General features: G+C 42.3%; 2 protein-coding genes, 2 non-coding genes and 1 pseudogene across 9 annotated transcripts; 1 reads left to right on the top strand and 4 right to left on the bottom strand.

The window, feature by feature from the left end:
• Positions 1-15,327: 15,327 nt before the first annotated feature.
• Positions 15,328-75,999, bottom strand: tnpo3 (transportin 3). The gene is made up of 23 exons (XM_078553131.1): positions 75,799-75,999; positions 66,828-67,028; positions 63,708-63,781; positions 62,956-63,112; positions 59,693-59,836; positions 58,591-58,766; positions 55,886-56,024; positions 53,282-53,428; positions 52,171-52,278; positions 50,798-50,889; positions 48,802-48,941; positions 45,530-45,721; positions 43,540-43,631; positions 43,204-43,280; positions 36,456-36,516; positions 31,852-31,992; positions 26,849-26,965; positions 25,665-25,759; positions 23,622-23,778; positions 22,367-22,534; positions 20,831-20,943; positions 18,550-18,648; positions 15,328-15,688 (listed from the first exon to the last, which is right to left on the bottom strand). The coding sequence occupies exons 1-22, from the start codon at positions 75,916-75,918 to the stop codon at positions 18,588-18,590; spliced, it is 2,772 nt and encodes a 923-aa protein (XP_078409257.1). The 5' UTR covers positions 75,919-75,999; the 3' UTR covers positions 15,328-15,688; positions 18,550-18,587.
• LOC144688158 (5S ribosomal RNA) lies at positions 65,642-65,758 on the bottom strand (annotated as a pseudogene).
• An 11,294-nt stretch (positions 76,000-87,293) lies between the features above and the next one.
• On the bottom strand, positions 87,294-87,377 carry trnap-agg (transfer RNA proline (anticodon AGG)). The gene is given in 2 exon segments: positions 87,294-87,329; positions 87,342-87,377. It is a non-coding gene; the product is annotated as a tRNA-Pro (tRNA).
• A 1,437-nt stretch (positions 87,378-88,814) lies between these two features.
• trnap-agg (transfer RNA proline (anticodon AGG)) lies at positions 88,815-88,904 on the top strand. The gene is given in 2 exon segments: positions 88,815-88,850; positions 88,869-88,904. It is a non-coding gene; the product is annotated as a tRNA-Pro (tRNA).
• Positions 88,905-97,355: 8,451 nt separating this feature from the next.
• On the bottom strand, positions 97,356-119,596 carry LOC144687267 (calumenin-like). 6 transcript variants are annotated; one of them, XM_078553121.1, is made up of 8 exons: positions 119,498-119,574; positions 115,587-115,651; positions 114,170-114,406; positions 109,991-110,184; positions 107,096-107,262; positions 105,805-105,865; positions 102,572-102,771; positions 97,356-101,319 (listed from the first exon to the last, which is right to left on the bottom strand). In XM_078553121.1, exons 3-8 carry the CDS (start codon positions 114,391-114,393, stop codon positions 101,215-101,217), a joined length of 951 nt encoding a protein of 316 aa, XP_078409247.1. In that variant the 5' UTR covers positions 114,394-114,406; positions 115,587-115,651; positions 119,498-119,574; the 3' UTR covers positions 97,356-101,214. The 6 variants fall into 6 exon arrangements, with proteins under 6 accessions (XP_078409247.1, XP_078409242.1, XP_078409245.1 ...); XM_078553116.1 differs by lacking the exon at positions 109,991-110,184 and adding an exon at positions 109,724-109,917 and having other exon boundaries at positions 119,498-119,549; XM_078553119.1 differs by lacking the exon at positions 109,991-110,184 and adding an exon at positions 109,724-109,917 and having other exon boundaries at positions 119,510-119,532.
• Positions 119,597-121,088: the final 1,492 nt, after the last annotated feature.

Raw genomic sequence — 121,088 nt, 5'->3', positions numbered from 1 at the left:
CAGCATAGTGCTAACAGAACTCAGAACCTGCCTTTTCTCCCACACACTTTCTTTAAAGTCTGAATAGAACACCAATAATTACATGGTTGTTTCCCCTAATCTTTCCATAATCAACCAAAGGTAGTGAAGATATATTAAAGTTTTCTTTGAAAACATCTTGACCAAATTGTATTTCTATTTTGTACCATGGGTTTTTCAACCTTTCTGGTATAACTGCCAACCAACACTCTGGCGGACTTTCCCTCTTCACATCTGGATGCATATTAGACACGCTATGTAATACAAACAGCTTTCGCATAGAGTTTTTCTTAAAGTTGTGAAACCTATGTTCTTCCATATTACTCTTATCTGTTGATAGAAACATGCCTTCAATGTGTCCTTTAAGTTTGCCACAAAAACCATATGACAATGAGCTTCAAAATTATCTTCTTCAATCACTTTCTTCAGAATATATTTTCTTGTTTCATTGTTTTGATCAACACCAGATAAATAAACCTGCACTGAGGGAATTTTACTCCCTTTACTCATCATTTTCTAGCTTATGCAAGAGATGTGCCACAGCCTTCTGCACATGTTCATATTCTTCTTGATGCTTGAAAAGTGGGACCTACGTCTCCATTTCTTTTACAATTTTATCCAAATAGTTGTTTATCATTTTCCAAATCTTTTCCAAGTTGATTAATCTTTTCATTCATCTCAGCAACTATTTTGTTGAATTCAGTTGTCTTTGTTAGAGTTATCTGTAGAACCTTTATACAATTTTGACAACTTCACATGGGCATTCACTCATTTCAGAATCTTTCCTCCATGGTTACCGACTGCTCCATAGACTTTTCCAATTCAGTCATTCGATCCTCAATTTGTTTCTTAAAATTTTCATTAGCTACTCTTAAAAGTCTGGATCTGCTCTTCCATACCACACATCTCATCCTTTTTGTTCTTCAGATTGCATCCAAGTTCAAGAATTTCACTGCACTTTTCATGACAAAGTTCCAACAGTTCATCAATCTTGGTTTTTAATTTGGCATTCAGCCAACTTTTCTGATTCATCAGCAACTCCTTTTCCTGTTCCAGGCGTTTTTCATGATACTTAATAGAGGCTTCTAATACTTGAAGTTTCTCAAGTTTTAATTGAAGATCTGTCTTTGTTGAATTTGCTTCTACAAATTTAACATTTAGACTTTTCAAGTCCTTATTCAAGTGTTCTACTTCTTGTGACCAAATGTTCTCACCAGTTTTTGTTTTTCATTAGTAACTTTATCTTTTGTGTGTGAAAGTTGGATCTCTACACTGATGAGTTTTTCCTTAGCCTAATTCCTCTCTCAGCCTTTGACATTCTTGCATTTCAGATATCAATTTTTCTTGGTCCTGAGCTAGTGATTTTTCCACTTCATCCTGTCTGGCCTTACAAGCTTGGGCTGTAGCTACTGTGCAATTCAGGATGTTCCTCTTGCAAATCTGTGACTCTTATCTCAGTTGGCCCTCTGGAAACTCTCGGAGATGCTAAGAATTTCAAACCTTTCAAATCATTACTCAGTACAAAATCTATGCCTTCCTTGATAAACTAGAAACAATTCACACCGTAACAATTCCATTTATTAAGTCACTTTGTAAACACAAAGGGAACAGGTTCATAAGTTCCTAAAGATCCCCTAATATTACTTTCCCTTTCATCAAACCAGCTGGAACACAAATCATATCATCAGCTACCATCAATGACTGATCTGCCCCAGCAGCTCTCAAAATATTAATTTATTTACTTGCTTTGTTGGAGGAATAAAGGAACATTTCCCTCTTCGAGACAAAACCTCTAAAACCTCCAGAAACCTGGCTCACTTTAGCAGTATTCAAGGAAGAATCCCCTTGACTATCCTGAGCCACATTCACCATTCTAGTAGGTTCTGAGGGAACACATTTCACTTATACTATTGCCATTGTTTTAACACCCATTTCCTTTTCTGAAGACTCCTTAAGCATCCCTATTAGTGCCATTGGTTTACCATCCAGCTTCCAACAATTGGCTTTGAGACATCCTGGCTTATGGCAATAAAAATATACTGGTTTCTTTACATCACTTTTATCATCCACAATATCATATTGATTGACTGGACTAGCTTCTCTTAAACCACTTAACATGAGCCTTTCTTTAGCCAGTTCATACTGTCTGATCTCTTTCTCTCCCTGGAACTCAAGCTCAAAGCTTTCACCTTTCTTTCTCTTTTTCAAGTTCATGCTTTCATTTCTCTATCTCATTCTATCTTGAGCTGTTTCATCTGCAACTGAATTCTAGCTAACTCAACTGAATTGCTATCTGGATTAACTTTTCCTTCTTCCATTCCCAGATGCTGTGCTATTACCTCAATTATGTCTGTTTTCCTAGCCCCTACTTTTAACTCTAACCGTTCTGCAAATGCAATTGACCTAGCCTTGGTTAATTGTTGCAAATCATTCAGGGATAAATCTCTCTCCAGAAAAGTCTGAGCAATTGACAAAACTATTCTGATTTTCAATCAGTATAGTCAAAGTCACCATGGAAATCTTATCAACCTTGACCTCAGCAAATACCAGCACTCGTACCTGTCTGTGGATTCAAAATTCAGCTAAGGCCCCAATTTTATGGTACAATCTTGGACCAGACTCCCCAAGTTTTTGGTATTATCCAGTTAGGGACCAGTAACTTTTGTTTAAAGTAGGCAAAGTTTAAGATGCAAGACTGTTGATAAGAGATTAAAGCAACAAGATTCCACAGGTTTTGAATAAACAAAATAAACTTTACAAAGTTAGAAAAGTAAAACCATCTACAATATATATAGCATATGCTCTAACATTCAGAATTAACGAGGTACATATGAGTTAACAGACAAAATGTGGTTGAACGCCCTACAGTACACATCAAATGCCAGGTGTGGTTAAGACAGATCCCTTAGATTTCTCAGCAACCCACCCAGATGTCAGGGACACAGAGTCACCAAATCTCATTTAAAAATCTGTCTCCTTCACAAGGGATTCCACCTCTGCACTTCCAAAGATCTAGCCTCAAAACTCCCTCAAAGTCGCATTGACTGGGACTGCCTCAATGACTGCTCACCTCCCAGGGTTTCAATCTCGTCTTCCCTAGACTACGTTCCCCTGGATTCCCGTGTCTGCACTCCAGCCTTTAACTGCTGGTATAATTTCAGCTCTCCGGTGCTTCTCCCGAGCTTTCTTTACCTGGAGCCGGCCAACTCAGCTCCTCAGAGCTAACAACAGCACTTCAGCAGTATTGGAGAAAGACACCTTATTTTTCAACTGTATCTGACTAACTGTGCCTGACTAACAAAAGAACTGACTCTTGAACTGATCTGGGTGAGTTATCAAAACTCTCCCAAAGGGTCCCGCCTTTGTTAATAGGCAGGAACAAATGTAACAAGCATTGGAGCATCCTGCACTTTAAATGTTACAATCTCCACAGGCTGCTAGCTTACCCAGCACACACAGACACAGAAAAATGGATTACTTCACACTCCAAGGTGAATGTATGGGAAATTAGGGCTGTGGGGGCTGGAGGATGCAGCTCACTGACATTTAGTACTGGCTCGGCTGACCTGCCTTTCAGGGAATGGGTGCTGTCAGTGGCACTACTTGAACGGTGAGGCTCAGTCACAGAATAGTTTGTGATCCTGTCCTTCCAATCTGGGATGTGTCTGCAGGGAGCACTTTGAGCTGTATAACACTTGGATACAGTACTGATGAATACAGGTTAGTCATTGTGCAACACTGGGATACAGTATTGGTGAGTACAGATCTATCTTTGTGTAACACTGGGATACAGCACTAGTGGGTACAGTTCTTTCACTGTATGATGTGGGTGCAGGTCTTGGCACTGTATAACAGTGAGGTATAGTACAGGTAGCTCCAGCTCCCTCAGCTCTGTTCCATTCTAGTAAATATCTTGTGTGCCGTCTCCAAGGTTTTAATATCCTTCATAAAGTCTGGTGCCCAGAATTGAATACACTGCTCCAGCTGAGCCCTTACCAGTGATTTATTTGGCTTTATCACCTCCTTGTAGGCCTCCCATTGCTTATTTCTGTAGACAGGATACTTGGAGCTGGGTTGAAACAAAGCAAATTAATTTAATCTCGACCAGTGGAGTGGCATTCTTCCTTCCCTTCTGACAGAGTGGAGACTGATCTTGTCTGCATAAGCAAACTCCCTGGAGTTTTCTATCCTGTGGTAATATAAATGGGGTGAAGAGTTAACTGTGCAGATGCTACATTGGCTCGATGGGCCAAATAGCCTTTTCGTGTAGTGATACACAAGCCTGGAAGGGACCAGTGCTGTTTCAAGGAATCCCATACTACACTCCGTCACATATCCTGCTTTCACTAGAAGCTCCTTCTTAGATGGGAACAGGAGGCCACTCAGCCCCTCCAGCCTATTACACCATTCAATTAGATTATGACTGACTCTGCACATTCCCCACACTCTGCGTTAGGTAGTTAAATATAAACTTGAGTATTACTGAAAAAAGACATGTCAAAGCTTTTCGTCTTGCATTCATCGGGACATTTTGCAAGAATACCATAAGACGTAGGAGCAGAAGTAGGCCATTCGGCCCATCAAGTCTGCTCCGTCATTCAATGAGAACATGGCTGATCTGATAATCCTCAAGTCCACTTTCCTGCCTTTTCCCCATAACCCTTGATTCCCTTACTGATTAAAAATCTGTCCATCTCAACCTTGAATATACTTAACAATCCACCCTCACAGCCCTCTGCCGGAAAGAGTTCCACAGATTTACTTCCCTCTGAGAGAAGAAATTCCTCCTCATCTCTGTCTTAAATGGGCGACCCCTTACTCTGAGATTGTGCCTTCTGGTGGACTCCCACAAGGGGAAACAACCTCTCAGCATCTACCCTGTCAAGCCCCCTAAAAATTTTATATGGTTCAATAAGGTCACCTCTCATTCTTCTAAATACCAATGAGTACAGGCTTACTCAACCTCTCCTAAGAAAATCCTTCCATACCTGGGATCATCCTAGTGAACCTTCTCTGGACTGCCTCCAATGCCACCATACCTTTCCTTAGATAAGGGGACCAAAGCTGTTCACAGTGTTCTACGTGTGGTCTAACTAGTGCCTTGTATAGTTTTAGCAAGACTTCCCTATTTTTATACTCCATTCCCTTTGAAATAAAGGTCAACATTCCATTTGCCTTCCCTATTATCTGCTGAACTTGTATGTTCCCTTTTTTTTGGGATTCTTGCACAAGGACTCCCAAATACCTCTGTGCTGCAGCTTTCTGCAGTCTTTCTGCATTTAAATAATATTCAGCTCCTCTTCATCCTGCAAAAATGCATAACCTCACATTTTCCCACATTATATTCCATCTGCCAAGTTTTTGCCCACTCACTTAACCTGTCTATATCCCTCAGTAGACTCTTTGTGTCAGCCTCACCATTTGCCTTCCCATCTATTTTTGTGTCATCCACAAACTTGGTGATAGTACATTCGCTTCCTTCACCTAAGTCATTCATATATATTACAAATAATTGTGGCCCCAGCACTGATCCCTGTGGCACTCCACTAGTTACAGGTTGCCATCCTGAAAATGCCCCCCTTATCCCAACTCTCTGTCTTCTATTAGTTAGCCAATCCTCTATCGATGCTAATATACTACCCCCACCACCAGGGGCTCTTACTTTATTGAGTAGCCTTATGTGCGGTGCCTTATCGAACACCTTTTGGAAATCCAAATATATTACATATACTAGTTCCCTTTATCTATCCTGCTTGTTACCTCCTCAAAGAATTCTAATAAATTCGTCAGGCATGATTTCCCCTTCATGGAGCCATGCTGACTCTGCTTGATTATATTATGCCTTTCTAAATGCTCTGCTATTACATCCTTTATAATAGACTTTAACATTTTCCCAATGACGGATGTTAAGTTAACTGGCCTATAGATACCTGTTTTTTTGTGAATAAGGGCATTACATTGGCAGTTTTCCAATCTTCAGGGACTTTTCCAGAATCTAAGGATTCTTGGAAGATTACTACCAGTGTATCCACTATTTGCGTGGCTGCTTCCTTTAATATTCTAAGATGCAACCCTTCAGGTCCAGGGGGCTTACTGCCCTTTAACCCCATTAGTTTCCCTAGTACTTTTCTCTAGTGATAGTTATTGTATTTATTTCCTTCCCCCCGCACCACCCTTTTACATTGATTATTTAGTATTTTTGGAATGCTATTAGTGTCTTCTACCGTGAAGACTGATGCAAAGTATTTATTCAACTCCTCTGCCATTTCCTGGCTCCCCATCATTATTTCCCCAGCCTCGTTCTCGAAGGGGCCTATGTTCACTTTGGCCTCTCTCTTCCTTTAAAGAATATTTAAAGAAGCTCTTACTGTCCGTTTTTAATTTACTTGCTAGTTTACCCTCAAAGTTTATTTTCTTCCTCTTTACTATTTTTGGGTCATCTTTTGTTGGTTCTTAAAACTCCCCTAATCCTCTGGTTTATCACTAATTTTTACCACATGGTATCAAATTGAAAGAAAAAACATACAACCCTTAAATACCATGGTTGGTTTATCCCCTTCCTAGAATCCTAATTTCTCACTGGGATATATTTTTGTTGTGAGTCATGGATATATTCTTAAACGTCTGCCATTGTTCACCAACTGTCTTTTCTGCTCAGCTACTTTCCCAGCCCACTTCAGCCAACTCTGCCCTCATTCCTTTGTAATTACCCTTATTTTAAGTTTAGCACAGTTGCTTCTGACCCAAGTTTCTCACTCTCAAACTGAATGCTAAATTCTACCATATTATGGTCACTGTTTCCTAGGGAATCTTTTACTCTGAGATCATTTATTAAGTTTGCCTCATTACACATTATCAGATCCAAAATAGCCTGATCCCTGGTTGGATCCACAACACATTGTTCTAGGAAACTGTCCCGAATACACTCTATGAATTCTTGTTCGTGGCTGCCTCTGGCATTTTAATTTTCCCAATCTACATGAAGATTAAAGTCACCCACGATTAAACTACGGCCTTTTTTACATGCCCTCATTATCCCCTGATTTATTCTCTGTCCTACAGTATAGCTACTGTTTTGGGGCCTATAGACTACTCCCACCAGTGTCTTCTTCCCCTTATTATTTCTTACCTCCACCCATATAGATTCTACATCTTCCAATCCAGGATCATTTCTTGCTATTGTATTTATTCCATCTCATACTAACAAAGCTACCCCACCACCCTTTCCTTCCTGCCTGTCCTTTCGAAAAGTCACATACCCCTAAATATTTAGATCCCAGCTTTGATCTCCTTGTAATCACGTCTCCGTAATGGCTATGAGATCATACCCACTAATCTCTATTTGTGCCATTAATTCATTTATTTTATTCCGAATTCTATGTGCATTTAAGTAAAGAGCCATTAATTTTGCCTTTTTATCATTTTTCCCCTCTGACCCTATTTGCTGCTGCTTTTTATGTTTGTGCATTCTGTCCCTTCCTGTCACACTCTGGGTATCATTATCTAAATAGCTGCCCTGCAATGCTGCCATATCCTTTTGCTTTGTTAGCCTACATATCCCCTCTCCAGAACCCTCCCTCCGTTTAGTTTAAAGCCTGTTCCACAGCCCTAGTTTTTCGATTTGCCAGGACACTGGTCCCAACACAGTTCAAGTGAAGCCTGTCCCACTGTAACAGCTCCCTTCTACCCCAGTGCTGGTGCCAATGCCCCACACATTCCTCCCACACAAATCTTTGAGCCACGCTTATTTACCCTATGCCAGTTTGCCCGTGGCTCACATAGTAATCCTGAGATTATTACCTTGGAGGTCCTGCTTTTCAATTTAGCTCCTAACTGTTCAAATTCTTTCAGCAGAACCTCCTTTCTAGTCCTATCAATGTTGTTGTTACCAATGTGGACAACGACAACTGGATCCCTCCCCTCCCCTCCCCTCCCACTCCAAGTTCCTCTCCAGCCCTGAGGACCGGGCAGGCAACACAGCCTTTGGGATTCACGCTCATGGCTGCAGAGAACAGTATCTATCCCCCTAATTATACTGTCCCCTACCACTACTACATTCCTATTCCCTCCCCCGACTTGAATGGCTCCCTGTACCACAGTGCTGTGGTCAGTTCGCTCATTCTCCCTGTAGTCTCCACTCTCGTCCACACAGCTTTCAAGAATCTCGTAACTGTTGGACAGTTGCAGGGGCCGAGGCTCCTCGAACGCTACCCCCTGGGTCCCCATACCTTTTTCACCTGCAGTCACACCCTCCTGTCTCTGATCACAGACCAAATTTGAATTACTTAATCTAAGGGGTGTGACCATCTCCTGGAGCAAAGCGTCCAGGTAACTTTCCCCCTCCCTGATGTGGTGCAATGTCTACAGCTCGGACTCCAGCTCCTTAACTTGGATCCGAAGTTCTTAGAGCTGCAAACACTACAGATGTGTTCACTCTGGATCACCTTGGTGTCCAGCAGCTCCCACATGCTGCAGCAGCAACACATCACCCATCCTGCCATCGCTATCGTATTTTATTTAATTACTTAATTAATTACTCTTGTGTCCCTGCTCTTTAGACTTGAAAAATCCCCCACTTTTTACAATTTGTAATTTTTTTACATACCAGTATCGATCTGATACTTAACGAGCTATTTTTAAGAAAAAGGAAAGAGACCTAACACAAACTAAAGACCTTATTTTTACTTTAAAGACTAGAAATACTCACCAATCAGCTGCTTTCCACGCTCTTTAATGGTCTCTCGCCTCTCTCTCCACGCTCTTTAATGGTCTCTCACTCTTCTCTCACTCTCTCACTGTTAATGACCCTGCTGCTTTTTGCACTCTCTCACTGTTAAAGGCCATGCTGCTCCTCTCACTCTCTCACTGTTAATGGCTCTGCTGCTTCTCGCACTCTCCTCACTGCTAATGGCGTGCTGCTAAGGGGAAAACAACAATTTATACTGGATGAGAAGAGAGTGCTGATTGGTTGGCAAATGGACAGCGTGATGCTAGATATGTAGGCCATACGTCCCAAAGACTGGCGGATCGTATCAAACAGCGTGTCCCAGCCGCTGTTCGCAACGAGCAAGGTAGACCGTACCCAACCAGCCCGTGCTTGCAAAACTCAAAACACAGTGTCCAACATTAGATGTGATTCCTCAATTGGACATTTGCTAAATAATCCTCAGCGTGCTAAGAATTAAGCTGACAACCAATTTAAGATTGTCAGGCAGGCTTGCAGTGTGGTTAATTTGCGTGTACGGGAAGCCAAATATATTAATTCAGAGTCCTGTTCTTTGCAGATAGAAAGAACATGTACACCTGTTTCAGCTAAACAAAATGAGTGACAGCCATTCGCTGACTCATTTCTCAGGGCAATGCCTTGACCAATCAGGGTCAAGCTCCCTGGTTTAAATTTCGAACAATGCTTGGCAGTTAACTGTCCCTCACCATCATTGGTGTTCTCCATGGCAATGTCTCTACCAATCAGCACTCTCTTCTCATAGTATAAATTGTTTATATTGGTATTCTTGCGAAGTGTTCTGTTGAGTTCAAGACAAAAAGCTTCGACATGTCTTTTTTTCAGGAAGACTCAAGTTCTGCACTACCAAACAACTATTTAAATCTAAAACAAAAAAGATAAAAGCAAAAAATTATTTAAATCTAAATTGTTCACTTTCCCTCTAAACCTGACTCTGCCTTTAAGCACATAGTTTCAGCATACACGTTTGCAGTTGTCCACCCGGTAACATTGTAATGTCAATTCACTCAAATCTGTTTTGCATTTGGGGAATTCTTAACTTCCTCTTTTTTAAGCCAGTGTGTTATGTATCAGGTCCTTTTTTTCTTTTTTTGGGTACGACTTAAAAAAAGGATTCTTCTAATGTGTTTTGTTTTGACCTGTACTGCTATCCCATTTGGAAGATTCTAGAGTAAAAACTGTAATTCGGGGGAACACTGTAGACGGTTACATAGTGTGACCCATTCTATCCTACTCTTTTGCAGGGTTAGCTACTTTGCGAAGAGATTGTTACGCAGTGCAACCCATTCTATCTAAGGGACTTACATTTTGCAGAGTTGGACACAGTGCACAGTCGCATTTCTGCTGACTTGTGTTTGGTCCATTGCTGTCCAATATTACAGCAGTGTGGAATGTTCATTACTCTGTGCAACGTGTGTAGACAATTTTAACTTAATCCTCCCATCAGGGGACTGAAGCAATTGGATTGACTGATTTATTCTTCATTAGCTTCAACAGGGTGATTGACAGTCACTGCCTGATCCAGGGTTGCATGATGTTATTGTGAATTTTCGGGGTGGATAGGATGTCACTAAAGATTATCATCCTGCAGGTTCCCAGCTGCAAGATGCAAAATAAATATTGTCTGAACTTCATAAAATATCTAACTAGCTGAGGAACAGGGCCTCAGCATTGCCTTGGGCAATGAATTAGTCTTGTGACAGCAACAGGCACCTCTTGTATTTCAGGTTTGATCAGTGATTAAAATAAAGTTTTTGACAATGACCTGATAGACAAAAAGACAGGAATGCGACTGTCTAGTTGTTAGTCAGCCAACTGCCCCCTATTTATACACATATTAACCTGCCGAAACAAGTGCAGTATTATCACACCCTGAGGACTGTACATAATTACTGGACAGTAGTACCGTAAGGGAGCCATCCATCCCTCATTTACCCACAAGTTAACATCCCCAAGGAGGAGCTTTTGCAGATATGGTTTGGGTTTGACATGTGATTGCTGGCTTCTCGCTGTAAGAAGGATTGTAGAGACATGGATAGGGGACAGCAAAGAGGATATTAGAAGGGGAGGGATGGTTAGGGAAAGAAACACCCAGCATGAGGCCTAGGTATTTGAAGGCGTGGCCATTAATGGTATAATTTGGTACTCAATGTACTCTCTTTTTTTACAAAGCACATCAAAAAAAGCATTGGTTATTATTTTAGCTATCCAAGGTAGACATCTAATTGGTGTTAATTGGGGGACTAATGGCTATTGAAAGGTCCCTGGAAGAAATTAGTTGTCGATGAGCAGGGAAGGTGTCTCAGACTTCACATCCTAGCTATTATAAAATTCAAAATAACACCGATTACTTGCATTGGTTTGAAAATTAATCAACTGTTGTTCTTAAAGAACAGGATAAGTGTTGAGCAGCATAGTCAGGTTGTTTTGATTCTGAAAGGATAAAAGGACGCGTCCAGAAAGCTCTGGAGAAACCAATGTGATCTGATTTGCATAGCGTGAAGGTCCCTGGCTGCATTACTCTTTTCGCGTGTGTGTGTATATTTGGTGAGCACATGATCCGGTATACCTGTATCCTCCCTTCCCCACCACCACTCCCCTGTACAAACCAAGCCAGGTGGATTAGCCTGCCGCCACTCCAATCCTGCAGATTATCTCCAGGGAATTGTATTCAACCAGTGGCAATAATTACAAGGAAAATCATTATTAGAGACATTACTCCACAGAAAGAGTACAGGAGTGGTTCAGAGCTTTAGACATCAACCTGACAGGCAATGATTTTCAACATCTCAATGACTTGGCTTCACTTCATTCAAAAGCCATCAGGTAGACCTGCCAATTGAGTAATCCTCAGTGTAGGGGTTATATTTCGGCCTGAGACAGGTGTAGAATTTGAACTCCGCTCCAAGTAGATCCATTGAGCGGAGACAGGAGTTCCAGTTTCTGAATGAGCAAGACAAAAGCTCCCGGCTCTGAACAATGAGTTTGATCCAGCAGTTGCTCTTGGCAGGGCGAGTCGGCCTAACAACCTGTTCCAAGGTGTGGCAGCTGTGGCTCAATTGGTAGCTTTTCCACCTGAAGATTGAGGGTACAATTCCCACTCCTGAAACTCAAACATAAAAATCTAGGCCAACACTCCCAGTGCAGTAGATGGAACACTGCACTCAAGGGGTTCCATCTTTCACACGAGACAAGAAACTGAGGTTCCAACTGCCCTCGAAGGTGGATGTAAAAGATCTCATTACACTTTTCAAAGGGCAACTAGGGACTTAGCCCCAGGGCCCTGGACAATATTTATATCTCAACCGCATTGCTCTTTGTGGGAACTTGCTGTGCACAAATTGGCTGTTGCATTGCCTACAACAGTGACTACGTTACATCTAATGAAGTATTTTTTGTAAAGTACTTTGAAATGTCCTGAGGCTGTCTGAGGCGGCATATAGATGTAAGCTTTCTTTTAAAGGATTTTGCAATGGAAACAACTCAGAGCAAAGGTCTGCCAGGTGGAAAGAAATGGGCTACCTCATGTACTGCTAGCCATGGAAGAGAAGATCACAGCGGGTAAATGTAGCTCAACAGAACAAAAGAAAGATTAAGTCGGTGAACATCCATCTCCTCATCCTAACACCATAAACTGCATCTACATTAAACAAGGTGACTAGTTCAAAGAACATGAACTGAAGCCCTGCCTATTAATACACACTCATGTTACCCCTCGGTTTACATTGATGCATTTCATTCTTTTAAATGTCCAGTATGCTCATGAGCCTACTGGATGGGAAGGTTATAATCACGGTCTTGTGCAGTTAGCAATGCAGCAGTGTACCACAATTGGGCTCCTGCTCCACTGAGCTCAGTCAGATGCGCATATGTAGGGGTGGACTGAATCAGGCTTAAATGTGATACCCCTGAGGTCAAATAGCCAGCCCACCTACCCTCCACACACAAAAAATGTTGCCTCAGATCACACAGGAAGAAAGAACACAAGTTTGAATACTACAGGACTCCAGCTTTTGCAGAACCAAAACCTCAGTAGGAACCTGCAGTAGAGGGGGGTGGGGGTTGTATTTAAAAAAATTAAAAACAAATGTTCACATTCACTGCCATCTGACACATCTTCCCTACCCCATCCCATTTAGCATTCCGATGGGACTGTTCCTTCTGTGACATCCTGGTTCAATCTTCCATCAACCACTCCCTTTCCCACAGCACCTTCCCATGCAAGCTCAGGAGATGTAACACCTGCCCTTTTACCTTTGCCGTTTCCATTGCTCCAGGCCCCAAACGCTCCTTTCGGGAAAAACAGCAATTTACTTGTATTTATTTCAATTCGGTATGCTGTATTTGTTGCATACAATGCAGTCTCCTCACCCTGGGCGAGATCAAACGCATTGGGTGATCGCTTTGCTGAACACTTCTGTTCAGCCCCCAAGTGTGACCCTGAGCTTCCAGTCGTTTGTCATCTTAATTCTATATCATCAGTTCCTACATTGTTTCAACAAAGCTCAAGGAAGAGGATCTCTTCTTTCAATCCAGCACTTTACAGCCTGCCAGACTTAACGCTGAGTTCAATAATTCCAGGTCATGATCAGTGTTCCCATTTTTTTCAGATAGCAGGTGCTGGTAATGATTTTGCTTTTTGACTTCAAGACTTATCTTTTGTTTCTTTACTTATTACCACCTCCTTTTACCTTGCAACATATTGTCTTTTGTTATTTAAATCACTTTTGTTTTTCCTCCTCTACCTTTCTCTGCCTCTGCACTTGCTTAAAATCGGTTACATCTGAAACATTTTTTGGTTCGGGGAATGGTCACAGGTCTGTAACATTAACAGTTTCTCTCTCCACAGACGCTGCCCTATTCAACCAAGTATTTCCAGTATTTTCTTTTTACTTAGTATCACGTCACCACTTATCCTCTGCACAAGACCCTTTCCTCCCAATTACAGACCTCACCACTCTTCTCACTGCAGCTCAGATGCATCTCTACCCATTGTATAAGAGACCGTGCCTCTATATGAGGAATAGGATTCAGACCATCCCCGATTTATCACAAACACAATCACTACAGCCAGAGGAGAGAGAACTCTTAGATTCAAGCCTAGTTCAGGTTGATGGAATCTAAGTCCCATGGGTGAAATCACAATGATTGACTGACCAACTTTCCTTCAGGACTTACTACTAGAAAGACAAAGGGATATCATTTATCTTAAATACTCAAAATCTTAGTTTCTTTCACTGCCCTTCCTGTTTAAGAAAAGTCTTAATATTGCTGAAGAGCCAGCTTATACCTCGCTATCGTAATAGAAATTAAAGCAGGTAAGCGAAATTGCTGTCATAAGGAAGTGCCAAGTGAATTGCCTGATGTTGATCTGAAGGAAGAAGACTCCCTTTACCAGTTCAGTGACTCATGAGCGAGTCTGGTGTATGAAGTGCCCTGGAAGGGGGGTATATGAAGTGCCCTTACAGAGGCTCTCCCCTTGGCGCAGCCCTAATTTAGCTTCTTCTCTCTCCCAAAGGGATTCACACATTGGGGGAGGAGGATTTCCCAACTGTCCTACTTCAACATAGATTGGGGAGAGTATTGCAGCCTTCAATGAGTCTTGCGAGTGAGTCAATGGAGTTCGAAACTAATGTTGCAAGGCCCAGGCCCAGCCAGGAGCTGCAAGGTCACATTAGGAAGCTTCTTAAAAGTCTTTAGCCAGAGCGGTGAGAATGTGAACTTTGCTCCGACATGAAGCAGTTGATGTAAATAGCATAGGTGCAATTAAGGGTAAGCTGGATAAGTACATGAAATACAAAGGAACAGACAGGTATGCTGATAGGTTAGAGGAGGCTTGTGCAGAGCAAAAGCACTAGCACAGACAAGTTGGGCTGAATGGCCTGTTTCTGTGCTGAAAATTCTATGAAAGCTGTTGCTACCTGAACTTTCATTATAAAAACAGCCAAACACATTTATTAGCATTCATTTTTTTTAATTGTTCTCGAAATGGTTACAACACCAGACGGAACAGCACTTGCACACCCTCATTGCCCCCCTGCACTACCGCGCACCCCCCCCACCCCACCCCCACCCCCCTCTCCAGGGACTCCCATCCCTCCCACCCAGCTCAACAGTGCTGTCCTAGTACGTTTCTGTAAACAGCCACTGTCCACCCACCCCTGCACTCGCTTTTTTTATTCTGACCTGTTATTCAGTCTCAGTCAAAATCTTCACAACCAATGGACATGAAACGCTTCCACCCCCTCCTTACTAAAGGTCAGGCTCAGATCCACAACTCCATGTCCCAGAGATCCATGGCTCCGTTTTAGGAATTCTGGATTTTTTTTTTGTATTTTTTTATTAATGCTCTTTCCTAAATGTTTTTTTTAAAGTTGTGACACAGCTGAGGTTACAAAGCCCATTCTGTCCTTTGTCCATTAATCATGAACACTAAATATGATTTTCATTTTAAAAATCAAGAAAGTCTCTTGTGCTATGCACAATAATCTCCCCTCCCCCATTCTACCCTCCCCCCACCCCAAAAATAAACAAAACAAACTCCTCCCTGAAGGAATTCTGGCTGATTTAAAAGCTGGTTTATTCCAGATCCTCCTTTTACATACAAGCTTGAGGCAACTGAATTTCTGCCACCAGTCATTTTGGTAGCTGTTCTTTCATGCTGTCGATCCCCCGTTGAAGCCATCTTGATGCTGGGAGGGGGACAAAAATCTGGACCTCCCCCATCCCTTGCATGCCCTGATGCACAATGCCAGGGAAGCTGCACCCATGTGGCGTTATGCAGTAGGGCGTTTGGCACTTCTCTCCCAGGCTACAGACCTCTGCTTGTGATTGTTTGCCCCATTTGCTCTCGCTGGGACCCGGCCATGGCATTTTGGGTTTTATTTTGATTTGCATTTCTGGTCTTTTTTTTTGAGACACAGTCCTCTGTGGAAAGAATAAGCAACAATTTTAGAAGAGCTTACAAAATAATTTTTAAAAATACATTGAATAGAATTGAATAAAAATACATGAACTCTGAAGGCACAGTGTTAGTTTTCACATGTATGTTGATGACACCCTCACCACCACCTCTCTTTAACTCCTCCACTGTTGCTAAATTATCAGACTGCTTACCCAACATAAAGTACTGGATGAACAGAAATTTCTTCCAATCAAACACTGGGAAGACATAAGCCATTGTTTTCTGTCCCGTTACCAACTCCGTTCCCTAGCTACCAACTCCATCCCTCACACTGGCAACTGTGAGGCTAAACCAGGCTGGTCACAATCTTGGTGTCATATTTGACCCCAAGATGAACTGCTCACCACATACCCACACCATCACTGAGACCACCCATTTCCACCCCCATAACAATCAGCTGACTTTTTCCCTGCCTCAGCTCATCTGCTGCTGAAACCCTCATTCATGTCTTTGTATCTTTAATCTTGACAATTCCAACAAAGTCCTGACCAGCCTCTCACATTCTACCCTTTGTAAACTTGAGATCACCAAAACTCTGCTACCAATGTCCTTACTCGCACCAAGTCCCCTTCACTGATCAGCCCTATGCACACTGATCTACTACTTTGACTCAGTTGACCAACATTTTGATTTTAAAATGTTCATCCTTTTCAAATCCCTTATCTCTATAATCTCCTCCAGCCCTATAATCCTACGATTTCTACGGTCATCTAATTCTCGAGCATCCCCAATCTTAAATGCTCCACCACTGGCGGCTGTGCTTTCAGCTGCTCAGGTTCTAAGCTCTGAAATTCCCTCCCTAAACCTCCCTGCCTCTCTTTCCTCCATTAAAATGTATCTTAAAGCCTACATCTTTGACCATCAGCCCTAACATTGCCTTATGTGTCTTGGTGTCAAACTTTGCCTTATAATGTTCCTTTAAACCGCCATAGGACAATTTTATTATGTTAAAGGCGCAATGTAAATACAAGTTGTTATAGAAACTTAATTGAAGCTGGGTGGGAAAATGGATCAGGGATCGACCTCCCACAGCCCAGGGATCTAAATCCCAGTCCAGCATGAAAGTCCCTTCTGTCTGTTCCACTAAGCTTTGTGAGAGACATTTTTAACAGTCCCAAACTGTTTACCAGTCTCTTTGATCCACAGCAATAGTATTTGCAAATCACTCCCTACAGGGAAAGAGACATCTTATAACACCAGAATACAGAGGAAAAGGAACTGGAAGTTACCAAACTTAGGGAGAAAGGAGAGGACTAGCTATTGGTGGGGGGTAGTAGGAATGGAAAGGCAGTTGAGAGAGGAGGGTTAGGGAGAGGGGGGAGTTTGGGAGAGGGAGGGAGTGTAGGGGTCACACTGGTGAGGGAGAAGTGATTACCAGCAGTGAGGTAGGTTTCAGGTGGCAAAATGTTGAAATATTTCTTCCAAAGTCATGGAATGGGTGGGCCCCCTCCCAGCCAATGAACATTTTGAAGGGTGGCACTGGAGGAGACAAGGGGAGATTCTTCGGTGAGAGCACAGGAAGATGGGTGATAAATACACCACTGCTCATACTTAGGATGACTGCTGTGTGAAATGGGAAAACTGGTACTCCTTTAAGGTTAGAACAGATGAAGTGAGAGCTTTAGACAGTAGCTTACCCGGAAACGCTTGATGCTGAAACTAGGTATAAAATTTTGACACTGAATTCCTCTCTAGGTTAGTGGACCGTCTCAGCTGGCAGCTTCAGAGTGACACTGCAGGCAGCTGGGGAGAAAGTCTCTAGACCACTATTGAAGGTTGAGTCATGAGGAGAGGTGCCTCAGAATAAAGGCTCTGAAACTGCCCCAATGGCTCAGTGAGAGACTGGAGGGTTCCCCAGTTCCGGCTGTCTCTGCTGAGTTGACAGACATCAGGTGGGATGCTAACTGGGATCTACAATTTGTCTCGGTGGTGGCGAGATCTGAAGAGGAACATCTGCCAGTACTGGCAACTCAGCAAATCCCTATTGGAAATTGCATGCGAATGAGGACAGCATGCACTAACTTCAACTGTTCACTGGGGGAGAGAGAAAATAAGAGTGTGTGAAAGAGAGAGACAGACAGAGACACAGACTGCTTTAAATTTCTTCTTAAATAAGTGGGAGGAGGACAGCACAGAGGTAGGCAAGCAGTTCATAAACCTAACACATCCAAGTTCATCTATTTTTTTAATTCTTTCATGGGATATGGGTATTGCTGGCATTTGTTGCCCATCCCTAAACTCCCATCCTTTGCTAGGCCATTTCAGAGGGGAAGGATACATTGCTGTGGGTCCGGAATCACATCTAGGCCAGACCAGGTAAGGGCGGCAGATTTCCTTCCCTAAACGACATTAGTGAGCCAGATGGGTTTTTACAACAATCGATGATAGTTTCATAGTCACCATTATTGAGACTAGCTTCCAATTCCTGATTTATTTTATTAATCAATTGAATTTAAATTCCATCAGCTACCATGTTGGGATTTGAACCCGTTTCCCCAGAGCATCAACCTAGGCCTCTGTATTACTAGTCCAGTGACATTACCACTATGCCACCATCTCCCACTTTGGAAGGATTTTAAGGGTCTCATATATCCATCGCCCTACGTAGCACTGTGTCATTTAATCTCCCTAAAGTTTATTTCTATGGAGACGGAGTGAGTAGAGGAGGGGTACATTAAAAAATTGTAGCAAGACAGATCTGAAACAAGGAAAAGAGGTCTGATGTTCCAGCAACACTCCTTCCTGATTCTTCACATAAGAGATCTAAATGGCTGATTCCAGTCTACCTACAGTTGCATTTTATGGACATAAGGACAGCTCTTACCTGGGAGACTGATGCAAGTCATGGATTTGTGAACACAGCTATCGGAAGAGGCGTGTGAAGTCTCTTAAAGCCCAGCAAACTTTCTTACATTCATCAGCACTGCAACAGGTAAAAGAGACACATTGAAAATCAACAGAGCATTAGGTTAAAATAACATTGAGTACCTGAGTTAAATTAACATTGAACACTGGTCTATATAAATTACTTACTCAGAGCAGTATGTTAAATTAACAGAGCACCAGGTTAAAATAACATGAGTGAAATGGGCTACATTAACATTGATCTACATTAATTACTAGCACAGACCCATGTTAAATTACTGGAGCCATGGGTTAAAATAATGCTCTTTTTATCTGGGCTCACACAATGCATTGACACGCAATCACAAGGTGCCTCAGGGAGTTAGGATAAGAGGGAAAAACAGAATAAAACATTAACTCTATAAACAGACAAAAGAACTTGTACAAAGATGACGATGCTCCGGCCTAAAGAAATGCCAATATAGAAAATGTAAGTGTCAGGCACCAAGACTGTTGACAGTCTTTTCAGGTGAACCCATCTCTGCACAGTTGGGATCAATTGCTCCTCCCAGATGAACCTTCTCCCAAGAAGATAGCTGCATTTATTTATCAACATAGAAAAGAATCAAAATGGACAAACTTGTTCTTTTCAAAGTTTTTGACTCCCCATTCCAATTTCTTTTTCTCCTTTCTCACGTTTCTAAATCTTGATTGGGGTTGTGGGTTTTAGAAGCAGCTTTTGGTTACTCCCCAAGTGAGAGGAACAGTGGACTTATGACCTATGGGAGCTGAACCCCATACTGTCTACACACATATGCACTGTCCAGCAGGGAGGGTAACTGGATAGCAATCAGGAACCCTGGCTAATTGCAGCTTCTTAACTCAGAGACAGAGTACACTGGCTATACTAATGTGCCTGCTCAGACTGATGTTAGCCAACTCCACACAGTCTCAGGATCAAACCTTGGGACTCACTGGTCTGTGTAGCTCAATGAGCTGGGGCTGGCATGTCTACACAGCTGACCATCCAGAGAGTATTTTGTACAGATTATTAAAAGGACAATCCAATTGCAAAACTCACTGTACTGAAAAGGAGATCCCAATGTACATACAGAAGAAATAAAAGCTTTTTGTAAGAGAGCCTGTTGTACAAAAGGTGGTGTCTTGCTCTGTTTAATTTGGCAAGTGCATGAAGATCATAAAGAAGTCAGTCATGTTTCAACCAATTCAATCACGAATATACATGAACAAAGTTAAAGTCAAAATCCAAAGAGTTGTCATTCATTAAAAATTCTCAGATTGTCGAACTAAAACAATAGGTTCAAGCTGCAATTTGTAAAGCTATAACTCACATTTAATGTCTAAAATTATCACACTGCCATGTTTCTGGGTGAGAGAATATTGGGGCAGCAGTGCATCACAAGTTCAATCGCCTCTTTCATGAGTAGCAGTGGTCAATCACCCCTGATACTACTGGAGTAAGGAGGCAAAAGTATAAAATCAACCAGGGTCCCCTCTCCCAATCCCTAGCCAGCTCGAGTGATGACAGAATCCATCTTAGGTGTAATGCCAACTTCAAAAATCAGATTGTGCAGAAGCACAAACATTTGCTGACTCATCTACCCAAGTCAGTTGCTTAAACTATTAACAGCAGTAAAATTTCAACCTTTTAAAATAGTTCCCTTCTGTTCAGAGTTGAACAAAGTGGAAAGCAGTTTCAGAGCAGAGGGCTCAGGAGGCACAGGTTTCAGTTAAGAATCATTCCTGACTCAGAAGTGCGTGAGTGCACAGACAGGTTGAGACCATAATCGTATGATTCAAGTCAGAACTTGCTAAGTGCCAGCACCTTACATTATGGGGAGACTATGTGATTGGCTTCCACCACCAAAAAGTCAGCCCTTGTACACGTCCGAGCATGTCACTGATGGTTAATTCATTGAAAGTTTTCTTCCCCTGTAACTGTCTCTCCGCGGAAATGGGTTAGGCTGCCTTACATTGATAGGAAAGCACTGTGCAATCGATGAGCCGCGATCTCTAAGTGCCACTCCACCATTTTACTGTAGATGTATTAAAAAGACCAAGAGTGAGATAATCTCACCAGTCCCAGAGTGTGCTGGCTACAGGCACCAGGTGTCAAGGAGGGGAAAACTTTTAACTTCTCCAACACTGGCACCTGTCACCTTCCCAAAACTTCAGTGAACCTAGCAGGAATGGCTGGCTTTGCAAGCCCACTGAGCAGCTCTGCCTACATCTGTTCTCACCTGGTAACCTGCTTGTGGAAGTCAGTCAGCTGCTTGTGTGTTACTGTGATAGCACCCCCTGCTGTCTCTTTAGGTAACGACTTGAGTGAAGCTTCCAACCATCGGCAAAAGGTCTAGAGGGGACAAGAGTAAAGAAACACCCAAAGATTTATAGAAAGTGCAAAGAAAAAGCACTAGTGTTGAGGGTGTGAACTGGGAAGAGATTAACACATTAACACATTGACTGAATACATAGCCTAGATTTCAGGCAGATGCTACTTTCTGATTTCGTTACAATTTGATGAATATCAGATTCTCAAAGCAGACAGGCAGAATCCTTCTTGTACATACATGGTGAAGAGGAAGGGGAAGTGCAGACAGATTTTTGTCACAAGCACACAGTCATACATACATTGTGCTTACTCAGTCAGATACAAAAATACATTAACACACTCTCACGCATATACTTCCTCTCTCAAATAAGTGGAGTGCATTTTAACTAAGGACATTGATAGGGCCCAGGCGACACAGGCAAGGCATAGCACCAGCATTACACCTGCATGCACTCATGCATTTGCGTGCATTCGTGATTCAAATATTTGTGAACCTGGGCAACACACTGGCAGGTTGAAAGGCTGAACATCATATTATTCTGTGCAATCTTGGACTTGAATGCTAAATTAAAAATCTTAAGGCCTTACAAAATTGAAAAATTTACACTCTTGATTGGTTCTGTGAAATATACCAAACAGCTGTCAATGTGAGTGCTTAGTGTTTAATGTTTAAAGCCTGACTGGCCTTCAACCCTGGAACTGCCCTGATGTGCAAGATGGAACTTTCCTCTATGGGAAAGGCGTACGGGTTCTATCCGAGTGTATGAACTGCCTGATATGGCCACGGCAATGGTGCAAAACTGCCCCAATGCAGCAATACCTGTGTTATGTAGAGAAACTACAGAAGCTGGGGTGTTTTCTAAAAGAGAAGGTCACAAGAGTTAAAGAGGTGTTCAAAATCATGAAGGATTTTGATAGATTGGGTGTAACTGTTTACCCATTGGCAGGCCAGTTTTGGCACATCGATTGGTAACCAGGGGACATAGATTTACAGTTATCATCAAAAGAACCGGGGTTTGGTGGGGGGGCGGGGGGTGGCAATGGGAAGGATTTTTTTTTATTGCAGTTGCTATGATCTGAAATGCATTGCCTGAAAGGGTGGTGGAAGCAGTTTCCATAATAACTTTAAGAGAATTGGATAAAAACTTGAAAAAGAAGAATTTACACAGGGTTATGGGGGGAGACCAAGGGAGAGAGACTAATTGGGTAGATGTTTCAAAAACCAGCATGGGTGCACAGGGCTGAAGCGCCTCCTTCTGTGCTGTTTGATTCCATGACAGCAGAATCTTATTCGGAAGTCACAGGAAGGTCGGTGAGTGAAACTGAAAATGCAGTGCCCTGGGTGTAGGGGCACCTTTTTCTAACACACCTCACCCCTTCCCATACCACATTGATTAGCAAGATAAAGCCTCCAGCCATTTGTTAGAAACAGATGTGGCCTTACCGCTCTGTCGACCTGCATGATTTCCCATATAACCTCTGCTAAATCCGGCAAGGTATATGGGGGAAGGCAGAAGCACACAGCCTGGAGCAGTTGGTTGACCAATTGTTGACCGTGTTGAGTCATCACCTGCTTGATCAGTTCTTTCCGAAGTTCAAAGTCATCCTCGTGCTGTGGAAACAAGATCTAATTGTTACTATTATTTTGTTCAGGCCCTTCAGTCACTGTGCTGAGGCATATGGCACGTGCAAATCTGGAAACTCCCTATTTTAAATTGAGAAAACTATTCACAGGTTCAGATTCCGGATTACAGAACAGCAAGGCTGGAGAGAAGGCAAGGCAAGTCAGGAATCAATGCTGAGGCTGACACCAAGCTTGGGTTTTGAAAGCCTGCAGAGCATGACACCAAGATTTGGTTTTATAGGACTTTAGACTGTGACATCAAGGTACGGTCTTAAGAGGTTAGAGATTGCAGAGGTTAACAGCAGCTAGAGACGAGAGGTCCCATAGTCTTGAGGGAGGATGAGGTAGAGTATGGGACGTGCCGATGATCCTTATTTTGAAAGTTTAGTAAGGCGACAGAACTGATATACACCATACGTGGATGTTAGAATACGCAAACATATACCTCCAGTAAATGGGCAAACAGCAAATCTGCACATACAGTGAAGTTTATGAAACACATTATCACATCTGGCAAACATTTTATTGTTTTTCTCATACAAGAACTAGATTGAAGTATAGACACAAGCTGGATTGTAATGAGACTGTATTAAGTATTTAAAAGGAAAGCTATTTTCTAAAACCCAAAGCATAATGAAAGCATCACGTTAAATGTTTGGTGACTCAGATGTTGGAAACCAAAGCTTTTCTTAGCAGAATAGAAACGTATGCAGCAGACACGAAGAAGCAGCCATTTTTCACAGGATCCCATGATGAATGACCAATGGATGAGTTGGCCAAGGGGTGAATTTTGGCCAGGACACCAGAATAATTCCCTTACATGTTTTCAAATAGTGCTGCAGGATCTTTAACATTCACCCGAACAGACAGACACAGAGCTGTGATCATGCACCTCAGACAATGCAGCTGTCGCTCGTGGCAACAACCCATATTGTGTGCTGAAACCTTGGAGTGGGGCTCGAACCTGCAACCTTTCCACGTCTGGGGTGAGAGGACTGCTGCTCGGCAGCCATTACCAAGTTAAAGGCACCCATACACTTTGCAAAATCTGGGCTCAGTCATGGAACAAACTTACATCTTTGGCAACCCCCGTGTGGATAAGGTCCCTCAAGAACTTCATGATGCTACAGTTAGCATCCCGGTGGTCGAGGATGACGGCTGCAATGGCGCAATTCAGGATGTGAACGATGATCTGACTCTGTAGGAGTGTGGTCGGGCTTCGCTGAATAAATCTGTGCGGGGAAAAGAAGGGGAATTCCATAAATACTTGAAAGGAAAGTACGGTTCCAGTTTTCATATTACAAAAATGTAGGCGCATTCTAGAAGGTGCAAAAAAATTTACAAAGAGTGGTACTGAGAGATTATAATGATCAGGAAGGATTGAACATGCAGGGCCCTTTTCTCTAGAAAAAGGCCTGAGAGATGACCTGTTGAGGTCTTAAAGATCATAAAAGGGATTGATAGGCATGATATAGAAAAGATTTTTCCACTTGTGGGGTTGACCAATACCAGAGGACATAACATGTAAGATAGTCACTAATAAATCCAATAAAGAATACATAAAAACTTATTTACTAAGACTGTGGTTAGAATGCGGAACTTGCTACCACATGGAGTAGCTGAGAAAAAGCACAGATGCATTTAAGGGGAAGCTAAACATAGGAAAGAGAGAAATAGAAGGATATGCTGATAGTGTTCAAATGCCCACAAAAAACTAGCTCCATCATTACAGAATCAAAACTTTATTAGTGTGCAGCATCTCCCGAGGGGAAGTTTTACAAAATGTCTCTAAGTTCCACAGATAATGGAGTAAGAACTCCACAATATCAGCCTACACTTACACTTCCATTATATAAGTCTGCAACCAAGCATTTAAGATATTAAATTTCCATAGTTTCAGCAGAACAGGAACCAAGTCAGTATGTAATAATCCTTCTAATCTTCAAAACAAAGAGCTGGATAAATATCTGGTTAGGAATGGATTGCTGCAGTAAATTGACAGATCAAGCTTTAAGCATACATCTACTAGGTGGCAAAATTGCCATGGGGGAGATGAGTTTTTTTTTAAACAGAGTGAATTGTTATGATCTGGTATGCACTGCCTTAAAGGGGAAAGGAAGCAGATTCAAGAATAACTTTCAAAAGGAAATTATATATACATAAAACAAAAACATTTGTAGGGCTATGGGAAAAGAGCAGGAGAGTGGGTTTAATTGGATAGCTCTTTCAAGAGTTGGCAGGGGCATGATGGGTCAAATGGCTTCCTCCTGTGCTGTAAAATTCTCCAAGCAGCACAGAGATGTGATGACACACAGCAAGCACCACTAGCACCGTGTGCGGGATGCTCAATGTCCGGGTAAATCTTTACTCCACTTGATCAAACGAGTAAAGGGTTGGAAAGGAAACTTGCAGACCCCCACACCAGACTCCCTAAATTAGTTTAGGTTTCAGTTTGGTTCAAGCAACAGGGAACATAGGTTTGATGCAGAGGCAGAATGAGAATCTGCTGATGTAGTGACTTTGCAGCACAGGATGTGAATGGCTCAATGGCTGATCCTATTCAAACGTCAGCCCCATTATTAGTTTCGCAAGCTTTCCTAACCTAGGCTGGATGCCTGGTCAGTGCCAAGTCAGCTGATTTCTAATGCAGATGCAATAGGTGCTCTTCACGAAAGGATCTCAGTGTCTGGGATAGGGAGCAGAAAATGACCAAAGCTGTCAATCCATGATCAATCTCACTGTGCTGTCTACAGGAGCTGGAGGGAAGTGAGGGGGTGGGGGGGGGGGGCGGGGGGGTGCAGTGGCACAGGGCGGAAAGAGAGAACCTGGAACCAGTGGAAGTTCCAACGGCATTCCGGCTAACTCAGCACAGGTCAGGAATCAAACCAGGGCTCCTCTGGCCTCAGTTCCACAAAGAACAGTGCATTTAACATAAGAGGGAAGATGAAATGCCTTGCTGGGGCAGATAAACTGTCAGAAACACCTTCCCAGAGATGTCAGTGTTTGGGAGATTCGGTCAATGTGAGACTTGCAAATCTATTACAAGGGCGACTGTTCCAAGTAAACACCACCACAACCCCTTCCAGACAAGAGTATGCCGCACAAGTCCTCAAAGTACCTGGTTGCTAGGCGAAAAAGATCATCCACTGTGTCTGGGTGATCCCGAAGGCCGTTTGGTTGTTCGAGCAGCTGAAATGTTGGCATACACAAGGCCTGCAAAAAAGTCAAGAGTTAAAGGCACATGCCTGCAGGCCAAACGGAGAAAGATGGCCACCATTGCCACTCGTCAGGGAAGGACGATTCAGCCTGGCTGCCTTTTCCTGCCACTAGCTCAGTGAGTTAAATCAAAATGTAGGTGCCCTGACATTCTTGGGGGGGTGGGTGGAGTCATCTTCAGCAGACAGTCAGTCAGTGGGCAAATATGGTGACTTGTTTGAATGCAACACAGGTCAATCATTCATTCGTCATGGAGAATTGCTTATGAAACACTTCATAGACTTTTTTTTATTTGGAGAGAGGAACCGATTTGAAAGGTGAAAGCTCATAGTGCAGGATGCAGGACACCATTGAGGTTGCAGAGTAGAGGGAGTGGGTCAATCAGGAAATAGTAATAATCAGGTGATGCCACGCTTGGTTTTAAAAGGCTGCAACAGGTTTGAGAGAATGTGTTGAGGAGTTCCACAATTCTGTGGTCCTAAGTTCAAGCAGGAAACTATGTGATGAACCTTGATTCTCCAGAACTCACTTCCCATTTTCAAAAGCCTCAATACCTACCACTGTAGCTGAGCCCAAGTTCACCTTTCACTGCTTCCCTTGAGACATTTCACTCTGGTAACAACTTGCATTTGTAAGTGCCTTTAACGTGGTAAAACGTCCCGAGCTGCTTCACTGAAGCATTTTCAAACAAAAATCAACACAGTCATATAAACAGATATTAGGAATGGTGACCAAGAGCTTGATCAGAGCGCTAAATTTTAAGGAGTGATTTATAGGAGGAGAGACGGGGAGAGCGGTGGAGAAGTTTGGGGGCAGGGAGCAATTCCAGAGCTTAGGGCCGAGACAGCTGAAGGCACAACTGCCAATGGTGGAGCGATAGAAATCAGGAATTCCCAAGGTGTGCAGGTAACTTCACTGTTCTCTCATTGATTCAATATCACTCCTGTTCCACCCTCCACCCATCCCCCTCAGGAAAGAGCCACAAAGAGTGTCCCAGACCTCCTGTCTGAACCTGCAATTGAAGGAGACCCCAAACCATGCCCCTTCCAAAGCCAATTCCTTCTGCACTGGATTGCTACATCCTACCTGCACCATGTCCAGGAGTCCCTGCCTGCAGCCTTCTTCCATTCCATACTCGTCAACCAGGATACTGCCAAGGTAGAGGAAGCAGGAATGTGGGTGCAGTCGATAAACGTTCACCATCTACATGGAGAGGAGAAACAGGAGAATGAAAAGGGACAACAACAGTGCACCCCCACACTAGCCATACATAGCCCCAAATAACGAACTTCCCACTTTCTTCACGAGGCTACTCCTCAGTTATGTCTGCTACCGGACCACACAGCCAAGCTTCACCTTGATTTCCCACTTAAATTTTTGATGGTGCTGTTTTGTATTTTAAGAAGGAGAAACAAATATCACACAAATAAGCATGTAGAATTTTAAAATCATTCCTTGAAAGGGCCAAACCACAACTACAATATTCCATCATGACAGTGTCCTGTAAAGATGTGAGCCACTCTGCTCTTTTCTATTTTTCAAAGTTTTAATTTCATTATTCTTTAATAGAACAAAAGAATCAAGTTGCTGATCTGATTTTGAAGACTCTGAGAAAAAACTTGGGCTCTTCAGGGTTGAAAGGTGGCAGCTGGGAACTAAGTTTATAAAGGTTTATAAAAGGACAGGCAAATCCAGAAACTAAGGGTAGAAGTCAAACTCAGGCATATTCAGAACTGATGTCAGGACATTCTTCACACAAACATTGATGAACCCATTCTTCAGGGAAATGGAGGCAAAAGTCTTGCAATGATAGTGTTTTGCTTATGGCACTGAGCTACTATCCAGAGGCCAAGACTAATAATCCAGAGAATGCGGGTTTAAAACTTAACATTTCAGTTTGAGCATTTGGATTCAACTCTGAAAACAAAATCAGAAAATAAAAAGCCGATATCAGGAAAAATGACAGCGAACCTGTCAGATTGTTGTAATATTCCCAACTGGTTCACCAGTGTCCTTCAGGGATGGAAACTTGCCATCCATACCCAGTCTAAATTATGGGTGATGTCAGTCCCATATCAATGTGATTAGCCATTAATTGCCCTCTGAAGGGGCCTAGTAAGTCGCTCAATTCAGGGCAACTGGGGATGGGTAATAAATGTTGACCTTACCTGCACTGCCCAAGGATTAGTTTGTAAAAGTGAATAAACAAATGCTGCAATGTAATGATGGTGGGAGGCAGTGGGTCATGGGAGAAGTCAAGGTGTAGGATTTTTTCCAGGTGAATGAGCTAACACATTCTACATGAACAACCTCATTTGCAAATTGTCCTGTGAGCATGTGAACATGGCACAGTGCCCTATGTGATCTACAGTGCCTGATACAACACAGTGGGAGCTCTATGGCTCCTGTCTCTCAGTCAGCTCAGCTGGTTGGCTGTGTGGGTTTAGAAAGATACAATGTCTATCACTTACTTCCAACCTAACCACAGTTGGATTAAGAATATTTGAGGTCATGGCAAATGATTCATTATCTTGATATACGGTTCCTGATGGGGGGAAAATACATCAGCTATTATGTAAGATTTAGGGGTTCGGTACCCAAGACAGTTGACTATTTTAAGATAGTTGATCAAGTTTATTAAGAAGCAACAGTTTAGATATGATGCATTAACTAATTAGACAGAAAAAGTATATGGCCTGTGACAGTTGAGACCAGTTTACTGATCCCAGAGGATGAACGGACAGTTGGCACAGACTGTGTTGATCTCAGTAGCTTGTGGTAACAACACTCTGTTCTCTAGTCGAAGTATTAGGGAACTCTTCCCTTGGTCTTCCACCTCGTTGTCCATCTGAAGGCAGTGGCTGCCAACAAGCACTGCCACCTCACCAGGACCTCAATCCCTACCACCAATATAACACCAATACATATACACCCTTTTTGGGGGGCTGGTAGCTTACCCAGTGTCAGTCGTCTATCTAACTATTCTGACCACTGGATACAGGACAGGTACTCCAAACATCAGGGTGTTTAGCACCTCCCCTGTTCATCATCCTGCTCGAGGTCAGCTTTTTAGTTTACATCATGTTGAGGGTCATATCCTGGTCTTTTCTAAACGCTTGCATAGATAAGGGGCGCACAAGACATCATCCTAACAGCTTAGGAGTGTCAACATGGCAGCCTGAACTAAGACTGTTTAGATGTCAAAGTGTTTAGAAGTCCTCTTTCCAGAGAGAAAATCAATGCTGTTTAGAAAATCCTATCAAGGTTCTATATTATTCAGAAAATACCTGTTTATTCAATACCCCAATTTCTTACATTATACACACAACGCAATCCCATAATCAGCAACAAGCTGAATCTCCAGCTGATCTATTTTGGTGGTACCAGTTGAGGGGGAAACATGGGTTCAGCCTTTGATTTACTTTGCTGTAAAAAATGAGATCTGTGGGGGCAAATTTCTTGCTGCCTGCTAATTGCCTTCCGGGGTGATGCACATTGCACCAGCAGCTGCTTCTGGCATGCCACTTTGAGACAGGTGCCTGCATGTGCACATGCAGCTGAACCAGAGCTATCCTGATGTCACACAACCCTACAGCTAATGATGCCCACTGCCCAAATTTGGACCACGCTTGTCCACAATGCATGTGCAAATTACTCAACAAGGATCTGGCATTCAGCAGCATGCGGTGTCTAGCACAAATATTACTTAAAAGATCAGGCATCCAACTTGCATTTAAGGTGATTTTTTAAGAACTTATGCTATTGTAAAGTTTCTCCAGATACTGTGGAGCATTGTTGTTGGTATTGCACCAAGTTCCTGGATTCTGCAGGGATTGTTGCTGCATCTTGAATGAGAAGGCTGAAGGTTTAGAGGCCTGAGTGCACAAAGACCTATAGGTATAGGGAGTAGTAGCTGCAGTGCCTCTGGGTCTGCAGCATGACAGGAAAATGGAGCAGAGGCAGCTGAAAGGGCATCTCTGAACGATGTCTTCTGCCTAGCTGCAGCCAGGTCTCCACATGCTCTTTGACCATGACAGGAAGCTGTCTGGCAGCCTGGTATAACAATGTTACACCCCCTGCTGAGTGTGAGGCAGCTGGCAACACAGAGAGGCAACCAACAGTGCAGGAAATACTCAGTCCAACTTTATCATGTAAATTAAGTGGCAGCACCAGATTCGTGCGTAAGTCATGAATTAGGCCCCCCTTCTCCCCCCCATCAATTACCCAAAAAACAAAAACAAAGCAATTTTAGCCCTGTGTGTTTCTAATCAATGTTTTGATTATAGATCATACTCCTAATCAACATTCCATCTAATTATTCTTTGCTGTGCTCAGCCTGCTTGTTGCACTTTGCAGTCTCATTAAGATTGCGGCGCAGCTGGGCCTGTACAATCTTAAAAGGAATGCTGGTCATTACATTCCCCCATTATTGTGGTTTACAATTACATGGTGCCAAGGTGGCTGCACTGTTCAAATGCATTCAGTACTTACACTGCTGGCAGCAAGTGGCACCAATCAGACACTGCAAGAGCATGAAGCACTACACAATGGACTAATCTGGTGGCATAAATATTGCATCGAAATTTCATCAGACATGAAGCTAGCAGCAGCAGTGCCATACATTACACAATATCATCCTCTAGTGGTGAGCATAAAATATGGCAACAGCATCACAACCTCACTGTTCACCTTTCAGGATATCAATGCATTGGTATGGGTTTGTTATGTATTGTTGAACTTGAATGAAGGACCAAGGACCACGTTGAAGGTAACCACCATGGTTGGGGCAGGGCACTATACTAGCAGGGACATCCAGTACACTAGAAGCTATCAAGTTCTGTGGATTTGATGCACATTAACCATTCAGGAAACCCAGTGTCCATGAGTCCATAATCCATCTTCAGGCACAGTGGGAAAGGTAGTAAGCTGTAAGTGCACAGTTAATTGCAAAGGAGGCCCTCTCATTTCAGGGGTAATCCCAAGGGTGACAAAACACCTAACGAAGAATCAAAGGGGACAATACTACACCATTGCTTGAAGCAACTAATGGCACAAGTACGCCATCCAGGAAAGCAGAACACAGCTGGCGTTTAACACAAAGACAGAGAGGATCTGCCAATTTGCTAGGATGTGAAGGGAGAATGACAGAGATATGATGCCTTAGCACAAGGAGGAAATAAATAGAACTGAAGCGCCTCAATTCAAGCCCAAGAGCATTTCCCGAGTTAGATCTCTCTCACAATCCAGGCACTGCAACATGATTCTACTTTTAAACTGCAGGATCAGATGGCATGATCCAGTACTGCCGTGGTCAGTGACAAATCTCCTAGGAATCTGCAGAGGAGTCTCTTTTAACAGATCTTTACCAGCCCCCACTCTGTGCAAGAATTTCGAAGGCAGAGGGCTCAAGCCGTACCTTAGGACTTGAACAAATAATCTAGATCAACACTCCAATACAGGAACAACAATCCTCCCTCAGCCAGGTAGGGTGCAGGTTTACAATTAATGCTCCACAAGACACTAACCTACCCTTCTTCCCCCAGTTCTAGTTATGCCATCATAATGTTGAACTGGAGAGGAGAGAAGCGAGTAACCCTTGTTCTATTGCCTGTTTGAGTGCAAACTGCTGGAGGACTGGGAGTAAGTCACCTCTTGATCCCTAAGATGACAGACAGGGGAAAAAATATAGGAAAGAAACTTAATTCTCGGTTGAAGAGATAAATAATTGAACCTGCTGTATGAGAGGGAACCCTGCTACCCCATTAACAGATATTAGAATGCAAGAATTTTTAAGTACTGGGAAAAGATTCAGGCCCAGCAAGTCCATCCCTTCATTTGACTAAATAACCCTACCTACCCACCTTCTAATCCTTCAACCCACCTTCTCAATATATCCCTCACCCTCTTCTCACCCCAGAAACAGATCTAAATGTCACTTTCTATGCTGCTCATTTCAAATGTTCTTTCCTTGTAACTTATTTCATTGGTCCATTACCTCACAAAGAAATCTGCTTATGATCATGAGCAGATATACCTTTAGAATTCTTGCTCCACCTCTACCAGCTGGCAGGATCCACAAACCAACCTACCTGGGTGACCAGGGGCTGAAGCAATGCAGCTGACCCTTTCCCCACACAACGCACAGCAAAACGCAAGCACCGACAGCAGCGCTCTACAATCCGATTGTCGGCTTGATGTTTGTTCAAGGTTTCAGATAAGACAGGCCAGATCTACAAAAACAGAGAAGGCAGGGAGAAATAAACTGCAGTTAGAGAACAAATAAAGTTAGACATAAAGAACTTGCATTTACAAAATGCCTTTCATATCCTCAGGACATCCCAAGCACTTCACAGCTTGCAAAGTACATTTTTCTTTGAGTGTGTTCACTGTTATAATGTAGGAAAGGCAGCATCCATTTGCATATAGAAAGCTCCCACAAACTGTAATGCGAGAGTAATCAGATAAATCTATTTCTTTAGTAATGTTGATTAAGGGTTAAAAAATGGCCCAAGATAACAGTGGTGATTGCCCTGCTCTTCTTCAAAACAATGCAGTGGGATCTTTTACACCACCTGCGCAGACAAGAGGGGGTTTTGTCTGAATCTCATCCGAAAGGGACCTCTAGCTCCTCAGTATTGCACTGGAGTGTTAGCCTTGATGTTTATGCTCATGTCTCTGGAATGGGACTTGAATCCACAACTTTCTGACTCAGGGGCAGAAGTGCTAACAACTGAGTCACAGAAAATCAAGAGCATGGAACTGCATTGCAGTATGACCAACTCCACAGCCCCTAGTCTTAAACGTTATCCCTTTGCTCTCATGTTGACTAACCCATTCTACTACTTAGTTTATTTTGTGAGATACAGCTTTCAATTCTGAAAGCAGTCAAGCACATTTTCCATTTCACCCTCTATTTTTCATTAATAGAATTGAAGCATGATTGTTCAAATCAACTTCTTGTCGGGCAGTTTCATGCTCTGAGGCAAGGGGTGTTTGAGCTGAGCAACAAGAATGCTTTCCATTCTGGACATCCCATGTCATGAGGTCAAACACTCCCAAGCCTTATACTGTATGGAATAAATACAAAGCAAAATTATTTCTGCATTGTTTCACCTCATCACTAACCTCTAAGTTTACACAGAATCTCACAGTGCAGAAGAGGTCCTTCGGTCCATCAAGTCTGCACTGACACGTGAGAAACACCTGACCTACCTACCTAATCCCATTCACCAGCACTTGGCCCAAAGCCTTGAATGTTATGGCGTGCCAAGTGCTCATCCAGGTACTTTTTAAAGGATGTGAGGCAACCCACCTTCACCACCCTCCCAGGCAGCGCATTCCAGACCATCACCACCCTCTGGGTAAAAAATATTTTCCTCACATCCCCCCTAAACCTCCTGCCCCCTCATGACTGACCCTTCAACTAAGGGGAACAGCTGCTCCCTATCCACCCTGTCCATGCCCCTCATAATCTTATACACCTCAATCAGGTCATCCCTCAGTCTTCTCTACTCCAAAGAAAACAACCCAAGTCTATCCAACCTCTCCATAAATGTTTCATCCCAGGCAACATCCTGGTGAATCTCCTCTGCACCCCCTCCAGTACAATCACATCCTTCCTATAATGTGGTGAGCAGAACTGCGCACAGTGCTCCAGCTGTGGCCTCACCAAGGTTCTATACAACTCCAACATGACCTCCCTACTTTTGTAATCTATGCCTTGATTGATAAAGGCAAGTGTCCCGTATGCCTTTTTCAAATTAATGCTGAGCTAAGAGGCATTTCAGTGCTGTGGGCGAACGTCCACTCAGACCTGGATTTAGAACATTCACACTCATGGGGCCCTTAAAAATGTAGCCTAATGATTATGGTGCAGGAGTACCAACTCAAGAGGTCATGAGTTCAGATCCCACCGTGGCAAGTTGTTAAACATAATTCAATAATCTAGTAGTTTATGGAGAAAAAAGCGAGGGATATGGTGATAAGGTGGGGTTGGGGAAAACAGAGAAGATAAGGTGGAGAAATAAGGTGAGTAGGTGGGGCTAATGAGGGGTTCGGCTAATGAGGGGTTGGGCTTGATGGGTCTGATGATCAGAAAAATGACCACAAAAACTACTGGACTGTTGTAAAAACAAAACTGGATCGCTAATGGTTTTTAGAGGAGTGAATCCTTCACACTTATCCTGTCTGGCCTTATTACAACTCTTGTGCCGCAGTATGTGGCACTCTGAATACCCTCTGAAGTGTAAACAAGGGAACTAGGGATGGGCAATAAATGTGGCCTACCCAGCAACATCCATATCCTGAGAACAAATGAAGTACAATGAACGCAAACATTATTATCCCAGCAAAGTCTGGGCTGGAATGAAGCCAGGATCCAAAAGAAAAGAGCACCACTTCCCAAGTGTTGCTAGTCAGCACCTCTGCATGACATCCGAGTATATATTAGAAATTAAACAGAGACTGGGGTGGGTAGGGAGCGAACAGATAAATAGAATGAAGGGAAAGATTCCAAGCATGAATCCACATCCCAGCATTCTGTGGAAATGGGTATTAGTGTTTCAGCAATGTTGGCAAACTGCCACACAATCTGCACGTTCTTCCAAAGACAAACAGGGCCTCCCTGACAGCTCAGCAAGTTTATTCAACAAGCAGTCGAGCCATTCAGACAGGAAGGCGCCTGGTCCGTGCCGAGTTAGCTAATCCCCATTATAGTAGCACCACATGTACAACATCTGATCGTGGAGACCTTCGTTAAGGAGTGTGGGGAAAATCAGACTCATGCCCAGACTGACATTCTGCTTCTAGACTAGCACATAAGTAATGGGCGTCTTGCCATGAGCTAGAATCAACCTTTTGAAAAAGATGGTGAGTGAACTAGGTAGCTCAGCCATCTCCTAGTTCTTCTGTCTTTCGTGCTCGGATGGGTTAGTGGGAATCTGGTACTCTCTCCCCCAAAAGGCTGTCAAGAGGGAAGGACAATTGAAAATTTCAAAACGGAGGTTAATCAGATTTTTGCTGGGCTAGGGTATTAAGGGTTCTAGAACCAAGGCGGGTAGAATAAATTAAGATGCAGGTCAGGCATGATCTAATTGAATAGCGGAACAGCTTCCATGGGCAGAGTGGCTTCTTCCTGTTCCTATCAGGTGCACAAAATTTTTTCCACAGTAAAAATGAATGATACAACCCAGAGGTCTGAAGTCTTTAGTGGGCTACACACGAGTACCGTCAGGACATGGATGGCACCTGAGCAAATCTGGGTTTGCAGAGCCTTTGTCTGCTTTATTTACAAACACATTTCAGCTTGTGGGAAAAACAAAAGGGTAATATTTTAACTTAATAAGCCAGTAAGTGAATGCATCTAAGATCACCACGCAATGAATTATTTTCATATGACTTATGTTAATAAAGCAAATGTTAATAAAGCAACTGACAAAGAGCACGAGATGAGAAATCAAATAATCTGATGTTTGGAGGTATGGATAATGGTTGGCCAAGACATGACAATCACTCTATTCTTCAAATAACAGAATGGGATCTTTGATATCCATCTGAACCAGCTAACAACAGACAAGGGTCTTTGTTCAACATCTCATCAATGTGCAACACCTTCAGCAATGCAGCACTCCTTCAGTACCATGCTGCACTGTCAGCCTGGATACCTGCTCAAGTCCTGAAGTAGAGCTTTAACCCACAACCAAATGACTTAACTGAGCCAAGCTGTCAAACAGCATAAGGGCTGCGTAATGTGAACTCACATGTATCAGTCACATATTGCTATGATCTGACATAAGGGGAGGAACTCAACTGAAAATGAAAGAAATACATCTATGGCTCAACCCTCAAACATAGAGCAACTGCCCAGACTCCATGTGTCAAGTCTGGTCTCATATACTGAAAGACAGGAGCCAGTGCTAATAAAAGTCAGTGTCTTCAGGAAAGAGAGAGCAAGGCCATATTTAAAAATAAATCATTCTGTAGATATGGGCACCGTTGGTATGGCTCACACTAACTGCCCATCCATAGTACCGCTTGAGATGGTGATGGTAGGTTTTCTGTTTAAACCACTGCAGTTCGATTGGCAAAGGTGCTCTCAAAGTGCTGTTAGAAATGGAGCTCTAGGATTTTGACCCATAGACAATGAAGGAACAACCGGTATACGTTCAAGTCAGGATGGTGGGTGACTTGGATGTGATGGTTTTTCAATGCCGCTGCTACTCCTGTGCTTTTAGGTGGAAGAGATTGCTTGTTTAGGTGCTGCCAAAGAAGCTTTGGCGAGTTGAAGTGCACCATGTAGAAAGTACACAGTCTGTAGCCATGGTATCCCAGTGGTGGAGAGAGTGGATGTTTAAACTCTAAAGCCCATCACCTTTCACCTACAACTCTCTGATCCGCTACTCCATTTGTATCCAGGACTCAAGGTGCAGGCCACCATACTCTGTCATGTTGATGAAATCAAGATTGAATAAAGAGAAGTGGTAAGAAGAACAAAATACAGGAATGGAGATGTCAAACTACAGGCCCTACTCCACATTTTACAAAGGAGCCAATTCCAAGATGGGGTTGGGTTGGAGGTGAAGGGCGAATGGTTAGAATGTAATAAGTCAAACAACCCAAAAGTAGATCCCATATCCACAACAAACAACTCATCCATCAGTGGCATGGACTGTGTCATTCTGACACATGCACTTACTTCATGTATCACCTTCTGACATGGATGCGTCTGTCCATTTTCCACAATAGGGTTTGTGTGCCTGAAACATGACCAAGTTAAATCATTAGTACCGCATCTGACATTCTATATAATGTTAAATAAAGGATAAAAAGAAAAGACAATCATGGATATAGAGGAGAAATTAGTGACAGTAATCAGGATCTATGGCCGCGCAGTCTTCTCACACTGAGTTAGCATGGCTGAGTACAGATGGTAATGATAACAAGAAGGCAGAATCATCACTCTGCCCCATGTGAAGGTCAGGTCAGTTCAGCAGTCCAGCTCAGTGAGCACTCACATTGGTCACACCAAGTCAGAAGTTGGGGGGTCTGTAAGTGTAGGGTCAGTGCAGATTATAGCAGAAAGAATTTGGAAATTTGAAAGAGGTCTCCCAGAAATTGAAGAGGTTTTTTTTCAATTTTAATTGCTTGCTGGAAAATAAATAACTTTTTCCTTACCATGTGATATGAGTATAGATAAATCTTCATATGCAATATGGATAGCAGTTCTTTATTGTCAGCATTTGATTTGAGTAGTTCTTCATTGCAAAGTTCAAAGAACAGGTGAAACCTTGGGATAATCTTTACTTATCTGCATCTTTCTTTACCTCTGCAACATTTGTTCAGCATACTTAAACCCAAATGTTGCATTTCAAGATATTTCTGACGATTTTTTCATCAAAAGGATTTTGCAGTGGTGTTTACTTTTACAGCTGGGTTTTAAAAGCAAAGACAAGACAGTTCTGACAAATGGCCAACGAGCTGAAATATCAACTCTGTTTCTCTCTCCACAAAGGCTGCCGAATATTTCCAGCATTCTCTATTTTTATTATAAAAGCAAAAGGAAAGTTGTCTTTTTTTAAGGGATACCCATGCAAAGAATGTGCTCAACAGAAGTTGGTCACTCAATACATAGCTGCAGCTCAGATTCGGTCTCGCTTGTCATGCATAATACCCAGCTACTCTGAAGGCTTTATTTTATAAACCTTGCTTCTGGAAGTTATGTGGGAAGGCAAAAGAGGAGAAAAAGGATTTCCAAAAACAAAAGAATTGTGAAAAATTTGACTAGCTCACTACCATTTTCTTTTGGTATCTGCTGCCGATCGCTGATTTTTGATTCATAGCTTCAAAATTTTGGCAGTGTATCTTCAACTTCCTCGGCTCCAAGTTCTGTAATTCCCTCCCTAGACATCTTCACCTCTTTATCTCTCTGTCTCCTCCCTAAAACCCACCTTTAACCCTTTGAGCATTTAGTCACCTGTCCCAGTATCTCCTTATGTGGCTTAGAGTCAGACTTTTGTCTGAATTGATTATGTGAAAGAGTCTTGAGACACATTATAGAAATGCAAGCTTGTGTAGTTCCATAGCAGGGTAAGGGTTAATCACCGTGTCCAAACTTTCCACCGCAAGTTAAGAGTTAATTCACTGTGCAGTTCCAGTTTTTACAGTAGGATGAAGTTAATCATTGGGGTGCCCCAACCGACAATTTACACAGCAGAGTAAGGGTTAATCACTGAGCAGTTCCATTGCTCTCACAGCAGAACGAGGGTTAATCACTGTGCCCAGTTTGTACAGCAGACTACGGGTTAATCACTGTTTGCAGTTCCTGTTTTGTAAGGCAGTAAATTGTGGCAAGGTGCCCGAGAATGTGCTAACTGCGGGAACAAGGTTATAATGATGGTTTTCATTACATCGCTCCCATGATAGATCAGCTGGTTCAAGCTGTGAGCAGTTGAGTCATAGAGACCAGGAAGGTCCCAGGTTTAATTACCACTGTGCTCAGTTAGCTGATCTCAGCTGGGCTGTGGCAATAAACCACAATGTTCCTGCTCACTGCCGGGAACTGTGAGCATGAAAATGACTGTGTGTAGCTGCAGATAAGTCATTGGTTGTGATACCTCCGCAGTTGAATGTCACTACATCGGCTGCATACATGAGGAATTAAAATGCCATTGCAATCAGCATCCATGGAACTAAGCCTTGCAAGAGTCAATTGCATCAGCAAGAAGGAAAGACAATTAGAGGGCAAGAAAATAAACAACATCCTGTTACTGATAAGGCCATTGGTCTGACTGCAAAACAGAGTAGGAGTGGGGGCAAATATTTGAATATTTTGAATACAGCAGAATGTAAAACTGTATGGTTATAGCGGACTGTGTAAGAGAGAAGCTCAGTGCAGCATGCAGGGCAGGGGTGTGGATTCACAGTTCCAGGGGCAGAGGTCTCTACATCAGCATCGCTGCCCTGGAGAGGGGAGGTGTTTAGAGCAGGGACAGAGAGCACGAATTGGAGTGCCAGTCCCAGGCCAAATGTGGGCACCTCTGCATGACTTTGTATAGACCCACAATGCAAGAGACCTGCTGGCAGGAGGAACACAAATGGAGATCAGGAAAAAAGAAAAATGGGAAATAGTTCTTAAAGATATGGATGCTGTGTCAGTGGGAATTCCACGTCACTGAACCTGATTTCTAACAGGTTATTGTGGAAAGGCTCAGCGAACAAAAAGACCAACTCCAGAGAAATGGATAATCACAGCAGGCAACATGAGAGAGCCACATACTCCTTTCTCTCACCAACTGCTCCAATCCAAGGTCTTATAGGATGAAAAAGGGAGAAGTATCATTACAAGGGAAGCACATACCTATAGCTTGAAAAGCAATCACAGTCTTGTGATTAGGGCCATGGTAGAACAGATCATAAATCAATAATAATGGATGTTCCTTCTTAGCATTGATTAATTTTGCGAACAGCAGTGTACTGATGTGACAGCGGGATCATGAATGCTGAACTAAGATGACTGGATATGGTTGAGTTCTGATGTTACAGACAGAGGCTGCAAATTGGCTGGGCAACCAAACTGATGAGCCAGCAGATCCTTGAACTAACTTAAGGAGCAACAAAGCCAATCACCAGAAGACAACATCTGGGCATATTATTTGGGAGTCAGGAAAAGAAGTTGTGGTTTTACTGTCTGAAAGAGTTGATGGTAAAAAATCAAGAATATGGATTGATAATATATAATGGGCAGACGTAAGGCTAACACAAAACATGTTGGTACAGAATAGTAAGCATGGCATGCGCCACATACAATGTTCACTGCGGTCTCAGCAGAGACCCATTACGAGAGGGGTAATCCAGAGACCCAGGCAGTAGCCTGGGTCTCTGGTTCAAATGCCACATGGCAACTGGTGGAATTTATATTCAATTAATAAATCTGGAACGTAAAGCTAGTGTCAGTAATGATGACCATGATAACTATCATCGATTGCTGTAAAAACCCATCTGATTCATTAATGTCCTTTGGGAAGGAAATCTGTCATCCTTACCTGGTCTGGCCTACATGTGACTCAGGCCACGGAAATGCAGTTGGCTCTTAACAGCCCTCTGAAATGGCCTAGCAAGCCACTCAGTTCAAAGGCAATTAGGGAAGGGCAACAAATGCTGGCTTTGCCAGCGACGCCCACAGTCTCTGAAAGAGTAAAAAAAAAGGGCCTAACGCTGGTTGTGCCAAGTAATCATACCATGGCGACTTAAGTGTGTAAGGAAACAAAACAACAGATTTTGTTCTTGTAAACGTGAGCTGTATCTAGAGAGGAGATTTTCAACTGTGTAATAGAGGTGTAAGGCCCCGATGGGTACAGGTCGATCACTGACAGTGGGAGAAATCCCAAATGGCGGATTAAGCACATTCCACAACACCAAAATGTACTGGCCTCAAGCGCGGTGTTTTAATCTGGTCCCTACAGCCTTTTGATGCTGATGCATCAAACTAGACTCGAGAGAATACTGATCTTATACTTTAAAAGTCTAATGTGATTGTGGTTATGACAACAAGAGTTTTCTCTATGCAATCTAATTTAGAAACATGGAAGTTTATGGCATTACTACTAGCGCCCATTAGAACTGACTTTGGTCATTGCAGGCTAAATATTATAAAACAGGATGCATGGGTGACTCCTCCCACAACACACCACTCAGCTATTAGAAACTATGGGAAATGGGGAGGTAGTCTGAAAACTTCTCATTTGATGAACATTTGAACTCCTGAGCCTCCACCAGGCCAGCCTAGAGGTCAAACAACAGCAGGGAAAATCTTGCTGATTAATACTTACCGCCCCTCTCTCAACAGAAGGATTAGTGTTCCTCCATGTTGAACATCACTTTAAAGAATCACAGAGGATAGCAAGAGCAAAGAATGTACTCTGGGTGGGGTTAATTTTTTCATTCATTCACAGTATCTGGATATTGCTGGCAAAGCTAGCATTTATTGCCCATCCCTACTTGCCCTTGTGAAGGCAATGGTGAGTTGCCTTCTTGAACTGCTGCAGTCCATGCAGTGAAAAGTGCTACCACAGTAGTTAGGTAGGGAGCTCAAGGTTCCTGACCCATCAATGTTGAAGGAATTGTGTGTGTCTGAGTCAAGGTAGTGTGAGACTTGGAAGGGAAATTAGAGGTGGCAGGTGTCCATGTGCCTTTTAGCCCATCATACCTGTATCGACCTTTCAAAAGAGCTTTCAGCAGATCAGATCAAAACTCTACAGTTCTGCTAAACCAGTCACGAATGAAGGTGAGTAATTAAACAATTAATGGGAAAAGGAGGCTCCATCCCCAATAATGACAGAAACCAGCACCTGAGTGCAAAAGACAAGGCTGAAGCATTTGCAATCATCTTAACCAGAATTGCCGAGTGGATGAACCATCTTGAGGTCTGCAGCATCACAAAAGTCAGTTTTCAGCCAACTTGATTCACTCCATGTGATATCAAGAAGTGGTTGAGCACACTGAATACGGGAAAGCCTATGGGCCTCAACATAATCCTGGCTGTAGTGCTGAAGTCTTGTGCTCCAAAACCAGCCACATCAGTAGCCCAGCTGTTTGAGTATAGCAAATCAATGACAACTACACTCAACAATGTGGAAAATTGCTCAAGTAGATCCTGTTCTCAAAAAGCAAGATAAATGCAACCTGGTCAACTACTACCCCAATCTACTCTTAATCATCAGCAAAGTGATGGGAAGTGTCACTGACAGTGCTATCAAGTGACACTTACCTGCCCATTGATGCTCTGTCTGGGTTTCGCCAGTGCTACTCAGCTCCAGACTTCAATACAGCCTTATATGGACAAAAGAGCTGAATTTCAGAGGCAAGGTGAGAATGACTGCCCTTGACTTCAATGCAGCCATTTGACAAGAGTGTGGCATCGTGAAGTCCTTGTAAAATTGAAACCAATGGGAAGGGAGGGAAAAGCTCTCCCCTGACTGGAGCACAAAGGAAGTTGGATGCGTTGTTGGAAACTAATTATCTCAGTCCTAGGTCATCACTGCAGAAGTTCCTCAGGGTAGTGGCTAAATCATCATTATCAGTTGGGCTGCTTTGTCCTTAATGGCATTAACACTGTCAAAACCCCCACTTATCAACATTCTGGGGTTACCATTGACCAGAAACTTAACTGGACCAGTCATATAAATGCTGTGGCTACAAGAGCAGATCAGAGGCTAGCTATTCTATGGCGAGTGACTCACTTCCTGGCTCCCCAAAGCCTGTCCACCAGCTACAAGGAACGTCAGGAGTGTGATGGAGTAGCCTCCACTTGCCTGGATGAGTACAGCTCCAACAATACTGAAGAAGCTCAAAACTATCCAGGACAAAGCAGCCCAATTGATTGGTACTCTATCCATCACTGAAACATTCACTTCCTCCACCACCAGTACACAGTGGCTGCAGCGTGCACTATATACAAGATGTACTGCAGCAACTTGCCAAGGTTTCTTCAACATCACCTCCCAAATCTGTGATCTCTACCACCTAGAAGGGCAAAGGCAGCAGGCAATGGGAACACTACCAACTCAAGTTTCCTTCCAAGTCACACACTATCCTGACTTGGACGTGTACGTTCCCTCATCGATGCTGGGTCAAAATCCTGGACTCCTTACATAACAGTGTCTGGGAATAAAATCACCACACAGGCTGCAGCAGTTCAAGAAGGCTCATTATCACCTACACTCAAGCAATTAGAGATGGGCAATAAATATTGGCCTTTTCAGAGAAGGCTACATACATGAATGAATTTAAACACTCCCCTAGTCTTTCCTCATAGCCCAGCACTTTTTTCCCGTTTCAAGTATTTATCCAATTCCCTTATAAAAAGTTATCATTGAGTTTGTTTCCAGTGCCCCTTCAGACAATGTGTTCCACTTGTTGTGTGAAAAAGATTCTGCTCATTTTTTTTGCCAATTATCTTAAATCTGTGTTCCCTAGTTAATGACCGTCCTGCCACTGGAAACAGATTCTCCTTATTTACTCTTATCAAACCTTTAACTATTATGAACACACTATTAAATCTCCACTAACCTTCCCTGTTTTAAGGGGAAAAAGCCCAGTTGCTCTAGTCTCTCCACATAACTAAAGTCCCTAATCTCTGGTATCATTCTAGTAAATTTCCTCTGCACCCTCTCCAATGCCTTGGCATCCTTCCTAAAATGAGGTGCCCAGAACTGAATACAATTCTGGATATTCCAGCTGAGGCCTAGCCAGTGATTTACAATGGTTTATCGTAACTTCCTAGATTTTGTGCTCTTTTCTGTTTCTACTTCAGATTTCCAGCATTTGCTTTTAACTCTGTTGCAAATGACCCTATACAAACTCTGCCATTCCATAATGCAATAGAGAATATAACTGCACCATTACAATAGCACAATAAAGATGGTTTTGAGAAAACATGGTCATACCTAAAAATAACAGCTAGCCGATCCAGCCATATGGTGGGGTCCGTAGCGAGGCCATTGGCAGGCTCTTGTGCCAGGAGCTGCAAGTAAAAGAAATCATGATTACAACCTGATGAACTAGGGCTTGAACTAGGGTGGCAGTGGGGAGGGGAAGTGAGAAGACTCTGTTTCAAAAGAGACAGTTATGCAAAACGGAAAGCCCACCAAAAATTGGATTGGAAAGATCCCCGGCATCAGCAGACAGGGATAGCAGAGTTCCATGCCACAAGTCTGAGCTACACTCAGAGGTATTGTGTTAATCCACTGGCCATTGCCCATTTTCTGACTCTACTCTCTTACCTTTTTCAGTGCCATGACTTGTACAGCACACAGCTCACTGAGGCATTCGGTGATCTTCTCCAAAGGAAGCCGGCAAAGAACAAGTGCTGTGCCTATCGCAAAAAGAGAAAATCTATATAGTAATAAAAAACACAAACAATCTATCCTCCACCCAGATATTGCCAATTCCAAACCAGGTTTGGGGTCTTTTAAATATACACAGTAAATTATATGCACAGATAGTACAAAAACAGAGTTTATAATTTTAACCTAACTTGCTGTGCAGGAAATGGGCAGGTTCAGTTCAAGGGCCATATTGATGCATTTGGTAAAATTACCTCCAGAAAAGGGATCATCAGGGCCAAAACAAAAATCACATTCCTCAGTAGATTGATCTTAACCCCATCTTGCCATGTTCCAGGCAGGTCCCCTAAATTCTGCTTTCTCTGTAGATTAGACTTATGGTTCCAATTATTGCACAGTAAATGGCTGAGCCCTCTCCCCTCAGGCCCTACACTTTTGGGCCTGGACTGATGCACAGAAGTACTTGAAGGCAGAGTTAGCTCAAAGATGCCCAACTGTAATTTAGGAAATGCAACAGTTAATGAGCACGGCAAGCTTTCACAAACAGCAATATGATAATGGTCAGGTAATCTCTTAGTTACATTGGTTAACAGATAAATATTGGCCAGGACACCAGAGAGTGTTCTTCTGCTTTTCCACGATATATGGGATATTTTATATGAACTCCGTAGGGCAGGAGAGACCCTCGGTTCTGACAGAACAGCATTTGCTCGGTACTACACTGGGAATGTCAGCCTAGAGTATAACCTCAAATCGCAGATTGCTCTTAAACCCACAACCTTCTTATACATGGGTGAATGTGCTAGCCACTAAGCTAGATCTATACACACCTGATGATGTGTTGTTAGTTCAGTTTAAAAATAAATTTAACACCAAACATAAAAGTGCAAACTCAGTGCCCTGTGCTCAAGGGCACTACCTGAACACCGACAGTGTTGTCACTATGTTTATTCCGGTTACTCTTACCAAGTATTCTCATTTCTAAAAGGCACTTTGCCAATGAGCCTGAAAATACAAAATCCGTAAATTGTGCTGCTGGATATCTTCCCAGTATAAGTAGTAACATTTCACACACTTGCAATCACACTTCACAGATTCAAAATAATTGGCAAAAGGAGTAAAAGTGATGTGAGGAAAGGTTTTTTCACCCAGAGGGTGGTTGGAGTCTGGAACGAACTTTCTAAGAGGGTGGTGGAGGCAGGTTCGATCAAGGAATTCAAAAGGGAATTGGATTGCTATTTGAAAAGAGAGAATGTGCAAGGTTACAGGGATAAGGCAGGGGAGTGGGACTAAGTAAAATGCTCTTTCAGAGAGCCAGTGCAGGCTCAATGGGCTGAATGGCCTCCTTCTCCACTGTGAAGATTCTGAGATTCATTAAAATTCTAATTACAAGACCGCTTTCAAAATAATCTTTCCACCAGTAAGTGAATAGCTGACTGCAATCAGTTGATAATTCCTTTACTTTTTGCAATAGAAGGTTAGTCCTCCCCAAGGGAAACACAAAATCCTCTTATCTCTAGTTCCACACCCATCCACCAAATCCACCAATCAAACTCACTCACCTCATTGGGAAACTTACTAGACTCCTCTAAACAACCAGAGCAATGGGGAAGAGAAGGAAACAGGCAATTAGCAGGGTACAAACATTATGTTGTATATTGTTTTTGGACTTTGGTCAACAAATAAGCACATCTAGTGCAACAGCCATCATCCAACCCAATCCCCATTTTTTTATTCATTCAGGGGATGTGGGCTTCGCTGGCTGGGCCAGCATTTATTGCCCATCCTCAGTTGCCCTTGGGAAGGTGGTGGTGAGCTGGCTTCTTGACCGCTGCAGTCCATGTGGTGTAGGTGAGCCCACAGTCGTGTTAGGAAGGGAGTTCCAGGATTTTGATACAGTTATTGTACAGATTAAGATTTTAAATACCTTTCAAGAGGCCAATGGCAGCTTCATGCGAGAGGCTGAAGGTATCGAGAGAACGAACGATTTCCAGGAGGCCCTCAAAGTGCTGAGTCATGTGATCACGGCAGGAGGAACAGATGTTTTGAATGGCTTTGGCTGATGCTGATGCAAGTGTTTTCTCCCGCAGTCCCTTCATTAAATAATTTAACACTGGATCTTGTTGGGGGTGGGGAGGAAGAAAGCAAAACACAAGAGTCTTTGGGTTTATTTATTTATTATGGATAGAATTTACACAATAGAACAGACGATTTGGTCCAACTAGTCCATGCTGGCGTATATGCTTTACACCAGCCTCCTCCCATTTTACTTCATCTAATCCTATAAACATATCCTTCTGTTCCTTTCTCTCCCATGTGCTTAGTTAGATGCCACACAAAGGCATATATGTTATTTGTCTTAACTATACCATATGGTAGCAAGTTTAACATTTTCTTTTAATTCATTCACGGAATGTGGGCTTCGCTGGCTGGGCCAATGCTTATTGCTCATCCCTTGTTGCTCTTGAGAAGGCAGTAATGCCTTCTTGAACCGCTGCAGTCCATGTGGTGTAGGTGCACCCACAGTGCTTTTAGGAAGGGAGTTCCAGGATTTTGACCCAGCGACAGTGAAGGAACGGCGATACATTTCCAAGTCAGGATGGTGAGTGACTTGGAGGGAAACTTCCAGGTGGTGGTGTTCCCATCTATCTGCAGCCCTTGTTCTTCTAGATGGTAGTAGTCATGGGTTTGGAAGGTGCTGTCTAAGAAGCCTTGGTGAAGGCCTACAGTGCATCTTGTAGATGGTACACACTGCTGCCATTGTGCGTCGGTGGTGGAGGGAATGAATGTTTGTGGATGTGGTGCCAATCAAAGGGGCTGCTTTGTCCTGGATGGTGTTGAATTTTTGGGTGTTGTGGGAGCTGCACTCATCCAGACAAATGTGGAGTATTCCATCACACTCCTGGCTTGTGCCTTGTAGGTGGTGGACAAGCTTTGGGGAGTCAGGAGGTGGGTTACTCGCCACAGAATTCCTAGCCTCTGACCTGCTCTTGGAGCCACAGTATTTATATGGCCAGTCCAGTTCAGTTTCTGGTCAATGGTAGCCCCCAGATTGTTGATAGTGGGGGATTCAATGATGATAGTGCCATTGAATGTCATGGGGTGATGGTTAGATACTCTCTTGTTGGAGAAGATTGTTGCCTGGCACTTGTGTGGCGCGAATGTTACTTGCCACTTGTCAGCCCAAGTCTGGATATTGTCCAGGTCTTGCTGCATTTGAACATAGACTGCTTCAGTATTTGAGGAGTCGTGAATGGTGCTGAACATTGTGCAATCATCAGCGAACATCCCCACTCTGACCTTATGATGAAAGGAAGGTCATTGATGGAATAGCTGAAGATGGTTGACCAAGGACACTACCCTGAGGAACTCCTGCAGCGATATCCTGGAGCTGAGATGACTCACCTCCAACAACCACAACCATCTTCCTTTGTGCTAGGTATGACTCCAACCAGAGAAGAGTTTTCCCCGATTCCCATTGACTTCAGTTTTGCTAGGGATCCTTGATGCCACATTCGGTCAAATGAGGCCTTGGTGTCAAGGGTAGTCACTCTCACTTCACCTCGGGAGTTCAGCTCTTTTGTCCATGTTTGAACCAAGGCTGTAATGAGGTTAGGAGCCGAGTGGCCCTGGCGGAACCCAAACTGGGAGTCAGTGAGCATGCTATTGCTAAGCAAATGTCACTTGATAGCACTGTTGATGACCTCTTCCATTACTTTACTGATGATGGAAAGTAGACTGATGGTCGATAACTGACTGGGTTGGATTTGTCCTGCTTTTTGTGTACAGGACATACTTGGGCAATTTTCCACATAATCGGGTAGATGCCAGTGTTGTAGCTGTACTGGAACAGCTTGATTAGGGGCGTGGCAAGTTCTGGAGCACAAGTCTTCAGTAATATTGGCGTAATATTGTCAGGGCCCATAGCCTTTGCGGTGTCCAGTGCCTTCAGCCGTTTCTTGATATCACGTGGAGTGATATCATTTTTTTCATCATTCTGTGGTAAAGAAGGTTCTCTTGAATTCTCTAATTCCTTATTGTACTTATTAATAACCCCTTCATAATTTTAAAAGACCTTTATGAGGTCATCCCCTCAGCCTTCTCTTCACTATAAATCTTTTTCAAAAGATTTAACTGACAGGAAAATGAGCTGAAACTGCTTCCTGAAATTTCCCAAATTTAATAAACAAGTCACCTGCACAGGCCAAGTCCAGGCTTCAATTCTTCCAACTTATCTGAGCTCCCTGATCTCAGATAAACAAATGGTTCGAGTTCTACCACCAGCAGGTGGATCAGTAACCGTCGGCCATAGATTTAAGGTAACTGACAGAAGAGTCAGGGAGAGATGAGGAGAATTTTTTTTTTTTAAAACCGCTACAAGTTATGATAATCTGGAACATACTGCCTGAAAGGTTGGTGAATGTAGATTCATTAGCAACTTGCAAAAGGAAATTGAATTTTTACTTGGAAAGGAAAAATTTGCAGGGCTGTGGGGAAAGATCAGGGCTTAGTGGTACTATATGGATAGCTCTTTCCAAGAGCCGGCACAGGCACAAAAGACAGAATGGATTTCCTCTGTGCGCTATCTTTCTATGGTCTGTGACTGTGGGTTATGATGGAAAAACGATCAACCAGGGCTTAAATTTCAACCTCAAATTTCTATCCAAAAAAACTCAAGAGGGTTTAAAAATGATGTACAATAATGTTATTTGGCTATTTATTCACAATATAGTTAGCTGAACCAAAAACTACTCCCAATTACAAAGCATTTTATCACTTAGAACTCAAAAGTACTTCACACGTGACTTTCTGAAGTGCAGTCAAAGGAGGTAAACTATTATACACCAGTAACATCCTACAAAGAACTGAGAGATGGGGTCTGCCAAATTATACTATTTACAGCACAGAAACCAGTGTTTATGGTCCACACGAGCCTCCTCCAATCCCACTTAAATCAAATCCTGACAACATCTCTTTTGATTCCTTTCTCCATCACCTACCTGCCTACCAATTAACCTGTTTCTTGGCTAGTGTTGCTTGAACAACACTAGGAGAGCTCATTGCTCTTCAATAGCACCTTCCAAACCCATCAGGCAGAAAGAAAATGATGTCACATAGCATATTACGACAAAGACACACACAGCACACAAAAGCAGAACTTAACCCATCACAGTTGCTGCACACAATGATATTACATACCTAAGAATCTTGGATTTCTATCAACAACCTCGTTCAGTTCTCCGACCAGTTCAATGCTAGTGAATCGGACTGCCACGTGCACAGTGTCTGGGAGCTGAACTACAGCCTCAAGTACTTCAGCCAAGGTAGGGTTATTGTCACTAAAACAAAATAAAAAGCATAGAATGAATTCTGTTAGCAAACAGGGACTTTGTTTTTCTACCTTTAATCTTTTGCAATGGTTACCTAAGTATTTTTATCATAAAGTACCTCATCGTGTCTCAAAAACTACCAAAGCCCATCAGATATACTGAATTTACTTTCAAGTGCAGTAACTGTTAGATTCAGAGGTGCAGAAAACATTTTGCAGACAGTGAGATCCCTCAAACAGCAACTGGATAAATGACTAGGTAATCTGTTTTTGGTGATCCTGGTTGGAGAGGGAACATCAGGAAAACTCCTGAAGATTCTCTGAATAGTATCACGAGATCTTTAATGTCCACCTGAACAGACAGGTGAGACACAGAGCCCTCTGTGTAACATAGCATCTTTAGAGTAGACTCTGTGACAAAGTAGCATACACTGATTGCTGCACTGATGTGTCAAGAGTAGATTGTGTGCTCAAGTCTTTGAAGTGGGACATAAACCTAGTAGGACAAGGGCAGCAGATGCATGGAAACACCACCTCTTGCAAGTTCCCCTCCAAACCACACACCATCCTGACTTGCAACTATAATCGCTGTTCTTTCACTGCCACTGGATTAAAATCCTGGAACTCCCTCCTGAATAGTAATGAGTGTATCTACACCACATGGACTGTAGCGGTTCCAGAAAACAGCTCACCACCATCTTCTCAAGGGCAATTAGGATTGGGCAACAAATGTTGGCCTTTCCAGCGACAACCACATCCCGTGAAAGAATAAAACTACTACCTTTGATTTTAAAAAGCGACCAAGAGAGATACCAACTGAGCCAAAAGGACTATTAGAGAATAGCTTAAATTTCTTAGGCTTTTATTTAATTAAAGTCCCAGAGTTCCATGGTTTACAACTTCTCACCAGCCTAATAGAAGTGCCAGAGCTGCCTGAGCCCAGAAACTACTGGGAAATCCACACAGCCGGCAGCCTGGTATTGAAGGGGTGGGTAGCTCCACAGAATTGAATTTAAAGTGAGTGCCTCTTGTCTCCCACCCAAACAACTTGGCCATGAGGCTTAACAGCTAAATGTGAGCATATCTTCAACTCATGTCTACACAGGCACAATCCGGCTGGGAATCAAAGACAATGGTCAGGACTTATGATCTGGGCTGCCTTATTTTGAGCTACCATCGCAATCTTATCCCTAGAAAACAGGCGCATTTTGATCAAAAAGTACTCTCTCTCTTGACTTCCCCTTCCCTTTCTTTGGAGAAAAGGAAACTTCAAGTTAGCCTAATAAAGCCTTAAAGATTGTGAAGGGGCTTGAAGCTGATTTCAGCAAGTTGCTCACTGGGTCACAGAGTTTAAAACCCAGGAGACACATGTTAAAAATTAATTTGGAGTAAGAAGGGTAAATCAATTCCATCCAAACATTCACAAAGCCATGGAATAATTTATAAGATAGGACTGGAGAATAAATGGTGAAAAATTATTTCCAGTAGGGCATGAATTCAGGAATAGCATGAAAAACAAAGAAGGGAGATAAACAGTTAATGGAATATACTAAGGTAAAAGCAAAATACTGTGGATGCTGGAAATCTGAAACAAAAACAAAAATAGCTGGAAAAACTCAGCGGGTCTGACAGCATCTGTGGAGAGGAAGACAGTTAACGTTTCGAGTCCAAATGTAATGAATGGAATATACTATGTGCCTTGAAGCAGAGTCAATTGCATTTAAGGGGGGAAATGAAAAAGAAAAAGGTTTTAAAAGGTATGAGGAAAGAAAATGACTCATTGTTGAAGGAGGAGCAATACAATGTTCCAAAAAGCACTCTTTCTGCAAAGACATTTCTAGAATTCTACGATTTTATTCTACTTACGGATCTACACTTTTTGCTATGGAAGCCATGATGAAGAGGACAGCTTCAGTGATCTCCCAGGATGGCCCACTGTCTTTCAGTGTGGAATAAAGCTTAGGAGATGAATAAGACAATACAATATAATTAAATAAATTTACATTAAAACACTTTTAGGAACTTGAAACAGGAGTAGGTCGTTAAACCCCTTGAGCTTATTCCACCATTCAATTAGAACCGTCTTTTAACTCTAATTATTTTGCGACTTGAAAAAAAGAAACAGATAAAGGGCATTGTACTCACAATGTGCTCTTCAAAGGACATATTTACTCTACCCCATTATGGAAACTAGTTACCCATTTAGTCACCTTCTACATGCAAATTTAGCCCTGCAACTCTCCAAGCCTTCTGCATTGCTCCAATTCTGGCCTTCTGGCATCCTCAATTTCCTTTACCCCACCACTGGCAGCCATGCTTTATTCTGTCTCAGCTCCAGAATCCCCTCCCAAAATCTCTCCACCTCTCATCCTTTAAAATGTACCTCTATGACCAAGCTGTTGGTTACCATTCCTAAAGCTTCCTTCTTTAACTCGGTGTCAATTTTTATCTGAATCCACTCCCGTGAAACGCCTTGAGGCATTTTACCATGTTAAAGGTACTATTTAAATGCAAGTAGCTGTTACTCTAACATGCACTCCATTCATCTATTTATTCCCCTTCCATCGCCCAAGCACACACTACCTTATCATGGACTATTCACCCAATGATTTTATACAGCGCACACAAACTCTCTCTCTTAACACACTTGGGCCTCCAAATGACAGTGTATAGATTCCCTGGTCAGTTGTAGTGAAGGAAGTATTACACTGTTATTATAAATGGGTCAATATCTGCTAAAATAGCGAGTAAAAGCTTAATACAAGGTGTGCACACATTAAGGTTTGTACATTGAGGCTTCAATCCCTTAAGGAGAATTTTTTTTATATTTCCAATTTTCTCTTCTGAATGTTCTGACTCCTCTAACAATTTAATTCCACTGATGGCAGCCTTTCACCAGTGCCTCACCCCAGCATCTTTCATGTGGGAGCCAGAGTACTGAATGGGGGAGAGAAAATCAGTCAGGGTTTCTCTACTAATTGTTATCCAGTGACCTCTGGACATCTGACAAGATCAGGTTCAGCCATGATGGCTCCCATAGCCAAATAGCCATACCATCATGATCTAGACCATCAGATGAAGGGTGATCAATTGAGAAAATTACTGCAGAGTATGCAGCAATTATTGAATCTGGCCCTTGTGCAAATCAGTACCTTCAGAGGTCAAACCTAAAGCTCGCACACAATATTTCTATTAAATTACGATCCATGTTCAGATTCTTCCTGAATCTAGTGTGTCACCTGTGTGAAACATTCCATCGAACCAACCAGGAATATCACATCCTTCACAAGGTCAGACACCCTCATCCGGAACTCCCCAAAGTCATCTGAGTCTTCTGGAATTCCATCCTGCAGGTAAAAAAGTTAGCACAAGGCTTTAAAACAATGAAGGTGCCCATGGGGTAGAAGTAAATAAGCTAATTAACTTGGGCAATGGTCATAGGACTAGAGGACAGAGCCATAACATTCACAAGCTTTTACTAGGGTGGAAGGTAGAAGAATCCTCATTTCACTCTTGCAGGATAATGAATGAGTGGAGTAAACTCCAAGAGGGGGGATTCAGGGTCAAGTGCCACCTTTAAAAAAGGAGCTGAACCAATATCTTCTGCAAAGGGGGAACTGAAGAAGTGAAAGATATTGACACCCACTGCATACATATTTTTCACACAACCTTCTTCCATAGATTATATACAAATCTGCCTTATCATGGGCTACACCCACCCATTTAACCTCCTTCCATAAACCAAAGAAGTTGCTACTCATTGTTTAGCTGCACAAGTCAGGGTATTGTCCCCAACATGCTCATCTTTTTTAATGCTGCATAATTAGCTCCTGAGTCACAGAGACAAAGTAGTTCTGGACTTCGATCCATCAACATTGCTGAGTCAATAGGGGCGTGACAGTTGGCATCATTAATTATGAGAACGGGATGAAAATAAAAACATCAGTGTCTCCTACCCGACCACACCAGTGATCCCCTGCTGGAAACTATGGAAATGCAGATATGGGTGAATACAAGATCAAGCTGAGCTTGGCTGTTATATCCCACAATTGAACAACACCTTAAATACTCACTATTTAGGCTCAGAGATAATTTGGGAAGGACTCCAAGAGAGCTGGGCACATAAATGGAAACCCACTGACTCACATAATCAGTTTCTTTAATGCAGCAGAGATCCCATGTCTCTAGGTTACACACCCCAGGTCACCCACAACACCGTGGCAATTCCTTCTTACTGGTTATGAACACACATCATTACACCAATGCTCCTTCACATAGATTCCACCGATATCCCATCTCAGGAGACTAATGCGGTTAAAAAGGTCATGCATGAATTCCTGAAAATCTTACGTGATCTGGTTCTAGCTGGCAATGCCGGGCCAGGGCGTGAAGCAGCCGCTGAATGTATGGACGAAAGACAGCGTGACGCGATGGGTCATTCATTTTGTAGAGATGCTCTCCCAATCTGTACCAGAAGTTAAAGCTAATCTCCGCTACCTGGATAAACAGAAAGGACTCATCAACCAGAAAAGTAGGACAGAGACTGCTTAAATACAGTTTACAATTCCTCCAAAAACACTATTTAGACAACACAGAAAAACTAATCAATAAGCTACAGACATTACTTAAGAGGGCTTATAATCCTCCTGAACTCCACCAGTATGTCCTCATTTCATCCTCTCAAATTCTCCTACCGCTACTACAAGTGAGAGTTTTGTAATCACCTGTGCTACTGCACTAGGGCTTCAGGACAATCTAGGTCTAGAATTCAGGGCAGCATTGAATGAATGCTGCATTGTTGGAAGTGTCATCTTTCAGAAAGTACATTAAACCTTTGCATGGGTCGTCTGTTTAGGTGGATGCAGGTGATCCATTACAGCAATTCAACAAAAAAAAACCGAGAAGTTTTTCCTGAGCACATTAGGGAACAATTCCACCTCAATCAAAAGCAAGTTATCTGGTCAGGGCTCACATGCTGTTTGTGGGATTTTACAGTAATCAAAATAGCTGTCGCCGTTGCTGACATAATAGTCACAGCACTTCAAAGTAGTGCTTCACTGGCTGCAAAGCACTTTGGGAAGGTGCTCTATCAATGCAAGCTCTTTCTTTCAATACACTGTTACACAGCTCAAAATTTTCGCTTCAGATACAACTCAACTTTTGGAGGCCACAATCTGTTCAGCCAGAGAATCATCTGCAATGAGAATCATTCGCTCTTGCATTGTAACCACAGGTGTCCCCCAAGGATTTATCTTTGGCCCCATCCCATTTCTCATCTACCCCTGGGCGATATCACCCAAAAACACAGCATCAATTTTCACATGTAGGCTGACGACACCCAGCTCTACCGCACCACCACCTTGTGACTTCTCCACTATCTCTACGTTATCAGGCAGCTTCTCTGACACCCAGCCCTGCATGAGCAGAAATTTCCTCCAATTAAATATTGGCAAGACTGAAGCCATTGTTTTCTTCCCCCATTACAATCTCTATTTACAAACAACTGACTCCATTGCTCACCCTGGCAACTATCTGAGGCTGAACCAGACTGTCCGGAACCTTGGTGTCACATTTGACCCAAAATGAGCTTCGACCACATGTTGCGCCATCACTAAGACCTTTGTAACACCGCCCGACTCAGTCCCTGCCTCAGCTAATCTGGTGGTGAAATCCTCAACCGTGCCTTTAGACTTGATTATTCCAACATGCTCCTCACCAGCCGACCACATTCTTTCCTCGGTAAACTTGAGGGCATCGAAACTCTGCTGCCCATGTCCTCACTCGCACCAAGTCCCATTCACTCATTACTCCTGCGTCCACTGACCTACATGGGCACCCGGTTAAGAAAGTCCCTTAAATTTAAAATATTTATCCTTGTTTTCAAATCCCTGCATTACCTTGCGACTCCTATGGTCTCTGCAATCTACACAAATTCTGGCTTCTTGATCCAGATCGTCATTGCTCCATCACTGGTGGCCATGCCTGGAATTCTGCCCCAAACTCTGGAATTCCCTCCCCAAAACTCTTTGCCACCCTTGCTCTCTTTCCTCCTTTAGGGCATGCTTTAAAAGCTACCTCTTTGAACAAGCTTTTGGTTATCTATCTTAATATTTCCTTATTTGGCTCAATGTCAAATTTTGCTTTGTACATTCCTGTGAAATGCCCTGGCACATTTTGCTATGTTAAAGGCACTATATAACTACAAGTTGTTGTTGCTGTCGAGTCCCTGTGAACTTCTGTACTGATAGTACTGACTGAGTCTTCCTGTCCCAACATCACTGAAAGGTTATCTGGTCATTTATCTCATTGTTGGTTGTGGGACCTTGCTATATGCAAATTGGCTGCCATGTTTCCTACATTACAACAGTGGCCACAGTACAAAAGTGCTTTATTGACTGTAAAGCACTTCAGGCTGTCCTGAATGCATGAAAGGCACAATATAGTTTAATACAATACAAGTTTGATCATCTGTAAGTACACATCTAAAACACACATAGAAAAGTTTTTCTTCAAAGCGAAGGGTTCAGATTTCCATGGCTCAGTGTTCAATTGCACTCCAGGTTGTGGGGCTCAGTCACAAAGTCTGTCCTTGGTCTATAGCAAGTTAGCTGACCTCAGCCAGGACAAAGGGGAGTGCACAACATTTCATTGCCAGGGATAGATTAGAAAAGTTCAGTAGATTCTCCCACCCAGTGACCCGCTGCTGGGGATGCCCATCAGGGAAGACTGCATCATGTGTGATTAAAGCTGAAAGCCCCAACATCGTGCCCCCAAGCTCAACCATGTCCCCTTAGCTGGGGTACAGGAGGGCAACTGATGTCAAAAGAAATCTGCCCATCACAGGCCCCTGTCTTCAGAAGAAAGGGGAAAGTGTAATGTAACCTGTCAAAATTGAAACAGTAAAATCATTGCCAGGATCTGCCCACCACAATGTGACCAGGACCCTCTCCCTACCTCATATTGCGCATGCCCTGCACAGATCAGTAATAATTCCAGCGTCCGCAGGTCTCCGAGCCCTTGCCCTGGGGTCTGTACGATTGTCTCCAGAAACGTCTCACACAACTCGGTAAAAATCCGACAATAATTCAGAACCCTGTGCAGAGAAAGAATGACTAGAGATCAGAATGGGATGCAGAGTAAAATATGGTCGTTTCAGTTTCCTCTTTTTAAAAAATGAATCCATGATGAGACAATTAGGGTAGGGCAGAGAGAAGTACAATTGGGAGGCTCATTATATTCCGGAGGACAATGTGACATATTCAGCACTGTGATGCTCTATTAATTAGAAATGCTACATGGTATAAAATATTCAAAACATAAGGTTCCTCCCAAGTGAGCTGGTCTCAACCCTGGAAGCAGCTAGGTGCTACATTTTGTTTACTGCCTACAGGCTGCGGCAATGAGAATCAAAGTTCCCCAATCCATTGATCCTGCCTCATCCTCACTCCAATTGCTGGAAAGCAGATGCACATCAAAAGGGTTGTTCACTGTCACCATTAAGAGTCATGTGTGAATGACTAGTTGAGCTTTTAATCCATTCTTAGGATGTTGGTGTCATTGGCAAGGTAGTGAGGTGGTGGTGGGAGCGGTTTGATGTAATTGAGTGGCTTATGAGACATTTCAGGAGATAATTAATAGTCGATCATGTTGGTGCAAGTCTGGAGTCACATATAGGCCAAACCAGGGAAGGATGACATGTTACCTTCCCCCACAAAAAAATGACAGATTTCCTTTCTTTAGAAAAATCCAACAGCTTATTTCACTTATGCTGATGCCAGCTTTTTTATTCCCAGATTTTCTTTCTAAGCTGAATACATATTCTCAAAATGCCATGGTGGGATTTGAACTCTCATTCTCTGAACTTTAGTGCAGTCTCTGGATTACTAGCCCGGTAACATAACTATTAAGACTATTGAAAATGAGACGGCAAGAAAGAGAACACATCAAAGGGAGATGGCAAGGGTATGTCTAGTATTGACAGCATGTGAAGAGAAAGTAAAAAAGAGTGAAGGAAGAGCGCATTCAAAGGGATTGAAGGTTGAAAAGAGAGGGGAAAGAGAGGAGATAACAGCTGCCATTGAAAGATCATGCAGTGAAGGAACAAAACTGTGCATTTGAAAAGGAGAGAACACAAGCGAGCATGAAAGGGAGAGAGAGCTCTTGCAAAAAGCAGACTGCAGCAAAGAGTGTGGGGCAAGCACACATGCCCAAAATGCAGAAAGCAAGCATGTATGTGTGTACAGAAAGATGGAAGACAGAGTGTCCATGTGGGTATGGGGAGGAGAACTACAGCATGCAAAGGGTTGCAAGAGTTCAAGCAAATGTTATCACATAACTGAGAAGGAATAATATTGACCCTATGACCATTTTTTTTTTACACCACATTTTATACTATTTCAGGATAGCCCCTCAAAGCCTTGCACCATCCCCACATGAAGACATATTCCCATTCCTTCATCATCAGGCCAAATTCCAGGAACTCCCTATCCAACAGCACTGTGGGAGCACCTTCAACACACAGACTGCAGCAATTCAAGAAAAACGCCCACCACCACCTGCTCAAGAGCAACTAGGGATAGAAAATAATTGCCACCCTTGCCAGCGAAATCCACATACCAAAAATATTTTTTTTTAAAAAAGAGCAGACTGAGCAATATTAGAGCAGGAATGCTTGCAACCAATCTGCACGGCCAAGCAGGAGGACATGAGATCAAACCGTGTACATATGACTGGAAAAAATCAATGCGAAAAGAGAATTCATTTCAAACTGACTGAAGTTTATAAAAACAAACAGTGCTGGAACTGTGGAGCAGATCAATCTGAATGAAAAGACAGGATAGAATTTCTGATGCAGTCTTTTCAAATTGGTTTGGCCATCTCCCAGTTTCTAGTTCTGATGAAGGATCTACACCTGAAATGTAAAACTGTTTTTCGCTTTAAGCTGATGCACCAGCTCTGTACGTTCAGCCTCTGCCATTTTTATTTCAGTTTTCAAACATTGAGATTGTTTCCCCTTTCATTCTTGACTCAAATTCAACCCCCCTTACATGTCTTTTTCTGAATGCACTTTGCTGAATATGCTTAGTTCAGGAAAATTGGCACTGGGTGGTGCAGTGGACTGAATAGGAGGGGGAGGAGATGGTGGAGTTGCATTGTACTGATAATTAGCATCTGTTGCTGTCAATTCCACTTCATGCACATTACCACATTCAGCAATTGCTCTCTCAATTTCTCCCACCGCCCTAATACTTGCCATCTTGCCCCTACAATCTACCTCCACCAGTCTTACATTCCAGATTACACCCATCATGGTATCAGGTCGAACTGTGGGAGGTGGCAATCATTTGTCTTTTCTGTCAGTGATGGCTCAATTGCAGCAGTCTATTTGACGATTTAACTGTTACAGGGACATACCCCCTCCAGTGGTGAGCCTCATGTCCCAAAGACTCAAGTAACATGGTTTCTATAAGTCACCACAGCCTCCAGCCTCTACAGCATAGATACAGGAAGAGAAATGCAAAGTTTGCTTTTGCTTGCCACCATGTGCACAATAAATCCATCCAATTAACATCAGGACCATGTGAGGGACGAAGGAAGTTATGTTGCCAACATCACATTATAACAAAGCCTTACAATGATTAAATATACAAGATCCTTACTTGTCAAGGTCCTCACGTGCCACAGCCATGTGATATGCAGATTCTAGAGTTAGCACGCCCTGGAATAGGTGCAGAGCTAGAGGTAGGGTTGTCTCTACATTCTCAATGGCATACAGTGCCGAACAGATACAGTCTGACGCAGCCTCGTGTAGGTTTGTTGAGGTATCATCACGTTGCTGAAATAAAAAGGCAGCGCATCAGCATTCCTGAGTTAGCATGGGAGAAACCAGCCAGGGATTCCACTCCTGTTTAAAAAACAGCGACCCTCAATGTCAGTACTAGGTACTAATATGTTTGTTACTGGGCTTAAGTGCATCACTTGCACTAATGTCCATGATTTCGGCCAAGTAACAGAAGAATAAGGAAGAACAGAGCAATAAAATGTCAAAGCAACCCTAGATGATAACAGGTTGACATCAGAGACATTTTCTTTTAACGCAGGCATCATAGAGACACTAGAATGGGGAGGGGGGGGACTTCTAACAACCAAAAAGTAATTGTACACAAACTTTTGGCATGGGATTCTTACGAGGTTATGGTTCTACATACACTGGAAGTATTCCTTTAATACGCTAGCAACCAGTCATCATGAAGGAGTCTAAACAGTTAAATGCCAGTGGGCCATTTGACTGCTGATCCAGGTCGTATCTTCATTTAATATCTACACCTTCCACTTCCGAGCAGGAAACCCTAGGCAGCAGTCTGGGACCCTTCCTAACTCAAGGAAACTGAGGCCAATTGCAATACTAAACATCAAGCTCAGATTGACTAATTGGCCACTGTACCTGGGTTTTGTAAACAATGCCCTAAGTATTAGAATGCCCAGTATCACACCTTCACAAAGTACTTCAGTGAATTTGTTTTGTTAGCTGCCTCAATACAAACCTAATGTCTTATCATGAGCAATTACTATCTGTTCAAGTCAAATTACCAAACCATTATACACCTGTGAAATTATTTCTGCTCATATATTGCTTGCTATAATAAAGTCACTTTCAAACAATGGAAATGGAGTTTCAGCTCAACACACACAGATCCTTCAGATTTCCTCTACTTCAGTGAACCGTACAGAATACTGGGCAGCAAGCCCCAAAACACTCACCAAAACCTGAAAAAGGATTAGTAGCAGTCGGTTATTTGCCATGAAGTTGCTGTCCAACACACCCAGGTTAAACCAGCTCCCCAAGCACCGGAACACCTTGATTAGAGTCTTCTCCTCATTGCCGCTACGTTCTGTACAGGCTGTCTGGGGAAAAAGAGATGGCTATTATGAATTTTCTTTACACAGGAACAGATTTTGCTCCTCGGTTAAAGATCTGGATCCTTGCAGGACTTACAGCTTCAATGGTGCTGCCAGCATTGCAGGACCTCAACATGGCGATCACTCATGTATGAGTCTCAACATTTTGTCCTGGGCAAGTTGATCAATCATCAGCGGTGGGTCATCCTATCCTCACACATATACACTTAGTAAAGCACAGGATCAAGATTACACAGAATATACAGTATGATGACTTCTCCTGTCGCTTCGACAGATGAGTATACAGCATCGAGACCAGCCATTCAGTCAAAATAGTCCATGACAGCATTTAGACAACACTCATTTCTCTTCCCATTCTTCCTCATCTAACTATCAATGGAACCCTCAATTCTCCTCTCCCTCATACTTATTTTCCTTGTGGTAGTAAGTTCGACATTCTCACCATTCACTGGTAAAGATGGAATCCATATAGGAAGCTCACCATCACCTTCTCAAGGGCAACTAGAGATGGGCAATAAATGCTGGCCCAGCCAGCTAAGCCCACATCCCATGAATGAATTTTAAAAAACCCTTACCATCCCTGACCAGTTCCACCATTCAGGTACATCATGGTATATCTGTATCTTATCTCCATTTATTTAACTCTTGGGAGAGGCAAAACATTTACTCATCTTGGCTCCATAATACTTAACTATACCTAACAAAAATCTAACAACTTCAGTTTTAAAATTTTCAATTAACTCCCAGCCTCAAAAGCTTTTCTGAGCAGTGGAGGGTGGGTGAAGGGAGTTCCAGATTTCCTGACATCACCCTTGAACTACCTGGCTCTAATTTTAAGGTTATCCCCTTTTGTTCTGGACTCCCTCACCAGAAGAAATAGCTTCTCCAAAACTACCCTATCGAATCCTTTAATCATCTTATACCCTTAAATCAGATCACCCCTTAGCCTTCTGTAACGAAGGGAGTGTTTTTTCAGTTTCTTTTCGGATCGACTGCAAATATTGAAGTTCCAGGACTGGCAAGGACTCCTGGAAATAGGGACACCACAAATGGTTTCAGCATTTCTGCATTAGATAGTGGATGGAAAAATCAGGCAGAAGGAAAAGCGGCCAGGGTTACTGATCACTAGTCAGTGACCCCAAGGCTTTATATTTAAAGTATATGATACTCAATTTATCACCACTCATGGCCCTGAAACCCATGGTTCTTAAAAGAAATCTGTCTCCTTCCGTCTGTGTCTCTGCCTTATTTCATAGCCTTCAGGTGTTGACCAAAATGAAACTCAGGGCAGTTCCCTCTGATCTATTCTCCAGCAAGAGAGTAATGGGGGGTGGGGTGTGTTTACTGGGAGGCAGGGTTATTGCAATAATGGAAAAATATTGGAAAGTATTGGCTGAATAGATTTTCCTCTCTTCCTTTGGGGAAATGACTGACCTGGCATTGCTTGTAGAAACTTCCTTGCAGGATCATGGGCACAGATTCATATGCCCTTCTGCTCCACAGGTTTCTGTCCTTCCTGAGCTCGCCTTAGTGCACCTGCATCACCTCATGCTACAACCCTCAATATGCTTCAGACTGACTCTTAGTGAAGACAGTTCTTTGGGATTGTGGCCCTCAACAGACCCCCAAACTTGCACAGCACAAAGCACCCTTGCTAGTTATAACCCGAGTTTAGAAGGAGAAAAGCTTTAACTATATTGCTAGGTGATTTTCACAGTTCAACTAAATATAGTTTCACATAGCCACAGCAACACTACATGCAGTGTACGCTTCCCTAATCAAGCTATTAAACAGCAGATTCTAAATACCACAGAGCAAAGTTAGAAATAGGATGGGTGTGAGTGCAATAAAGAAAAAGAGAAAAACAAAGAGAGAGATAAAGAAGTGGCAATGAGGGCATTTGAACTGCTGTTTTTAAAACAGATTTTGTTTGGAGGCGAAGTATTTCTGCCAGGGTAGGAGAACCCATTATAACAGCGATGGCATGGGGCTCTTCATTCATTCATGAACCTTGCACCCATCACTGTAAAAAGGACTCAATACTTGCCTGAAAAGCCACCTATTTTCTGACACTATTTTTAGAACCTGGCTTAGTTTAACAGGCAAATGAACAAAATGCAAACATATTCAAATTCAGTCACACATACATCAAGACAAGTTACATTGCATCAACCCACAGGCCCTGAGAGCACTGACCAAGGTTAGTGTCCATCACATAAATGTCTCCACAAGCAGCACGCCTATCCTGCTCGCCTATCGAGGGATAGTTTGAGGGCTGAATTATGAGCAAAGATTGGGGAGGTCTGGGTTCTTTAGCCTTGAGAAGAGGTGACAGAGAGGAGACGTGATAATAATGATGCTGAATCAATATTGAGCCCATCTAAAACTCTGCTGTCTGTATCCTAACTAACATTAAGTCCCGCGCACCTATCACCCCTATCTTGACTCCTGGTCCAGCAACCTGGTTCATAAGGCCCTGCTCTTTCCTTATGTAATAGTAACTATTGAAAGCAATTCAATGGCTGTGAAGACTCTTTGGGACATCCTGGGGACATGAGAGGCACTATGTAAATACAGCTTCTTTCTTAAATATAAAACTTGGAAGAATAGATGCCAAGGTTAATTGTTGACAGATCAGCTACTGCAAAGCAATTAGAGAAGAAACTTAGATGACTCTTCCTTTACCTTGCATGCTGAGTCACACAGATGAGAAAGCCGCCAGGTTTCGAGTTAGCTGGTCTTGGCCACAGCGCCAGCTGAGTTGGTACAACTGACCTCGTTGCCCAGGGCAAAGGAGGTGGATAAATTGGGCGAGGTTCCCTCTCCTAATCTCTACGCCGTTACTCCAACTAGAGTTACACATGGAGGTCGGGTGAGGACAGAATAAGGTTTGGTTCAGATTTGCCTTTTCAAACCCCCTACCCCCGGCCCCCATCAACACTCACCCCCCTCACTATAGTCAGGCAGACTACCAATTCTCACCTTCTCTGCTTCACATGACAAAATACCAGAAGAGATGGTGGGGGGAGAAAAATGGGCAGAAAAGGAAAATGTACTCCCTTTGACCATTCTTTTCCTTCCAGGTATTAACGTTATGTACATACCAGCAGTGATACCACTGTGCTTGAGGAGTATGCCAGGTCCTCGATTATTTCAGTGCGGCGGTTGGCTCCAATTCGAAGGGAGCGGCTATGAACCTCCTCTGGAAGCACGGTCAGGATTTCCAACAGAAAGGAAAGGGATGAGGGGTCATTGCTATACCTGAAATTGAAGGCATGATGGGTCATTGGTGAATTGGAGATTAAACACAGACAGAAGCAGCCAAGTCTTCCAAGTGTATGAACAACCACACGACAGCATCTGTCCCCCAAAAGAGATATGATAACTTGACCAACATTCAATTTTTTTCTCCCATATGAAATGAGACCTAAACATAACCATTTAAAAGCATATCTCTCCAGCATCATCAGTGTAAAGCAAATTTTGTCAGGGAGATCTCTGACAGAAGTACTTGCTTCATGTTTTATAGCTACATTTTCACTGACTAGCTGAGCCTGAAATCACATTGTGTCACTTTGGACTAGGAAATTCATCCTGCAGAACCATGATACAGGAGTGCCTTTGATCGCATCAGTGTTGGAAGGCCTTGGCATACATACAGTTCTTGAAGAAAACAACACGGGCAGGATGCAGCAGGCACACCCACCACCTTTACAGTGAAATGATATATGGATATATAAGGAATTGTGAGAAACAAGCTTGAATTGGTAGTGATCGCCTTTGGCAAACTAGTACTGAGAAGAGAAGCGACTCCTCTGCTCTTATATTAACATGCCCCAAAACCAAAGACACCTACTTTTCAGTTAGCATTTGCACACATCCTTTCCACGAGGCCATTTGCAGGGCAAGATCCGCAATCGCCAGTGCCAGCTGGGGAGAAGGGAGAAAGAAATTGTGTTTCAGAAACTGCAACCCAGCATAAAAGTTCATCAGTTCAATAATTGTGTAGAAGAGAGAGGCTAAGGGATTGGCAAAGTTTTAACCATCTTCACCCTCACAGGTTACAGTCCTGACAGAGATTCTGGTCTGCAGCTCATCACATGGCAAATTCCCAGTCCTACCAAAAGTTCAGCTGAGTGGCGAGAAGTTGAGAGGACAATTCAGTATTAGTCTAAGGGCTTCTCCATGTGATAGTAGAGATTTGCTGTTTACTCGTCGGGATTAACATTTCCTTACTGTTGAAACTTAGCGTTCCGCATAATTTAGCAGGGTAACAGTCAGTGTTTACTGAAGGGAACTGGGGAGAGGCCGGGGTATCTTACTGAAACAATTCATACTGGGGTGAGTTACAATGGATTTCCAGCATCCACAGGATTTTGCTTTTGTGTTCGAGTTACAATGGAACCGTTTGCCTCAATGTAAAATACTATTCTGTGACTTTTGTGCATTCTGTTCTTCTAACATGTCTGGTGCAATCTACATGCCCATCCCTAATTGCTCTTGAGAAGGCGGTGGTGAGTTGCCTTCTTGAACTACTACAGTCCACGTGGTGTAGGTACACCCACAGTGCTGTTAGGGAGGGAGTTCCAGGATTTTGACCCAACAACCCTTAAGGAACAGCAACATATTTCCAAATCAGGATGGTGGGTGGCTTGGAGGGGAACTTCCAGGTGGTGGTGTTCCCATGTATCTGCTGCCCTTGTCCTTCTAGATGGTAGTGGTCATGGGTTTTGAAGGCGCTGTCTAAGGAGCCTTGGTGAGTTTCTGCAGTGCATCTTGTAGATGGTACACACTACTGCTACTGTGCGTCAGAAGTGGGAGTGAATGTTTGTGGAAAGGGTGCCAATCAAGTGGGCTGTTTTGTTCTGATGGTGTCAAGCTTCTTGAGTGTTATTGGGGCTACACTCATCCAGGCAAGTGGGCAGTATTCCATCTCACTCCTCACTTATGCCTTGTAGATGGCTTTGGGGAGTCAGGTGAGTTACTTACCACAGGATTCCTAGCCTCCAACCTGCTCTTGTAGCCACGGTATTTATATGGCTAGTCCAGTTCAGTTTCTGGTCAATGGTAAACCCCATGATGTTGATGGTGGGGGATTCAGCGATGATAATGCCATTGAATGTCATGGGGCAATGGTTAAATTCTCTCTTGTTGGAGATGGTCATTGCCTGACACTTGTGTGGTGCGAATGTTACTTGCCACTTGTCAGCCCAAGCCTGGATATTGTCCAGGTCTTGGTGCATTTGGACATGGACCGCTTCAGTATCTGAGGAGTCACGAATGGTGCTGAACGTTGTGCAATCGTCAGTGAACATCCCCACTTCTGACCTTATTATGGAAGGAAGGTCATTGATGAAGCAGCTGAAGATGGTTGGGCCTAGGACATTACCCTGAGGAACTACTGCAGTGATATCCTGGAACTGAGATGACTGACCTCCAACAACCATAACCACCTTCCTTTGTGCTAGGTATGACTCTAACCGGCAGAGATTTTCCCCCCAATTCCCATTGACTCCAGTTTCGTTAGGGCTCTTTGATGCCACACTCAGTCAAACGCTGCCTTGATGTCAAGGGCAGTCACTCTCACCTCACCTCCGGAGTTCAGCTCTTTTGTCAATTTTTGAAACATTTTACTTATCTCTGCCATCTACCTACCAACGTCCCAGCAGTCCCTTTTTAGAAATTCTCCAGCAGCTGTGATGGGATTTGAACTTGTGTCCCTGCAGCACCAGTCTAGGCCTCTGGATTATTAGTACAGTAACATGACCACTACACTCCCATCCCCTGCTAAGCCTACTGCACCTGGTATTCCCAGGCAGTCACCCATCCAGGTGCTAACCAGGCCCAATACTGCTTAGCTTCCGAGATCAGATGAGATTTAGTTTTCAGAGTAGTATGGCCATAGGCAGTCAGAGTGTAAAAATTTAATCCAGAAGAACGCTACTCCTATACCACCCAAGTCCTGGAGCATTCTTGAACCCTGACCCTCCCCGAGTGAGCTACTTGATGTTCCAAATCTGAATACCAAAGCTGCTGAGAAAACTCTGAGCTGAGTATGATTTGAACACACAACATACCTGGTCTGGAGTCAGATGCGCTACCATTGTGCCACAAGCTCCTTTTTATATGCGCTCAAGGTACTTAATCATTCAACATGCTCCACCTGATTATCGTACAAAATTGGAGCAGAAGTAGGACATTTGGCCCCTTGAGCCTGCTGCGCCATTCAATAAGATCATAGCTGATCTATTTGTTTCGAATTCCACATTCCCATCTACCCCGATAACATTTGATACCCTTGCCTAACAAGAATCTATCTACCTCTGCCTTAAAAATATTCTTTGACCCAGCCTCCACCATCTTCTGAGGCAGAGTTCTAAAGTCGCACGACCCTCGAGAGAAAAAAATTCTCCTCATCTTGGTGTTAAAAGAGCGACCCCTAGTTTTAAAACAGTGCCCTCTAGTTCTGGACTCACCCACAAGAGGAAACATCCTTTCCACGTCCAACTGTCAAGACCATTCAGGATCTTATATACTTCAATCAGGTCACCCCTCACTCTTCTAAACTCCAGTGAAAACGAGCCCAGTCTGTCTAACCCTTCCTCATAAGACAACCCGCTCATTCCAGGTATCAATCCAGTAAACTTCCTCTGAACCACCTCCAACGCATTTACATCCTTCCTTAAATAAGGAGACCAAATCTGCACACAGTATCCTTAAGTTGAACTATACAATTCACATAATATTAACAGAGCCCATGCTCACATAGGATGAATTGAGAGGTGGACAAGGGAAGTGCCACCTTGCATCAGTCTGGGGCTTCTGATAAGCGAGGAAGAAAAGCAAAACAGCAGTTTTTATCTCATGGTTAAGAGATCAGTTTAGTATCGCCCCCATTAATACTTACACAGAGGTAACCTGTACCATAGAAGTCAGGGAGATGAGTTTGTCTACCCCTGCTTAGTCAACAACTCACCTGTGTAACAATCACAGGAGACACATCCTTCAAGTTTTGAATGTGGGTGAGCAGAGAGTCTCGTAGAGACGAATGTGTTTCAGGTGGAAGTTCATTAAATGACGTCTGAATTTTCATCTTCATCGTTTGCGCTGCAAAGTAGCAGAGCTCCACCTCTTGTTGCAACTGGAGTAGCTGATCCGCAATCTCCCAAGCATACATCTGAAGGAGGCGGGGAGAGGGGGTGGGGGAGAGAGAAGGAGAGCAAGAGCCAGGGCGGGGTGGGGAGCGAGAGCCAGGGTGGGGTGGGGAGAGAGAAAGGGTGGGGTGGGGAGAGAGAGAGAAAGAGAGAGAGATTCAAAGTGTAAACAAATTTCTGGACAACTTCTTCCATTTTGTCCCAACTGCAAAGTACCAAATACTTACAGTAAAATAAACTGGATTATTTTTGCACGGCTCTATTTTCACAGGAAGAAGTTAAAGGCAAATCTGTGTACGTCAGCATTATCTGAAGCACAATTGTGCGGGCTGATAACAACATGACATTGATGGGGCTTTAGTTTTGGAACAGATGGACACAATGCCTATGAAAGTAAAACCTTTGGGAGAATAGCCAAACATGCAGGACATAAAAGGCACTATCCTTTTATACACAATCAAGATTTCAGCAGAAGTCTACCATTCAGCCCCTTTCCCCTATACCAATAGCCTGAATGGACTGAACGTCTAACTCCCAAGTAAATGGCTTGATTGACTCTTTGACTAGTCACTTGCAGTAAAGCCAATATAGCCCTATAATGGTGCAAAATCAACCTTCCCTGTTATGCATATTGTTTAAAACCTATTAATAGGAGCCAATGCTGGATGGCAATCATTATTATGGACCAGTTCACACGCCAGCCGCCAGCATATTTCACGAAATAAGGATGAGGCAGCGCATCTTTCTGTATCATAGCTCATCCATTCAGAAAAACCTAGTCAAGCTCATCAGAGTGTCAAGCTGCTTCTTAAATGATCCCAGGCTTTTGCTTTCATGATCTTACCTGGCAGTCCCTTCCAAGAGCTGTCTACTGTGTGAAGCAGTATTTCTCAAAATCCATGGGCTTGAGCACAGAATCTAGGCTGATACTCCAATGCAATATTGAGGGGGTGCTGCTCTGTGAGTGGTGCTTGCGAATGAGACATTAATCTGAGGCCCCATCTGCCTTCTCAGGTGAAAGCAAAATACTGCGGATGCTGGAACTCTGAAATAAAAACCAGAAAATGCTGGAAAAAACTCAGCAGATCTGGCAGCAGCTGTGGAGAGAGAAACAGAGTTAACGTTTCGAGTCCATATGATTCTGAAGAACAGTCATACAGACTTGAAATGTTAACTCTTGTTTCTCTCTCCACAGATGCTGCCAGACCTGCTGAGTTTTTCCAGCATTTTCTGTTTTTATGCCTTCTCAGGTGGATGCATTTTGAAGAGGAGCAGGGGAGTTCCCCCAGTGTCTTGTTCAATATGTAATCCTCAACATAACTAAAAACAAGTTATCCAGCCATTATTCCATTACTGCTTATGGGACTTTGCTGTGCACAAATTGGCTACCATGTTTTCTACATTATAATAGCGATACGCTTCAAAAAGTACTTCATTGGCTGTAAAGGCCTCTGGGGCATCCAAGGTTTTGAAAGGCATTGGATGACTTTCTTTATTAGTATTAAATTTGTTCATCACAAAACAGTTCTGCAGAATTATTCGGACACTATTAGTATAATACCGACCATGATTATATTTCCTGGAACTTAGAAAATTAAGGTGTTATTTGATTGCCGTTTTCAAGATATTAAGAGGAACTGATGGAGTAGAGAGAAACTATTTCTGCTGGTTTGGGAGTCTAGGATGAGGGAACACAGCCTAAAAATTAGAGCCAGACCTTTCAGGAGTGAAGTTAAGAAACACTTGTACACAAAGGTAGAAGTTTGAAACACTCTTCCACAAACAGCAGCTGATGCTCAGTCAATTGTTAATCTATCTATTTCAAATTTTAAATTATTAACCAAAGGTATTAAGCGATCTGGCCAGGGGCCCACCGATCAGCCATAATCTCACTGAATGCCAGAACAGGCTCAATGGGCTCAACGGCCTACTTTTGCTTCTATATTTCTACTGAACTGTGTTTCTACTGAACTGAGGATAAGAGGAAGCTAAACATTGGTACAGACAGGATGTGGTTTATGGCCCTGTGAAATAACTTCATTCTCCTTGCACATATCCCTTGAGCCCTCAAATACCTGCCAATACTATCTCAGATTTCCTCACTCTCCTTTAGCCATTAGCCCCTCCCCACACAGGGAAGCTGCTTGGGCTCAACTTGGGATGTAGCCACATTCGGACTCCAAATACTGTTTCACCCAGATCAAGGTCACAGAATTCAGATAGTGCAAAGGAGCTGGATAACTATCAGTAATGATGCAGTCAGTAACAGTGTGCTGGCTGAAAGAAGTTCCCAAGTCAAATGTTTGGAAGTTAGATCAGTATGCTAGCTGAGATGACAACAAACCCAATATCTCAAAGCGACCGAGGTGAAGATGTTCATCAGTAGCCATTTGGGGTAAGCAGGATAATTCCACTCCTTCATTCTGTTGGACTCAATAGCTCCCACCACCCAATTCTTCCAACTAAGCCACCAGCATTACTTTTTCCAAAATAGCGAACACAAGGAAAGAAAGAAAAAAATGTTGAGGAGAAACAACTCATTTCAGTACTGATGGTGAGACTCCTTTTCAAGAGCTGACAGTGCTGTAGTGAAACTACATATGCAAATAACACTGTAAACTCAACAGCACTGGGAATTCAGGCTCTCTCTCTCTCTGCCAATGGAAGGTCCTACATGGAATAACTTTGGCATATATTCAGCAAAGCTCCTGAAAGTCATGGTTCAGAAGTGGAACGTAAAACAACCAGACACAGTCTCAAAGACCAGAAGGACAGTTGGTGTAGGAAACCGAAAAGGTGGGGAGAGATTCCTTCGAAGGTGAGGATTCTTTGGGCCGAATACAAGGATGTTTGCCCTGCATGTCACCTCCCCAGAAGGACAGGACTGAAATGGGTAATTTGGAATATCAGAGCTGCACTCACACATAAATAGTCCACACCATGCCACACACATACCATACTTACTTTTGTAAGTAGCACAGTGAAACATCAACATCACAAAAATTCTTTCGAGTTATCAACAGTCACAGATTGCAACTCTTTTGAGTACAATCACAGTTTCCGGGAGTGGGATATGAACCCACAACCTTGTGATTCAAAGGCGAGGGTGCTATGAACTGAGCCACAGCTGACACCTCATCAACATCACAAAGTAGCACCGCAAGAGGGCACTAGGCTAATGAGACCGGGACAGTTATGAAAAACGGGTTTCAGGTGGCCTAATGATTATTATGCTGGACTAACAGCCAAGCAATCAGGAGTCCAAATCCCAAGATGGCCAGTTATTAAACTGAATTCAGTATAGAAAATGACTTTCAGGGAATGGAATCTGCTTTCCTGAACTGATCTGATTTTGGTCCCATATCATATGGCTGACTCTTAATGCACTCACAGTAACTCAGTAAGTGTTCCCCCTTTGTGAATATCACTCACATCCCAAGAACAAATATTTTTAAATCCTGATATGTGCAGGGATGGAACAGGAGAGGGACATATCTAAAATCAAACAGTGAAATTCTTATCTACTTTTAACTAGCCTCTCTGTAAAGCATCTTGGGACTTTTCTTTTTACACTGAAGGTTTAAAAAGCTGCAGGTAAGGATTGGCACTCTAATTTCCATCAAAGTGCACTGGTAGAGCTGGATGAGGGGCCTGCAAATCCCCTTGTCAATATCCTTTAAAGACTCAATGGAATCAGGAAGTATCCACATGTATTGGAATATTTAAAATGGACTCCCCAAAATCGTAAGGGGGCAGATGGTGATCCTACAAATTATAGACCAGAACTCAATTGTAGGGTGAATGTTAGAGACATTGATCAAGGATAGTCTAAGGGTTCAGCTTTAAGGTCAAATTCTGGTTAGAGAGAGTCAGCACAGAACAATGATTTTCTCCTGCCCAGAATATCACTGTGTTGTTGGGACTACGAGCTTCTCTGTGTTGGCAGCAAAGGACAACAGACTACCAGAAAAGTTGTTGAAGGCAACAACAGACAAAACCAAGCTGGAAGAAAATTAATGAAAATTACTTAGCTCAGCATACTTCAAGATTTCTGATATCAAAAGCCTTACTTCCTTTTAGGCTTAACTGCATTACTCAATTATCAGCTTAAAAAAAACGGATATGATTTCGACAGTTCAGAAATTTGACATTGCATCCACTTTTGGGGCAAAAATTGCAATCAATTGGGCCAAGCAGTGCTCACCACAAACGCACCACACAAGTTCAACAGGTGGAGGGGATGATCTTATTTAGTATCATAGAATAGTTACAGCACAGAAGGAGGCCATTCAGCCTACCATATCTGTGCCAACTCTCTGCAAGAGCAATCACCTAGTGCCACTCCCCCGCCTTTTCCCTGTGGTCTTGCAAATTTTTCCTCTTCAGATAATGGTCCAATTCTCTTTCGAAAGCACCAATGAATCTGCCGCCTCCATACATTCTGACAGTGAATTCCAGATCCTAACCACTTGATGTGTCAAAAAGCTTTTCCTCATGTCACCCTTTCTTCCATAATGGTTGTACCACATGCAGCAATGCAAGTAGTACACAGTGCTCTGGGTCAACAATTGATGGGTTTTCACAGCAGCCATTGGAGTTAAAATCAAACTGTTAGTCCTTCAATTGACCCAAAATCGCATCGCAAAATGGGATAGAGACCAGGTGAGTCACTGAAGTGCCTTTTTCCTTCAGTATCCTGTCACCAACTTAAAATCCCATGACCAGAAACAAGTTTGTCTCAATAGGGGTACATGATCAGGCAGAAAATGAAGGTGGGAGGGAATGCGAAAATGGAATTAATCACATTGTGGAAACCAATATTCAACACACGATGCTGTCTATTTTGACACTTTCTCCGGTTAATTTCAATTTTCAGACAAGTTATAAAATTCTACTCAATCAAATGCCCTCTTACACAAAATGATTCATTGCTTTATTTACTTCATGCAGTAAAGCACATTTTCTGTTCCACACCACCATCAGTCTTTGGAATCTTGCCTATCATTCACATATAACGGTGAAAAGCTAAAGCTGTGGACAGAAAGTCATTTGGTCAAAAGATAGATATGGGAAGAGACACATTAGTAGATGTGTTCCTCAATGATCAATCAATTTCACACTGCACCGAGGGAATGAGTTCCAACTTACTTTACAACAACTCTGTCACATTACACTGTAACTTTACACCCTCCCCTACCTCACACTCCATAGCCACACTTTTCCCTTCTTACAACACGCCCTCCCTTACCTCACACTCCATTGCCACACCTTTTCCTCTGTACAACACACCCTCCCCTACCTCACACTCCACAGCCACACCTTTTCCCTCCATACCACACCCCCCTCAGCTCACACTCCATACCCTCTTCACCCGTACAACACAACTTACCCATTTCACACCATTCTTCACCTCACACGCCCATTGCACTTCAGTAAAGTTGTAGTGAGCACATTGTAATAGAAGCAGTGCCAGCAAGCCAGAGCTGGTCATACTGGTTCTTACATGTTCAAAGATCTGGATAAGCAGCAACAATTCATACGGCAAACATGGGAGCAGCTTATCAAGTCACTGGAAAAGTCTCAACATTCAAGACTGTGTGCACATTATAGGTGGCATTAATGGCAAGGATCAATCCTCCCCCCTGGGGGGCCCATTCCAGACCTTCAATCTCCCCAGCTGAATGCTCAAGACATTTCAATTCCACCATCTATAACCATTACCTGCTCAGGATATCAAATTTAACATCAAAGGTCATTGGCTAAAGACAGGTGACTGTTGCAAATATCTTAAAGGCAATGTTTTAAAATTATTTTATTTGTGCACAGTAGTACAAACCACTGGTCTGCTACCTCAATCCCACAGAAACCTCTCCTCTGCAAATCATCCTGTGCCCTACAGTGTCTGAGATTCCCAGGAGCCCACTCCGGACCCTTCAACCTTCCCCCTAGGAGCCCACTTTAGACCTTTCAATTCTTCCAGGAGCCCAATCCAGACCTTTACCACATGGACTGCAGTGGTTCAAGAAGGCAGCTCACCACAACCTCTCAAGGGCAAATAGGGATGGGCAATAAATGCTGGCCTAGGCTGCAACAACCACATCCTGTGAAAGGATTAAAAAAAAGTCCCTCCAGTTCCCTGCTTGCTCAGGATCTTTCAATTCCACCACCACCTCCACCGTCCCCCGGCAACCATTGCCTGCTCAGGATATCAGATTTAATAGCAAGGGTCATTGTCTAATGATCAGGAGCAGGAACTCTGTCTGATTTCTCCCTCCCTGGCCCATGGCCAAGATCATGTGCAATGCTCCCTAAAATCAGCACAAACCTAGGACCTTCCTTCATAATCAGAAGACACATCACCAAAAAGAGATGATCCCAACAGATATTCCAACAGCTGTTTAGAACATAGCAGTGGACACATCTCGCTAGCAGGCAAATGGAGGTGGGAAAACTAGTAATATCATAGCAGTTGTTAGCATTCAGAATTCCTAAACACCTCAGCTGCAGAGAACATTCTTTGTTGCTTCCTTATAAAACTCAAAATTAATTCCTATGCTACAGGTGAGGGAAATGAATTAAAGCTTCTGTCTCAAAACCCATCCAAGAAAAGACAAGTTAAAGTAAACCCTTAACTGAATCACATAGCATGTGACAATGTGAAGTGCCTAGAATACCCTCAGATTACACACCCTGCAGTGTAATGAGGCTTTTCTTTGCCTCTCAAAACTCAACATTAAGCCTAAGTAACTTTGTATTATTACATACCAGAAAAAAGGTTGCCTTTCAGCAAATGTTCTTACTGCTTACATTATGTTTGAATAAATTAAACGCTTTTTTTCTTGCATTTATAGAGATAGCATTTTTCATATCAGAGCATCTCGAAGTGTTTCAATGCCAATGAAACAACTCTGAAGTGTAGTCACTGAGTAACTCTGGGAAACGGAGGAACCAATTTGTGCACAGAGGTCCGATAAACAACTACGAGATAATGGGCAGGTAATCTACCTTAGTGATTTGGTTGAGAGATAACTATTGGCCAGGACATCAGGAGAACACCACCATCCTCATCCGCTTTTCTTCAAAATAATGCAACGGATCCTTCACATTCACTTGGAGGGGCAGATGGGGCATCAGTTTAACATCTCACATGAAATACCATACCTCCAACAGTGAACACCTGCCTCAGCACTGCAGTGAGGCATCAGCCTGAATTGTGTGTTCATCTTTCTGGAGTGGAACCTGAACCTATGATCTTCTAACTCGGAGTTCACAGAGCTATACACTGATCCAGGGCTTACAACTAAAATTGCACCATTTTTTGTCATTTGTAACACAACACCAAACAGGGCAACACACTCTCCAGCCGACACAAACATTGTCCATCCAATTGGAGAATAACCATTAACAACAATCTTGACTTGGACATATATATCACCATCCCTTCACTGTCACTGGGTCACAATCTAGAGATAGCACCATTGGGACAAAAGTTGCAGCAGTTCAAGGACAAGGCCACCAGCACTTCATACTCAAAGACAACAAATGTGGCCTTGTCAGCAATGTCCACATCCCAAAAAAAACTAGAAGATTTGGACCTGACATCTAAAACTGTGGAGGCATTGCAAGCCTCTGAGTCTATCACCAGTCAGATCTGAAATAATCCAAATAATTGTTGCAATTCAATATCCTAAATTCATGTATTTTTCTAAGAGATGCACACTTATTTATCCTTGTCATCAATATTTTATTTGAAGAACTGAAACAAACAATAAAATTATTAAAATTGTGAGCCAATTTGACACTGGGGTTATTTTAATCAGCATTTTTCTTGAGTCTGGAAATGCCGCAGACTTTGGGAATGCAACCCTTCAGTAAAGATTATCATGTAGGAAATTAGTTATACTAAAGTACAGTGCTGAATTTGGTAAAGATTTCAAGCTGCTTTCCTTGCCACCGACTCAATTATTAGAGCAATCCAGGTTTACTTCCATTTTATCAGTTTAATCTTTCAAATAAATATTAAATGTGAAATTACATATATTAAAGTGGGACTCCCCGAATTTTTAAATTCTCTTTTCTCTTCTCTGGTATTGCATCAGAACGATGTAGATGCTTTTCGCTTGATTTAAACCTTCAAATTGCATATTAAATGTAAAATGATTAAGTGGAGGCTATTGAATGTGAAGGTTGTTTTAACTATTCTCTCCACTGGCGCTATTAAAACGTTTACGATTTAATTTTAACTCCGTGACAAGTCTACATGTAACATTTACTCAAAGGTGTAAAATTCCTGATGTCAAAGTGGAGTAGATTAAAGGGGGGGGTGACTTTTTATTTTAAAAAAAAACTGTTTCCTTCTCGTCTGATTCCATCATTAAAAGGGTCCCCAGCTGAATTTGACTCGGTGACAAGTTTAGATAAATATTAACTATGGAGCTGTTGAGGCGAAGGTAGAGCTCACGGGGTCCGCAATCACAAGGATGTCGGTTCACGTTAACTTGGTGACAAGTTTCCCTTTTGGATTTATTGGGCCCGTTTCGACTTTTTAACGTCAAGGATTTCAGATCAAGTGGTTCTGAATTTAACAAGACTTTCCCAGCTCGCAGGTCCCCATTTTGCCCTCCGCGGTGATAATTTCCTCCTCCTCCTCCTCCTCCCCCGGTGTCCGTTGCCGGCTCTCCCTGGCTCGGCCTTTTCCTCCCAGCTGGGTGAGGGCCTGCAGGCCCCGGGTTGAGGCCTTGGGTGGGGGGTGGGCTCGATTACCGCCCTCCTTTTCCCGCCCCCCCCCCTTACCGATCGCTGGAATTCGCCCAGCCAGACGGAAGCGCGCTCCTTGCCGGCCGGGTCCGGGTCGTGGTAAAGCGCCTTGACGGCCTGGTAGACGACGGTGAGCGAGGGCCTGTCCCCGGCCATGGCGCCTGGCAGCTCCGGCACGGAGTGGGCAGGACGGTGGGACTGGAAGCCGCTCGATCCCCTGGCGTGGCCCGACTCCGTTCGTTCGGGCGTTTGAAATCAGGATCGGGGTTGAATTTTTCTCTCGTTTTTAAATGTCTTCACCAGCTCTCGCGGCCGCCATTGAGCCCGCACCGGAACTCGGCTTCACACGGCAAGCGTTCCGACTGGAATACCCACCCCCCGCTCCCGGGTTCCGCATAGGCAGGAAGCAGCCAGGTCAAGAGACAACCCCTGGCTGGCCCTCTCTCTCTCTGTTCCGCAAACAGCACGCCCCTGTTTTCCATTCCACGCGGGGTGGGGGGGGGGGGGCAAAACGGTGTTTTGAGTAACTGAAATACCTGGACCCAGCTCTCAATGGAAGAGGACACCCATTTATGTTTTTTTTTTGTTGTTGTTGTTGTAGAAAAATTCAATGTGATTCCCCCTGTAGTCGAATAGCCCGCCCACCCACGAACAAATAGCCACCTAAGATAGTTGAGCGATGCCAGCATTTGTGATACCAAAATGCAGCGGGAAAGGAGAGCAAAACGGATGTTGCAAATAAGGCTGGCATTAATTTCTCCCACTTGTGGTGAAAGAATCCAGAACAAGGGAGGCATAACCTTAAAATTCGGGCTAGGCCATTCGAGGATGATGTCAGGGAGCACTTTTTCACACAAAGGGTCCTGGAAATCTGGGACGCCCTCTCCCCAAAAAAAAAACATTGAGGCTGGGTATTCATGTAAAATGTCAAAACAGGAATGATTGATTTTTGTTGGGCTAAGGATATTAAGGGTTATCAAACCAAGGCAGAAAGGTGGAGTTATGATGCAGTTTAGCCATGATCTAATTATATGGTGGATTTAGCTTGCGGGTCTGAATTACCTTCTGTGTTATCTGCAATATATTGTCAACTTGGTTCAGTTAATAATGCATTCAACATGATTTAGAAGGTTGTGAATTCAAGGCCCACTCCAGGACTTCAGTACATAACCTTGATTGACACTACAGTGTGCATGTATCTCCAATTATATCACAAATGAAAACATGAATTTCAAAGAAAGACATGAGATTGTGACACAATCAAACACACATGACAAAAGGGAGGGGAGGGGAGAGTTTGACAGTGGCATTATGAAAACCAAGGGGGCTAGAAGTGATTCATCTTCAGGGAGGAAGTGATTCATCTGTTGTGCAGAGCCTTTGTCCGACATCATCTGGAGCACTGTGTTTAGTTTTGACCACCAAATTCCAGGAATGGTATATTGGCTCTTGAGAGGGGCCAATGCAGATTCACCAGAATGATTTGGAGAGTATGAGCAGTTGTAGGTTCGAGTTCCACTCCAAAATCTTGACAACTAAACTTTTGGCTGACAACAAAAACCAGTGTAGCACTGAGGGAGTACTGCGTTATCAAAGGTGCCATTTTTGGATGATACGTTAAACTGAGGTCCTCTCAGCTTTCTCATGCAGTCATAAAAGATCCCATGGCACTATTTCAAAGAAGGGGTGGAGAGCTATCCGCATTGTCCTGAGCAGTACTTATACATCAATCAACATTGCTAAAAAAAACATTGTCTGCTCATAGTAACATTGCCATTTGTGGGATCTTGTCATGCTCAAATCCATTGCCATGTTTCCTATTTTACAACAGTGACTGCAGTTTAAAAATACTTAATTGGCTGTAAAATACGTAGGATCTCCTGAGGTGGTAAAAGGCACTATATAAATGCAAGTCTTCCTCTTTTTAAACAATTAAACTAAGAAGCAAGTTGTCTAGACTTAGCTTGTATTCCCTCAAGTTTAGAAGGTTGAAAGACTGACATCTAATTGAAGAGTCTTTGAACTGCTTATGGGATCCGTTAGGGTAGATGGAGAGGAACTATTACCCTCGCTGGAGAAATCCAGGACAAGAGAGGTCAGACTTAAAATCAAAGCTATGCCTTTAGGAGAGAAATCAAGAAGCAATTATTCACACCTTGGGTCATAGAAATCTGGAACCCTCTCCCCCCAAAAGTCTCTGGATGCTGAGTCAACTAAAATTCTCAAGACTGAGATTGATAGTTTTTGTTTGGAAAAGATTACATCGAAATGCATTGAGTCTACAACATAAAAATAGGCCATTTGATCCAACTGAGCCATGTCAGAATTTCTGCTCCACAAGAGCCACCTCTTAGCCCTCTTCATCTAACTCTTGAACACATCCTACTATTCCTTTCTCCCTCATGTTTATCCAGCTCTCCTTAAATGCATCAATGCTATTTGCGTCAACTAGTCCTTGTGGCAATAGTATCACGTTCTAATCACTGAGTGAAGAAATTTCTTCTGAATTCCTTACTGGATTTATTAGTGATAATCTTACATTTATGATCTCTAATTTTGCATTCCCACAATTTTTCTATATCAACATTTTCTCTACATCTATCCTATCAAACCTTTCTAATAATTGTAGGCCATCAGATCACCGCTCAGCTTTCTCTTTTCTAGAGAATAGAGCTCCAATATGTTCAGTCTTTCTTGGCTCAGCCTTCTCTTTTCTCAAGAATAATGCTCCAGTCTGTTCAGTCTTTCTTGATAAGTATATCCTTTCCGTTCTAGCATCAGCCTTGTGAATCTGTTTTGCAACTTTCCAATGCCTTTATATCCTATTTTATAACATGGAGACCAGAACAGTATACAAGGGGATGGTAGTGTAGTAGTAATGTTGCTGGACTAGTAATCCAGAGTCCCAGGTTAATGCCCTGAGGACATGGGTTCAAATGGCAGCTGATGGAATTTAAATTCAATTAACCATTTTTTTTAAAAATCTGGAATATAAAGCTAGTCTCAGTGATGGTGACCATGATAACTACCACTGATTGTTGCAAAAAACCATTTGGTTCACTAATGTCCTTTAGGGAAGGAAATCTGCCATCCTTATCTGATCAGGCCTACGTGTGACTCTAGAACCACAGCAATGTGATTGACTCTTAACCACCCTCTGCAATGGCTAAGCAATTCAGTTCAAGGGCGATTAGGGATAGGCAACAAATGCTGGCAGTGCCCAGATCCCATGAAAGAAGAAAGAAAAGTACTCCAATTGTGTTCTTCAGTGCAAGTTTAACATAATTTCCCTGCTTTTCAATTCTATCCCTCTAGAAATGAATCCCAATTCTTGGTTTTTATTCATGGCCTTGTTAGCATCCGTCGCTACTTTTAGTGAGTTGTGAATGTCTATCCCTAGATCCCTTAATTGCTCCTCTATCCCATTTAGAGTTTTATTATCCAAGAAGTATGTGGCCTCTTTATTCTTCCTACCAAAATGCATCACCTCTCACTTACCAGTATTGAAAATCATTTGCCCATTCTGCAAGTTTACCAGCGTCTTTTTGTATTTTGTCACATTCATTTTATGTTAATTACACTGCCTAATTTGATACCATCTGCAAATTTTGAAGTTGTATTTTCAATTCCCGAGTTCAAATCATGAACGTAGATTGGGAAGAACAGTGGTTCCCAGCATCGGTCCCTGTGGAAGACACTCTGACATTTTGCCAGTCTTTATCCCAACTTCCCTTTTCTGTGTTTTATACCCAGCTTGCTATCCATCCTGCTACTTGTCCCCTGACTCCACATGTTCTGAACTTAGTCATGTGTCTATTATGTAATAACTTACCTTTTGAAAATCCAAATATATTACATCTACTCCATTACCCTTATCTAGTCTTCCTGCTACTTCTTCAAAAAAAATTCAGTATGGTCAAGTATGACCTTGCACTTTGGAATCTGTGCAAACTATTTATATTTACAGTTTATGGATGTTTTTCTTTTACATTGCTGGATAAGAATTCCATTATGTTTCTTACTACTGACATCAAGCTAACTTGTCTATAGTTCCCTGGACTTGTTCTAACTTCCTTTCTTAAATAAAGTAATATATATCAAAAATATTTGGTTGATGATCTTCAGTGTGTCTCTGGTTCATGCGATTTGTCAAGTGTATTAGCGTAGTGGGTGGTGGGTAGTGGTCAGTCTGCTTGTCACCTCTTACTTTCAGCTCTCTCTGCTGGTTAACAGTATAACTATTACAAAAGTGGGCCAAGTGTGTAAGGCTCTCCTGCCAGGACATAGCTCTTCATTAGCAGGCCTTAGGTAGTGCCTCCCCGTGGCGACATACGTAAACAGGGTACCTCACAAGCCCAGACTAAATGACTGGGGTCTCAGAGGAAGCCTGGCCCCCAGATGCATGGCATATAGCCCCAACGACATGCGTTTATGCCCTGGTGCCCATGAACCAGATCCCCAGCTATGGGTAAATAGCCCCACTGCCTTATGGGTGTCTCAGGAGAGACAAAGGAAAAGGGAGTAAACCCTGACAGAAAATCCGGAGTGGAGTCCCACAGGTGGTAATCTGTTACCTATCAGGCAGCTTTCTGACAACTCCTGCAGCAGAGCTGGTACCAAGCGGTACTGGTTTCATCCTTTCCTTTGGACAATACTAGCAATGCAGAGAGTGGGGGGTCCCTGATGCTTGAGCAACTCAGAGTCTCCAAAATATTTGCCTAGGCCTGTGCCCTGGAGAGGACACTCCAGCTTTGTGGTTTATGTTGGCACAGCACGGGAAGAAACAGTTACCAGTTATAAGCTCTTGGTCAGTTAGCATAGAGTATGAGCACCAGGGGTTACCTCCAACAGTAGGAGAGATCATCGCATCTCATTGGATAGTTGCTGCCTGCTTCAAGCTAGGCCACCCCCAGTCTGTTCGGTGCTGCCCCACAATGACCTGCTTGCTTCCAAGAGGCAACACATGAGCATGGAGTGGGTTTCGCAGTAAAAAATGTTCTATTCGAGATGTTTGAATCCCTCACACACAAAGAAACTTCTTATTCTTCACTTGTCAACAAGAACCAGCCGATTAACCTCATGTGCATCTATGCCCTGACACTCAGCCCCAACCCAGATGTCAGGGATCAGTTCTATGAGGCATTTGATGCTGCTATCAATGGAATTCACAGTACCAAGGGACTGTACCTTCTAGAGGACTACATTGCAAGCGTGGGTACCGACTATACAACTTGGCCAACGTGCATAGGGTACCAGGGAATCGGCAAGATGAAAAAAATGGACAGAAGTAGCTGGAGCTATGCTGTAACTATGGAAACTGAGTGGCATACAGCTACTTCCAAACCAAACATGGCACAAAATGTCCTGGAGACATCCGAGATCACGCCACTGGCACCAGCTAGGTCTCATTATCGCTAGACATACCACCCTCAACAGTGTCCTAATCACCGGTAGCTATCACAGCGCTGACTGTGACACTGACCATTCCCTGGTGCGAAGCACCAGGCTTCAGCCAAGGAATATCTACCACTTCAAGAAGAAAGGTTATCTGGATCAATGCTTGCCATACCACTGACCCAGAAAGGAACCAGGAGTTCCTCAACATGCTCCTTCAGGCTCTTTTGGACAACAGCGTCCAAGGCCAGAGTGCACTGTCAAAGTGGGATCATCTGCACAACACCATCTATAACTCTGCACACACTGGGCTGGATTTTCAGCTCGGCACACGGGCGCGCACCCGACATGCACAAAGCGTGAAATAGCGCGCGATGATGTTGATCGAGCATCCCGATGTCACCACCCACTCACGATATTTCAGTTGACAGGCGCGCAGAGGAGTCGGCGGCATGCCCGCCAACAATTAAGAGAGCTGTTCTTTCTTTACCGGAAGGAAGGATTTGTGCCTCATGACATGGGTGATGCAAAAGTAGTCACCTTATACAAAAACAAAGGGGATCACAGTGACTGTAACAATTGCCGAGAGATCTCCTTGTTAAGTATTGTGGGGATGGTCTTTGCTCACATTGCTCTGACCAGATTGCAGACCCTAGCATTACACACCTACCCTGAGTCTCAGTGCGACTTCAAAGCTGACAGATCAATAGTTGACATGACTTTCTTACTTCGGCAGTTACAGGAGGAGTGCCCCGAACAGCACAGGTCACTCTACATTGTTTTCATAGGCCCCACCAAGGCCTTCGACCTTGTCAGCAGAGGCAGATTCTTTAACTGTTGTAGAAAATAGGCTGCCCTCCTGGACTCCTGGGTGTCATTTCTTCTTTCCACGGGAACATGCACAGTTTCATCAGTGACAATGGAGCATCATTGGAGGCTTTCAAGACCAGCAGCAGCATAGAGCAGGGCTACGTCCTGGCACCAACTCTCTTAGGCTTATTTTTCACCATACTGCTATCGTACGCTTTCAGTGGCTCAAATGAGGGTGTTTACCTGCATGCCAGAGTTGACTGCAAGCCGTTCAATTTGGCAAGACTGCATGCCAAGGCCTAAGTGCACTGGAGGGGGTGCAGAGGAGATTCACCAGGATGTTGCCTGGGATGAAACATTTAGGTTATGAAGAGAGGTTGGGTAGACTTGGGTTGTTTTCGTTGGAGCAGAGAAGACTGAGGAGCGACCTGATCGAGGTGTACAAGATTATGAGGGGCATGGACAGGGTGGATAGGGAGCAGCAGTTCCCCTTAGTTGAAGGGTCAGTCATGAGGGGACATAAGTTCAAGATGAGGGGCAGGAGGTTTAGGGGGGATGTGAGGAAAACCTTTTTTACCCAGAGGGTGGTGACGGTCTGGAATGCGCTGCCTGGGAGGGTGGTGGAGGCGGGTTGCCTCGCATCCTTTAAAAAGTACCTGGATGAGCACTTGGCACGTCATAACATTCAAGGCTATGGGCCAAGTGCTGGTAAATGGGATTAAGTAGGTAGATCAGGTGTTTCTCAAGTGTTGATGCAGACTCAATGGGCCGAAGGCCCTCTTCTGCATTGTGTGATTCTGTGATTCTGTGAAGTGTGTAATGTCCTAGGCCATGAGTTGCTGTTTCCTGATGATGCCACACTGGCATCACATACTGAGGTTCACTTACAATGGTTTGTAGATTGGTTCTCCTGGGCCTGCTAGGAGTTTGGATTGACAATCAGTGTCAGGAAGACCAAGGTTATGGACTGGGGTGTAGAGACTTCACCTTCCATCAACATCGACAACCTCACCCTGGAGGTTGTCAACAGCTTCACATACCTTGTATCAACAATTACCAGCAACCAGTCCCTACTGAAATCAGTACCAGGATTGCCAAGGCTGCAGCTGTCTTGTTAAAGCTGAAAAGTCATGTGTGGACCAACAGCAAACTAACTGAAAATACAAAGCTCCATGTGCCCCAGGCTTCTGTCCTCAGCACCATCCTTTACAGTAGTGACGTATGGACAACTGAAGCAAGTCAAAAAAAAGCAGCTGAACAGCTTCCACCTCCACTGCCTCAGAAGAATATTGGGCATCTCCTGGCAAGACAGAGTGCCAAGTACCAAAGTACACCCATTTGCCTCTTGAGTCAGCGGTGACTCCATTGGCTGGGTTATGTGAGCCAAATGGAAGACAGCCACACCCCAAAGACATGCTCTAAGGCATGTTCGCTAATGGCACAAGACCAACATCTCCCATGCTCGCACCTGCAATACAAGGATGTCTGCAAGTGAGAATTCGAGTTGACTGGGATCGGAGTTGGTGTATGGGAAGTCCTCACTGCTGACCGGAGTGCCTGGAGACAAGCAGTCAGGAAGGGCGTGGAAAAAGCAGAGGACAAAAAAAAATGACCAGATGTGGAAAAGAGAGCCCGTCGGAAGGAAAAAGCATCAGTCGACCTTGGGCTATCGCTATTGATCTGTGCCAGCTGAGGAAGGGACTGCCGCTCACGAATCAGCCTCTACAGCCACAACAGACGATGTTCAATACAGAAGTGACATACACCCTGGATGCAGTCCATTGTTTCCGGAGACAGACAGCTGCTATCACATAGAAAATCTTGCCTGGGGTGCTGCTCACTGAACTAATAACTGTAGATCAAAGATTTATATAGAATTACATAGAAAGTTGCAGCACAAAAACAAGCCATTCGGCCCAACTGGCCTGTGCCAGCATTTGTGCTCCATATGAGCCTCCTCCCACCCTACTTCATCTAACCCTATAAGCATAATCTTCTATACCTTCCTCCGTCAAGTGTTTATTTAGATTCCCCTAAATTCATCCATGTTATTTGCTTCAACTACTCCATGTGCCATGTGGTAGCAAGTTTGAGGAGGTCAAGAATTTCACCTCCTCTGATATAGATAAACCATCTCTAAGCAGCCATTTTAGCTCTCATTGGAATCATTCCAAAACCAGGGTTGTGGAATTGCACGCATGCTTAAACAGAGTTTGTGTCAAGTTATGGCAGTAGGACGGGAAAATCCCGAGGGTATTCACTATAAAATTCATATCATGTCTGCAGTACTGCAAACTGGGCAGACGTTTGGTCTTTTGACATTGTTAATTCCTAAGAAAATGGGTGTCATTGACCTAAGATGTAAACTCTGTTCCACTATTTGCAGATGCTGCCTGACATCTGAGTATTTCTGGCATTTCTGTTTTTATTTCAAATTTCCAGCATCTGCAGTATTTTGCTTTTGTATCAGGATGGAAACTAAGGTTGGAGGAAGCATTTTCCTCCAGTACTGGTAGATGGCACTATAACCATTCTATACAGCTACATTATGAAGCATCCTTGGTCAGATTATACAGTATTTGAAGTACTGTACTGTGCACAGTTCTGGTATCCATATTACAAAAAGGATATAGAGGCATGGGAGAAGGTGCAAAAAAGATTTACAAGTATAATACCAGAACTGTGAGGTCATAGCTATCAGGGAAGAATGAACAGGCTGGGACTGTTTTCTCTAGAAAGAGAAGGGTGCATGTAGAGTTCCTTAATATTGTGAAGAGGTTTGATAGGTTAGACACAGAGAAGATGCTTCTACTTACTCACCAATAACCTGCTTACTAATGCTCAGTTGGCAGAACCATTTGGCTCCAGACCTCATGACAGCCTTAGTCCAAACATGGACAAAAGAGCTGAATTCTAAAGATGAGGTGAGAGCAGCTACCCTTCATATCAAGGCCTTTAATGTGGCTGCATTTGATCAAACATCAATGAAATTGAAGTCAATGGGAATTGGGGCCAACTCTCCACTTGCTAGACTTGTAAAAGGCAGATCATGCTTGACTAATCCAATTGAATTTTTTGATGAAGTAACAGACAAGGTTGATGAGGAGAATGCAATGGATGTTGTCTGTATGGATTTTAAGAAAGAATTTGACAAAATACCACATTAAAGGCTAGTTAACAAAATTGAGGCTCATGAAATAGGAGGGGCAGTTTCAGCCTGAATTTAAAAAATGGCTTAAGGGTAGAAAACAGTGAGTGGTATTAAATGGCTATTTTTCAAAATGGAGAATGGTAGTGTTGTTCCCAAAGGGTCAGTGCTAGGATCACTATTTTTTTTGATTTTTGTATATATATATAATATATATAAATGACTTGGATTTTGAAGTACAGAGTAAAATTCAATTGCAACAGGACGTAGATAGGCTAGTAGAGTGGGCAGACAAGTGGCAGATGGAATTTAATACAGAGAACTGTGACAATGCATTTTGGCAGAAGGAATTGGGAGAGGCAATATCGAATTAATGGTTCTAGATAGTGTGCAGGGATAGAGGGATTTTGGGGTGCATGTGCACAGATCCTTGAGGGTGGCAGGATGTATTGAGATACTAATTAGCAAAGCATGTGGAATCTTGAGTTTCGTAAATAGTGGTATTGAGTACAAAAGTCGGAAAATGAACCTTTATAAAGTTCTGATTAGGCTACAATTAGGGTATTGCATCCAGTTCTGGTTACTGCATTTTAAGAAGGATGTGAGGGTCCTTGAGCAGCTACCAGGTTTACCAGAATATTTCCAGAAAAAGGTGATTTTAGCTCCAAAGTTAGGTTGGAGAAGCTGAGGTTGTTCTCCTTGGAGCAAGCGAGACTAAGGGGAGATTTGATAGAGGTGTATAAGATTATAACAGGTTTAGAAAAGGTAGACAAAGAAAATCCGTTCTCATTAGTTTATGTTACAAGGACTAGGGGACACAGATTGAAGGTTAGGCAAGCGATGGAGGGAGAATGTGACAAAGAACTTTATTACGCAGGGATTAATAATGACCCGGAACTTGCTATCAATGAGGGCAGTGGAAGTGGAGATGATAAATGATTTCTTCATCTCCTTCAGTCCTCCTTCAAACTGTGAAATTCCTCATCTCCTTCAATCCCCACTCAAACTGCAATCTGCAAGCTTCTAAATCTCTAATCTTGATGTAATTTGACAAGTACAGATCGGCCATGATTTAATTGAATGCCAGAAGAGACTCGAGGAGCTGAGTGGTCCTCTCCTGTTGCTATGTGAATTATTTCCTACTTTGCCTCATCTATTCCCCTTAGTCTTGCTGGTTTCTTGCACCATGGGTTTTGACCGTTAAATTCAGAGAGATAAATCTGTTTACTGGGCTGGCTTCAAACTCTGCCAAAGTCCAGGATTTCAATATGAACATCCAGAGCAAGACTGGAGTAAATGAAGCCAATTAAGTGAATAAATGAACAGATTCCCGTTAACAGGTTTGATAATAAACTTCATGAATTTCACAGTTGGAAAAGTGCTATAATTTGCATTTTGAACCAGCAAAGAAAAGAAAGCACTTTTCTCAACCTCTGGATATCCCAAAGTGCTTTTTAGCCAATTAAGTACTTCTGGAGTGCAGTCTGTCTAGTACCATTACAAGGTTTCCAAACCACCTGTCCTTGCATGACATGGCAGTGGCATTAAGTATTCAGTTGTAATGGGTGTAGGAAGTTCCCATGATGTTTCAATGGGTAAATTCATCGTATTGTATGGCACTGAATCATACGGGCTGAGGGATCTGTTTTGATCTTTTGCCTATGCTGAGTTAGTTGATCTCAGGTGGTACAGCTATTCAGGTCAATACAATTCATCTCAGTGCCTCTGAGCTCAAAGGAAACATAGGCAGCCAGAGTACCCACTCTTATCTGCACTCTTGGCCTTAACAGTGAACATGTGTGCACATCTGGAATACAATGCCTGTATTCCTTAATTGTGATGCCTCCAGGGTTGAATAGGCTGCTACACGTCATTGCACACAAGAAGAATTGTCACTTGGCTTAGTTCTCAGGGTGGTCATAAACCTGCACAGCAGGACTCCAAAAAGAACCAGGGGGGAAAGAGCAAAAGATTATGAGGGTGTGGATGAAGAAAACACAGATGGACAAGGTTGGCTTTCTGTAGCAAAGATCCTGGGGGCAATGCAAGGTTGGTTGAAATTTATTTGAGAAGGTTGGAGTTGTGAGAGTGGAATTATACAGGAAAGAAACTTTGTAAAATAAAACTATTGCAGTGAGATTTGTGGTTTATATGCATTCAGTGAAAAAGAAAAAAAACAGGGCTCGTCCGGGATTTGAACCCGGGACCTCTCGCAATTTCATCCATTCCCTAAGCGAGAATCATGCCCCTAGACCAACGAGCCCTTCTCCAGATGTTCTGTTTCTCACTCGTTAAGAACAGCCACGTCTCTATGCTTTCCATGCACACAGCAGCTGTAGGGAGGAATGTTCAGGTTACAGAAACAGAGCCTGCACATAGAGCCAGCACAGAGTATCTACAGTCTTAATATGCTCAAGATGAACTTAGTCTCATCATTCCCACCCAACCTTTCAGACAAAATGACACCCACTGGTTGTTCTAATACAGTGCAAGATAGCTGTCTATTTATGTGTGTTTATACAGTACAGATTCCCTTTAACAGATTTGATCATAAATTTCATGAATTTCACAGTTGGAAAAGTGCTATAAGTTGCATTTTAAACCAACAAAGAAAAGAAAACACTTTTCCCAACCTGTGAATATCCCACAGAGATAAAAACAAAAAACTACTGCGGATGCTGGAAATCCAAAACAAAAACAGAATTACCTGGAAAAACTCAGCAGGTCTGGCAGCATCGGCGGTGAAGAAAAGAGTTGATGTTTTGAGTCCTCATGACCCTTCAGCAGAACTGTTCTGAACTAGAACTTTACAAACACACCTTCCATGGCTATCAAGTCCTGAATTGGGATTTGAACCAAGAGATGGGGACACTACCACTGCATCTCAAGACCTTGATAGATAACCTATTTTAGGTGTTGGCTAAGGGAAATATTGATCAGGACACAAGATGAGAACTCCCCTGCTCTTCTTCAACTAATGGCAAGGAATTTTATACAGATGTCTCTTCCAAAAGACAGCACCATTCATAGTGCTAACCTCGATTATATGTGTAAAATTTTGGAGTGTGTCTTGAATCCACAAATTTCTTTTAATTCATTCACGGATGTGGGCTTCGCTGGCTGGGCCAGCATTTATTGCCCATCCCCAGTTGCCCTTGAGAAGGTGGCGGTGAGCTGCATTCTTGAACCACTGCAGTCCATGTGGTGTAGGTACACCCACAGTGCTGTTCGGAAGGGAGTTCCAGGATTTTGACCCAGGAGTCCTAGTTTCGACCCCTGAAGTTTTCAGACCAGCTATTTGGCTATGGAGGGAACTACACCAAAGCCTTACCCTATCCTCTTTTGACATGTGCATTGTCCAGCAGGGGTAGCTGAGCAATGATCAGGAGCAGGAGCAGGAGCTTTGGCTGATTCCCCTCACTGCCCTAGCATACAGAGGTTAATTTTATTACCCCAAATACCAGCTGGTTCAGATCAGACAACTCAGTACAGATTAAAGTCTATACTTTCCTGGTCTGCATGTTTCCATTACATGTTGCCCAGCTGACAAGGAACATGTGTGTGTGTTATGCTGCTGTTGGATGTCTATGTAATCTGATCCATCCTCCGTACAGCTCCTATATACAGCCTGTAGTAGCAAAGACGTGGCAGTTCTGAGAGAGAGAGAGAAGTTAAAAATCTTCAGTCACAGTCAGAGGAGGGCTCGTTGGTCTAGGGGCATGATTCTCGCTTAGGGGAGCTCACCAAGCTAAGCTGCGAGAGGTCCCGGGTTCAAATCCCGGACGAGCCCTAGTTTTGGCCTAATGATAAAGGAATAATCATTTTTATATAATTTCTTAATGATCCTCCATCAGTCAGAGGCTCATGGTTTATTTTTTTTTAGAGATCAGAGCTATAGCTTTAACCCATTTGTCAGGTTTTTCCCTTCACCTCCTGCACCTTCTGATTCTTGCTGGGGTACAGATCCATCCTACAGAACCTTGCTTATGTGGCCAGTCTTCATGCGCGAGTTGCGACGTAGAATGTCAGCAGGTTATTCAGCTGTGGAGGGCATCATGAACTGTTGGATCGTGGATTCTGGATTCAAGTCCCACTCCAGAAACTCAAGCACACAATTGAACCTGATGTTCCCAGTGCAGGACTGAGGGAGTGCTGTACTGTCAGAAGTGCCATCTTTTGAATGAGACATCGAATTGAGACACTGTTTGCCTATAGCTGGATGTAAAAGATCCCACGGCACTACTTGTAGAAGGGCAGGGAGTTCTCTGGTGTCTTGGGCCACATTAATTCCCCTTCCAGCACCACTAGTACATATAATCTGGTCATTTATCCCATTGCAGTTTGTTGTACGCAAATTGGCTGTTACATTTCCTATGTTACAGCAGTGATTAAACTCAAAAGTAATTCATTGGCTGTAAAGAACTATGGTATATCCTGAGGTGGTGTCATATAAATGCAAGTTCTTTCTTTCTAGCCTAATATCCATTTGAACACCCTTTCCACCAGAGGATACTGGATAGCAAATGGGAGCTGGAAGTCTAGCTAAGTTCCTCCCAAGCCTTGGGATACTGAGGCCAATTGTATCACTGCAAATTCTTCCCAAGCTGTGATCAGCAAACTCAGCACAGTGCCAACAATAAGAAGAAACTGTTCTCAGTTGCATGAGAGTCAGAAACCAGAGGATACAGATTGAAGTTGATTGACAAAAGAACCAGAAGAGAGAACCTTTATTAGGCAGTGAGTTGTTACGATCTGGAATGAACTGCCTGAAGGGGTGGCAGAAGATTCAATACTAATTCCTTTTCCAAACAAAATTGAATAAATACTTAAAAAAGGAAACACTTGCAGGGAAGTAGGCATGGGCACAATGGACTGAATGGCCTCCTTCTATGCTGTGTTATATGATTCTAACATGGAACCCTCAGGTCTAAAGTTCAGTACTGGGCAATCAGGAAAGCAACCAGCAGTGGCACAGTTGTTACCACTTCTGTCCCTAAATCTCTACGTTCAAGTCCCACTCTGCATTGTTGTAGGTGCTACCTTCCAGGTGAAATGTTAAACTGAGGCCTTGTTTGCTGCTTGTGGTTGTAAAATATCCCATAGCACTACCTTGAAGAAGACCAGAGGAGCCATCCCGGATGTCCTGGTCAATATATAACCCTCAACCTACATCACAAAAACAGATTATCTGGTCATTGCTGTTTGCTATACACAACATTGGCTGCTGTGTTTCCTACATTACAACAGTGGCGACACATCAAAAATACTTAGTTGGCTGTAAGGTGTTTTGAGATGTCTGGTGGTCTTGAAAAGTGCCATGTACTTAGGAGTAGGCCATTCAGCCCTTCAAGCCTGCTCTACCATTCAGTAAGATTATGGCTGATCTGGTTGTGGTCTCAACTCCACTTTGCTGTCTGCCCCCCACCCCCATAGACAAGGGTTATCAAAAAACTGTCTAACCCAGCCTTGAATAAATTCAATGACCCAGCCTCCACTGTTTTATGGGAAGTGAATTCCACATAGTAATCACCCTCTGAGAGAAAGAAATTCTCCTTATCCCTTTCCTGAAAGGTAGACCTCTTATTCTTAAACAGTAAATGCAGGCCTCTCTTTTTTAACTATTTCCTTCACTTTCAGATGCTGACATTATTGCTGTAAATTTTCGACTTTTTCCATTCCCTTTCTTGCCACAAGATCTCCCATTGGAAGCCCTGACACTTCAGCTATTGGGCTTTCTCCAGGAATTTTTTTTATTTATGCTGAATGCAAAAGTTAACCTCCATAAGCAGTCATTGATACTTGACTTTCTGTAGAAAGTTTCTAAGATGTCTGTGTGTGAATACTTAATCTTTGCAATATTGGAATGTACGGTAAAAATAATACCAGTTGCCACTGTTTATTCCTGATCTCTCTGACTGAAGGAAATGGTCACCCAACAGATTGTTAGTTCAAACTAAGACAGCTAAACCCTATTTATTAAGGCATAAGAATAATCAAGAGTAGAATTTATATCAGCATTTTTTGATAGATTATATACACTATTTCACTTATTACCTATACCATCAGCTCCAAAACAATAAAGCTCCAAATACTTAGTGATTCTCCTCAATCATAACTTTTCTTTTACTTGGGACTGATCCCTTTAGGAATTTCCTACTGGCCCTAGCTTTGGAACGTTGGAATGGTAAGTGAGAAATTATTGAAGGATTATATATTATACACTTTTCTTTATTCATGTTCAAGTTAATACAAAAATTTTGGAAAAGTGCCTTCACTATCAAAAAACTACAATTGAAATAAAATTTTAAAAGCATAATTGCAAATTTCAGAATTTTGGTTCAAGTAATTCACACAAAATCAGAATGAAGCATAAACATGAGAGTCTTGGAGAGTCTTCTCTCACCCCCCCCACCCCCCCACCTTAAACCAGCTTACATTTCACCCCTCTCCTATTTTTACTTAGTTCTGTTGAAGGGTCATGAGGCCTCGAAACGTCAACTTTGTTCTTCTCTGCCGATGCTGCCAAACCTGCTGAGTTTTTCCAGGTATTTCTGTTTTTGTATGAGAGTCTTGTTTACTGGACCCTTTCACGGGACAGCTGTAACAGAGGTCAATAATATTTGCAAATCCAGTGTAGAAGACTGTAAATATAGTGGATTATTTTTCTTAGCTGGATACATTTTCCAACACTTAAAAGAAAGACTGGTCTTTATACCTTCCATAAACTCAGGACACTGTAAAATGCAAAGCTAATGAAGTACTTTGGAAGGATAATCAATATTGTAATATAAAAAACATGACAGTTAACTTGTGCACACAGCAAGGTATCACAAATAACTATGAGATAAATGATTGGATAATGTTTTTATTGATGTTGGTTGAGGGATAAATACTGGCTGAAATATCAGGAAGAACTCCTCCTCTCCACTTCTTCAAAGTAGTGCTGTGGGATCTTTTGAATCCATGAGAGGGCAGACGGGGCCTCAATTTAATGTCTTACCCAAAAGGCAGAACCACTGACAGTGCAGCATTCCCTCGGCATTAAACTGAAATGCCAGCCTAGATTATGTGCTCAAATCTTTGGAATGTGGCTTAAACCTGAGAGGTGAGAACATTACCAACTGAGCCACATGAAACACTGACAACATAATCAGAGGTGAGGCATCAACACATTACACAGCAATGTGGATTCCCAACTTCCTCCCAACCAAAAATCTTTCATAGAGTATAATCACAGAAGATGTTTTAAAGTGCTTGTCCCTACAACCACCCCTCGCCCCCCCTCAACTTCTCTCTCCCCCGCCCACCTTAAACCAGCTTATATTTCACCCCTCTCCTAACTATACTCAGTTCTGCTGAAGGATCGTGAGGACTCGAAGCGTCGACTCTTTTCTTCTCCACCGATGCTGCCAGACCTGCTGAGTTTTTCCAGGTAATTCTGTTTATGTTTTAAAGTGGTACAAGTATTAAGCTGTTTGTATTGCTTCCCCAATCAGTTGATATTTTTAGGTGTTTCTTGTATACAGAACGGCATCAGAGTTAGGAAGAGAAACTTTGGAAACATCACACCCAACAGCCATAGCCTGGAACTATATTGTGACACATTGTGTGGAGGGAGCTTTGCTCTGCATTTAAATCATGCTGTACCTGACCTGGGTTTGTTAGATGACAGTGTGAGGGAGCTTTGCTCTGTATCCAACTCATGCTGTACCTGCCCGGGGAGCAATTGATGGGGCAATGTAAAGAGAACATTACTTTGTATCTAAGCTGTGCTATACCTGTCCTGGGAGAGTTTAATGGAGCTGTGTAGAAGGAGCTTTAGCTATATCGAAACTTTACTGTGAACAGAAGGTGAAAGTAGTTGATCAGAGAGATGTCTTCACTTTTCACAAGAGTCTAATATGTACTGTAGTGGATAGGCAGCACTTTGGGACATTCTAGGGGATGTAATGTAGTGTTACATATCCTCTCACAGGCAGAGACCTCCCCTCAATACATCCCGGAGGAGACTGTTGCTGCCTGTAGGTGAGGAACTCGAGCCTCTCTCCCTGTGTCCAGGCTGAGAATGCAGAGACGTGGCAGTTTGTAGAGAGAGAGAGAGAGGTTAAACATCTGGCAGAACACTACAATGATGCTCATTGGTCTAGGAATATGATCCTTCCATAGGGTTTTTTGTAAGTTTAAAATATGAGATCATGAATGAATCCTTATTTTAAAAAAAGCTTTACTCTTAGTGAAAGGTGTTTTTTTTAAAAAAAATAAAGTTTTCTGTTTGTAAAGAAAGATCTAATTCTCACTTTTCAAATTAAGACAGTTAAAGTTTAGAACAATCTTTACATCCCTCCTGAATTCCTAATAGTGTGACTTCCAGGTGTGTCATCAGCCTGCAGAGCATAAAATCTACAGAAAGCAACAGGCACACAAGGATAGGATCGGAAATCAGTTACTCCGTAAACTTCAGTTCACCCAAAACTCTGAATTTGTACCAATTTCCATTTTCCCCATCACCCCATCCTCGCTTATCTACATCCACTCCTGGTTCAGCAGCTCCTCGATTTTAAAAAATCTCTTCCTTATTTACATACAGTCAGTGTGGGGACAGTATACACATACAGACACTCACTCAGCGCTGGTGTAATCAGTCTTACAGGGGAAACAAAAATAAATATTTGGAGCACCTTATCACGTGTCTCAATGTTGCAAAGTGCTTCCCATCCTATGGGTTACTTTTGAAGTGCAACTACTGTTGTTGTGTCGGCAAAAATGACACTGCCAGTTAGCAAAATGACTAACCAGAATTTGTTCTCTTTGATGATGTTAGTTAAGGAAGAATGTTGGTCAAACTGGACCTTTTCATAACCACCCAAATTATTGAATGAGGAAATGGAGGCATCGGTTTGTCATCTCATGAAAATGATTGCAGCTCAGCCTCCTACACTGTTCCAAAGCTCAAGGCAAGCCTGAGAAACAGCACTCATTTAGATTAGTTACTTTGCAGCCTTGTGATCTCAACATTGATGTCAAAAATTTCAGAACATAACCACAGCTCCCATTTTTCAGACAGTGGGTAATTCTATTGTTTCTATTGTTACCACTTTCTTTTGCTTCATTACCCCTTTTGTCCTGCATCATCACCCATTTTGTCATTTATTCACAGACCATCTCTTTGTCCCTCACGCCCCTCCCTTTGCCTTTAAACTGCTAAATCTAACTTCTCCCTTGAGTGATGAAACCCATCAGCCTTAAATGTTAATTGTTTCCCTTCAGATGCTTCTTGAACTATGAGCTTTTCCAGTATTTTCTGTTTTAATTTCAGAATCAACAGTATTTTGTTTGAGAACAATTACTGGTTTGTGAAGATAATTTGGAGCTCACCTGACATTCTGGTGTGTAAAAACACTTTTATATAGCTTCTTTCATGACCTCAGGGTATCTCGAAAAACACTTTACAGCTCATACAATTCTTTGCCCGTGGAGTCACTGATGGAATGTAGGAAATGCAGTGGCCAAGTTTGCACACACCAGATTCCCACAAACAACAACGTAACCAGGTCATCTACTTTTAGGTGTTTGGTGAAAGCGTTTAAAGGCAGTGAGGGACAAATTTAAACAGGGCTTCTTCTCAAGTGCAAAATCCAGAACGACATATCCAATTTAGTATAACTTAGGGGGAAGTGCTGCATCAAGAGGTACCATCTTTTAGATGAGACAATAAATTATGATCCTGCCTGTCCTTGCAGGTGGATGTAAAAGATCCCATGGCAACAATTTTGAAGAGTGCAGGTGTGCTCTCCAGTGTCATTGCCAATATTTAACCCTCAGTCGACATCATTAAAAACGATCTGGTCATTTTTAAATGCGGTTGGAGACCTTCCTGTGTGTAAACTGGTTGCCACATTTTCTATATTACAACAGTAACTACACTTCAGTTATACTTCATTGGCTGTATAGTGGTTAGGACAGCCTAAGGTCTTTAAAGGTGACCAAAAGTTTGATCCGAGGCAGGCTTTAAAGAGCATCTTAAAGATGGAGAGGGGCAGAAATGCAAGGATGGGATTCCAGAGCTTAGGTCTAAAGCAGATGAAGGCACCGTCACCAATTAACAGCATTAACAAGAGACCAAAATTAGAGGAGTGCAGAGATTGGTGGGTTGTAAGGCTGGAGGATGGTGCAGAGGAAGAATTTGAAAACAATGAGAATTTAAAAGAAATGAGGCATTGCCAGACTAGAAGCCTATATAGGTCAGCTAGCACAGGGGCAATGGGTGATCAGGATGTAGCGAGTGATGAAAATTAAAGAATTCTACTTCAGAGACTCTCTCTTTGTTAAGCTAATTAAAATCAAGTAATCATTGACATCTTTAAACAATCCAATTATACTTTGTAACAGGGCCCATTTGATTGATATGTTCAGCTTCAGCAATGCAAATGATGATTAAAATTCTACCTACTCCTAAGTGCAATTTAAAACAAGCAAAGAATATCTTTGAACTATGTACATCAGCTTTACTGTTATTTCAGTCCAATTCCTAATGCATAAATCTATTTGATTGTTCAACTTGGTTAGTAAGCAATGGATAGAGATCATAATTTCTTGTGGGATTTTCTTAGGCGATTTGAGGCTGCATATCCCCATCCATATCTGAAGCCAAGATGAAAAACTTTGGAAGCAGGTCCACAAAGCCACAAAAAAATGTTAGAGCTGGAAGTTGGTAAACCAAGATTAAACACTTAATCAAACAGAAGCTAAAAACCACAAAATATGTCACAACTGCACTTTAATAGATTGCATCTTAGCACAGGAGGGCTAGAAAGTTTAGCTGAGATATGACAAGAATTCCGTTGGAATAATTGAGCACTTCAGGGATAGCTTTCATGCAATCTCTGAAGTGCTCATGTATTCCAAAGTAAGAACCACCTTTTTGCTTTTAACTCATGTCAGGAAGTTGGCATTGCAACCTACCTGTGATATGTTGAAAGAAGAATGGAAACTAAATCTTTGTAAATTTATTCTCCAGCCTTGACTATTAGAGTGTAAGCAGATTCTGTTGAGTGACTATGTTTAGGAAGTAGGGTAAAATTACTGTTCCATGACCATTTAAGACTATTGATTGACAATAAATACCCAGCCACTGTAATGTAATCCTCAATTTTTAAACCAGGATGATGATGGCATCAGATATTGTGAAAAAGTGTTTGCTGATCTGTCCCTAAATCCAACTTCCTCTTTGAATACTCTGGTAAGGGAGCTAAAAGTGACACTTCACTGTCACACTATGCTTTGTGACCGTATGCACTTGTCCTGTAGACTGCAAACTTAAATGAAGCCAATCTGAAGAGACAGTTAGATATCTTAAACTACAGCTATGAAACAAGTTCAATTTTAGAAACCATCCCTCTCAATCTACAAGATACCCATGGAAACTTCAAGTATATTTTATTCATCTGACATGTGTAAAAGGGTAATTAACTCTTTGTGGACTTCAATATCTTCTACATACATAATTTTCTCTTAAATTGCTACATTCACATTATTCATGGAAACCAAAAATGTAAACATAAACTAATTACACTGAATCCTAAACCACCACTGCTAGAAAGCATATTTATAGCAGGATAAGTCTACATTCTAAATGAAGACAGGAGTTTAAAATGGAACGAAGAATTGAATGACTAAAATGGGGACTGAATTCCATGTGCATACCTGTACCCATATTCCCCCCCTTTGAACTCTTTCACCTTAAGACTAAAGTTAGACTACAGTTGGTCGCTACTTCATGTGCATTGCAGTTTCTGGACTAGAATATAATCAAGAAAAAGTGACTGGACTCGAAATAATTCATTGGTTGTCAAACACTATAGTAGTTACTCCTGTTGGCATTTGATTGCTGCACTTCATATTCCTATTCAGTTTAGTTTGGAAATCTCTGGTTGGTGCAGTGACACCTGCTGCACTGAAGAGTTTGCAAGCATAGAACTAGACACTGATAAATATAGAAAGCAAATGGTGCAATTGTTCAACAGGTATGAGGGCACAGTACAGAAATTTAAAGCCTGCAAGACTGTTAGTGAGGGGGCGGGGGGGGGGGGGAGGTCTGATGCAAGAACTACAATTCAAACCTTAAGAGTTGGTGATCCACAATACTCAAGAACTAGGACAAAAACAAATAACTGCAAAATAAAAAGTCATGACAAAGCGCAAGACGGAACTGGGAACTTGGCAAAATAACGAAACAAATCTCTTTACTTAAAAAACACTTTATTGAGGATTAGAAGTCAATTCAAAGCAGACACAGGCAAAACATTTTACACAAAGAAAATGTACTAATGTAGACATATCAAAAACATGAGATTTACTGACACCTCGAATGGGAGTGGCAGCTCAGACCTGCCCTATGGCCGCAGGCAGCAAAACTGGATGTTTAAATTGATTTGTGAAAACATATAGCAAACATGTGCTGAATATCCCAGTGCCACACTGCAACTGATTTTCCTCCAAGATCACACCTTCCCTGTCACATGATAAAAGCAGTTTAATTTACAAACATGTGCACCTGCCTCTCTCACCAGCACATGATGCACCCAGATTAGATGGAGCGGCAGATTTGGACCCCTATCTCAAACTAAACCATCTGTTGGTTCTTTCTCCTTTAGTTTTCTCTGCTTACAAAGTGCTGATTCTTCCTAGGACACATTTTTAAGACAATAGTTGTCCATTAATACCTTTCCCATGTAGCCAGAGTCAGCTATAGGTATTAAGTGCCGACAGTTATTCAACTCTGGAGACATGGCATCCCAGTGCAGACATTCTAAATTGCCCTCAAGCATGGGTGGAAATGTTATTTATGATCTTTTCTTTAAAAACACATACAAATCTCTCAATTCACTGATATAGATGTTGAATAAAAGAGGTTTGTAACAACTGGATTAGATTTAACTAATATTTAAAAAGGAAATTTTACAAAATCTAAATGTATTAACTTCACCTCCAACAAGAACACAATCTAATCCACTTGTGCTGCATGGCAGGGAGGTTGGCTAAATTACACAGGGTTCTGAGGGTGAGGGTATGAAGTTTCAATCACATACTAAAATCATGGTGCTGTTGGTATAAAAGCAGAACGATGAACTATAAAATTACTCCACTGAAGTTAATTACTACAATTCCAGGCATTCTTTTGAAACCCCCAGTCAGATTTCAGCCTTTAAGTCTCTTCCAGGTAAATGTTAGCCCAGCCTATAACTCACTCGCATATATCCTTTATACTATCTATAAACATAATACAAACCTTGATTAGATTCCAGTCTGTAACTGGATGTTACTGCCTGAACTGTCTCACAATACAATTTTGAAAAGAAATCCATTTACTGAGAGAAAGACTCCAATGTCTGGTTAAACCAGGGAGAGATCATCAAAATTGCTGTGGCACAATGCAAGGGAAGGAGATGGTCTTACACTAGAGGCTCAATCTCTAGCCAGGCATCCAAAGGAGATGATGTCCATTAAGATTCTCTTTTATATAAAAAAGATGTCGGAGTCTAGTTGCTCTCCTAGTTATGCAATCAGCTCAATGTGAAGTGAAACGTGATTGACAATTAGATATCTCCAGAAGCCACATCTGGAACTGTGTCAAACAGAAATGACTCTTCAACTGTCAAAACACAGATTAGAAGTCAACATTTGACATCACTTGACAGGGGCAGGGAGGAAAACAAAAATTGCACAGTTGGAGAACATGAATCCCATTTTCCCTTCAAGAGCTTTAGTGAATGTGGAGACTGAGTCCAATGCTCTGAATTGGGCACTTGACTAACTGGCATGGGTGACTCCTCAGTGTCATAGACCAGTTGGACTAAATGGCCTGTTTTGGTGCCCTCATATTTATGTAATCAAAGTCAGATCATTACTTTGATACATGAATTGGGAAGAGAGCACATGGAAGACAGACAAAACACTGCAGCATAAAGTTTTAGTGGTGCAACAAATAAGGAAAGCAAGGAAATGATAGATCTTCAACTCAAATCAACAAGAAAGACAGGTCAATGTTTTGGATGCAATGGTTACTGACAACAGCTCTCACTGGAAAAGGTAACTGCCTTTGCTTTCAAATTCTGACTGATGTATGGCTGGCACAGCAGGGGCAAGGAAAGAATCCCACAATTGATTAATACATGAATACTGCTCCGAGCAGGCTAGACAAACTGCAGTAGGAAAATGTCAGACTATAGCTATTCCTAATATGGTGTGTAGTTTGAAACACCAAAGATACTAAGAATTTTAAGCACATGCCTCTGCAGTCTGCAGGCTAACCACACTACATTGTTGGTGTGAGTTTAACTTCTATCATACACACAAAAAGGAAACCACACTAAATGTCGTGCAGTAGCTTTGATGCATGTTTCCTTCCCTCATTCCTCACAAATGATTGTTACTTGTGAATTCTTCCACTCACATTCACAAGACTCATGTCTTGTTCCGAAACCTTACACAGTACCACCACCATGAGCTTTTGAACACCAATTTAGTCAAATGCAAAGAATGCAAATCATAGCCCCAAACTCAATCTAGTCTGAAGCACCATCAATAGCAGCCAACTTTTGTTTTCCAGCTCAAATTAAAGGTCATCCACTCAAAACGTTGATTGTTTCTTTCCACAATGATGCTGTCTGATCTCCTGAGTGTTTCCAGCCTTTTCTGTTTTTCATCCAACAACGTGGACTGAACAAGAAGAATGCATTCACCATGTGCACATAAATGCATTAATACTAAGAAAAATCAACTACACGTCTCATTGTGTGCACAAATAACACTGAATTTACTTGGTGAATAGATGCAGGTGCTTTTTTAATAGTATGTCACTTCTGTGAATGTTTATATTAAATCTCTCCAAATATACATTTTCTCCTCAAAACACAGGATGGTAAATATAGGACAACAAAATGACCAGCAAAGTTATAGGGCAATACTTCATGTTAACCTTGGACAAAGTTATACTTCTCTGAGGGATGCCTGCTTAGTTTGATGATCAGCAGAATGGACCACCTGCCCCTATCCCAGTGAGATTAACCTGCCTTAGAACAATTGCCACTTGGGTTAAAAACGTAGTATACTATTTATTTCTAAACTTTAATATACTAATCTATAGAAGGCGGCATGAGGCCAGTGAAAGGCTCAGAGGTCAGACAAAAAAAAAGTATATGTTTATTAACGTGATCAATATTATTTATAATTAATATGCTTTAAAGGGGGGAGCCTAACTGGTTCTTGACCAGAGATTGCATCATGTGGAAGGCAAGTATCTTTACAGATATTCTGTCCATGTGATCACCTAGGCAGGGAAATTACATGATGGCTCAAGGAGGGGATAGAAAACAGGGTGAAAAATGTTTAGTTATAATGCTCCAGCCATCACGAAGTATGGGGCAGCCTCATGGACCAGCTTGTTTTTTCTGGCCTTCAATTTCATATATGTTAATCGAATGATTCTACTCCTTCTCACCTTGTTGCAGTACATTACAGGATGGTGGAATGCTCTATAAACACAAATGTAACAGATAGCCAAGGTAATTTACTGCGGGTGTATCCGGTTCCCAGTGCTGGTGTATATACACACACATTAGCTTGAGCCCCAAAATGGCAATTGCACAAATTGCACAAAGACACCTGCTGTTAAGATATAAATGAGCGGTCTGATCAAAAAACACTTCCGTAATCGAAGCATTTCTCAATTTTATACATAAGCAATTGTTCTGGACTGCTATGAACCACGTCTTGGACTTTTCTGCAAGTTAAATAGGCTCTGCATGGGATTAGAAGTTCTGAAGTCATCCAATCAAAGAAGAAAAAAAATACAAAAATAAATGTAGTTAGGTTCTACACATACATGGGAAGTAAATATATATCAGTAATTACACATCACTCTCCAGGCACAAGATGGCTGCTTCTTTTCAGCCACCAACCCTCCTCCTCTGCTTCTGAATAAAGCTCATTTAACAACCTGAGAACAGAACACCGAGTTAAACAGCAAGTTGTAAAAAATAAATTATCCCTTCTTTATGGAATGGATTCTTGTTCGTTCTCCGCAGTAGTTATCTACATGCTTAGAACTCATCGTGTCTTACTAAGGCCTCTCCGAAGTCTGTGGCCTGGCTCCCCACAAACAGGTCATACTTTTTGACTATTTCTTCTTTTGAGAGTTTTCCATCCTAGAACAAATTGGGAGGCAAACAATTACAAGCGAGCCACATATTCACAGCAGAACAACTTTTAAGAACAAGGAACGGCCATTAGATCAACAATCTTACCTCTTGGATACATCAATCCCATTCTATCATATCCAACATTCAATCCCTTCTCTCTGGAAATGCATTCAATTGCCTCTTGAACTTATTGAATTCTGCCCTTCAATGCCTTTCCCTCAGCTTATTCCACAATATTTTCCTTCAAGTGAAAAGATGCTTACTCAACATCTGTGCTGACTCTTGAATAAGTTCTGAATTTTTAAAACTAGTCTTCACTGATATTTGAAGTGCAAAAAAAAAACATTAGCCTACGAGTTGCATCAATTCCCTCCCTAACTTTAGGGGGAAAAAAAACTATAGCTCACTCCACCCCTCCCATCTACAGTTTCCACTCTCTGATTGACTCCAGTACAGAGAATAAAAACTGATCTCCTACGCCCACTAAAGAGTATTCACTGAAAAAATTGGTTGCATATTATCAACCAAATCATTGGTTAGGGCTTCACAGGAACTAGCAGTCTCTAGAATATCCTCAGCGGTCATATTTAATCTAAAACAGTTAAGATTAGTATCCTATTCTACTATGCAAGGTGCCAAAGCCTGATCATGTCTTCAGCTGCTGCCCATAGAGGCACTTCAATCAGGTGAGAACAACCAGAGCCGATTTCTCTGCCTCCCCTCATTGCTGCTCCATCCAAGTGCAGTGTGATCAGTCCATTTTGTGACAAAATTCACAATTATTTCATGCCTTAATGCTTGCCACTACCTCTCACCCACTTAAAACGAGCCCTTAAAGCCTACTTCTTAGATATTAAGACATGTGACCATAAGCTTGATCAGTGTGGCTTGGTGTTCAATTTTATCCATTCTCGTGAAACATCTTGGGACTTCCTACTGTTTTAAAAAGGTGCTGTCTAAACACAAATTGTTGACTTAAGTAAAAAAAAAAATCACGAGGCGCTCCACAGGACCATTTATCAGACAAACTTAAGTGTGGGCCACATAAAGGGATTTTAGGAGAGGAGACCAAAGTTTTAGGGTATCTCAAAGTGGCGGGGGAAGGTAGAGACAGAGGTTTAGGGAGGGAATTCCAGAGCCTAGCCCCTTGGCAGCTAAAGCTCAGCCAGCTATGGAGGATTGATAAATTGCATTAACAGGACTAAATGCTTGATACAGTTCAATATGAAAAACTGGACAAGCAACGTGCACAGCTCACCTTGTTTTCGTCAGATTCGTAGACAAGATGGCGTGCCTCGGCTTCAGCATGGTCATAATCAGCTGGCAAGATCCAGTCTTTGGTTTCATCCTTGTCCATTTTACCATCTTTGTTGCGGTCTCTGAACTCAGTGAACTGCTCACGCTCAGTTTTGACCCACTCTGGCTCATGGCCATCGCTGTCTGCAGTGTACATATCACCTGAAAGGTATGGGGAGGTCAGATAGGTATGCAACTTTTTCTTTTGATCTTCTGCATGCCTGATTCTAGTTAACAAAACCACTTTTGCCCAATCATATTGGTGGAGTAAGAAAAGTACCAAACTTCCATTTGGTCCAAACTCTGTTCAACAGACAACATAGGGCTCCTTCTCCATATTCTTGTCCGTCAAAGGCGACTTATTGCCGGTAAAACTCAATAGAAAAAAAAAACATGGCCACTTTTTCCTCAGGCACCCCAACATTATCATAAGTGATCAAGTAAAACTCAAGACACCGACTCAGCATTGCAATCCACATCACTGAATCTTGACTAGATAATGAATGTAGATGAAATTTCCACAGCCCAATGTCACAAAACTATCATTTTTCATAATATTGTGGGATATTGAAAGGTAGGTTTATGTGTGGTTATGTGGGTGGCTGGATTTAATTGAATTTGAGTCAGATAGACTGCAAGGCTGAAATTATCAAAAGAGTAGGTGTAAAACAAACTTTTGAAATGGCAATGGATAAGCTAGGATGAGGGCTCCAGATAGGGTGTGAAGGCAATTTGCACTTTTAGAGAAGCGATGGGGTTGTTTGATCAAAGGGATGGTGTAATGCTTACAACTAACAAAATAACTGAGGCAGAGCAATACGTTTATTTCTCCCAGAAGTGCTGACCATAATGATGACATGAAATATTTTTATATCATGGGAAAAGTAAGTTTCCAAAGACATGTAGCACAATGGGACTTTACACATTAGAGAGAGAGAGAAACATATATAAAGAGGGATGGAAGGCTCGTGGTGGGGTGGGGGGTGGCCGTGTAAAATCTTATGGTACATTGAGACACAAACTTGGAAGAAGCCCTAGCTACTCTGGAAAAAATGCTGCTCCAGTAACTAAAGTTGTGTTAAAAGTCTTTGGAGTTCCATTTGAGTGGATGCTGTGGTAACCTTGCTGAATTGCTTATTTAAATTTAAAATCTGTTTTGGATTGTTGCCTTAAAAAGGGGGTGTGCAGTTGGGAGTCAAGTTAATTAGGAATTTTGGGATTTGTTATAATATCAAGTAACTGTAATCTTATGTAAATGTTTGAATTCTTTGTTAATAAATGCTTTGATTTTTAAAATCTCTAAAGTTGTTAGTGGACTCATCACTTCTGAATTCAGTGCGCAAATATTCACGTAATAAATACAAATTGCAAAACTGTTACGATAGCGTGGGCAAGTTTCCCTTGTGGATTTGGTCCGCCTGGCATATATTACCTGCCACATCATAACACCCATCAGTCTAGAACAAGCGACTCAGTAACAAGCCATCTTTACCACTAATTAATTGAATCTCTAAGCATTTAACAATCAGTTAATTACAAATCAATCTCTCCTTGGTGTCCCTTGTCAAAATTTACCCCTTGATCAACATCACAAAAACCGATCTCATCACTATCACATTGCTGTTCATGAAAGCTTGCTGTGCACAAATTGGCTGCTGTGGTTGTGAAAGATGCTGTACAAGTGCAACTCTTTCTCCACTTCCTTAGGTGATTGCACCATTCAAAACACTTGCTTAGCATGCCCACCCTCTATTCACTCCACCTCAACCCCATAGCTCACCTCTCCTTCCTCTCTACAGTCCTTGAATAGCTCATCTGAACCAAGCTCACTCGCTCCTCCAAGTTTGAATCTTCTAGAAACATAAAAACTAGGAGCAGGAGTAGCCCATTTGGCCCTGCAAGCCTGCTCCGCCATTCAATATGATCATGGCTGATCCTCTACCTCAATGCCATATTCCCACTTTCTCTCCATACCCCTTGATGCCCCTAATATCCAAATATTTATCAATTTCTTTCTTGAATATACTCAGTGATCCGGCCTCCACAGCTTTCTGTGGTGGAGAATTCCACAGGTTGACTGCCCCCAGTGAAGAAACTTTTCCTCATCTCTGTCCTAAATGGCCTGCCCCGTATCCTGAGACTGTGGCCCATGGTTCTAGGCTTCCCAACCAGGGCAAACATCCTCCCTGCATCTAGTCTGTCTAGCCCTGTTAGAATTTTATATGTTTCACTCAGATCCCCTCTCATTCTTCTAAACTCTAGTGAATACAGACCCAGTCAAACCAATCTCTCCTCATACAACAGTTCTGCCATCCCAGGTATCAGCCTAATGAACCTTCGCTGCACTCCGTACACCTGCATTCTCTTCAGACCCCTGAGATGGACAGACATACCCTATGCAACAGCTACTGCAGCATATTATCCCTCTTTGCCCTTCTTGATTTGTGCCTTTTGGTGCAGTTGACCAATCCATCTTTTACCACCTCATGACCCACACCCCTAAAACTGTTCTGTCATTGGTTTCATCTTCCCAGCCCTTCTACAATTACTGTTCCTGCAGAGACTCTCAGGCTCTAGCTGAAGCCTGTTTCTTTTCTCTTAAGTAGGTATGCTGTCTCTTCGTGGCAACTATACAAGTAAGGGTTCAACTTCCCCAGATGCTTGCCAACAATAACCCTCCATCTTTGAGCCCACAACTTTGCTGTGTGGTCGACTATTAAGCCATGGATGAGTCAGAACTTCCTCTAGCTAATCCTTGGCAAGTCCAAAGCTATCTGTTCAATTCTTGGCTGTAATATTGCATTGGTTCAGATTCCTTCCACAGCTACAACAACATACACCCTTAAGTTTCAGTTTGACCCCTCGAGACCATCACCAAGATTACTTGCACGTGCACAGGGTCAGCTTACTTATCTTGCTTCACCAACAAGTTTGATTTCCACCCAAGCTTCAACTCCTGTCACATATTTATCCTTGCCAATTGCTGCATCCACCCTAACACTGGTCAAAATCCTCCAATCTCCTTTATCCCCACATCCCAGTTCACACCTACCCCTCATTAGCCAGTTTTACTATGCAAGCTCTCACGAGATGTTGCTACAGCAAAAGGTGCCATACAAACTAAAGTCAATAATTGATCAGGTACAGTTTTAGACTCTAGTTTTTGATCTTTTTCTGACCCTCTGATCTACTTACCAATATACTCCTCCAGATCAATGAAGCCATCTCCATTCTTATCGATGTCTTCCATGGTTTCCTGCCAGAGAAACAAAACTTTTGCCCATTTCTGTATATAAACTTACAACCAAAGGAGGTAGCGCGTCTCAGGACACATAGGAGTTCTGTTTGCTGTTCAAGGTTTGGTCTGTACAAACAGTACAGAGTTTCAAATCCACCAGTCCAAAAAACAGACATTTTTAGAATGTGCCATGTATCAATTTTAAATAGAGTAAAATTAAAAACACCTGGATAATTTGGCTAGGTGCTGCAATGGCATGGTGCAGTGCCCGACTAGTTGCCGGCTTTGTTGCTAGCGCAACAAATTTGTCTATTCCTATGCTCCAAGCGACCCTTGAAATCTGAAATCCAGCACAGCTTTGGTTCAGAGGTTGCCAGTTTTGAGACACTATACCAATGTTTAAAAAAAAAAATGGAACTAACACAGCAGCTTCCCATAACGTGAGGAGTCATGTCCTAGGTAAATGTCGAGACAGCCAGAGAATTAAAGTTGGTAATGACAGAACCATCAAGTGTTCTCTGGTCAGTCAACTTTATAGAAATTGCCACTGTTGTGGACTCTCCTAGTTTAAAAACCAAATCACCAGAAAAAAAAAATGAACAGTCACAAGGAAAAGTAGCTAAGAACAATGAAGAGTCTCTGTTACTCAAATTGTAACTGGGAAGACAGACTTACACGGAAGGAAGCAAACAGTTTAGGTTTTAACGGTGCAGAATGGAGAGTGCTCCCAAACATCCTGCTACACACAATGAAGGTGGAAGGATAATCTTGAAAATCCAACAAAAAAAAAAAAATACCAGTAGCTTGATGGGAAGCATTGCAATTGAGGAGACAAGAACATTTTTGTAGGTTTGTTTCTTTTAGGATTAGCCAAATAGGCCACAGTGGTGTTTTCTGGTTGTGTAGATACCTCACGAATCAACAATGAAAATGTATCACAATCCCCATTGCTCAGTCCCAACAAGTCACAGTAGAGTCTATTCTTCTAACCCTCAAACCCATCCCTCATCAGACATTCTTTCAGTTCTTCTGTGTCCTGGTGCATTAAATAATTGAAGTTAGATGAGTACAAAAGGTGAAAGAGAAAAGACATGCTTATAGGATTAGATGAAACAGAGTGGAAGGAGCTTATGTACAGCATGAACCAGCATAGACTAGTTGTGTTGAATGGCTTGTTTCTGTGCTATGAATACTACATAATTTTTAAATTAGAGTTGGGGGAAAACAATGCATTATCAAAGCACTGACCAGCACAACAATGTCCTTCATGTGGTCATATTCTTCTGGGTGCAGGAAGGCAGTGAACTCCTCTTTTGTGGCAAACAGGTCACCATTCTGGTCAGCCCTTTTGAACCGACGCTCATCTCTTGCCATCATCTGTTTGTAGTTGTAGCCATCATCAGCATCCACGTCATCTGTGAAGATCAAATGGGTGGGGAGGAAAAAGGTCAAGAGGGGAGAATAATTCCAACATTAGTAAACAGGTTGAAAACAGAGACACAGTGAATGATCAAAGAGAACGTCAGGTTCCAGATAGAAAGTTCAGTAACTGGCATTGACTGACTTCTGAAGCAAGAAGTATGTTTCTACATCAGTCCTTGAAGTACTTCTTTCTTGCCTTTGGTGCAACCCACAGTAGGAATCTCTGCTCAGAACAGGACTTTGCATTATCAAGTTACAACGCAATGAAAGGAAAATCTGGTCATTCTTTTAAAGGGGCTACTACAATTGGTGGTTTCCACAATTCCAAGATATTAGCCCATTGAAAAAAAAATCAAAACGTCATGACTCATTTCCAGTGAATTTTCCTTCCATTCATAGAAAAAGCCTACTCAACAGGAAAAGAGTTTGGTTTCATCTTATCAAGTTAGCTGACATCAGGACATTGCAATTGGCCTTGGTGACAAGGAGGAAGAGGGGAACAGGAAGGTGATGGAAAAACTTGCTTCCACCCACCAAGATCAACACTTGGGGATCTGTCAAGTCTTGGAACCGACAAGTTGCCAGTTTGTTGCGACTGAGGTCACTTAATATGAAAAGGCACTAATTTACCCTATTCATGCATTTAAGTGTTAGCCACTTCATGATGCAACAGTAGACAATTAGTGATTGTTTGCACACCGCGTGCTAAACTTTGGGGAACATTATGCAAAACACAAAGATTGGCTAATACAGCATTCTAAATTGCACAGAGAATGCACTGTCCATAATTCAATCTATAACATAACTCTGTAATAAATAATGTAACCAAAACTACAACTCAAGGGACTTTTTCCATGCGATTCACCAACTCAATTCACCCACCGTCAACAGGCAGAGATCCAAGTTAGAATATTTAGTTGCACAGGGCCTTACATTTCTGCTCACAGCACATTGATGTACAGAAGTGGCAAGTCAACATTTAAAAAAATAATTACACAAGATAGATTTGTGTGGCTCAATGGTCAAAAACCATCTCATTGAATAGACTTGCACATGTGATCATTGGCTAATACATTTACTATAGAGCGGTTATAAAACTTTGAAAAGGTGCTACATTTATTCAAGGTTTCCTCTTCTCCATTATTCTAAAACTCTGAACCTTTAAAAATGGCTATGTATATTAATATAACTGACCAACATCACATTTATTCCAGCCAACTTTGCTGTATCTGATCATATGGTATAAGACAATAAAATATTGTATCCAAAACAAGTAAAATTTCTCTTTATACAATCATTGCTGTTAGTTCCAAAGAATGGTAAAATTTTATTAACATTTGCTGGAGAGAGAACTGATCTACACAATTTAGATACAAGGAAATACAAGGTTTATGCAGAAAGATGTACCTGAAGTAAAAAAGTCAGCCATGATCTTACTATATGGTGGAGCAGGCTCAGACAGCCTACTCTTGCTCCAACTTATGTTCTTAGGCCAAATAAATTAAAACTCCCTCTACAGGGTCCAACCTCACAGCCATTTCATAGCTGCTCAAATGAGTATCAATTTTTCGAATTTGGGGCGTTGTACGCAGTGGACCTACGGCCAACAGGAGCTGAATTGCGACCATCTAAAATTATTAGGCATACCCTACAACCAAGCAAAAGGAGACTTCCATCGCAGAGTGATCTATTGGTCTTAGAAGTGGAAAGATGTTTAACTTCCCAAGTCTCAACATCTACAGTACAAAAGAATTCAAAGACTTACTGAGTGCAATGAGGTGGAGGCAACATTCTGAATGGATTGTGGCAGTGAGTGGAACTGTGGAAACTCTGAAAGGAAGTAACCTGGAGAAAGGTGCAGCCATTCTACATCACTACTCAGCCTTAAAATTAGAGCCATCTAGGGGTGAAATAATGAAGCGCCTTTTCCACACAAAAGGGTAGTAGAAATTTGGAACGTGCTTCCCCAAAAAAACCTAAGGCAGCAGCTGGGTTAATTGAAATTTAAGACCGAGATTGGTAGAATTTTGTTAGACAAGGATATGGAACAAGGTTGGCTGAATGGAGCTGAGGCACAGACAGGTCATCCATGATCTAAACGAATGGCAGAACAGGCTCAACGGCTTATTCCTGTTGCTATATCCATGATCAAGTAGCCAACCAAGTCACTGATACTTTACATGTGTATAAAGTAGAGAGAATTATGAATGCAATTTTTCTGATGGCGTGAATTTGTATTGCTGAATTACTGACCTCCACAAAGGTAGCTTAGAAGTTGAAGTCTCCAGTAATGCCAGGAGCATCAGAATTCATAGATATTGAATCACTCCTACAACTCTCAGCTGAGTATTTACCACCAAAATTCCTCCTTTTGTTTACTGCCACTAAGCCTTTCCCTTTATTATTTGCATGCAGCTCATTGTCTGCCCCCCCTCCACCCCCGCGGCTCCTTACCCAGGTAGTAGCCGTATGTTACGTTTCTGTATTCCTCCCAGGAGACAAGCCCATCCTGGTTACTGTCGAAATCTGGCCACTGGCGCCCAACATTCTCGAAGATGTACCTCTTCTGAGCCCGCTTTATCCAGGCCTTCAGCTCTGCCTCCGTCACAAATCCGTCCTTATCCTCATCTATTTTATCTACTATCATTCTACAAAGAGACAAAAAATGTGTAGATGGCAGGGTCAGACTCTGAACCTTAAAGGGCTGTCAAAAAAACCTACCTAACAGGGACCCATAGGTCGCATTTTTGTACTCTTCCCAGGACACGAGGCCATCGTTGTCTAGATCATGACCTTTCCACTGACGGTCGACATCCTCATAAATCCAACGCTTTTGTGCAAATTTAATCCATTGCTTAAGCTCCTCCTCTGTAACAAACCCATCCTTGTCTCCGTCGATTTTATCTACAATTTTTCTGTTGGGAGAGTCAGAAAACCCGGGAAAGATTAGGAAAGGAGCTTGGCGAAGCTGATCAACAGGTACTTTTAATGTCCGATGTAGGGGATTATGGTGCACTACACAGAAATTGATTCTTCGGTGGGGTGCACTTGCTAATTACTTTACTCTTACAGCTACCTTAAATCAAGTTCAGGGTATGGTGATTTATGGGTAAGAGACAATAAAATTCCAGTTGTTGATTTAAGTGAAGACCAGATAGAACAGTGCTGACATCCAGAGGATCCCTGTTTAATATTAGGAGTACTATCAGCTGCAGGAGTACTGCCTAGATCTCCATTTTTCAGCACCCTTTAATATAAAAGTATCCTTGTTGAAGATGGCTCGGTCTACTGTGCAGGTATAGGGATAGGAAAGGACCATATGGCATCTAAGCAAAAAAAATTGACATAGCCTTCAAATCATCAGATGTTAGTACTATTTCAAGGCACCAATTTTACAAATAGGCCTGCAACAGGGTGCCACCTTTCCCCAAGGCAGTGACTCATGCTGGGTACGACTCTGCATGTGCAGGATCCCCTCCAACATTTCATCCAAGTGGCTATTCTTCATGAGTGCCCATTTACTTGACTAAAGGGGGTAAAAATGAGGGACGATTGGGTTCACTACGTCCAAATCCTACCTTCACCAGTTACCAACATACTTTATGTTCTAGACTATTTGTTCAAGGATCAATCTTGGTCCATTTTTTAAATTCTCCAGCAGAGATAAACAGATCAATTGAAATGTCTCCAGTGCTCCCAAGTTAGAATCAGCCAACTGTATAAACCAGTTTCTGAATGAAGAAACTTCCCAGTTTTTAATGGTTTAGTAACTACCAGGAAACCTAAAGGATAAATTTAAAAAAGGACTTACACAATTTATTCTTCACCCGTAGAACCAGAGTTCAAATCCAGCTCCATTAGTCGAATATCACTCAAAGTCACAAAGGTGTTGAGCATGTGCAGACTCAACCATGTAGCAAGTAACCACAAATGTTCACAACCTTTAACTCAATAAAGTCTCTCAGATTGCTGGAGTGGGGAAAATATCAGAATGATGAAAAGGGGATGCTAAAATCAGAGTACAGTTTTTAAACTTTACACAAAAACACTGACCTGGTCTGGGGGAACTTGGTGCTATGCTTAAGTGTACATTAAATTTGTTGGGATACTGCACATTGCATTTTTTGGACGGTATTAACAATTGGGTACATTTGTTAAATGAGTTACAGGGTAGCACAAGAAAATGAGGGCTGCGTTTGCTGCCAATTTCACACATGCAGTGTTCTGGTGTTTTCAGTGCTCCATAATTTTACAGCCATCACTGACATCTGAGATAGAATATTTATGATCTCTCATGACAGTGGCCTCCAACAAAATGAATGGGATTCCTGCTACTGCTATCAATTTTACCAACAGTTAAATCACAATCTAACGATCTAAGTCTATATGCTATATGGTTTGACTAAGGAAACTAAGCAGTAGCTGTTTCGCGTAAATTTTAAATATACACTACTTGAAATCTGCTCTCAGTATCAGGACAGGGATCAACTCTTTCCCAAGAGACATGGATGGCTCTGAGAAGAGCCTTTGGGTTCAGATGTTTGCAATTTGCTCAGGCTGTTTCGCTTCTTTCCTTTCTTAAGCTGCATTCCTAGCCTTTGCTGCTTTCGTTTTGGGCTTGGCCGTAAGATTTTAAAAAATCTTTAACAGGCTTGGTGCAGCAGAGTGGCATCTGTACAGACCAGTGCACATGTGCAGATGGCCATTTTGCATTGACAGGAGACACAGTGGAAAATGAATGGTCAAGGTCTAGTGCGTGCCATTAATAAATCCAGGTTAATAATTCTTTCATTCCAACTTGGACTCCAATTTAACTGAATTTCTGTTAAAGATGAGATAGTCAACTCATATTTACAGCACCCTTAATGTAGCAGAACATTTCATGGCACTTCACTAACAGTCTGACAAAAAGCAGAGGTAGGAAGGGAATTAGGAGATGTGACGGTACATTAAACTAGATTCTGATGAGGCTTTTGTAGGTGAGGAAGGAAGTAGCAAGGGCTCAGGGCAGCAATGGGTAGAGGAAGGAACTGTTCTGTGACTGATGGTTGGGTGAGTCAACACTTAGATCAGAATTGAAAGTGCAGAATATGTAAGCTGCGATGTAGGGCTCAGTGTAAAAAAAAACAAAGATGTAAATTTGAAGGCTTTAAGTCAATGCCCTGAGGGATACAGAACTTGCAAAGTCGTAAAATCAAAGGGCTGCTTTTTTTTCACAGGGGCAAGTTGCTCAAGTGTTGACTCGAACAAGAGTTTAAGTCACAAGCTGCGGAACAAGGCCATGCTCTGTAAGGAAACAAATGAAAGCAAAAGCACTCAGTTTCAACTCAACTTCAGAATGCTGGTGAACAAAACCAGTTTTTAAGTATGTCCTAGTGATTCACTGTTATACAACGAGCTTAAAAAGAGAGCTAGTTACTCGGAGTTAACACGCATTTTCATCACATTTTACTTCCAGAAGAAAAAGGAGACTCCATCCTCTATTCAGGTGAAGGTGACAATTCTTGCTCAGATTAGTTCCATGTGCAAATACCCCCACCCCCACCCCACCCCATACCTCACCCGTGTGGTCATTCTTCATGTGCAAATCTAAACAGTGAAATATTGAGATTATGCGCCCTCAGTACCTGAGCAACTTTCCTATGGGAGCCTTTGGACAATGATCACAGTTGAGTACCTCATAATTTCACCTCCCCTTCCTAGCTCAGAGGCTAGCTGCAATCCACCTCCTACCAACCCAGGCAAGATCAACAAACTCAGATGATCCAACCTGAAAAAGTGCTCTCTGGACATAGTCCAGTAGATACCTCAGTTTAGAGGCAAGACTGGATAGGAAACAGGTCAATTAAATCTCAATGGCAACAATACATCATCAAAAAAAATTGTTGCTCTGTGTAGAATTACAAACCAATCTCTCAGGGAAAATAATCTCCATTCCTCCCCCACTAAAAATATTCCAAATGAACTTTGTTCTTCAACCATCAGGTTATAGTTTCCATTGGGAGAACAAATCAAAAAGAGAGCACCTCCCAGCAGCCATTCCCGTCCCTTAGGGAGAGGTTGTGAGCAGATTTACCGCCTGACAGCATGACCCAGGGAGATAAGAGGTACACGGGAGGCAAAACACAGTTGAAAAAGCAGCACTGCATTACACGGTTCTCCTTGCCTGCATCCCTACTGAAACATACGTTTTGGGCATTACATTAAAAGGCCCCCGATTAAAAGCTGAATGCCTCATTGTAATTCAGTACATTTTCCATTTCACTCATTGGTAATTTGATCAACAAGCCACAATGAAAAATTTTAGGGCCCTAAAGCACCACCCTGGAGAGAAGATCCAAGAAGCCAGGAGGGGTAAAGCACAATCAAACCCACCATTACCCACAATTGTGACAGAGGGAGGAGTAATGGACCGCACTAATGGCTTTTATAAACCACATGTTTCAGAGTACATTCAATACAATCAGAATGAAGAGAAGCTAAATGACCTAGCTGCTCATGTTTCTTCAGAGAAAGCCAGCAACTGAACTATTGTAATCTTGTTCTCCTTATTTTAAAGGCATTTAAAAAAAGTCAAAATCCAGATAATTAGAACTGATTTGAAGTTTCTAACCTTACTGCTGTTGGTGACCAACAGCCAAGGAGTATCACCTATTTAAACAGTGGGGGTTAAGTGACTCACCACACTATTAATATTGACGCATTAACATCTACAATGGTATGGAATGCAAATGCCACCACCAAGTCCCCACATATCTAGTGGTAGAGATCCAAACTCAGAATACAGCATTTATAGTTCCAAATGAAACAAAAGTTGGCAATGAGAGATAGATACACAAGTACAACTTTTCTAATGCAAACCATTATTTGTTAAATATTTTCTGACATGCTCTTACACACCCAAGCCTTTCTTTGCTCTCCTCAGGAGTGAGCTGGTCGAATGTCTTTGCCTCCTCAGCTCCAAGGAAGGCATCGTGGTCGTATTCAAAGTTCTCAGAGTCATCATGCACCTTGTCACTCAGCTCCTTCTCATGGAAGGTACGATCCTTCTTTTCAGTGGGTTTGCTCAGAGCATAAACACCACACATGGTCAAGTACAGAATCAGCTTTGTTAAACCCATCATGTCTATTGTCTTTCTGAAAGGGAAAAAAAAAGAATATTAAAGCCCCCCAAAAAATTGGTCTATGTTGTGTGAATGCATATGGTGTTGAGAAAAGAAGAGAAAGTAAATTAAGCCTTTTCCTTGCTTTACAATTTGGAAGAAAGCAAACAAGTGCTGGAATTCAAATTTTGAAAAAAACAAAATGCTGGGTACCAAGGCACCTGAGAAAAAGGTTAACATTTAAGGTCAGATGCCTTATAAGAGCGCTGATCGAGTTTTGTTCAACTGCCTTATTATTCTGCCAGGCCTTCCCATGCAGGTAGCCAGACAGGGCGTGCCAGTGATCTTGTAGTTGATTTACTGGGAGACACAGTCTTGGTGGAGTCATTTTAAATGCATCTGTTTCTTCTTTCTCTTGAGCAAATATTCTTGTACTTCTTTTACACTTCCCAAAAAGATTCCAGTTCCTGGCTGCCATCTAGTAACTAACACTTGCTAGAAGTGTGCATTTGGATGATCGTTATGGCCAGGATCCAATTTTGGCTGCAATGCCTCCAATTGTTAACGCTTATTGCTTTATGCTGGCCATTTTGGTGATGTACTACAGGACATTTGGCATCTATGGGCACTGCATTCCACAGGAGATAGCAGTTTCAGGAGAGGGGGAGAAAATTACAGGGAGGAAAAAAAGCTAGGCATCAAAACTTTTGTCAGCTTAGGCTGACACTTCAGTGTAATACCAAACAAGTGCTGCAATATTGGAGGTAGTTTTTAAGATGAAAAACTATAAGAGGCTGGGGTGGACTTAAAAAAGATCTTATTGTGCTATTTGAAGAGGAGCTGGGGTGTCCTAACCAACATTTATCCCTCCACCAACACCAAAAATGACTTAACTGGTCATTTATCTCATGCTGTACTGAAATCAGCTGTCACATTTCCCTACAAAACAATAGTGACCGCACTTCAAAAAATAATTTATAGGCTGTGAAAAGGTTCGAATGTCCCGAGGACATGAAAGGCACTATATAATTGCAAATCATTTCTGCCGTAAGCAAACTTAACCAAAGCAGTAGATTTTAAAGCTCAATTTTCTTAATTATCTCTTCATAAGATCACTGATCAGTGTTCTTGCTTTAAATTCTGTTTTACAGTTACAATAAAAATCTGGGCAGTATAATTTAATATTAAACAAAAAGCAAACCATGTCATCTCACCACAAGTTTTCAATTCTTCACCCCTCAGCTTGAATTACTGAAAAATGGTTTCAGAACTTTCTTATCTAAGAGAAATACAGGAAAATCACCATTTGAAACAACGGACAAAAGCCTAAAAGTAATTAACTAGATTTATAAAAACGACCCAACAAGAAAACCAAATGCTTGGTTATGAGCTCTCAGCTCATATAAAAAAGGTGGAAAAAGATGAAGATAACCCCAGACCAAATACTGCTAAGAGTTCGCCAGGATTCAATACTGAACATTATACAATGTTCAATATTAATGCCAAATACAGCCATAAAAATGTCTATTAGCTATGATTTAAATCTTTCTGGACAATTAAATCTCAATCATTGCAGGTTACCAGAAGATGATCATTCCTTCCTTTATACACGTGAGCACTCTTGTTTTGATCACCTCTTTCTTCTGCTCTGCCCCTCCCAAACTCACCACTTTATTTTCCTACCAGCATCTGCATATCCCTGTCCCACCATAAACAAATTATTTCCTTAGTTTGCATCATATGCATTTCTTGAACCGTTGCCATTTCTCCGCAACTCTTGTACAGATTGCTTCATTTTCAGGCTTATCCACATTCCCTCCTGATTTGACAACGATGTTCTTCAATGTGCTGCCCTACTCTATCCCCTCTCCACAAATATGCTGGGCATGTAAACCCCTAACTAACACCGTGCTCTAAAACCTTGATCAGTCTCCACTGTAACAAGCTAATAGTATGTATAGAGAGTTCATACCTCACTGCAACATTACAGCTCCCTCATTAATAAACTGAAGTGCAGCTTCATGCATAACCCAGCTTTCCTTACATAATTATTACATAATTTTAGTCTTACAGCTTGCTCGGAGAAAACCCAGCACCAATGGTGGTAATATCAATGAGGTAATATCACTGGCCTAGTAATCCAGAGGCTCAAGATAATGTTCTGAGAACATGGGTTCAAATCCCATTTAAATTCAATTAGTTAATAAATTCAGTTAACAAACCTGGAACTAAAAGCCAGTTTCAGTAATGGTGACTATGAATCTATCACCAATTGTTGTAAAAACCCATCTGGTTTACTAATGTCCTTTAGATGTAACTAGAACAGTTACAGCACAGGAGGCGGCCATTCGGCCCATCTTGTCCATGCCAGCCCGAGGACACCAGATGCCCTTTCTAATCCCACCTTCCTGCACCTGGCCCATAGCCCTGCAGCTTACAGCACTTAAGGTGCAGATCCAGGTACTTTTTAAAAAGAGTTTAGAGTTTCTGCCTCTACCACCAACTTGAGCAGCGAATTCCAGACACCCACTACCCTCTGCGTAAAAAAAGTTCTTCCTCATGTCCCCCCTACACCTTCTGCCACTTATCTTGAATCTATGTCCCCTGGTTCTAGAATTCTCTACCAAGGGAAACAATTTTATCCTGTCCACTCTATCTATTCCCCTCATAACCCCACACGTAACTCCAGACCCACAGAAACATGATTGACACTTAACTGCCCTCTGAAATGGCCTAGCAAGCCACTCAGTGGTACCAAAAAGCTATAGAAAGGATTGCAGCAGTTCAAGGAGGCAGCTCACCACCACCTTCCCAAGGACAATTAGGGATGAGTAACAAATGCCAGTGACACCTACATCCCATGAAAGAATAAGTAATGAAAATAACATAGCAAAGTAATAACCAGCATTGTTTTGTTTTATGATGATAATTTCCTAATGCTGTTAGCCTTATAACAAACTAAGGGAATATAAGTCATCACATTTAAATGTGATCTGTTTACCCTCCAAGACACTCAAATCATCACTAAGTTGTCCCCAGCACTAGTACATAGCCCACTGTCATACAGTTCACAACGCTCTCCAAAATCCAAGCTTTGATGCTACATTGATAACAGCGTGCAGCACACACAGCAATCTCAACACATTCACCAATGTGTTTCATTGGAAGGTTGGGGTGGTGCTGCTGAGGTTAGAATTTTTCAAGGCCGGGTCTCACTATTGCTGAAAGCACCTCTTCTCCTTTCTACTGCCACATTAGTCTCCTTACTTACATTATAATGGCGACTACACTTCAAAAGTAGTTCATTGGCTTTAGGACATCCTGAGGTCATGAAAGGCACAATATAAAATGCCAACCCCTCTTTATCATTACATCAAATTACAAAGATCACATGTGGGTTTATTTCAGACTTCGAGCACAATTACTTGTAATTCAATACCACTAACCACAAAAAGGAAGTACTGAAACTTTCACAAGTCTTATCAGATATTACTGACAAAGATAAATTTGTCTATTGCACTCACCCTCTGTAATATGAATTTACATGGTTACAATTATATGGTTTAATAGGCCAAGTGCAAAATTCAGTACCCATTGACTACTTAATTCTCAAATAGTCATTGCCTCACACTGTTTGCAAACACTGTATTTATCCATATTACAAACAGCGGAGGAGGGATATCATATCAACATTCTCAAAACACCTGTCAACACGAAATTATACACACATGGCAAGATTAGAGCTCCCTTTCCATGCATGCAAGTGAAATCACCTACTCCTTTCCCTAACCATTCACATTCCGGAAGGCACCAAATCTGACACCTTAAAATGGTAATACTTTAGGGAAGAACTACTTCTGGTTATGTGTCTATGTGCATCGTCAATACCAAGGCATCGTAGCCAAATGCAACACTACACCATTACATTCCACAGCTCGCAGGAAAGAGAACTTGACTGATATTCTTCTCCCTAGTTCAAGGATGCTGAGCCAATTACTACATCCTGGCAGAGATCAGGCAGCTGAGCAGGGGATCAAACTTGGGAACCTAGCTAGCAGACAGACTTCATTCCACATTGGGTAACAAATCTTTCAGATTGATCCAAGCACAAAGGTAGGTTGAGGGTCAAATTAAAATGGTCTCCTTGTCTAAGAGAAAGTGAGGATAAGGGTAGCATATTAATATTTAATTAACCCAATTAATTTGTTATAACATTTAAAAGTTAGCAATCTAGGGAATGCCTTGATTAGCCACATCATTGCTGTCAATTTCTGAAAAAACAAACACCTGCCACACAATCTATAATTAGCCTGGTCTCAACTCAAAAAATAAATCTGAGGGAGTAAAGCAAAGTCTTCTGAACAAGATATTAAACCTAGGCTGCATTTACCCTCAAAGATGGACATAGAAGATCTGACAATACCAGATAAAAAGAGATCCCTAGTGTTCCGGCCAATATCTAAACCTTAATCACCAAAACAAATTACCTGATCATTTAGCTCATTGCTGTCCTAGAACCTTGCTCTGGACAAATTGGTTGCTGCCTCTACATACCTTACAACAATGACTACATATCAAAAATATACTTCTTTGGAATACCCCAAGGTCATGAAAAGCACAAGGTTTTTCTTCACCAAAGATCTAAAATGACCTAACTTGGAAGTTAGAAACAAAGAAAGCAATAAAAAAAAGTCTAACTATTCTGGTTAAGGTATAATTTAACCTACTTTTGACCCACCATCAAATTGAAAAAGATCAAAAGTGGGGAAATCCAATTGCAAGTACAAAGGTCAACCATTCCCAAAAGGCAGACCTTGCCCTATGATCCTATGGTTTAAATGAATTAGATAACAGTGTTGTAATATTGAACAATTAACCAGTTTAACGGTTTAAGTGCAATTTACTACAAATTCATCTCCGATGCAAAATTAAAGCATACAATGAAGCTTAATAATGTAAATTAAACAGCTACATTATTTTTATAAATATTAAATTCAAAATTTTCCCATTGAAAAACAACATTAACCCTACAATAGCGAGGGTCGCAACCATCTTCCAATCAACTGAATAATTAATTAGTATATTAATCTTTAGCATTAACGCATTAATTACAAATTATCGTTACCAAATCTCTCACCACTTCTTCTGTCTCCTAACCACTCTCCAAAGGGGTCTACCGGAAATTGCCCACCCCTGCACCAAAACGGAAACAAACCCGTTACTATTAACCAATCACCACTCGCCCCCTGCATGCCAGCATCTCTTCTGACGTCACATAGGTCGGTCCCCATTGGTCGGTTATTGCGCGGGCTGCCATTGGTCGCAAACCGCCACGTCGCGCGCCCAGTTGTCTCGCTACGTGGGCAAGCGCGAGTTCTAGTGTACGCGCTGACGCAGTTACGTCACCCATTTCGACAATGGTGGGTCGCCATGGGAAACGAGGGCGGGGCTGCAGATCTCAACGCCTTAGATGGAGATGATATCTGGAGTGACGGTTGTAGATTGTGAGGCAATTTTTTTTTAACTGTAAATAAATTGTATTTATTTTAAAGCTGGTAATATAACTGATTAATTGGTGTACTGTTGGAAAGTTAGAATTATATGGAGTTTACAGCACAGAAACAGGCCATTCTTCCCAACCGGTCCGTGCTGGCGCTTTCAGCTCCACACCAACCTCCTCTCATCCAACTTTAGAAGCAGCCATAACCTCATGTTCATATGTTTATCCAGTTTTCCCTTAAATGCACCGTTATGATTCTCTTGAACTGCTTATTGTAGCAAGTTTCACATCATCATTCTGGTAAACAAGTTTTTCCAAAGTTCCCTATTAGTAAGTAATAAATCTATCCATATTTGGTATTGTCACTGGACTAGTAATAGCAATAGTATTGTAGCTGGGCTAGTAATCCATGGACCCAGGGTACTGCTCTGGGGACTCTGGTTCGAATCCTGCCATGGCAGATGGTGGAATTTGAATTCAATAAAAATGTGGAATTAAAAGTTGAATGATGACCGTGATACCATTGTCAATTGTTGTAAAAACCCATCTGGATTAAAGGACCAAATGTCCTTTAGGGAATCGTCCTTACCTGGTCTGGCCTATACATGATTCCAGACCCACACCAATGTGGTTGACTCTTACGTGCTCTCTAAAATGGCCTAGCAAGCCACTCAGTTGTATCAGACCGCTACAAAGTCACAAAAAAGGGATGAAACCGGACGGACCACCTGGCATTGATCTAGGCACCAGAAACAACAATGGTAATCTCAGCCCTGTTGCCCTTGCAAAGTCTTCCTTACCAACATCTGGGGGCTACTGCCGAAATTGGGAGAGCTGTCTTACAGACTAGTCAAGCAACAGCCTGACATAGTCATCCTCACGGAATCGTATCTTACAATGTCCCAGACACTACCATCACCATCCCTGGGAATGTCCTGTCCCATCGGCAGGACAGACCCAGCAGAGGTGGAGGCACAGTGGTATACAGTTGGGAGGGAGTTGCCCTGGGAGTCTTCAACATTGACTCCAGACCCCATGAATCCTCATGGCATCAGGTCACACATGGGCAAGAAAACCTCCTGCTGATTACCACGTACTACTCTCCCTCAGCTGATGAATTAGTGCTCCTCCGTGTTGAACACCACTTGGAGGAAGCACTGAAGGTGGCAAAGGCACAAAATGTACTCTGGGTGGGAGACTTCAATTTCCATCACCA

The sequence above is a fragment of the Cetorhinus maximus genome, chromosome 12 (assembly GCF_964194155.1).
Source record: "Cetorhinus maximus chromosome 12, sCetMax3.hap1.1, whole genome shotgun sequence".
NCBI classification, from domain to species: Eukaryota; Metazoa; Chordata; class Chondrichthyes; order Lamniformes; family Cetorhinidae; genus Cetorhinus; species Cetorhinus maximus.
Note: the sequence above shows the minus strand (reverse complement) of the source record. Positions and strands in the feature narration are given on the sequence as shown.

Excerpts from the sequence above, each read along its gene's own strand:
- tnpo3 (XM_078553131.1), bottom strand. The coding sequence starts at position 75,918 with ATGGCCGGGGACAGGCCCTCGCTCACCGTCGTCTACCAGGCCGTCAAG. Across the intron at positions 58,767-59,692 it reads TAATCCTTTTTCAGGTTTTG|CAACGTGATGATACCTCAAC; the intron begins GTGAGTGTTTTG and ends TTTTTATTTCAG. Across the intron at positions 26,966-31,851 it reads TTCAGCCCCTGGTCACCCAG|ATGGTGAACGTTTATCGACT; the intron begins GTAGGTTGGTTT and ends CTCTCCATGTAG.
- LOC144687267 (XM_078553122.1), bottom strand. The coding sequence starts at position 114,393 with ATGATGGGTTTAACAAAGCTGATTCTGTACTTGACCATGTGTGGTGTT. Across the intron at positions 102,772-105,804 it reads TGATCTGGAGGAGTATATTG|GTGATATGTACACTGCAGAC; the intron begins GTAAGTAGATCA and ends CATACCTTTCAG. Across the intron at positions 101,320-102,571 it reads ACGAATCTGACGAAAACAAG|GATGGAAAACTCTCAAAAGA; the intron begins GTGAGCTGTGCA and ends AATTTGTTCTAG.